This window comes from Micrasema longulum, unplaced genomic scaffold (genome assembly GCF_059751315.1).
Source record: "Micrasema longulum isolate JH-2025_06_02 unplaced genomic scaffold, ASM5975131v1 h1tg000662l, whole genome shotgun sequence".
Lineage (NCBI taxonomy): Eukaryota > Metazoa > Arthropoda > Insecta > Trichoptera > Brachycentridae > Micrasema > Micrasema longulum.
Window position 1 is genome coordinate 383,158 of NW_028277858.1, and position 108,105 is coordinate 491,262.

At 31.5% G+C, this 108,105-nt stretch overlaps 2 protein-coding genes across 7 annotated transcripts; one reads left to right on the top strand and one right to left on the bottom strand.

Moving 5' to 3' along the window:
* Positions 1–3,203: 3,203 nt before the first annotated feature.
* LOC148279850 (protein phosphatase 1 regulatory subunit 14B) lies at positions 3,204–97,478 on the bottom strand. Of its 5 annotated transcripts, none has more exons than XM_088229304.1 (6): positions 96,991–97,478; positions 80,024–80,064; positions 7,483–7,773; positions 6,340–6,429; positions 4,876–4,917; positions 3,204–4,502 (listed from the first exon to the last, which is right to left on the bottom strand). In XM_088229304.1, exons 3-6 carry the CDS (start codon positions 7,747–7,749, stop codon positions 4,461–4,463), a joined length of 441 nt encoding a protein of 146 aa, XP_088085430.1. In that variant the 5' UTR covers positions 7,750–7,773; positions 80,024–80,064; positions 96,991–97,478; the 3' UTR covers positions 3,204–4,460. The 5 variants fall into 5 exon arrangements, with proteins under 5 accessions (XP_088085430.1, XP_088085431.1, XP_088085428.1 ...); XM_088229305.1 differs by lacking the exon at positions 96,991–97,478 and adding an exon at positions 82,511–82,893; XM_088229302.1 differs by lacking the exon at positions 80,024–80,064.
* On the top strand, positions 97,335–106,474 carry LOC148279851 (uncharacterized). Of its 2 annotated transcripts, none has more exons than XM_088229300.1 (10): positions 97,335–99,141; positions 100,095–100,264; positions 103,298–103,398; positions 103,485–103,726; positions 104,356–104,482; positions 104,888–104,951; positions 105,050–105,144; positions 105,223–105,464; positions 105,692–106,136; positions 106,211–106,474. In XM_088229300.1, exons 1-10 carry the CDS (start codon positions 98,797–98,799, stop codon positions 106,342–106,344), a joined length of 1,965 nt encoding a protein of 654 aa, XP_088085426.1. In that variant the 5' UTR covers positions 97,335–98,796; the 3' UTR covers positions 106,345–106,474. The 2 variants fall into 2 exon arrangements, with proteins under 2 accessions (XP_088085426.1, XP_088085427.1); XM_088229301.1 differs by having other exon boundaries at positions 98,661–99,141; positions 103,298–103,392.
* Positions 106,475–108,105: the final 1,631 nt, after the last annotated feature.

A 108,105-nucleotide genomic window follows, 5' to 3' on the forward strand; every position in this document is an offset into this window, starting at 1 on the left:
ACAGAGTTATTTTTGACTGTCTACAAAGAAAAAACCGATATTTGTATACGAAAATGAGTATATTTGCGTAAACATTTAAAATATCTTTGTCGGTAATCTATAATTGAACATGTTTAGAAGAAAAAAATGTAAATGCATATTCTGCTTTTCATACAGAAAACTTTATTTTTCTTTGTAGATAAAACTGAAGATAAATGTTAACTTCCCATTGTAGTCGGGACCTAGAAATTAAATTATTATATGGCTTATACTTTGCTAAATACCATGAACATTTAAACTTTTTATGCAACAAAGGAACTGTTAAAACTAACATAAAGTTCTGCAATTTACTCCAAAGGTGGCAGTAGTAGTAATATTAAAAGACATCATGAACAAACATTTTTATAATATTTTAATTAAAAATAATAATGCTGAAGTTAAAATTACCCATAATTTATAATGTAATCAATAATAATTATTTTTTATAATTAAATAAATTTCCACTTATAAAATGATAATTTTTTGGTTTATCAATGTGACTGTGAAATAACAGTATCTTTAGAAATATTATTAGTTGTTTGTATAAAATTTTCTATCGAATATTTAATTACAGAAATAACAAAGGAGTAATTATTGAATCCACAAATTTGGAAATACTGCAGTGACCAGTGAGCCATCAGTCTTGAAGATGTCGCAAAAGCGATGAAACTAATCCCTGATTATTCCAAACGTGTGGATTTAATAATTACACATCTTTTGTTTCTGTAATAAATTAGAATGAACTTCGGCCAAGAATTTGCACAATAATTTTTTATTATAATTATTCTGTACACATATGTAGGTAATTTTTTGGATATTAGTTGAATGATAATTATTGTCAAATAAGTCATATTATGCTTTTATATAAAATAAAATAATAAATAATCAGCATGTGGCCTATATATGCACTGTTAGGTGTAGATACAGGTAGGAAAAAATAAACAACAAAGGTTCGTTTAAAAAAATCATTTTATCTAAAACTGTTTACAATTTATAATACATACATAGTAACTAACCAATTAATTATAAATATATGAAATCTTAATTGTGACTTTAACAACTATTACATTGAGCATTCTGGGGCAAGTGTTTTAAAGACAAATTATAATAAACGTCAAACCGCACCAGAGCGTAACTGTACTTTGGCAGCGCTGCGCTACAAAATTTTCTATGGAGTGTTGCGCAGAGAGTGTAATTCTGATGCAGTTCGTTTAATCCAATACAGTGAAAATAACATTTGGCTTTGCTGCGACGCACTGTGCAGTACCGCGCAGTGACGCCTTTAGTGCGGTTTGACCTTAATTAGTCACACATGGAAAGCTTCAATATGATAACATTTGTCGGTGTATTCCAATCAAGTATTTGATTATAATGAAAAATGAAGCAATGTTATGTCAAATTACATGAAAGAAAATAAAAATTATAATTTTAAGCCCTAACTTTGAATACCTAATAATTTTCCTTGTCATGAATTTATCCCTTAATAGTGTAGAGTACATTAAAGTCATATGTAAATGGTAAATTTTTCATTCAAAAGTTTATAAAAAAACACACATCAATCTATATTTTTTCAAATGCAGTAATAATCCAACAATATTAGTTTGAAAATAACCACTTTCAATGAGAATCTCCTAAATGAATTTTCAACATTTTTATGAGCCTGGTGCAAAGATGATTTAAATCAATATAAACAAGTACCTAAACACACAAACATCCCAATGAAACAAAATAATTATGTTGAGAAGTGAGTTTATCAAAACCTTTTTAACACTGCCAACTGAATTTAAAAATTAACCTCGGTACTTTGGAAATAACATAAACAGTTCTTCCAAGGAAAACCAGTACTGCCTAAAATCTTAATTTGAACATATGAAACTAAATACATTAATAAACTCATGACACATGCTTTACTATTGTTAAGTTAAAATACAAGTAACATAATAATATTAATTAGTCTAATCGTAGCGCCAGCGTTTGTATTCGTGACAACAAAAATCTTCCATATTTGTCATATTGACACAATGATAGTATGTACTTATAATTTATATTTAATGTAATTAGATTATCTACATTAAAGTAATGCATTGTAGGTATACAAAGAGGGTAGTGCATTTCTATTTTTATAATATTTAATAATATAATAGAACACAAATAATTTATAGGCCTTTGCAACAAAACAGAAACCTTTCACAAGGTGAACAATGCAGCAATTATGACATGAATCCAAATCAGTGTAATGGCGGATATATATATTATTTTGTTTTAGGCTATGATTGTTTAATGGAAAATATTAAGTTGATATTACAACATGGATATTAATTTTTCCTAAACCTACAATGAAGTAGCACATACAGCCATTTTGAATTTATATTTAATTTTTTTCCAATTGAATTTATCACTTGGAGTTTTTCTCATCACATGTATGTTTATATTAAGAGACAAGACACTAATTCTATGGATGGACCCAAATCGTGCACTACATTATATCCATCCTAAATTCAGGCCGAATTCACAAGTATGTTCACAATGTGGGGACAAAAAACATTTATGTATTAGGCGATTATTTCCCCACTTGAGCAATGAAAAAGCAACTACATTATCGGCCGATACACATTATTTGAAGAATATTATATCATTTTAAAATTTGCTTTGTAATTTATAAGATTGATTGAAATTTAAATAAAAACAAACATAATAATATTTCATGTATAGTGTACACTTTTTTATAAATCGCTAGCAAAAATCATGCACGTCAATTAATTAGATCAATAAGTCACTGCTATTCCAGTATTTATCTTTAAAAAGAATTAAATTAGTTTTTTATCAATGGTGTTTGGCTTCTCTCGTCTCTCAAATAAACTTGATATGTATTCTATTAATTCAATATTATAGTGAACATCAGATCACAACATTTCACAAAACGTATCTACTGTTGGTGACGTAGGAATGTAGTACAATTAATTCTCTACTCACAATATTTATTAATGACATAAAGGCTTTGCTAATTCATTTAAACAAGTATCGCCACAGAACATAAGTACAAATTTCACATGTATAAAAAGAGGTTTTTTTTATTTGAATACAAATTTATTGATATTTAGTTGTAACACTAATTTTAAAAACATTCAGATCTACCAGTATGTATTATTTACTTGATATTTTTCCTATAAAGGAATATTTTGCTATTTTGTTTTTCATAGATGTACCAGGCATGTTCAGAAAGAAAGTGTACTGTGACTAAAACGGGCTGTAGTTTTTTTATTTTTTGAGGATTGGCAACACTGAGGTGGTAGAACACGGTAGAACGTAAACTCACGTTGTATTGTCCAGTTGCGTGAAAGATGTCAGTAAGAAATCCCACCAAGTGCGAGCCATGTGCTGTGCTTCACTTCCTACTCGCAGTAGGAATAACACCTACCAATTTTTTTCACAAATCAAAATGACAGAACAAGTGAGTTTATGTGGCGTTTCTCAGGGGGAGACCATCAATGTACAACAATATAGTGAGACCCTAAAAAAACTCAAAAAGAGCATTTAAAACTGGATGGGAATACTGAGGAGAGAAGTGCACTCGTTAAACGTCAACGCTCAACCTCACTCAGCTTTGGCCTGGCCACCAAGGTGCTCTTGGACTCATTTGGTTGGAATTTTCTTAACCACCCCCCATATTGCTCTGACTTGGCGCCTTCAGATTATCTTATTTTTCCCTTCCTGAAGGCACACATGGATGGAATTAAATTTTCAACCAATGAGCAGGTGCAGAAAAAGGTTCTGAAGCGGGGGAAGGAGGTGGCAGTATAGTTCTTCGAGGAAGGCATAAAAATGCTTGTGCCACGGCTCACCACATGCATTGAACGGGATGGCGATTATGTGGAAAAATAATCAAGAAGTGTATTACCAATATCCTATGGTTTTTTTTCAAATACACTTTTAAAAAAATCTAGTACACTTACTTTTTGAACATACCACGTAGGTAATGATCATTTCCTTTAGTAGGTACTCTTTACCCTACAGCTATAACATTTATACTGTAATTTCATTAGTTTATGAATGGGACATTAATATGTTGGGACGTAGCTTTTGTTCACAATGTGCCAATAATTCGTTGGGAATTCAATATTTATAATAACAGGGTATTCGTAAAAAATAACATACTTAATAATGTTACACATACTTAGTTAGACTATACTAATATGTAGATAAAAACACAAATACACAACTAGTTTGCAAGGAATTAGGGAAACATTACTGGATACAATTAAGGATTTCACAATGCACTGGAGATATACAAATTATTATATTTCTAGATCTCGGTAAGTACATGTACATCAAACATCGTGGGGCTAGGTTACCAAATTTGTCTATGGCTAAATTATTTTTAAACTTATAGTTTCAGGTATAAGTTACATTTTGGTTACAGTAGGTGTTAACGACACACTCATTCAAAGTGTTTTGGCCTTTTCTAGCAGTTCGTTTATGAATTTCTGAAAGAAAAGAAGAGAAAACATTAAAATTACATTAAAAAATACATGCTAAAAATTCAAAAAGTTACAAATTTAGATTTTTAAAAGATTTGGTGAAAAAAGATAAATATTTTCGAAAAAGGTTTTGCAAACTTTGGTTAATTTAATAGGGAAGTTCAGTGCTTTTTTTTTTTAATTTTTTTTTTTTTTAATTTTAATATATAATTTTATCAGCGCTTTATAAATAAATAAATAAAAGTCTTAATTAAGTTAACATTTTAAACTATTTTTAATAGATTATTAAAAAAAAATTAAATAATTACTAAGTTCAAACTGTGTAAGTTTAAAAAAAAACTACAATTACATAGATATAAAAACACAATAAATTACTTACATTTACATCTTTTGGGGGTTTTTTGGCATCTACTAAAATCATCTGAAATAGGAAAAAATATTTCATTAAACTATGAAAAATAGAACACATGCAATTAAAACATAAAAATTGAATAAATTCATAGTTAGCTATTAAATAATCTAGAAAAAAATATTAAAAGGCATTCAACTTCTTTAAAAAGTAAAGATGTATGTCTTCCAAATATTTATATTTTTTTATCAAGTCTGACTGAATGATGTCAAATGAACATATAAATCAAAATTTTAGTAGTATTAATTGTTATTAAATATTTGTACCGACTTTTCTATGTCTACCGGTTTCGAGACTTACCCGTTTATTCGTCAGGACACCAATCAAACCAACATGCAAAACCCACTATACACCTTCACCATAGTTGTTGCACAAAAATATAAAACCAACACGACATGCATTTTAATAAGCACATACACTGATTAGGACAAACGTGTACTGATTTAATTATATGGTATGGTTATTTGATATGGTGAAGGTGTACAGTAGGTTTTGCATGTTGGTTTAATTGGTGTCCTGACGAAGAGACGGGTACCTCTCGAAACCGGTAGACATAGAAAAGTAGGTAAGTGGACATATATTTAATAACATTTAGTAAAATGTTTGACCACAAAGTTAATGCATTAAATATTAATAATATAGCAATATTATTAAAACTGACTACTTTGAATATTCATAAATGCCACCTTTATTAGAATTGGAATTAATAATTAACCTTATGAGAATGATTATCTTAATTAGTTTGGAAAGAGATGTAATATTGTTAAATTATGTAGATGTTATAATTTATTTTGAATTGATCCAAAATATCTATATTTATGTACATTAATTAAAGTATAAATGTAAATGTGTTGGACACCATCAAAAATGAAAGTAGATACTCATTTATATTACTGTAGCACAACAACTGTTCAAGGAGATGAGAAGACTTCTTTTGTTGACTATTTTTACTTTTGTAAGGAAACTTAGTGTCTGGAATATTTTCAAATTTTCAGTTTAGAGTTCAGAAGGGTTTTGGCTGGCGTAGTGGTCAAGACACCTGACTTACACACGGAAGGTTCCGGGTTAGATTCTCGGTGAGAACACAAAAATTTAATGTGCCTGGGTGTTCTATAATGTAATGATTTTTTCCCTTGAGCTAATGTATAAACTTATTTTGTGTAAGGAAAAGGATAATTATTATAATAATTATTTATAAATTGGTACAGGGATGGAATGGCGATGTGTTCAATGTTTATGAGTATAGTATAAAATAAAAACGTTAACAATAGGAAAACAGAAATAAGAAGAAACGAATTACACATATACCACATATTTGCCTTCCCTAGGCTATATAATGTTCATGCAAGTTTTTCTAGATATAATATATTTTCCACATAATATAGATGAGTAAATGAATAATTTAAAAAAAAATAATGGACCACGTGTGCTTACATTGAGATGACTCCTCCTATGTTCGTCACTGTCCATATCAAGGAGTTCATCTATGTCCACTTCCACCTCATGAGTTTTGACATTATCTTTCTGAAAAATAAAAAAAATATTTGATTACCAATAAAAGAAAAAGAAAAGTCATATAATTACTCAACTCCACACAAAAAGCTTTGAAAAAGATTTTCCCCTTTAATTAAAAGAGATAAACAAGTAACCAAAAATATCAGAAACAACATTTTAAGATTATGCAATAAAAGGTGGCAGCCAAATCTGGATGGTTTAGTCTTAACTATTCACAAAAAAATAGATGATTGATGAGTATATAATATTTTAAGTACATACAAATCCTTAATAAAGACATGTACTTGATTTGCACACATTTGAAATATTGTAAAAAAAAACTTATTTCGTACTTGTTTTAAAAAATGTGCAGTATTTTTTTTTTTTAATTCAGGCGTTTTAAAATAAAGAACGAAACAAATCTATGTCTCACTCTCTTTACTTAATGTTAAGGAAAGGAGAGATGGAGTTATCTTTCTGCAGATCGTAAAAGGAATTTTGATAACTTTCTTCAAAAAGGCTTATCCAAAGTGCATTTATGAAGATTGGGCTGAAAATCACGAACCCACTGCACGCACACTGGCCAATTTCACACCATGGTGAAAGCCAGGCAAACGCAATAACCAGTATTCCATGAGGCCGACTAATCTTCATTTGATTTCCTTTTGTAAGATTTTTACCTGAGAGTAGCATCTGAATGCATTTAAAATAAATACTAAAGAATATAATAAATGTCAATCCACCTTAATTTTACTGTGCTGTGTGAATTTGAATGATATGAGTGAAATAAGCCATTTTCAATCAGATATCATATGGCTGGTTTGTTTATTTGGATATCCTTGTAATAATAAACAGACATTAGTTATTTAAATCTATGGTTAGGATATTTTTTTAATGATAACCATTTTGAAAAAAACGCAACAATTTTCACATTACTTTTTTGGTGCAACTGGTCAAAACAACAAGAAAAAACTCACAAAAATCAGCAGGTGGAAGAATTTAGAAATGCGGATGTTCAAACTCAGGCATTTTTATATTACCTTCTCAAAAAGATTTTCCATTTGCTCAGATATGTCAACTTACAGGAATCTCGTAGAGCTTCTGCAGTTCGTCGTACAGCCACATCTCGACAGCGAGCCGCTTCCTTATGAGTGCCATTTGGTGGGACCCATACTTGGCGGTGAGGAACTTCTCCCTTCGCTCCTTCACCTCCCCTTTCTCGGTAAAGTTGACGTGCAGCCCGGATTTAGCGGGCGAGCGCTCCGTGGGGGACATGATAGAGGCGGGCGGGGGTGCAGGAGGCGCTGGCGGGGAGGGGTAGCTCGCCGCGGCCGCTACTCCGCACTCCATGCTACACTGCGCCGCTGGACGGTTCTGGAAAGAGACATGACCATTGCAATTATCACAATTTTTACTTTAAATGTCGACGGACAGAAGTGCAATAACAATAAAATCTCCAGCCCTTTCTCAAAACCCTTTAGTTTTTGTCCTTGTTCGTGTCAAGTTTCTGGGAGGGTCAACATGAAATATTTGCTTATAAGGTGGTTTGACACTAATACATATTTCACTGTCGTTGGACTGACACCTGAAGCGTAAGATGAATAACCTTTTTTTTCTGTAACACATGACCAAGATACACAGCATGTATTTACCCAATGTAGTGCACTATGCACAATCAGGTGCGGATTAAGTTTTGATGATGATGAAGACGTTATTTTTTTAATATTATTAATTGAGTTTGAAGAATAAAGGAATACAAGTTATGAATAATTTTCGCTCATATGATTTATCCAAATATTTAAAATTTTTGGACCATTTTCAACGAGCTGTAAATAACTCACTATAAGAAGATGGGAAACATGTTGCGATAGAGCGGAATTCGAAAACCTTGGACTTCTAATTCGTGAGTCCGCAACACTAGCCACGGGACCACAACCCAATTAAATTTCATAGAATGTGTGTAAATATCAGTTTTTGTAAAAATAACCAAAAAAATAAATATAATATTAAACTGGCCAATTCTGTATCCCGGGGATGAAGAATACAGTTAGGTGTGTGAAATAGAGCAAGAATACAAGATGAGTATTTTTGACTAGATGGCTGCTTTCTGCTCAGTTTGAATTCTGTAATATAACTGTTTAATATATAAACTGATAAGTTAATACATATTTACACACTTTCATCGTACACTTTGTTGCAATTTGATTAAGATCAATAAAATATGAATGGTCAGTGCTTTCACCTTATTCTAGTATGACAATTTAGCATTTAAAAAAGTAAAAATAAAGTTATCCACTTAAGTAGTCTTTACGTGTCATATACAAGGGCATGGTTCTCTGAAAAAATCGCAATTACTCTTGGAAACTGGAAGATTGACAATTGATTCTAGTTAATTACTTTAATGCGTTCAATCTCCATTGTTTCAAAGTCCAAGAACAATGGCGCATGATAACCGCTTTTAATGACAATGTAAACATTTCTTAGGGATATGCCATCTTTCTTGCATTCTGCTTCAAGTTTATAGCATCGCAAGCTGATATTAAAATTAACAGATGTTCGACGCTGTTAGGAGATATTATGGGATTACCATATGGATATATATTTATTGTTACATTTGCGAAGGCAAGATGATCAGTCTTACGCTTCAGAGGAACAGTGAATACAGACCGATTTCTTTGTTTTGCAACAGGCCAAGAGATTCTTTACTTCTCAAAAAATCCATAGATTGCGTTAAAACGCTTAAACACTGTAAAATTATTTTCAAAATCTTTTTTATAATAATGAAAATCACAAGTGAAAACAAAACCAAAACCGTTCGTTCAACAGTAATTCAGATGTATAATATTTAGGTATTTTACTACTATTGTATTAATAATTCCAATAGTAACGAGCAATATTTTATTTGAAGTGCCGTCCTTACAAAGAGTGCAGTATCTAGCATTTTTGATGACATTTCATTAAAATGCAGATGAGGAATCACGAAGAAAAGATGTTAATTTTAGTCTTACTCGTGTATCAATATTCTTTTAGGAACCATGAAATCCAGGAAGCAAAACTGTGCTAACGAGATCTTCAGTTTATCTTTAATTAAGTTATACTATCAACAATATTTTGAGTTTGTCCAATTTTTTGTAGACAAGGACTGGATTTTTACTCTTTAACTTCGCAAACATTAACAGGTGAAAGAATCGAAGGAATATAGATGTTCAAATATGGGCAGAATGGTGAATGTTACACAGTGTGTAAAGTGGCCACTTAAACCAGCCATTGACAGGTCATGAGCCCTGTAGATGCCTGGACTTCTATATTACCTTCTCTTAAATGGTCTTCATCTCTGTTGTAATATGTTAAGTTATACTGTGTTTAATTTATCTATTGAATTTAAATGTTAATCTCAATATGAAAAGTAAATTGATATCTCCGTTTTTTCCTTTCTTTTGGTTCGTGGCATAATGATGACATGCATAGATTGAAACAACAAGAAACAAAACTTTATATTATTTCATCACGTTTTTCTCGGAAACATGTCTATCTAAAAAAATGCACTCTTCATTCGGAGGGCACTAGGGCAGTATAAATAATCATAATTACTTTTTTCTGTGAATTTTAGTAGATGAATAAATTGTATAATGAAATATGTAAAAACAACTAGCTTAATCAAATCATAATTTTATTTATAGTCTATTCAAAACTAATCTTAGAACTGATGATAAAACCATTAGGATGGGGTACCTAGTACCTACTTGACTATTATCTAAAATCTACTTATTACCTATGAATATACTATAAAAAAACTAAATGATCTAACTATGCAAACCATTTGTTTGAAAGATCACAAACATAATGGATAGTATTTATAACTACAAAAGTGTTATTAATGATGTTTGGATGATTAATAGTAAGGTGTCATTTGTTTGGTATTAATTGGATACAACTAGCGCCATCTATTGGCATTCTCACAAGTAAAATTTTTAATGGATTTTTTGCAGGTTCTGATCAATAAATACTTCAGACAAAATTTTATTTTATTAGAATCAAATAATTATTAAGCTCTTATTATGTAAATAGAAGTAAGTTCTCATAAATTATCTTTATCTCTAGAATACTAAACCTATGTCAAATATTAACATATTACAACAGACATGAAGAACATTTAAGAGAAGGTAATATAGAAGTCTAGGCATCTACAGGGCTCTATATTACCTTCTCTTAAATGTTCTTCATGTCTGTTGTAATATGTTAATATAAACAGCTCCCCAGGGAGTTGAATCCAGTTCTTGTCTACAAAAATTTGGACAAACTCAAAATATTGTTTATGTCAAATATGTTTTCATTATATATTTTTGTTGTAAAATATGTATTATCAAGGTTTTGGGTGTTTTTCTTGATAATGCATATTATTATTGCGATTTACATTTTATTTCTAACTGTTGTAATTTTAATTTTAAGATCTATTATGTTCCATGTACCTATTTAAAAAATGTTTAAGGTTTATCTGTTTTTTCTGTCTTGTCTGTAATATTGTTTTTCTCCCATTTAACATATATATATATATATTTATATAGTTGGATAATTTATAAAGCGCCATTTTTGTGAAAATCACCTCAAGGGTGCTGTACAATTAATAAATATCCCAGTACGTCTTGCAGCTACAGAGCGCATGGACGGTTGGGATTCTAGTTCCTCGTTTTCAATTAAGATCAATCAAAAATTATAACAGATAGGAGCTAGATTACAGGACGTCTTGCAGCTACAGAGTGCATAGACAGTTAGAAATTTAGCCCCCATTTACACATTTTAAAAATAGACAAATAAATTTAGTGTATTAAAAAAATAAATAATATGAATAGTAAAAAGGAGTAAGATTACAACACGCCTTGCAGCTACTAAACGCATAGACGATTGGAATTCTAGACCCCGTTTACAAAATTTAAATATTTTAAAGTTGATATATGAAAGCTAGATAACCAATCATCGTGCAGCTACAAAGCGCATGGACGAGAGGAATTCCAGCAAAGTTAAAACAATATCAATAAATTTATAAAAAATAAAGTATAGTAGTAAATTGGTCAAGTGTTCATGCCAAGAAGTGAGCAATAAAAAACTAAATAAATCAAACACTGTTTCAACTCCATGGTTAACAAAGGGAGATAGATGTCCGAAGAGAAGCTTTTGTAGACAGTAGGTAGATATCGTCACCATGTGGCCCGCTGGCTGGTAGATAGTTTCTGGAAACGCATGTGTGTAGTACTATTATGCCTTTTGTTCCAATGACTTGGTGGTGATTTAACATTTATAAACACTGTTTATTTCTTGCTAGTATTACCAAGAATGGTAAAAGCGATAATAAATGGAAAAAAAGACAGATAAAACAAAAACGTGATAGTGATTTTTAATTTTTAAAATATCACAATGATGTCGAAATTCCTTCAAAGTATTTGACATCATTATTGTTTTGCTTAAAGCAAGGTTAATGACTTTTTTAGGTGGCAGGTCCGCTCTTCGGAAGAAAGGCCGCTCCTGAACTCCCAACTAAAAAGATTATTCGTTTAAATAATAAATAAGTGCATATTCATATTTTGTATTATATCGAGGCAATATACAGGTGTTCTTTAAACCCTGTCACATCCGAAACCACGATGATCAGTACGGGCAAGAAGACATATTGGCACATTTAAAAAAATATTTTGAACAAAGAAAACTTTTAAAAATAAAATGTTTAAAAGAACAAATAGTTGCTTTCTTCTGCAGGGGAGAAGTGAGGGGAGCGCGGCGCAGTATTAGACTCCCCCCCCTCCTTGTTTCTCCCCTGCAGAAGTAAACAACCATTTGCTTTTATTGATATTTTATTTTTAAAATTTTATTCGTTCTAAAAATGTATTTGAATGTGCCAATATGTCTTCTTGCTCATACTGATCATCGTGGTTTCGGATGTGACAGGGTTTAATGAACATCCTGTATGTATTTTAAATTATGTACAAAAAAAATATTGAAGTAGTCTACTATGGATCCAATTATTGTAATTATATTTCTAAAATAAGTCAAATGTCTTTCTATAAAATATTATTATATTTCCCGTGACGAAAAGTGGATACCATTGGTTTCGTTTTTATTTTATTAAAATTTGAGGTGGTTTGTCTTGTTAGGACATTATCAAATCTAAATAAAAAAAAATAGAAAAACACCGCAAGGAGTCGAGGGTGGGGAAGCATTAGATTCAGATAATATAGGAGAGGAAGTCGGAATATTAACAAAAATCAAACAAAACATGGTCGTGCCATATCTTTTTCGGTCTTCCTCGTTTTCTCAACATTCGCATTGTAAATCTTTTAAGGTGTTTTTTCGCTGTCTATTCGCTCTACATGCAAACGCAAAGCTCTTTTGATTTTGTCGATAATGTTTATCTCAGCCTTACAAAATGTACGGATCTCGACATTTGTGCACATATTTCACATTTGCCTGAGAGATCGCATTTCGACAGCATTTAGTCTACTTTCATCCTCGTTTTCCATACTTCGCTCCTATACATTAGGGTCAGCACCGGGACTCCACTGTGAACTGCTTATGTTGCTTCCTGCGACACACATTTATTTGTCCAGGTTGATTAAAATGCACCGTTCACTTTGTTCCCAGCACCCACCCTCCTTTCAGTATCTTTCTCTTTCATTTATTTATTTATTTAATTATTTACATACATAAGTTTATTGTACATTATTTGAAACATAAGTTCCAACTCCATGGGACTAAAAGTCCTGTGTTGAGATGGGACTAGCAAATAGTTGACACAGACACATGAGTATATCACCACAAATATAGGATCAGAAGGATAAAAAATATTATTTTGAAAAATACATATATATATATATATGGTAAACAGTACACTCAAACATTCAGAAAATCATCAAGGAGTTCCCTACTAAATCCCTCCCACTAAGGCAAATCCAGTCCTTAATCCTGAACTACTTTCTTGAAAATTGTTTTTGTCCTTGAGAGCTTAATACGCTCTTCCAAAATATTGAACACTCTCGGTGCGATAAATGAGAGATGCCTCTGAGCAAAAGTCGTACGGGTTTTGGGTATGATATAATTCATGCTCTGGGAAAACCTCGAACGGACATTTTATCCCTAGTTAAGATATATCTCCATTCACAGTGATCTCACATTTGGCCATATTTTCATTTCTTTCAAAACTCATCACATTCGATTTATCGACATTCAATTGATAAATCAATTAATTATCTTTACGCCTGCTTCCCTCGGGCTAAGCCCGCACTAACTACTTATTTACGATCCAGACTCGATTACTTGAAAAAACTTTACTTAATTCGCAATCAAAACAATACTGCATCAATTCAATATTGTGCACATGATGCACTATGCACCATTCTTTGCCGATTATTATATTTATTCAGAAATTCAGAGCTCACAAAACAGGTGTGTAAAAAAAACATTTACATCATAAACTATTCACGAAGACCTTGCTCCAAAAAAGTTTTTCTCAAGCCATTTTTGTATATTAAGTACTAATATATTCATTGCTTATCGAACAAATAATTAGTAACAATTATAATTAATCAATGAATGAATGAATGAAAACCTATTAAAGAAAATTAAACAAACCCACACACTTGATTTTTCGGGTGCTTGACAAATCAATCTATTATTAAAAAGTTGTTTATTGAAACAATGTTCAAACGACAATCGTTATTGATTGTAGCTACGGGAAATGGTAATGAAATCCATCACAGCTTTTTTATGACGTAACAGCGTAACATCAAAGGGAATCGCAAGAGGATGAAGTACGACATGACGTCACTTTTATTTGTATTAATTTATTATTCAAGCCTCACATGATAAAATTACTTTTCAATGGATGCCGATTCTTAATATTTTGCGATGTTTGTATTTGTGACTATCGCAATAGTTGGCGTAGCTTAAACTTTAACACGAGTGTTAAAACATTCATTAAAAAAAATAATGTTCTGAAATATTTAAAAAAAACAAAACAAAAACCAAAATGACAAAAAACCAACAGACTACGACAGCAAAATAAAATATTGAAGCTAGTTTATGACCTCCCGTATTTAACACCAACTAAAGAACTCTAAAAAATCTAAACAATTTAATTTTAAAGAACTTTTTCAACTACAATCTTTCAAATTTATTCTTAAGTTCGCCATTGATATATCATTGTAGACAAATAACTAAAACTTGAAAAAAATTGTAATTAACATGGACATAATACAAGAATATCAAAACAATATCACATACAACATTTCAAAACGAGACAAGGACAACCGAGAGTAATAAATCAAGGACTTAAATTATACAATAAACTGCCAGACAAAACGAAACAAAAGACTCAGACAAACTATTCAAAAGATGTAAAAAATATTATTATCAACAACAGAGTATGAATAAAAAAATTTTTTTTTTTTTTTGTAAAATCCGTAAGGGTTAATAAATAAATTAAAATTAAAAATTAAAACCATATTTCAGCAAAAAGAGGCAACTTATAATGCTTGTTAAAAGATTATGCGCTACATAATATTATTAAGATACATTTTTTTTATTCAGTGATGTAAATACATTTATTCACAAAGAAAAGTAATATAATACTATATAATTTGTGGACAAAGTCGAAATTCTAAAATGACTTTAAAGTGAATTACAGTTATTTTACCAAATTAAAAATAAATAAATAAGTTTACTAGTAATTGAGGTGGATTCAAATTAGTAAATATTATTTAAAGATTGTTTTACTTTAATAAAGAGCAACTTGATAAATTAAAAGTTCAGTGGGCAAGTTGTAAAATAAAACTATTAAGGAGCTTTTATGTCTATTATCCTGGAATCGATTAAAAAAACAATTTATAGTGTTTTTGAAATGTACGTATTATAAATATATATTAATAAAGTTTAATCAAAAGTTTCAACTTCCTCCTGACAAAAGAAGCATCGCCGTGAAAGTTGTAATTAGAAAAAGCTGGGCGAAGTTTTCAGAAAACTCATTTAACTTCAGAATTTAAATCAAAATCTGCATTATAAATAATCAATATACACACATATATTTTTTCTACCTACTATTAAGTAGGTTGGGTTTTAATTCATAGAAATGGTAATTTTATAATCACAAGTAATTGATATTTTAAGGACACTCCTGTATATGATACAAACATGAATAAGTAAATTTTAATGAATTATTTGTTATATTAGAGAAAACAAAATTCGAAAAAATCCAAAGCACAAAATATAAATTACGTAATATGTATAAAACTGATTCGTATATTTCATGAAACACGAAAAATTCAAATACTTTTTGAATGACCAAATAATTGTGTAATAAATAAATAAATCTATCTAAACAAAAAAATGTGTTGAAAAGGTTTTCTCAGTAAGGAATACTTTTTTAATTCAATTATATAATGTATTCTAGTGAAGTTTTAAATAAATAATAACAATTCAGAAAAATCTTTGCAAATTTGAAATTATATTGCGAATAAACTTTGTTAACATATATACCTAAATAAATCGATGCATAATGAAATTGTGGGCAAACTTGGGCGTCTAGACCAGGGCGTCATTCTGAATCACTCTTACAGCACGAGTAAATAGTTTTTCTCGTGTATTTTGAATGTAAATACACGAGATAATACGGCCGCGAGACCGTTTGGAATACCAGGCAAGATTAAAAAGAGATTCAGTTTTAGCTTTTCTGCGAAGTTTATCGCATCTCACGCACATTTCTGAATACCTTGAATATTTGTCACGCGTAGTCTAGATATATTTTATGATACATTTCACTTAGCTATTTTTGTGATAATTACGAAGGCTTATTAAATCGTGCCCAACGGATTGCGTCGCATCATTTCCTCGAAGATTTATTAAAATCTATTAGTAATTTTAAGTTACAAATAGACAACTGTAATTCAACTCCCATAAAATTCGTTATTTTCGGAATTCGTATACGTGGAATCCGATATTTCTAACATTAAACAAAATAACTATCGTTCTTATGTTTTTAACTCTTGTGTGGCTGTGATGTCACACTAGTCGACACAGGACACAAGATTTGATATATCTCTCTTATTTTTAAAAACCTTAAAATAGTATTTTTTGTAATCTTCAAATGGACATTTTCACACCGGATTTGGAAAGTAAAATTTGTATAATTAGGCTGGATGTTAATACAAAAAAAATTATCTTTGCTACGCGAAGAATGAATGTCCGCTAATTCAACAACACATTTTAATAAGAGAGAGCACGAAGACAGAACTCAAAATAAGGAAGACAGAGACGCCGTTCTGTGACGGGTGTTGGGTAAAACAGATTCAGTCTTCAGTCGGTTTATGACTGTGATGGGGGACAGACGCGCGCAATATGAGAAGCGTATTTATGATTTTTATTTTAATTTGCTACAACAGGGCAAAATTATATCTTTATTTGCATAAATTATGAAAAAATAATTATTAAACAGTACGCCTCTATTTTTTTATTTTTTTTAATGCCTGAATTTTAAAGGGTATTCCGTCTTTTACTAGTGGTAACACGATGTTACATCACCGCGCGCAAAGGGATTATTTACCACAGTCTTTTAAGAGTTAAAGGAAAATAGCGCTGTATCATATACTACATTTATAATGCTATCTTCAACATTTCTTTCCTGACTACAAAGACATTTTTTTCATCAATATTTTAAAATTTCCCTTTCGATTTATCGGAAGATGCTTTTAAGAAGTTGTTGCGTTTATTAGTCAAAATAAAAACAAGTGAAAAATGACTTATTGGTTTGCTGAAATATTGAGTATTTTTCTTTCAGACGGAATATTCATTTTTTACTAATCCATAATATTATATTATATACGTGCGTTCGAATATTTGACAAGCCTTTGTAAATGCGTAAGTGCCGGTCGGTGGACCGCGTAAACATACATTTTTGCTCTGAATTATTTAAATGAAAATTCATTGTTACTCACAATGAGACAAGGTTTATTAAATATTTGAATGCACTGTACGTGCTTTTAAGTTTAAAGTTAATATTGAATTATTATATACGCCCCGAGGGCTTTTACATGACAGGTACAAAATTAAAATTTAAGCATTTCATTGTATAAAAAGACAATACGTAGGCCTAATAAATATGTATCTAATAAACATTAATTTTATTAATGTATTGAATTACACTATGCTTTATATATACATATGTATATAAACAAAGATGAGTTACTGTATAAAAGTAGATAGGTACATAAAGAAAGGTTTTTGAAAAATCATAACAGTTTTAGGCAAAAAGAAGGCATTATTTGAACGCAGGTTAAATAGAAAAAGTTACGGTGATTTGGTATTCTTACCACTCAAAAATTTAAGTGAAATTCCTCGCTAGTATCGAATCAACATTTTTTTATCATTAGTATTGATGCCCTAACTTAGCGACTTTCTATTAAAATTGCATAAATATATTATTCAACTCATTGACAAAGAAACGGATTTTCCAAATATTTTACCCGAGTGATAACGAAATGGAATACTTACCTAAAAAACAGTTTACTAGATTTTTGTGGTTGGGTGGCTGGACATAGTAATTTAACACGAGAAAAAACGTAAGACAGATTATGCGGAAATCAGAAATAAAAGAAGTAAAATCAGCATATCCAATTTATCAGACAATAGGCAGGCGGAATTACTGAGAAAGAGGCAAACAAGTAAGTTAGACGTCTCGGAAATGAATCTACCAAAGTTAATGATGATTAGCTTCAATTATAATCTCATAAAATGAATTGTTATTGTAAAAATTGTGCTAAGGCGTGCAATATTTATAAATTCACAACGCTTTTGCATCGCTACCAATAAATAATGGAAAACAGGATCAGTATTAGATTCCGGAATCGAGATCTGGCCGTTGGCGCTGCGCGCTGGCGTCGATTGGCCGCTCTTTTCGTGAATAATATTTGTACATGTACAGTTAACGTTACGAATATTTCACAGGTAAAATAATATATCCAATGAGAGACTCCACTCTACATGCAACTAGGTACATTTCCTTAGAAAAACCTTCGTTTCAAAATCCTTTTTATATATTCTGATTATTGTCGCGTAGGGACCTTTAGAGATCGTTGTCTGTGCGCTTCTTCTAGTACAGTTAGTTTACTGGATATAATTAAATTGAAAAAGAACCCATTGGGAGTACCTCCATATGCATATACATATCTTAATCATATTAAACATCCACTTCCACAGCAAGTCAACCTCGCCCATAATGAATCAACAATCAAAATATTTTAAACATTCCATAATATTCTGATACATTAAGAAGTCCTACAAAACGGACAGACTTAGTGACAGAAGCGAATGGAGTCTCTCTTCAGGCCTCCAGAAGCGAATGGAGGCAAATTTTTGTGAACTAAGTAGGTAGCTATACCTACCTATAAATTATAGGTAGATGTACCACCTCGTCGTGTCAGCGTATTTGCCTACCATGCAAGAGGTCTCGGGTTTGATTCCCGACATGGTTGACGTGATATATTTATTTTAAAAAGGTGTTTTTTATTTTAGCAGCCCCTAGTGCCATTCAAACGATGGAATGGTGTCAGATATATGTTCTCGAAAATAAGTTTTATCTTCTCAGTATACAGGAGCAGAAAACTCAACGGATGATAATTTTACTACTCCTAAGCCCGTTATTGTATATATCAAAGGTGCAATTAATGTACAATGCGGTGTCCTATGCATCATTAAATGCGGAAAAGGAACGATGATGCTGTTTATTTATGGTATAAAAATTCACTAGTGCTAAAAAAATGTGATTGAATTGAAAATTGCTGCTGTTAAAAAATAAAAGTTGTCAGATAACAAAATTTAACCACTTTAATTCGGTTTTCAATATTGTATTTACAAAATGTAGGTACTAAGTATTAAAAAATCATCAATTAAGTATTCTTCTTATTTGAGTAATTAAAAAAAAAAAAACTGAAGTAGAACACACATAAACATATTCTCATGTGTGTTCTAATAATAGCATTGTAAATATATTCAATTTAAACATTGTTTAACAGATTTAAAAATAGATGTTTTTTTTCTTAAATGTTTTTTTTCCACATCGTAATATTTTTTTACGGTCTTAAGTAAAATTGAATTTTGCGACTTCGCATTTTTTATAAATGGAATGCTGATTTTATCATATTCTCTGGTATCATGATCATAATACTATACCATGATCATAATAATACCATACCATACCATGATCATAATAACATACGTATCATGATCATAATACAAGGAATTGAAGCTGTACAATGAGTTAAAGGAGATATAAAAAATTGAAATATTTAAAATTAATTTGAAAAAATATGTTATTGAGAAATTTTGATAATAAAATTGTAATGTTATTAAATGTTTATATTATTTCTTAAGATGTTATGAACTAACTTAATAAAGCATAAATAAATAAATAAATGATGATTTTTTTTACAAAATTCTGTGTTTTTATTAGAATTAATAATATTATGAACAAATGTCATTTTATTTTTTTTAAAAAGTAAAACATTATTTGTTCATATCTTTGTACTTTGGTTTTTATACATTGGATACTTTATTTTTAGACCCTAGTCCTAAATGTATTTTTAAGGATTAATATTTCGTTTCGTTCTAAGAACAAAATTAAGTAACTTTACTTAAGCTAGCAACTAAAAAAATATACAATAAATATTGTTTTCAAACCGATTACAATATTATATGCGTAATTTTGATATCTATAAACAGTATACAATATAATATTTACATTTAAAAAAAAAAAAATCGGTAAAAGTAATACGCTATAGATACAGGCTATCAAGCAATAATATCAAGCTAACTAATACATCATGTTTGAACATAACATGAGTATGTACGTATTGGAATAGAGAAATGATTTTACATTATCCAAATTTCATATCGCCTTTTCACGGAATTAGATGCGGGTAATCACGTAACCAATAATAACAAATAAATACGAGTGAACGATCAATTATCGCTCATTAAAAATAGTTTCATTCGCATGCGAAATTTATTACCACGTAAAAAAAATGTTATACTAAATGGTTATTTTAAGTATCGCTAATTATTATGAGATCCTTCTATCTTTCAGAAACCTTTACCCTTTATAGGACATGTTTTTTGTTTAGATTTTTTCCTCTTCAAAACCTAATTAAATATGTTATTTTTAAAGATAATAAACGTACTGCATTTGAAAATCTAAGTGGTAGACTGATCTACCCTCAGAGTAATAATTCGGACACCCTTTCGTACTATTGCATAGAAAAAAGCGTTCTAAATTTTTAGTTAGGTTTTCGGTTTAACGACAAACGTGAAATGGACGGTTTTGGTTAGCGCTTGCAATTCTCGACCTGAGTTCCTACGGCCCGTTGTTGTATTGATTTATTTTTTTCACATTATAAACAATAATAAAGATAATGTGACCTCACTGGGGTTAGCCGTGTTGAGGACACTAACCAATATACTTTTTTTTCTTCATTAATATAGAGAGAGAAATTAAAGACAGTGTCAAACACTACGTATTTATGTTTATATTTCATTTCTGTATACCTATATTATTTACATTATAAAATGCACAATAAAAGAACAAAAACATAACATTAACTATACGTTTGTGGAGCAGGTGATTCAATATTGGTTTGGGCGAATGGGACAATTCATTTTACTTCTACCCAAAGAAATAATTCGTAATGTTTGTAAACTATAGGTAGCTTCGTGATTGATAATCACAGATGTGGGCGACTCTATAAGCGGGTGGCGTATCATTACTCTAAGGAACTACCAGTTTACGTTATTATGATACTATTGTAACATAATACAAATGCTTTTGCTCCAGTGATCGTCAACGTCGGGGGACCTGATAAGGTACCACAAGAAGAAGAAGAATTTTTAACAGATGGGAAAAACATTTTTTGAGAAGAGAGGTACGGAAGCCTGGGCATTTACAGGGCTTATGATTTGTAATTAGCTGATTTAAGTGACCACTTTACTAAGGCAGAATATTGAATATTACATATTGTGTAGCATTTACTTTTTTATATTGCCTGTATTCTTTCTATGAAGAATGCAATCAAAGAACCCATAGAATCTAAAATGACTTATTACATACTCATTTACTCAAACACATAAATATTTTCATTACTAGCAAGAAAAACATGCAGCAATTGCGATTGCTAATGTAAACGCCAATTCTTGTAATTGTTATTTTGCTATTATTAGTAGGTACATGTACCTACCGGGTTTATAAGGTCGATGGTATTGGTAGTTGTAACTGTGGGTGTGAATGAGAACGGATCACATCACAACTCACAACCACAACACATAAGACATAACACGTGCTGTACAGTTATAAACCAGTTTGGATGAACGGAGAATGGACCACAAGTTAGTTGCGTACGAGATGTCTGTACAGTCATGACAGGTCTCAAGTTCAAGAATACTCGCGCATGCGCGCAACCTTCCCGGCACCGCACCGTTCGGTCGGTTCAAGCGGAGAAAAATTTTCTAAATCGAGATGAGAAATGAGAAATCGCGATCTATTTAGCAGTATTAGTTTTGTATCTTCAATGAGGAACTTCAGCCCTACCGGAAATTGGATAGAAAAAATGTTTTCTTGCGCGCGGTGAAAATTAAATCATTAAATTGTAAGGTAAAATTTCTTTAAAATGTACGAAAAAAATTATAATAAATATTTTAATAAAAACGCACTACTTTGAATGACGTCACTGGTTCTTATGAACCATCCAATGATATGATAGCATTGAAGGATATCCAGTTTGGACACCGTAAACGAACCAATCGGAAGAACTGTCATAGAACAACCTCTGACGTCACACGCGGAGTTATTTCAGAAAAACAAAACTTTTAAAAATCATAGCGCTGATAATACGATATATAAAAAAAATATAAAAAAATTGGCTTAGTTTAATATTCTATTGACAAATAAAAAAAGACACTGATCTTCCTCGTTATCTATTAATTGAAACTGCATTTTCTTTATGAAAATGCGTATAACATATTTGTATGTGAATTTGAATTGGGTGTATCAAGGGTTCGAAAATGTATACATATATCCGATATACCAACGTTGCACTGGCAATATCTGTTATAGTCCTTAAAATGTAAGATAATTAGAATGACAGCTGTCAAACTCAAATCAATAGTGATGGAAAATTACTGATCCCGGATCATGTACCGATCAAATCGATTTCATCAGTTTTTTCACGCAAACATGAATCTCTGTTTCCGAAAATTGATATAAAAAACGCAAAAAGAAGCCTATTATAGTGTGTTGAATACAATTATTCGCCAAAAATAAGACATTTATACTTTTTTCGTAAAACATTATCAAACGAATTTGTTTTTATTCGATCAATTTACATTGATCAATTTGTCCATCTCTAACGTTTTTGCAAAATGATATCACCTTGTAAGAACGTCGTTAATAATTAGGTAAATTTTAGTTTTTTTTACGTTTTAAAGCTGATTTTATATATTTATGCTGATCTATATGTCAAGAATTGTATTAAAAAAATAAATTAACTCACCAAATACGAATGATTTTTCGTGTGTCAATATAAATCTCTCCTTAGACGTTACTACACAGTTATGTCGTCAGTTGTTCTGACAACTGTCATTCTAACCATCTTACATTTTAAGGACTATAGTTATCTGTTTTCATTATAATTACACAGTTTTGTTTCAATTAAATACAGGTACTAACTTAAATATTTTTTCAAAATAAAATTACAAATTATACCCTTTTGTTATCAATAAAAAAAATATGCCAAAAAAATCCATCATCAAATGGTACATTGTTTAAATTATTTCATAAAGTTTTTACTTATAAACCTGGGCCCAGATTACAATGGGAAGTTATCAGAGTTATCTTCAACTGTCTATAAAGATAAAGCGGTATTTGTATACAAAAATGAGTATATTTGCATAAATATTTAAAGTATCTTCGTCGGTAACTTATAGTTGAACATGTTTAGAAGAGAAAATTGCATGCATATTCTGCTTTTCATACAAAAAACTTTGAAGATAATAATAATAATTATAATAATCATAGTTTATTCACAAAATAACAATAACTTTATCTACTACATACACACTTAGGTAATGGATCATGTCTAGTCTGCCTAACTAGGTAAAACCTGTTTTAAGCCAGACATTTTTACGCAAAAATTAATGTTACCTACTAGATAAATGTCAACTTCCCATTATAATCGTAGTAATCGGGGCCCTGGTATAAAATTACGCCAAGGCATAGTGCAAAATGGTATTCCCATCCTTTTTCTACCACTATAATAAAGATGACAACTTGCTCTGTTTCTTTGTTGTTCTCAATATGTGTTTTTTTTTTTAAGTCCCGAATTGAGTTGTAACCCCTAGGAATGTAAATCATATGTATTACACTTGAAAAAAACTTTAGGTTATATGATTTAAATATAAAAAAAATGTATATATATTTATTTATATTCAAGAAAAATTTCAGAGGATAAAACTGAAATTAATATTATGAAGTTAATTATTGGAATAATCAGACGGCGAGGAATCTTCATAAGCAGCTGGGACCAATGCCTCCCAAACCCATTTTTTTTATTGTCAGTATGCCTGGCTTCAGGGTGTTGGTCAGAACATTTAGAACAATACCAGTTACTCAGCATATTTCTAAGTTTGGATCGAATCAAACCGGATGAAAAGTATCTTTAGAGCTGCTCAGCTGTTGCTGCATATTACTCTTCTGCTCTGGGTGAATCCCTATTTGGTCCACAACACGGATCTCTGTAAAGTTAAACACGGCAAAACGTGGGAATGTCTAATAACAACAAAGACACATCCTAAATTATGTGTATCAGCAATAAATACCATAATATAGAGTATTTCCTTCAAATCCTGATATTCGTCTGTAACCTATAATTGAATTGAATATCTATTTTTTCATGTAGAAAAAACCATTTCACTTTACAAACAATTAAAGAAACTTCTTTTTTTATTTCCATATTACAATAAACTTTCATTATGAATTTTCACGCGCAAACTTGAATGATGTAACTCATTACGGGCCCTGAGCTTAAGGTAGTAAAATTAGTGTAAATAAGACACTGAAAAGTAACAAAACATTATTAAAATGTAAGATAAATCAATATGCAAAACTAAAGTGTTCTAACGTCAGGTTGTGGTCTTGTGGAAGTGTTACTAACTTTACTACAACGTAATTCTTATTTAATATATCAGTTAAAGATAGCACCGAAAATATTTGTGTAGAAACGTTGCGAAAACACAAAGATACATATGGTTTCATTAGTAAAGAGAAAAAACTAAGAAAAATGTTAAAAGGAAAGTATTTTTATGAGGAAGTTATTTTTCGGCCACGTCGCGTCGTGTAGTCACGATACAAAAATGTTCCGCTTGCCTTTGTGAAATAAAGTTATTAAGATAAGTACACCACAATAATTGGTGTGCATCATTAGTTGGGGAAAACGGGATAATAATAAGTAATTTGAAAAAAACAGAGAAAGCGGATATGGGCTGGATTCCACCCACTCGTTTTTACCAGTATTTCGATTTTTTCCGGAAAAGCAGAAAAGTGTTTGATCATACAACTTCTTGTACTAAATCAGGAAAAGTATTATTGAAGCTGTTAGCAATAATGAAATTGAATAGTGAATATTTCAAATAATAACAGCGAATGAATACAGGCTAATTTATACAGCTCTATGAACAATCGACATTTTAACCGAAAACGAAAAGAGATAAACGTAATATAAAAATACACCCACATGTAAATTAATACATTGTTTTACAAGAACATGCACCTACGCCTACCGAGAAAATAGTTTTTTTTAGCGTAGGCCACACAACTCGTTAGTAAGTAATTAATAATTACATATTACTAATCATTAATTCACCTTCTTCATTGTTTTTAAGACAAAGTAGATTATCGAAGAATGAAAATGCGTTAAAACTATCAATGGGAAAATCTAAATTAGTTAATTGGGGTTTACTTTCGTTTTTACTATAATCTTTGTTGAGGCGTTGCGTTGGTGCAAATTATTTTTCAACTATGTGAAAGACGTTCATTAATTTTTTAATATGCATACGTGCTTCAGAATTGTCAATATTATAGGCTACCTAAGTTATCCATTCATTTATACAATTTACGTGAGGAAGAAAGGTAAGGAATCATTCATTCTTGAAAAGGTTCATTCTTACTGGAGTGAACATTTCTAGATTATGAAACGCCTATACACATTCACAAAACGTTTGAACGACGTCACTAGTTCTTCCAAATCAATCAATCATAGAGTGTTGTGGTAGATTTCCGGATTACGGGAAGCCAATTCACCAATCAGCAAATTCACCAAAGAGAACTTGTGACATCACGCGCGGAGTAATAAAAAAATGACAAAACTTAAATAAATTGTAGCGCTGATAATATGATACATATTTTTTTTTTAATTTTGGCTTAGTTTGATAATATTAAGAAACAATTATCATTTTTTTAACTTTCTAATTGTAAAACACCTTATTATTTTTACATAAAGTTAATACTCAGTTTTGCGCTTCAGGCACGAGACCGAGAAAGCTTTAAGTTTAAAATATTATAAAAAAACAATGACAGTTCCCGTGGTGTTTGTTTAGTTTACTCGCGGGGTTCCGAGTTTGATTCCAGGTGAGATCACTAATTCTTATTCTTAAAAGGTGCTCTGTGTGCATAGTAGTAATTTTTTAGTGTAAATAAAAGTACTTTTTATTAAATTAATAATACCTGAGGCTTTAAGTAATGCTCATATTTGACTTATTATTAGGAAATTGCCAGAAAAAAATAAATTCGGGTAAATCATAAAACACGAATATTAATTTTCATTTCAATAAAATATCAATATACCAATTGCATCGAAACTTATAAAGATATTCATATATATTTTGTATACACGTAAATAAAATATTTTTAGTAATATGTATGCACATTGTTGTTAATCGTTTCGAATACGAATTTTTTTATTATTGCAATTTCAGTATTCATATTATGTGATGAACAAACTTATCATAATAAATTAGTTATAAATTTGTGTAGTACATTTTCGCTCAACGCGCTTTTTAATTTAATGAGCTGGGATGTTCTCAACCCAATGCAAAAGTGTTTTTTTCTTCATTAAAGTGAATAAATAAATAAGAAAAGGTGAGTTCTTATATCGGCGACACGGCCAATATATTTTTATCGTGTTTTTAAGAGGTGTTATGCCGTCAAATAAAATGATGGAATTTTAACGATGAATGCGAAACCACCTTACGAATGCTTATCCGAAATTCCTTTCGCAAGAATTTTCAACAAATTATGTTTGGTGTATGATTTGTATGACTCAGCCACCACTGACTGTGTAATATTACCAACAATAAGCGTTTCTTATCGCTCTTTTTATTATCTTACATAACATGCGCATGTGGAGTTTTATCATTATTAAGTAAATAAACACTATCATTTTTATATTTCATATAACATGAAAATAAATTTAGTTCACGTTTTCAAATGATTCCGAATTAAAAAAATGAAATACTTGTGCCCTCATATAATATTATTTTCTAGATCGTGTTTGGCTTGTAAGCGTCGAATGACCTAGTTTAGATTTGGAGTTCTTTTGTGAGTAGGTTCCAGAGCATTCACTGCGTATTTTGGTTTTTATGCGAATCTACCCCAGTCCACAGTGGCAGTGAAATGGGTATTTTGCTCTCTTCTTGCTTTCTAGTTCCTGATTTGCTTACTCCAAAACAATTGATGATCTTCCTTTATGTCACTGGATGAATCCTCTTGATACATCGTAGACATCCGGCTCGAAGGACCACTTTTATAAAGTGAGTTCTTCTTAAATATAACTATAGCTGTGGCTTGTGGAATATCTAACACACATTTAAATTTAAATTATAAATGAATGTTTTTTGTTGTTGAAAAAAAAAATACTTTTTTTATATGATAGATATGTGTGGATTTTATGTATTAGTCAAAATAACGATAGAATATTTTTTTTGTGAAAGAATATTAATTAAAAGTTAAGTCGTTATTAAATCCACCGTTGATTAAATTACGCAAGAATTTTTCTGGACATATTTTAAGCAATATTTTACGTCACTGCTGATATGGAACAGCAAAAAATTAAATACATTATTATTTCTAGGTTTACCTACGTTTGTATCGTCCGAACCTCATATCTATAAACATGATAACATATTGGATATAAAATGATAAAGGTAGACCTATTATAAAAATACATATACGTCTGCCAGAAACCAGAATATTAGATTCAATTTACGAAGAAGGTTAATAACATACGAAGACTTTTTTCATGTTAGTAAAAAACACAATGTTGCATAATGAATTAATCATTTTAATAAATTGGGTCGAACATATTATGGAGACATTTTCTAAATTGAAAATCATTAGATACATTACATCACACATGCATAGTTTTAGCACTAATATTTTTTTGTTAGTAAATGTTTTGTTACGAATAAAAAATATCCATGTGAATCGAATAGGCAAGGCAAGTATATACCATTCACTATGTGTGTCTGTAGCGATCGATGCATTAAATTAAAGTCTTACGTACATTCTAGAATGGCTTCATCAGAAGGTTTCATTTTATTTATAAAATAATTCTGCCAGTATAAAAAAAAATCATAACATTTTTTTAGTAATTAAGTTTATTTAAGTAGAAAATAAAAAAAAGTTATTAACAATAAATACATTCACGGCTATTTTTATATTCACGTCCCGACTGAGTGGAAATATAATCTGTATTCAGGCAGGATTTAGAGATAAGTTCAAAAATAAAACATAAAGACATGTAAATAAAAATAATCGAGAATCAAAATAATTTAGACAAAGTTAGTATAAGATAAATTATAATATATTAAAATAAAGTATATTGTTTAGTTAAAATCAATAAGAAATACGGACATGAATAAACTTTATGTATATTTTATTATGTTCGAATATTTAATATTATTTACTTTTTAACACATTGGAAATAATTCAACATAAAATAATTGCAAAAGAACGTAATAGAACTTAAAACATACTTTAATCCTCCGTGGAATTTATAATATTTAAACACAGTTGGTTCCAAACAAAAAAACTCACTATCTGATAAAAGAGAATATATGTTCACATCATTGAATTGTTATGAGTACTTTTAAGAGGAGCGAATTACAAATTGAAGAAATTTACTTCTTTGTTTAAGCTTGATAAACCGCAAAGTAATTTGTATTTTGTTTGAAAAAAGTCGAATCTGGACACTATACTGACGTCATAAGAAAGAAGGACGTTTCTACATAAAACAAAAAACGGAGAAAATAAATATTTTGTAACTCGGAGATTAAAAAATTCGCTGCGTAAAAAATACTTCAAAAATTAAGTATATTTTTATGCGACAGTACGTATTATGGTTTGCCCTAACGTAATATATGTATTTATTTTAATTAATTTTACGTTATATATTTAAAAATTAACATTTTCATCTTCTTTTTAGTAAAAAAAATACAAGAAAATATGTTACACTGCAATGAAAAGACGTTTCTAGCTAGAAACGCCATTTTTATTTAGTAATTAAGTAAAAGTCTTTCTTTTTTAATGTTAATATGCCAATTGATTCTACTCATCTAAATAAAATAGACGTTACTGGCCATTTACTGCTTTTCAAACTAGTAACGCCGACCAAATAATCAATTAACTTCGAAATCACCAGCAGATTTTAAATTTAATTAAAAACGAGTATGTACATTTATTTCAGATGCTTTTAAAAACAGAATAGAAGAAAAAATAAGTATTTTAATCAGTCTTTTATAATTATATAAGTCAGAACAGCCTTTTATATTTAGTAATCTTCAAGACTTTTTGCAGTTTAGTCTCATTTATTAGTGAAAATAATAGGGTTGTGGTTATTTTAGGAAGATAGGTGTATTTTTAGTATATGCGTATTTTTTCCTTATTCCGAATATGTATTTAAAACTTTTTTGAAAAAAATGTTAGATGCGTCGTTCTTTCTTATGACGGCAGTATAGTTGAGAGGATATTCGGTGTCAGAGAAATTTGATGAAGTATAAATAATTAAACATAATTTTTCTCTCACCATCGCAAATGCCAAAACTGAACCGATTGTGCTTTTTTAAGAAAGTATATCAAAACGAAAATTTCTGTGTCGGTACCTTTTGCGTTTTTCAAATCTATTTATCATATTTGGATACCGTACTTCCAAAGGCGGCAGATAAAACTAAACTAATTTTTTTTTTGGGTTTTTAAATAGTCCTAGCTGCCATTAGAAAGAATTCATCGAAAAATTAAAACTATAGAGACACGCCAATTGTATTTATCTATAGTGTATAAAAAAATAATTGTTGTAGTGCTATAATCCAGAGAGAAAATACTGGAATACATTTATATGAAGAAAAGTCGGACCGCGTTTCCTCTTAATGAGCCATAGTTAATTGCTAAAAATAATTTACGCAATTGAGAATATAGTGTGTAGATAATATGATTTACTATTAATGTTCATTTGCATAAATTATTATGCTATCATCTTTCTGGGCCTTGGGTAATCAACTACCGACCAATGCTATGTATGTGCTAAATTTAATTAGTTTAAATAGCCAAGTGTAGCTTAAAATTGCGAGTTTTTTTTATAAATCAATAAATCCACTAGAAAAATACGCTTTTAGTCAAATACACGTGTATAAATGAACATATATAGATTATCCTAAAATTTAGAAAAATATTAATAAATATAATAATTAAATACGTACAAGCACTCAATTTATTGTATAGTTTTTTTTCTTTTTTTTAAACTTTATTGTATAGTTTTTTTTCTTAGCTGTTGACGTAATTTTCTTAAAAATGGGTTTCAATAAACGAATATGTTAAAACTTAATATGACAGATCTTTGCTTTTGTTTGATTATTCATTGTTGAACCTTACATTAACGTTGAGTACAGCAAAAATAATATTATTGATGTTTTACTGAAAATAAAACAAAATGAAAGAAACATTTTGCAGTATGGAGTTATAGGCTGAGGAGGAGCTTAGAAATAAAATTTACGTCCTCTTTTGATTGCCCAAAAAAGTATTTAAAATACCCAGAACTTACCTTTCAAAATTTAGTTTGGAAACAATTAGATGTACTCTCAACTGACATTTTTAAAAAGGCACATACGTATTATACAAACTTTCAAATAAAAAAATTGCACATCATTATGTAGGGGATTAAAATGGTTATAACCTTCCAGAAATCTTAAACTCAATATCACATATTACAACATTTTAATACGAATAAAAAAAAACATATGAGACTCGCCCCGTCCTGACCTCCATATAGTTGAAAATTATGTTTCTTTTAATTTTAATTCAATATTAATTTTAATTTGAAGGAACCTGTTTTAAATAATAAAAATTAACTTTAAAAAAATAGTTTTTACTCTATCAGAGAGATTTACAAAACCTTTGTAATTTTGTACTTATTTTGTAATCAATTTTATCTTATTGTGTAATGAATTCTGATACACTTTTTATCATTTTTTTGAGAAGTTAAGTCCGAATTTATGTATGTATTTAAAAATATGAAGGTATTTAATTTGCTTAAAAGTTCCAAGATAATATATAATATGTAGACAAGACTCTACTAAAATCTGTTGTTGTCAAAACAGTGACAGATATTTTGCTTTTGTTTGATCATTCATTGTTGAACCGTACCTCAACGTTATGTAAGCAAAATTATCATCCATAGTCATGACCCTACTAAAATCAAACATTGCGTAACATTATAAGAAGGTATGCAAAAAATAACTACCGTGTGTCATAAAACTCAAACTGTTGTATTTGAAACTGTATTACTCATCAGCGTTCATTTTTACTGTGATTTATTCATTTAAGAGTATTCAGCCTCGAGTTGTGTCGACCGTTCTAGAAGGAAAATATCGCATTCCACAGTGATTGGATAATGCAGTTCCCATTGTGAAGGTGGAACTACCTTCCCCAGCCTGTTTGCTCCCGCATTCTTCTCCTTTGCGTCATTTGCACACTGCACTAACCACTGACCACCGGCCATTGTGACCGGGAACCAGGAAAGATGTTATACAGGTAACCCACGTAGGCCAACTCAACCCAGAACACGCGTAATAAGAATGCTTACTGCTACCCAAAATTTGATCTAATAATTTACTCGAATAATCTACTATCTAATGTCAGAGACGCCCTTTCACTATTTACATTTATTTAAATCAGGGTATTTTTTTTATTTTACGCCCAGGGGGCATTTACAAAAAATATACAGGTAAGTACAAACATAGTATATATATATATATATTTTTTTATATTAAGGCAATCCATCCTAAGAAGGATGATTTCTACAAACATAGTAAGTAATAATTTAAAAGATAAACAACGCTTTTTTGTATACATGTAGAAACAAAAAGCATACTGCCATGCAAAATAAAAAGTGAAACTTTACATAGTAAAAAAGAAAAAAATATATGGATATAAGAAAAGTAATTGAATTAAAAAGCAAATTGTAAATAACTTGTAAAGAATTTAAACAAAAAAAATATTTTTATACGTACACTTACACATATAAAAAAAATGTATTAACAAAATATTGTTAAAAACAAATAATATAAATTGGTTTATTGTAAGTATATATATAAGATAATAACATAATATCTGGTACACAAAAATATTTAATACATTAATTTAATAAAAATATAGTAAAAAATAATAATACACAATCAAAAACAGAGAAAAAAAATTATGAAAAAGAACGTTTTATAACGACATTAATAATTAATTTTAAACAGTGCATTTAAGAACGTTTTAAATTGGATAATGTCACTATTTCAAAATTTAAGATTTTCCTTTCCCCTCCAAATCATTCTTTCCCTCCCAAATTTGCACTCTCCTCATACAGCGAAAATTTTTACTTTTTTATTTTATCAAATTAAAAAAAAAGTTTTTTAAAGATAATAAAATGATTATACGAGTATGTCACAATATGATCAGACTGAAGATAAGACTACCTCGTTGTGTAGTAGTTGGCGCGTTTGCCTACCATTATTGAGGTCCTAGGTTTGATTCCTGGCAGGGTGGGCGTGACATATTGGTTTTAAAGGAAGTTCTACACTGTAAAATATTTTTATATTCCAGGACTTGTACCTTAAGCGTAAAACTGATTCCTTTTTTTCCATGTAACAAAAATAATGACAATTGCAAAATGGTAGCAAGGATTTAAAATTTAAATATTTAAATCGTATTGGCATCAAAATAACAAGAAAAAATAAATAAATACTATTTTCGTCCAAAGACTATGGTAAACATTGATTTAATTGAAATGTGAACGTTATATTAAGTGTCTCCCTTGAAAGAATTTAAAACGTAGCACTTTTTCTACAAAGCTAAAAAAATCTAAATAAGAACTTAAAACTAGCGAAAACGACGTCTTATTTTTTATTTATATATATATATCTATATACATATATAACATGAACATCTCTAACAAGTCGAAAAACTTCTGTTTATTTTTGAAAAAAAAAATTAAACACTAATTGTAGATAAATATAGGTAACTGAGTTTTTCTTACAAACACATATCATAACTCATAACAAAAAAAAACACATAAACATATTGAAATACATTAGCATAACATTACTTAATAATCTACAAATGGAGTATAAAGAATTCCCTAGCCGGCCAGAGTTAATTTTTAAATTTAGTCCGATCCCAAAAGCGCCGGATGCAGACGCCATTAAAAATTATGAATCATCATTCCTTAGACATTTTTCTACGCCGGAAATTTCCCTTTACACAAAAAGTACAAAGAATATAATAAAAAGATCCCGCAGACTGTTGTCGTCCTTTGAAGCTTTTGAATCTGTCCGTATCTTAACCATAGGTAAAACGTTTCTCATTGTTGGAGAAAATGTTGATGTTAAATATTCACAAGATCTTTTCAGTGGTTTCCCGCCTTCGGGCGCCATTACGTCTATGGATATTGCCCGTGTAAAGGGGAACTCTCTTGTCCCGTATATAGGGATGTGCAATTGTGCAATGACATTCAAGTTTGTCAGCGTCTTTCAGTCAATTACAGAAATAAAACTAGTAACCGGTAACTTAATTTATATAAATAAAGTTATATAAATTATCATAATATCCGGTTATCATCAGATTATTGAAACATTTTGTTAAACTTTTTACTGTGTTACTTTTTTGTTTTATTTTATGCGTGTACTTATAAGTATATTAAAACACATATTATTTTACTTTCTTAAAAATAAATATTGATCTAATCTCATTTAAACTCGGGTAAAATAAAATATAAAATATATGGATATAATGTATGCATACGCTCTTTACTTGTATTTAAGCATATTTTTTTTATTCCTTACTTTTTGAAGTATTTATTTATAATTAATTAATAAATTATGGGATTAATAATATTGCGAAGTAAAATGCACCAAGTTCCATGTATATTAAAAAATATGTTTATTCTTACTAATATCGTATGAATGGGTTTATTTTTATAATAAGGATGCAAGTTTTGAAGATGTCACGAGAACAATGAAATCAGTCATTGGTTGTTCCAAATTTGAGGTTTTTAAAATGAAAAGATAAAGAAACTGTAGCGATACACGATGGTCTAGCCGAATAAAGTAGTTTGTATAGGACGTCAGATATTGTATCATTAGCTCAGGTGATAGACGCTGCATTTCTGTACGAAACATTGGCAAATAGTGCGAAAAAATTATGGCATAACGCTTACAACTAAAAATAGTACTGCCAGTATATTGTCGAAATATAATTTTAATAACTGATTCTTGATCACATTATTATTAAAACCTTCATAAATTGTCCAATAAACACATTTACAATGTCTCTCATTTACGTTTTTAAAATTAAACAGCAATACTTCCTGTATATTGCATGCAACAATGGACCTAATATATCTTCACGAATAAATCGCATTTTTAAAAAAGCTCAACCCTGTTTGCTCCTACCATAGGCAAAAGGATTGACGTCACAATATCTTACGCTAGCAATATAAAACGTACATAAGTACATAATATTAGGTATACGTTCCTACTCCCACAAAACAGTAAGTTTCCAGACAATATTTCTAAAACACTATTAAAGCGAGGGCTTTACCTTCATTTTGTAAAATCTGTATTCATTTTTCTTCGAATAATTTTAAGACAACAAAAGTTTGTCTTAAATGGAGAAATAAAATTATATTCCTATAATTTTATATTTATAGTAAAACTGTTTTCTATTATTTATTTTGCTGAAGTAAAAAAAATACTTGATATGGTTTTAGCCATAAAAGTATTTCAACAAATAAATTTATTAGGTACTGCGAAAAACCCGAGAAAATAGCGATAAAATAATTTAATGACGAATATTACGATTCACCATGAATTTCATAGTCTGATTATTATCCGAGTTATAGGGTTACAATTATTATGAAATGGCTATTAAATATTTATTGATCTAGTCAACTACGAAAACAAATAATTATTAGCAAATATTTATTTTGCTATCTTTGTCATATTAATATCCGAATTATTGAGTAGAAAACCAATGGTTTAAATAGATAAATCTGTTAAAATTTATTTGAAATGAAAACCAAGGTGTTTAAAAAGTCCACGTTCAATTGTTCCACGTGTCAATAGCCAACGCCATTCCTTCTGACGACATTTTGAACATAATTGCAGTCAATTATCGAGATTCGATATTAAAAGTAAACCAATTGAACTTTCATTGAAAAAGTAAATTTTCTATGCTCAAATTTTAAAAGAAATATCAAAATATAACATTTTATTCACATTTGAAAGTAAATAAAATGTACAAATCTTGAACTATATATAAACGAACTTTGAAAAAATTAGACTTTCGAGCGTTAAATAGACTTCTATCCAAGTAAGTCGCGGAGACGTGAATGTGTTTATTGTCAGATAATGGATGCAGCGAATTTCTTCGCAACAACAAAGGTTTCAGCTTTTTAACTTCATTAAAATCAAATGATAGAAAAATTTAAGAAATATGGATTTTCAAATATAGGCAAAATGTTGAATGTTACATAATGTGTAAAGTGACCACTTTAAACAGCCAATGACCTATAAATGCATAGACTTCCATATTCCCTTTTCTAAAATGTTCTCCATCCCTTCTGTAATTTGTCAATACTATTGATTCTCAGCACAACAGCCCAGAAAGACGCTATCAATAAAAAACAAGTTCATTTTTCAACAACACAAAGAAACTTAGTGTATCACCAATCAGACAAAATATTATTTATGCGGGGATATATTTATTTAATGAATTTAGCACTGATGAACCAGTAAATCCGTGTTATAATCCAGATGATCTAGTTTAAAACTGTTTAGAACCCACGCATGAGATATTGACATAGAAATTGATAGAGTTCGGCGTAGGAGACGCTTAAATGACGCAAAACCTGTTGTAAAAAAGATACAGAAAACTTTTCACAACGTCTAGACCTCCTTTGATCCCACTATTAAACCGTTCAATATAACGAACCTGTAATTTTGATATTCCTTAGAGAATGAAGCTGAAAAATATATGAGAAACAAACACTCAATAAGCAATTTCTCACTTATACAGGATGTTCTTTAAACCCTGTCAAATCCAAAACCACGATGATCAGTATGGACAAGAAGACATATTGGCATATTAAAAAAAATATTTAGAACAAACAAAATTCAAATATTCAAAAAAACAAATAGTTGCTTACTTCTGCAGGGGAGAAGTGAGAGGAGCGCGGTTGTGCGGTTGTCAGCGTATCAGACTCCCCCCCCCCTCGTTTCTCCCCTGCAGAAGTAAGCAACCATTGGCTTTTTTGATATTTAACTTTTTTAAATTGTATTTGTTCCAAAAAAAATATTTTAATGTGCCAATATGTCTTCTTACTCATACTGATCATCGTGGTTTCGGATGTGACAGGGTTTAATGAACACCCTGTATAATATTTATCTATTTCTCTACTCTATTATAGAGTTTGAGAAATGAATATGAAGTTGTATTTCATAACACTGTTTGTTTAAATGTATGAACTTTAGGAAATGTTTTGTATAAGAAAAAACGCATTGTGGATAAACAGTTTAGTATACACCTTTTTTTTTAATTTGGACTTATTACTTTTTGAATGTTTGCTCCCCATATAAGTTACTTATATCTATATTTAAACTTGACGTTTAGTTCATTTTAAATTAGTTTATGCGGAAAAATACACCTGCTTATGTCGTTTAGTAATTAAACAACATATACACAAACTTATACATAATATTGCACACCTACTTGAAGGGTGTTATCATTTTTAAAAAATATTTTGGGTTAAGTCTGACATTTAACAGAATTTGGATGTAGCCCACTTTGTCAAACTAAAAATTCATTAAAAATTATAGTTATAACATGTCATGTTTATTAAGAGTCAAAATTATTTTTTAATAAATAATTTGTAAAATTATATTGTGTACCTACGTTGTTTTATGTTGATAAGTGATCAAAATTGCAAATTTCAAAATCTTCAGTCATTCTATTTATTCTCTTTTTATTTGATTATTAATTAAAACTAATGTCTGAGCCCCCGATGACAAACTATCATTGAACAGTTTATCGGGACAACATATATTTCAATACTTTGTTTTCTTTATAATGTATTGATATTGTAATAATGTTTTAGTCGTGTTGTTACCACCTTTATGTAGGCACCTAGTTGGTGGCCTAATTTTGTGATGTACAAAGTTATGTGGGTGCACAGAATGAGAGCAAGTAAAACAGGGTACTTACGTTTTACACAAAGATTTATTCACGAAACTAAACTACTGAAGCTAACACATTGAAAGAAGGATTCTAATAACTATATTAGGCAAAATAAAATGAAGTTGGTAAATCTAAATTGGCGGTAATTTTGTGCCTCGAAGACGCGTGCGGTGAGGTCGGAATCCGGTAGTTTTTCTCTAGGTCGGTTTGGCCCGTTCGTACGCTCTACGTCGGCGTTCGGCAATCTTCGGCTCGTGCCGTCGTTGTCGACCCGCCACACAGCCCCCTTCCAAGTTTTGAAATCTGTTTTTCAAAACTGACGCTGTATCACCCTCCTGCCGCTACGCGTTGTGTATGCCGGTTGTTCTGTTGGTGTTTCCGTTTCTGCTGGACTGGCTCGTTCTTCCGCTGTCTGGAACGCCGGCTTGCACCTGTCCAGCGAAACCTTTTTATGTTCGCCATCCACGTCCAGTGTTACCGTCTTTTCCGCCCTGGTGATGACCTTGTAGGGCCCCTTGTAGTTCGGCATCAGGGGTTTGTACACTCTGTCGTCCCTCAGAAACAAGTGTGTGGCTCTCTTTAGTTCCGGGTGGATGAAAACGTTACCTTTATTGTGGTGCTCGACTGGCCTTGGTTTGACGTTTTGCATGAAATTTACCAGTTGCCTAGTGTAGGAGTCCGGGTCAATGTAGTCGTTCGTCTGCTCCAGGATGTCTGCTGGTAACTTTAGTTTGCACCCATACAGCATCTCTGCTACTGAGTGCTCTGCATTCGTGCGCAGTGTGGCCCTCAGTCCGAGTAGTATGGTGCTGATCGATTTTGTCCACGGAACAGGGTGGTGAGCTTTAATGGCCGTCTTCAGCGTTCTATGAAATCGCTCGATCATGCCATTACTTTGTGGATGGTAAGGCGTCGTGTTGGAGTGTGCTATGCCTGATCTGGAACAAAACAAGTTAAAGTCCGTAGACATGAATTGCCTACCCTGATCAGTTATAATTTTCTCCGGTACGCCGTATCTCGCAATCCAGTTGTCCCAGATGGCTCTGATGATTGTGTGGGTCTGGATATCTGCGATAGGGATTACTTCCGCCCATCGAGTGTATCGGTCGATACATGTGAGGCAGTACCTCAGTCCCTCTGATGGTGGAAAAGGTCCGATGAGGTCGACATGGACCACGCAGAATTTCTGTCTCGGCATGTCGATCTTGATGATCGGTGTCCTCGTGTGTTTGTTGACTTTGCTCTTCTGACAGGGTATGCAGGCCTTCGTCCAAGCTGCGCAGTCTGCTTTCATATTTTTCCAGACGCCTCTTTGACTGATGGTCTTGGTCGTGGCGTCGGCTCCTGCATGGTTGAGGTTATGCACTTGGTTGAAGAAAGATCTCTGTAGCGTTTTTGGGATGTACGGTCGCATGTTGCCTTTGTTGAGATCGAAGACGATTTCTTGTCCCTGCATGTTGGTTTTGATCAGGTTCAGAGCAGTGTTCTTGTCGTCCAAGAGTGCGAGTAGTTCGTTGTCCTGCCTTTGTTCTTTATGGATCTTTTCGAACGATATGTTTGCCTCTTGTTCGATCATGTCGATTCTTGATAAGGTATCGGCGACGACGTTGTCTTCTCCTTTTATGTATTTGATGTCCGTGCTGAACTGTGAGATGTAGTCTAGATATCTGAGTTGTCTGGGGCTTTCTTTGTCGTGACTTTTCCTTCTAAACACGAATTGTAGTGGTTTATGGTCCGTGTATATACAGAATTCTCTGCCCTCCAGATAATGTTGAAAGTACCTTACAGTCTCAAAAATGGCTAGTAGTTCCCTGTCGTACGTACTATATGAACACTGAGCCTTGTTCAACTTTTTTGAGAAGAAACTTATCGGTTTGTAGTTGATGCCGTCTGTGGTTTGTTGTAGCACGCCTCCGATTGCGTAATCTGAGGCGTCTGTCCACACTGACATCTTGCTGCTTTCCTCTGGGTAGCTAAGCTTAGTGGCGTTGATCAGCGAGTTCTTGACCTCTTCGAAATCGTGTGTAGTGACTTCGTTCCACTCTACTTTTCTGTTGTCATTCTTTTTTGCTCCCTTGAGGTAATCGTGTAGTCGTATCAATTTGTGTGCTGCTCGTGGTATGAATCTTCGGTAGAAGTTTCCCATGGCCAAGAATCTTCTCAACTGCTTAATGGTTTCTGGCTTGTTGAGGTTCGTGATGGCTTCCACTTTTGTTGGCGAGGGTCCGATGCCTTCAGCCGAAATTTCATAACCAAGAAATAACAGTGTTTTCTTGGCAAACTCGCATTTAGATGGGTTTACCACCATTCCATGATCTTGAAGTCGCTGGAACAAAGCTTTTAAGTGTTCCACATGTGTTTCTTCGTCTGGTGAAGCGATCAATATATCGTCGATATATGCGTGTACTCCTTCTAGACCTCTTGTGACTTCGTTGATGTGACGTTGGAATGTTTGTGCAGCGCATGATAGTCCGAATGGCATTCTTACAAATTCAAATAACCCGAATGGTGTGGTTATAGCTGTCTTTTTAATGTCAGTTTCATTAATTGGAATTTGGTGATATGCTCGTTGTAAGTCAATTTTGGAAAAAATTTTACAGTTAAATAAGTCATTGCATATATCGTGGATATGTGGCAAGGAATAACGATCAGGTACCGTCTGTGCGTTTAAGCTACGGTAATCGCCACAAGGGCGATAAGTACCATCGCTCTTCTTCACCATATGCAATGGAGAGGCCCACTCACTCTTGGAGGGTCTACAAATACCTTGAGCCACCATGTGATCGAACTCTTGCTTCGCCTGCCTCAGTAGTTCTGGGGACAGCCGACGAGTCTTACACATAACGGGTTTGCCACGGGTATCTATATGGTGGATTGTGTTGTGTTTATCCAGCCCTGCGTATGGTTTATTGATATCTACTAGTTGTGGATACTTCAATATGAGTGAGTGGTAAATGTTGGTTTTGTCTGTTAATGATATGGAACATGTTATGTTGTTGTTTGTGGAGATGTCAAATGCTCTGACTATCTTGCCGTTTGTATTGTCTACTAACCGTTTGTTCCTAACATCTACTAACAGGTGGAAGTTGTGGAGAAAATCTGCTCCTATAATAGGGCGTGTCGTATCCGCTATTATAAACTTCCATGTAAACATTTGTTTACATCCCAGATTCAGTGTTACCGTGGTAACTCCGAAATTCTGGATCGTAGTCCCGTTCGCTGCATAGAGAATTAGCTTAGACTTTTCTCCATGGCGTTTGTGTAAAGATCTAGGAATTAATGATATTTCCGATCCGGAGTCAACGAGGTATGACACACCGGTATCACGATCTTTAACAAAGAGACGTGTTGTGTTGGTTGAATCAGCCGCCTCCGCTATGATTCGACCATCTAGTTTTTTGAAGCTAGATGCGGTTTAAATTCACATGGTGTGACGCATTTCTTAGCTTGATCGCCAAATTTTGTGTGGAAGTAACAAAGAATAGTTTTCTTGTTATTTCCGTTGGCCCTATAGCTTGTTTTGTTGAAATTGTTGTTGTATTTGTTGTTATTGAAATTGTTACTGCTGTTACTTGTTGTGTGTTTGAATCTATTGTTATTGTTGTTGTGACTATGCTGTTTGTTGATTGTGTGAAATAAACTCTCTACCTTATGGGTTAGAGCTTGTACGGACTGTTCTAAACTACAAATGTTATTTTTATTGTTGGTACCTACTACCGCTACATTATCCTGTGTGTACACCTGTATTAGGCGATCTGCTATCGTCGCTTGCCTATCCCAGTCATCTTCGCTTATGGCTAAATGCGCTTGGATCGTCTTGGGCAGTTGTTGTATCCACAAGTATTGCAACGTCGTTTCGTCTATTTGTAAACCTATTGCTAGCGTCCGCATCTCTCTAAGTAGGCTGGATGGGTTTCGATCCCCAAGCTGTAAGGAAGAAAACAGTTTTTCTCTCCTTCTGTCCTGTGGACAGCCCATGCGTTGGATTATAGCTTCCTTCAGCCTCGTATATTTTGCTCGGTTCGGTTCCATGAGTAAAATATCTGAAACTTGTTCTATGTGCGTTTGTTCAAGTTTTGACACTAAGTGACTATAACGTGCGTCTTCTGAAACTATGTTTGCCAACTCGAATTGTGCTTCTATCTGTTTAAACCAAAGTTCGATGTTGTTCACCCATAGCTGTGGTAGTTTAACGCTAATCCTATCCGTGTGGAACATGTTGTTTGCTGTGTTGATATTTGTCAAGTCAGTGTTGTCCTTGTTAGCCATTGTTTACAGTTTAAAAATATTCGTTTTTAAAAAAAAATTCAGAAAAATGTATGTAATAATGATTACAGTATAAGTTAACATATTGAAATAAAAGTATTCAATAATGAGTGTAGTTGTATTAAAAAGTTAAGTTTAAATTATTAGATTTAAATTTAAATTTAAATTTAAATTTCAAACAAAAATATTTATTTTTTAAATGTCAGAGTCACTATTTGTTATGTATGTACTGTGCAAGTTATAGAAAAGAAAATTAAAAACAGAAAATTTAAATAATTATTTTACCATACGGCGGAACACATTTTCCAACTATTAGGTATTTGTATTCTCCAAGCCTGAGTGGTCCCCTCAATATTAATATTCCTTTTGATTGTCCGTTGTACAATATATCAAGTTTAAAAATGTTTATGGTAAAACTTCAAATCTGTAACACATAATAACATGCATAGCCTAGGTTAAAAATATAAACATATATAGTACAGTCACACGATATAATGTGTATAGAAAAAAAATATGGATACTAATGTCCACGTACTAAGTTAAACATTCGTCGGCTTAGCCGCCCGAATATCTGTTTGTTTGATAGTTTCAAGTTGTTTACAAAAATAAAATTTTACAAATTGCAAGTATTGTGCACGACTGCGCCAGCTGAAAAATATTTCCGATAGATTTCGCTGGTAAAAAAAAAACTTACTCCCGCAGTGCGTTCACAAGGAGAAAACTTTCGGATGCCTACGTCACGCTTGTCTCGCCATATAATATTTGTCAAAAATAATTATGTTCCGGTACCCTGTAAGTACCTCTACTCAATCTGGCACCCTATGTAAATGTTCGTGTGAATTGTTTGTGTGTTCGACTCAAGAAAAATAAAAAAAAATAAAATTTATATGTGTTGTAGGAATGTATTACTCGGCGTGCGATTTTTGGTGAGCGAGTCGCTCGAACGTATTATATTATGTTTGTTTATAATAATTTTAGTTAAATTATGAATCACCTGTTTGAATTAATCCCGGCCGAGTAATATTGTTAAGAAATTAATCACAGTTTAATCAATTCACTAGTTACATTAATTACATTTACATTAGTTACATTTACATTGAAGATTGTTACCGACAGAAAAATTCACTCGATTCGCTCGGTCTTTGAAAAATCTAATTCTATTATATATTATAATTATTATAATATAATTCTATTATACTAAATTAATTAACCTTACAATAAGTTAACCTTGAAATAGATTAACCTTGATTAGTTACAAATAAATTAAAAGTGCAATCAAATTAAAAATGAAATTTTAAATTTTTCATGTACCGACCGAAAAAAAGTAATTGTTGTACAATTTTGTCAAGCGAAGATATTTCTGTCTGAAATTTTGCGCAATTTTTATGGAATTTGAATGGGGTCACCGTGATTGATTGTTTAATGTTGTGTTTTCGTGTTCAAACGTCGGGGTATACCACTTTTAGTCGTGTTGTTACCACCTTTATGTAGGCACCTAGTTGGTGGCCTAATTTTGTGATGTACAAAGTTATGTGGGTGCACAGAATGAGAGCAAGTAAAACAGGGTACTTACGTTTTACACAAAGATTTATTCACGAAACTAAACTACTGAAGCTAACACATTGAAAGAAGGATTCTAATAACTATATTAGGCAAAATAAAATGAAGTTGGTAAATCTAAATTGGCGGTAATTTTGTGCCTCGAAGACGCGTGCGGTGAGGTCGGAATCCGGTAGTTTTTCTCTAGGTCGGTTTGGCCCGTTCGTACGCTCTACGTCGGCGTTCGGCAATCTTCGGCTCGTGCCGTCGTTGTCGACCCGCCACAATGTGTATATTTTATTGAATAAAGACTATGAATTTTTCTCAGTTTGACACATTTCGAGTTGCGGCTCTCTAGGAGGGGGGGGGGGTGAGATATATGTACTAAAAATATTTCGCAGAATGGACTAAGCGATTCAGCCAGGGATAAGAATAATATAAGAATATATATAAGCAAGTAGATGAACGATCAAATATGTACATACGTATTCCTTGAAACCGATACTTCACGCTTAAATATATGCGTTAAAACATTTTTTTGCGATTTTTCTACAAAACCTTCCTTATTGCTTTTTAAATTCTATGTTAGTTGTTTTGACGCATAGAATTAAACGTAGTAACCGGAATAATTAGGTAATTTAGATATGTAAAAATATCTTTGTCCAATCCGTTTCGCTCTATAAGCAAAAACAAAAAAACTGTTTGCTTCGTATACAAATATAATACCTATATTATGGTTTTCCAGCGACAATGATGAGTTAATCGTTATACCAACGTCCTTTGTACTGAGAATTCAGAGCATGCATGTTACGTTTTACCTACATTTTTTTTTCGTTCCATGCAAATGAAAGTTTTTCTTAGTGAATAAACTATAGTCTCACAAAAGTGGTTATTAAATATTATTAAAATTGAACCTGTGAATTTGTTTTTTTAATTATTTTAATCTATTAAAAAAAACGTTAACGAAATAAGTATAAAATTACAAATGTTTTGTACATACATAATTAATAATAACGTTTCTTCCTTTCAAATAAAGGTAAAGCTAGTGTGTAGGGGGTGTTCGTTTTTCATTAATTTTTATTTATATACATATGTATATACGTATGTACATTATTTATTTTATTTATTTCGTATGTACATTATATTTAATTTACACTTCATTTTTACTGGCTCAAACAGGTTCCTTAAAATTAGATATTATATTCTAAAAGATACACAATTTTCTACTGTATGGAGATCAGGATAGGGTAAGTCTCGTGTGTTTTCTTTAATTTAGATTAAAATGTTTTAATATTTACCTGTAATTTTACAATTTCTTACAGAAAAAATGTATATAGTACGAAAGGTATAGTATAGGTATATATTTAAGGTAATTTATACACAAATACGTTTATTTCTATTTTTATGCTTTTTTTATCTTTCTTTTCTATTGAATATGTTTTAACTTGAATTTTAAAAATAAAACTTTGATTTCATTGGTTGATTGGAAGAAATTGCCGTTGCCCCGCCAATGTACAATAAACATTATTAACCAAAAGTATTTTTTTTCTTATATATTTATATGCTTTGCTATTAACAACCATATTAAATTCATGTAAATAATGCATTTATACCCGTATGCAGAGACAAACCTTAAGGTGAGGAAAGTACATTCTATTGTCTTCACCTTCGGGTTATTCTTTGCATTTGAAATTAGAATGAACTTTCCTCACCTTAAGTTTTGTCTCTGCATACGGGTATTAGTCTTCGATGAAATATTTACATAATATAACCGACATTTACAGCAAAACACGTAAGTCATGCATAAGAAACATGCGTTTTACAGCTCCAAGAAAAAAACCAACTTTTTTTCCCCCTCAATTAGTGTATTTTTCACATTTCTTCTACATCCTCTCTTTTCGACCTGCTGATAAGCCTCTAAAATAAAGAGTTAGCGGGTTATTTAAAAAAATAAAAAGAATATCGAGATGCAGGCACTTAAAAATGACCACACTGATTTCGATATTAAATTCCGCCTATTTTAAGATATGTGTAACCAATAATGAATGTTATATAACGTTATACTCTATATCGACATATATATGTTTTTGCTCTCTTTGCGAGTATAATGTATCACGTGCGAATGTCACCAAGAAAACTCGTTTAGTTCAGAGCTGATGTAGGTAATGCGGATGCAGGGTGATATGAGTCAGTGGGCAGATTGCTAAGTGTGTATATTGTGTTTTTTTGTACTTCCACCATTGCTGTTTGCCTCGTGTGACGACATAAAGCGTGACAGGAAAAAAAACGAAGAATGACGAGCGGACAATGCGACATGCCTCCGTAACTCGCAGTGACTTGTAACTTGTGACATACGCATAATAATATGTCACCGAGGAACGCACTAAATGATGGTTTATCATCACGTCCAAGTGCGTGAATTATTCACTAATCGAACTGAAATTGACTTGTCGGTATCGTGTGTTTTAGAGGGATACAACTTTAAATTGAAACAAAAGACGCAAATATCTCCTGGAATAAGTTTGTAATCGTATTTGAAATATGAAAACCCACATTTATTTTTGAAAATGATATTCGAAATTATATTCGTACTGTAGTCTGGTAAAACGCACGCAAAATGAGGAAATAATACGATTTTGCAATTTAAAACTAATGTTTTAACAATGTCTTAATGCCTTTAACTATTATTGTTTTTATCTAATTTATGTTTTTATATTTTTTTATCATTGCGCGATTAAAAAAAAAACACTCGTTTTAAAATGGCAAAATCGTATGATTTCCTCATTTTGCGTACGTTTTACCAGACCACAGCCTGAAGAGGATAAAACACAGTAGTCCACTGTTTGCCGTTTAGAAGTTAAAAATGCAGAAATTATTGCAATAAGCAATTTTACACATGATTAAAACACCAAAGTCCACTAACGGCATAAAAATGAATTTTTAAGATGAAATAAAACTCTAAAGTGTTTTTTTTTTTTATCAAAATCCCTACAGAGATGAGGTAGAATTTTTTTCAAATTCAGGATTATGGATATTCGAGCGTTTACAGGGCTTATGACCTGTCATTGGCTGGGTTAAGTGGCCACTTTACGTATTACAACATTCCCCATTCCGCTTATTAGCGAATATCGACACAGGTAACATTTTTTTGATTTTTGTATATATGTTATTAAATGAGAAACCATTCATGTGTATGTACAAAATACACGTACCAAAAATAATGTTCTCTAAAGTGTACTTTGTTTTAATGCGAAAAATATCATTAATCCTAGATACGCTATTTAAATATGTACTTTTAGTATCAAAATAATCATCATTTTACATTAAAAGCTTATCTCATTTGGTTCAAAAGTTATGTTGTTTTGGAAATCGCACAATCAAAAAATCTAGATTTCTGAACATTTCGTTCAATGTGACTTCCGTGGTTTAAGGTTTAAGGTTTAAGGTGTATATTATTATGTCCTCTGCGACTAGGATTACCGTCTGACCGGATAAATCCGGTCTTGACCTAACTGACTTTACTAGTTTTTTTTTTTTGCAAAAGTTTCGCTAGGTAACTGACATCCATCCTTTATACCAGTATTATGCATTTTTTTCAGTTACTTTGGAAAGGAAAAACTTTGCGTAAAACTTTATTTAAAAAAAATATAGATCACGTGAACTATCGTCAGATGGCATTATTAGTTAAAAGCCATTTATATGTATAGATGCGGCACCCGACTCGTGTCCCATTCAACATAGGTTCCGGAGCTTATCTTGTATTTGGTGGAAAATAGTGTATTTCCTTTGTATAACAATGTGAAGCAATGCAAAAGGGCGCGACCTACAGCTTTGAATTCAGAGTAATCAGCATAAACAGTAAGCCTTTTTTACTCTACTACGCGTTTTGCACGGCAATGATGTTTAATAATTTTCTAAACATTTCAAATTCGCGTTATACGAGTATGAAGCGCCACCTCTATCAGTATTAAAAACACATCAAAATTGAAATCCATATTTTATATACATCATTATATCCTGTACCCTTCAAATGTAAGAGTGTATCTTATGTAAATTAATTTATTATCTAATGGCCCGAAAAAAATACTTTTATAGTAAATGTGTTGTATTAAAAATTCTCACATGGTTACAATAAGTTACACTGATAAGTAAATTTCATAAAATAAACCAAATAAAAGTTTTTTACCTTTCAATCGATTAGGTATCATATAGTTCTGATTTAAATAAATCGCGTGATATATTTGAAATTTAACCAACTATAAATACAGTTCAATTTCTTATAATACTCACACAATTATAATTTCTGTCATCAACAAAAAACTTCGTTTGCATATTGTTGACTCAACAAATTTAGCGGACTGATATTTTATTTAGAAGGCACAAAATTACTTTAGCATTTAGAGAATCCTTGAGTTCCTATTTCGTGCGCTGTGCCTTTTAGCATAATAACATATACACATGTCATGTTCGTAGATAGGCAATTTTCATAACAGAGTGACCCGCAAATGCCCTCGAGATTAAAAACTAAAATTATTTTATGAATATTTTCAAAATGATGACAACAGGTTAAGGATGCGCCGGTTGTTTTGGGATAAACGTGGGTAGTATTATTGACAAACTTTCATAAATTATTATTCAATTTCCATTAAAACAAATATAAATTTACTTATTACCTAAAAATTGTTTGAAAGCACTGTGGGCAAAATTAGCCAATACCATTTTCATGTTAGTTTTAATTAAATTTAAATATGAATTTTTTTAATTGAGTTGGCGTTTATTTTGTAGAAATTCGTGTTAGGATCTCAATATCAAATCAAACACTCGAGTCAGTCATCTCTTCGATGATGATTCCCTTTCCGCGCCCAATGGTGCATAGGGCACTGTATTGATATACCAATCGCAGCGTATCTTTTTTGTTACATGAAGGTAAGATGATCAGTCTTACGCTTCAGGTACCAGTCTAGGGACTATTCAATATTCAAGTGAAAAAACACCTTTTAAAATAAATATTTCATTTCAATCATGTCGGGAATCGAAACCGAGACCTCTTGCATGGTAGGCAAACGCACTGACCATTACACCACGAGGCCGACAGACATTAAGGTGAACATTTAGGCATACAAATGGTTATCGCGTGTAGATATTGTAGATAACTCTGAGTTTTTATGAAAATTAGCATGTATGTTATTGGCAAATAACAACATTAGAAATATAAATGTTTGATTTCGGAAATAACTGTATGTAAAAATAATTTCATTAAATTATGATGTTTACTGGATATGGAAATATCACATTCTATGAATACCGATAAAAATATATGAAATGGATTTACAAAAACTAATTGTATTTCCAAAAACAGGATGGATATTGTGGAGAAACGTTTTTATATTTCAATTTATTATTTTAATTTTTCAATACGTCTCTAGAAAAACGCGACATGTTTGGCCTTGGTAGTTGTGACGTCAAGATTCGTGATAATGTACTAAACAAATTCAAATGGTCAGGAACAAGTAAATATGAATCGTGACGTATTAGGGGCGTGGCCAATGGAATGATCGTTTTTGAGGGAACTCAAAATTACAAATTTAAAAATATTTTTTATGCTACTAATAAGTAACAAAAATATTTTTTTTATTGGACAGTATTTCATGGACCTTTTTTGTTGTAAAAATGTTTTTAAAAAAGCTTTATATTTCCCTATTGTGTCTAAACACAAGTCAGGTACTAAACCTTCACTTTATATTTTTAAAGCACATTGACGCTCAGAATAAGAACTACGAGTATATCACGCTACATACATTATTTTATATATTTTACTTAATTGTTCGATATAATATCAATACAAAATACATTAAATATTCAGCAGAACAATTGTTATGACTTTTTTTTTTTAAATAGGTATTGGAATTTATTATATAACACAGAGGAAAACATTTTTGGGAAAGGATTAGGGAAGTCTAGGCATTTACGAGGCTTATGAAATATTTTCTGTGAAATAATTGAGCTAAAATTTAGAAGTAATATTTGATATTCTCTGTGCTCTTCTGTTATTTATTTCGACAATCGCTAATATTGTTTTAACCGTGGTTGCTAGTTGCTAGTTGCTACTACTTCACGTGATAAGTCGCATGACTTATGGTTACCATCTTATATAATATACATATGCTTAAAATATTTTTAAATTAAACCACTGTATGCAATCTATAGTAGGTTGTAGTGGCAATTTTATTTTTTTATATTGCTTTGACGAAGATAATTGTTTTGCCATGTATTATCATATTGGTAACCGCGTCACGTCATCGAGTGTTTTATCAACATTGCGCGATCACGAATATTCAGGCTTTCATGTTATGCAATAAGTTACAAGTAAACACCTACATAAAAGAATGAGAAAACAATAAACTACTGTTGTATCATGAAAAATATACAACAATTAATTATTATTTCTTGATAAACTGTAAAGTAAAAAACAAAAGTTCATAATTATAATACACACTTATATGTAGATAATGTGGGTTTATTTATTTTATTTACTTATTTTCACAATTTTATTTGAATGATATTTGTACTTGCACTGAAGTTACTTGAGCTGACAGAATACTTTTTTTTTTTTTTTAAGAAATGCATTATTTTATTTTAATAAATTTCCGTGAAAAATTAAGAGTTAAAGAATTGTTTAAAATGCGTATTCGTCAATTTGTGCACAACCTACCTCCATTTTTTTATTTTTCTGTTGCAATATGTTTAAAAAATACGTGTTTTTTTAAAGAATAGCGTTATATTTGGTAAATAATTATTCTGAAAAATTAACTAGTTATATATATATATAACATTAAAAGAAATACTTATTCGTACGTTTCTATATGACCTACCTCAATTGTCATGGGGTTGTAGTTCGGTGACTAGTATCGCGGACTCACGGATCAGAGGTTCGAGGTTCGAATCCCACTCTACCGCATTTGTATTCCCATTTTCTAATAGTGAGTTATTTACGACTCGTTAAAAATAGTCTCCGAAATTGAAATATTTTAGTAAATTACAGTAACGCAAACATTTTATTAAAAAAATATTTATACCATGTATTAATATAACTGCAGTTTTAAATGTTTTGTTTGATTTATTTATATTAAAAATTATTACAAATTCAAGTAGCCTTATTATAAAGGTATTCAGGCACCACAACAAGCCCAGAGGTAAGCCAGCAGCACAGAACAGTCTTGAGAAAAATCACATAAATATTGTAAAGATTTTACCGGGAATTGAACTCGACACGCCAATGTAGGAGGAAGGCACCAGGCAATTTTTCAACATTTAATTAAGAGCAAATGGTCGAAATTTTTTAGGCACTAGTATAGGGAATTTTGGAGCTGTCCATTAATAAAATTATTGACGTAATCTCTCCATAATCTATTTACTATGCACTGGGTATCGCAAATCCGTCTAACTTCTTGACTCTAGATTCTGCCTCTTTTGGGTTTCCCTGCGAATGCCTTTAGTAATTTCATCTCTGACGTTCTGAGCAGTTATTTTTTTTATTTTTTTTTTTTTTTAAAAAAAGAAATATTTGCGTTCTTATGATTTACCCAAATATTTAATTTTGATGGCCATTTTCAACGAGTTGTAAATAACTCACTATTAGAAAATGGAATCGAGTTGGGGTAGAGTGGGATTCGAACCACGGACCTTCGGTCCGTGAGTCCGAGACACTAGCCACAGGACCACAACCCAATTTGGTTTTTCTATTTAGTTTTTCTACTTGTTTTTTCGTATTTTTTATGTTCTCTCCATCTATCCTCGCCTCTGTTGTATACACCATGATTTGGTCTGACACACGTTTTGTATATCCGAATTATGTTTCCAATAATCATGTGTTCATTGTACTATACGATATTTCTTAGGTATCCAGATGTTTACTAACTGAGATGGATATGTTCTCATCATCACTATGGCAGCATCACCTGCATGGCATGTGATGTTAATGACCTTATCTCCCTTAGTAGATTCAATATTTTTTTTTTTTATTCTTCAAAGCGTTTTTTTTAAATATATATATTCTGCTTGTGTAAGAAAAGGTTTTAGGCGTATATATTGTGCTTTATTTAGTTATAAAGGTGCTAAACTTGTTTTGTTTCTTTGTTGTTCTCAATATGTGTTATTTTCTAAATGTTAATATTATTTATCTCCCGAATTGAGTCGTTGTAACTCCTGGGAATATAATTCAAGGTATTATACTTGTAAAATACTTTGTGTTATATGATTTATAAATAAAATAAAAAATGATACTCGATTATAAAATAAATTAGGTCCATTTTGCTAACTTTTATTACAGTTAGTGTTAAAATATTCTATTATGAGCTTACATTTAGTTTTATAACAATTAAAACTAAATTATTTTTAAATCTATCTCATTATAATTTATTACATATTGTTTCTTTTTATATGGGATAATGAAATCCATGTGAAATACTAATCATTTTCACTGTTTTTGATCAAATAATTGGCGAAACTAATATGCATACACTATAAAATATTCAAATTTATATACTCATCTCTGATGTATGCGATATTGTTTTGAATTTTGAAAGGTATAATGAAAGTTCGGTATAAATTATCAGCGGTATCTCGTACCAACGACTTTGTATCGTAATATTCGCGTCATAGAGTATGTACTTCCAGTAAGAGCCAAGTATTTAGCGTGTTCACTCGGCGTATACTTGCTTCGGACTCTTCGATGTGATGTTTTACATATATGCAGGTATGTATGGAGTTGGTCTGTACGAGTGTGGAGTATCAGATTTTGATCTCTCGGAAGGTACTTGACCCCTCGGGTCGCCGCGCCAGGACAGACGTAGCGGAGTGGCGAGATGTAGCAACCGGCAATACCAATTCGGTGCCACAAATCTGCCATCGGATTCAAACGTTTTTCGCCGAAAGCTCGTCCGGTTCCGCGCATGACGTCACATTCAACAAAACGCTATAAATAGACCATTTTTGTCAAAATCGCGTCGTTGCAGTTTTGAAGAGCGCTACGTAATCAAGAGTTGTTCGATAGATGTTACCCTGGCATAACTTGCGCAAAAGTTAAGATTCGTTTTCCGGTTAAATATCGATCAAGTCACATTTTTACTGTGTATTGTTGAATTCAATACAAAAAATTATTGCGTTCTTATGATTGACAGTGTGTTTTCCATTTTGGGGCCATTTTCAATGAGTTGTAAATAATTAACTATTAGGAAATAGGAATCAAGTTTAGATAGAGTGGGGTTCGACCCTCAAATCTCTGATCTGTAAGTCGACAACACTAGCCACGTTACCATAGACAGATTTTTTTTTAAAACCGACAATTTAAATTTGATAGCTTAAAAGTAGGAAAAATTCAATATGAATAAACATACAGTATTTTCTTCAACCTACTAAAATAATAATACTTAATCAAAGAGCTTTTTAATTTTGCTGTGTTTTTACATTAGTTTTTTTAGTTTTTTAGTTTTTATTTTTTCTTCAATATAGGTATAATTTATACGCTTATTGAAAGTCAATACGTATAAATAAATAAACAAAACAATACAAAGAGATAGTCAGTTTTCAATAAATAAAATAATAAAATAAAATAATACAAATAAAATAATACTATTAATTCCATATACTGCTATCTTCCATATACTCATTAAGTCCATGAAAGGCCTTTTAAAGTGTATTTCAAAGTCCTCGTACAGACATCTGAAGAGTAAGACTGCTCACCTTACCTTCAGGTAACAAAAAGAATCAATATATACTGCGATGGGTGTAACAATGAATGGGGATGATGATGACTTTTCAAAAAAATATCCTAATACTGCATGAGATCGAAGTCTTGTATTTATATCAAGAAAAGATTACTTTCGTAATGACTCATTTGTATTAAACAGTTTAATTGACACATAACCGGTTTGTGATAATATCATATATTACAACACTAGTTACGTTTTGAATTTTGGCTACTTAAACAAAACCAGATTTAGCAAATTTTCAAATAAAAATATTATATGGGTGTTAATAGAAAGCGGTAATTGATAACAAATAAAACATTATTTCATTGAGTTTTAAATTTTTTTAATTTCTTGGTGGAACTGCATTTTAATAAAAAAAAAAAAAAAACTTTTATTTATGATGACCGGGTTTCATCGTGACCAACATCGTCAAACTGCTGGGAAACTAATCAAATTTTTTAAATTAAAATGCATTTAATTCAAATACGTTTTTATTATGTATATTTTACTGCTAGGAAACTAAAATTTTTTTAAAAATTAAAATGCATTCAATTCAAATACGTTTTTATTGTGTATATTTAAAAAATCATTAAATTCATAAAATAAGGAAGTTCAGTGTTTTTTTTATTTTTTTAATTTTTCTTAATAGACCAGCAAACTATGCCAAAAAAATTACGTATTTTTATGTATTGTTTAAAAAGAGCTATGGTTTTTTGAAGTATTGTGATTTTAAAATTACTCCACCTGTGACATCACAACTTATCTTCGGTGAGTTCTGCTGATTGGTAGGTTGACTTTTCGTAAACCGGAAATCTATCACAACGCTATCATTGTTTTTCATTATTATATTTTTTACTAGTTACATATAGGCATTTGTATTTAAATGTACCAAACGCCATATTTTATTTCTTATTTTATATATTTTACCTATGTACTATACTTGTAAAAGCCCTCCGGGCGTTAATGTGAATTAAATAAATAAATTGGTTGACTCGGAAGAAGTGACGTCGTGCAAAGTAATTCGTTTTCATTCAAATCATTATTATTATTTTTACAATTAAATGTTCTAATTTTTACCGCGCGTAACAAATCATTTTTTATATCCAATTATGCTAAATTCAATTTGTTAAATTTGAAATCGTTTATTTTCATTATATAAAATCATGATTGACAAACCTTGCTTTCACTTGTACATAACATAATAAATCGTTTAGTTTCCCAACAGTCTAACGATGTCGGTCACGACGAAACTCGGCGACTGGAGAAAATTAGAAATACCATAAAGTAAATCCAGTATTTGTGACACTGTGACTATCTATTGTCACGTTTGATTATTATTCCCCTTAATAAATAATTATGGCAAAGACCTCCATTTTCTGGAGTAAGAAGGGAAGAAAAAAAGCGTTGACTTATAGGAGCGGTACAAGTCTAGCGCAGTTCTACTGAGTTGTTCCGGCTGTAATCAGCGAAGTGGAAATTGCCTCGATGAAGAGCAATTACTGATAAGAAAGGGCTTTACAAAAAGAAGTGTATATATTTTTTAACTGTTCAGATCTTATCTGACACTTGATCAAGATAACAAATGCCTGATAAATTTGATGTAGTGACTATGCTTCGATGAATTCGGGGAAAAGTTACCTATTTGTGGATTCGTACATCATAAATACATTTATAATTGCGCACGTATCAGAAGAAAGGTAAAACACAAATAATACATGAAAAGGCCAGACAAAATCGCATATCAATACAGCTTTTCTAGCCACTTTTAAGAAACGCCTGAAACATTACTATTTTATCCTTAGAACCCCAACTTCCCTTCATTCTCCATCTAAACTCATTATTTCATCCCACCTTCCTCGTCATATAATTTGTATGATAAAAGTATTTTTATTGATAAGTTTGTATGCACTACCTCTTCTGACAACTGAAAAACAGCTGTGATTCGAAAATAAATATATGTGTATGTAAAACTTACTGTCGAATCGTATCAATAAGACATAATGAAACATTAATATAAATTTAAAAAAATAAAAAGGTACCAGACCATGAGCCTCTAAATAGATATTTAAAAATAAATACAAAAAAACTCTTTACTTATTGAAAATACCATAATTTTGCTACACAAAATGATGGCAAGAGGAAATGGAATATAATTAATGAGATCATTGATAAAAAAAAAACTAACGAAAAAAGAAAATATTTTTTTTATAAAACATGAAAACTAAAAAAACCCAGCAGACTGCAAACATTTTTAACGATTGTTTTGCCAACGTAGGTAAAAATCTGGCAAGTAAAATTACAGAAAAAAAATATTCTACTACAATATGTACATTAAATAATAAATTAGACATTTTTCGACATACTACAAATTGAATAACTGAACAAATTATGTCAAACGGGGAAGGTGGATCGACGCCGACGCCAGGATATGACGGACACACTGTATACACTTTTCATTAAAATGTTTTAATGTTTTAATGAAAACAAAATTCATTAAAACAAATACATACTTAATCCCTTACTACGCATTTTATACTTCAGTAAAAAAACATGAATATTTCCATCATTCCACAATCTATCCTAGTGAAGAAGACTCTTAAATCAATGTTGTACATTAAAACTCCGTTTATCTGACTTCCGGTCATCCGGATTGTCAAATATCCAAATCATTATCAGAAAATAAAAAATAAAGATGTTTTTAATTTTAATTTAATTGTGCAATTAACTTTGCTGGACATGTTGAAGTAAGTTTTTAATGTGATTCCAATTCGCTGTATTATTTCAAAAGCAATACAATTTGGCATTCATTAATACGGATAGTTGGAGTTCAACTGTATTTATTATTCATCATCATCATCATTCCCTATCCGCACCTAATAGTGCATAAGCCACTGCATTGGTACACCAATCGTAGCGTATCTTGATCATTTTTGTTACATGAAGGTAAGATGATCAGTCTTACGCTTCGGGTACTAGTCTAGGGATTATGAAATATTTTAGTGTGAAAACAATCTACTACATAAATATTTCATATTAACCCTGCCGGGAATTAAACCCGAGACCTTTGGCATAGTAGGCAAATGCACTGACCATTACACCACGAGGCTGACTTACTTACATATATAATAAACCTGTAATAGATGTAACTTAATTATTGTAATATACTAAACTCAATAAATAATTATAATTATTCTTTAAAATAAATCTATTACAAATTTTGAACAGTCAGTTTTTTGGTTGGCTAATATATTGATTTTAGCAATACGCCTGCCAAAGTGCATATATTTTCGTACTTAAAGTTTTAATAAAAATAATACAAATGCATTATATTACTACGCATTCTTTAATTAAATTACATACAGAGCATAAGTTAGAGCATATGTGCATTAAAAGGCATTTTTAAAATACCTACATGAAAGAAAAAACTTTAAAACCCCTAGGGTAAACTCATTGAAATTATTTAACCAAAAAATTCACTATTGCAGAGACTTTGTGTTTATAGAAAACAATTTAATGTATATATTTGACTATTAAAGTTAAATTTAATCGCATATTATCTTTGATAAACTCCGTCATCGAAGAATAAAAATAACTTCTTGTGTGTTTGTACGACAAACGTCAGGGCTATTTCTAGCCGTTTATTTCCAGCAAACGTTTTAATATTAAATTACACGATGCGTTTAAGAAAGAAGAAAGGCGTCTTTTCCGAGATCAAAGCAGTTCTTTTCAATTACTTACAAAATAAAATTATCCGACATGTCTTTTTAAAGGATACCAAAACGTATATGAGACGAAATGGTTAATTTATTGATATAAATAAAGTAAAAATATACAACATATTTAAGCTTTTTTTCTTTATAAAAATCAAACGAAAAATTGGAGTAAATAAAGAAGTTTAAACGTAGGCAATATAGTGATACTCACATATAGAGATCGTGATCACTTAAACCCGTAAAAGACTATTCATTTATCAAATCCTTATATGCCCTAATAGTGCATTGGGCACTATATCGGTACACTAACTGAGGCGTATCTCGGTTTTTTTTTGCATCACAACAGACCAGTAGGCCCAATTACAGTGCCGAATTCCAGCACAGAACACCCAAGCTTGAGAAAAAATTTTTTTTTTGAGTTCTCAGCGAGAATCAAACCCGGAACCTCCCGTGAGTGAGTCAAAAGTCTTATTACACCACGGAGATGATCAGTCTTACACTTCAGGTGCCAGTCCCGGGACGATGATATAAATATTATAGTGTAAGACACATTTTAAAATAAATATTTCATGTTAACCGTGTCGGGAATTAAACCCGAGACCTCTTGCATGGTAGGCAGACAGTTCTTAGATCACTTGGCGGAATAATGACTACATGACGTAAATGCCTTAAATTAAAAAATCACAATTTCTGATGTGATAAATGTTCATGTAGTTTTTAGGCGTTTTGTAGAATATAAGTTATTTGAAAAAAAATGATTTTAGCTACCGTAAATAGTGTGAATATATATTTTTTAAATAAATAAATAATCTTTTTTTTTTTTTTTATCAATATTCCTACAGAGATGAGGTAGAATTTTTTCAAATTCAGGATTATCGATATTCGAGCGATGACAGGGCTTATGACCTGTCATTGGCTGGGTTGAGTGGCCACTTTACGTTTTACAACATTCCCCATTCCGCTTATTAGCGAATATCGATACAGGTAACATTTTTGATTCTTGGATATATCTTATTTAGTATATATCTTTAAAAAAAATAAAAAATATATATATATATACCTACTCCCCCTCGGGAGAAATCCAAATTTGTGTATGTACAAAAATACACATACCAAAAAATAAATAATCTACTAAAATACAAATTATTATTATTATAATACAATATAAATTTGTATAAATGTTTGTGCAAGGGCCATCCTTTTTATATAAAAACACATTATATCCTATAAGTATTTATTATATTCATAGTTAATTGGTTTAAATTTAATTTTTTTATGTCTAATCTACTCGCATGTGCGTGCACATTTAATAACGTTTTTTGAATTTTTATACAGCAGGATGCAAAATGTTGTATTTAAATTTATATAACGGAATTAAATAATTAAATCCAACAATAAATTTATGCTCTGTCGGAAGATTTCTTTTAATTAATCAATCATACCGGCATTACAGGGAAAACCGATATGAAAATCAGCCTTGAGAAATATAATCCTTGGAATTAAATCAATTGCGTGTTATTCTTCAGTAAAATAAAACATTTTGAATCGTTCATAACCCTGTGGTAATTTTTATTCTAGTCAAAAATATTACCATTTTACCAAAATAGCTGCCATAAAAAAAACTATTTTGATATTACAATATGATTTTGTAGGACAAACATGCTGTATTAGAATCGTATAAACCTATTAGGTTTATTTCAAATTTAAACATTACAATGAGTAAAATCGAATTTTCTCTACGAAAATGTCAAAATATGGATGTTTTTTTTATTATTATTTAAAACATGTTCTATAACATGTTACGGACGTAAAACACGTTTAATTACATGTTACCGGCGAAGATATATCACATTTGTATACAAATATTGATATTTTTGTTTAAATTGATCTATTTTAGTTTATAAACAATGATGAAGTTCAGCGCTATGTTGTAAAAATTAAAATGTTTAATTTTACGATTCTCGAAAATGTGTGAAAAAAAATACTTGAATAAAATTGAACTCCGTTGAATTACGTCACAAGATTTCTCGAATCAATTAATTCGATTTTGAATTTCCAATTTCCCTGATTTCCGGAAATCTAACTCACTCACCGACTTACTCTCAGAACTCACCGACTAGAACTTAGACTCACCGACTTGATCTTAGACGTCATTGGCGGAGGAATAGCAAAATTTTAAAAGAATATAGCGCTGATAATTCCGTACAAAATGATACATTTTTTTCAATTTAGGTGTTGTTTGAGTCTATTACCAAATAAATAAAAAAAACAAATTTTCTAACTGAATGTAATTTTAAAAAATTACTTAAATCTTTTTGACAGTGATAACTATTAATGTAATTTATAAAGATAGTGTAAAGTACTGTGTTTTGTGTTTCTTATATTGTGTTTTCTAACTACTTTGGAGTGTATTAACTATGCATGATATTATGTATTGTCACAATTTTTTTTTTTTATGTACGGTCCCAAATGAGTTTTTTTTATAACTCCTGGGAGTATAATATTTACTTAATGTATTATACAGGGTGTTCTTTAAATCCTGTCACATTCGAAACCACGATAATCAGTATGAGCAAGAAGACATATTGGCCCATTAAAATATTTTTTTAAAACGAATAAAATTTGAAAAAATTAAATATCAAAAAAATCAAATGGTTGCTTACTTCTACAAGGGTGAAACGAGGAGGGGGAAGGGGGAAGTCTAATACTGCGCCGCGCTCCCCTCACTTCTCCCCTGCAGAAGTAGGCAACCATTTGTTTTTTTAAATATTGTATTTTATTAATAAATATTTTCTTCGTTCTAAATATTTTTTTTAATATTCTAATATGTCTTCTTGCCCATACTGATCATCGTGGTTTCAGATGTGACAGGGTTTAGCGAACACCCTGTATGTCTTATTAAAAAAAAAATGAAAAAAAACTTCCTTTTGTATTCCAGGCCCAGTTTTAGTTATGATAACTAAAAAAAATACTGGCTTTAAGCTGTTGAGTTTACTATTGATCTTCATAAATTTATTTTTTTATTACTAAAGAAAAATGTTTCTATAAAATAACTGCGATTATAACATAATAATGTTATGTGGTCGGGCTAAATAAAAAAAACAGTTCTGAGTGTAAAAATAAACAAAAACCAGAACGAGTGTTCTCGACTCTATAGCTACAGGAAAAATCCTTAAGAAAATCGAGGGGGGTCCACCTCAAACTTGTTAGTGCATTGCCTACCATAATTTAGGTCCCGGATTCCATTCCTTACCAGATTGGGGTGAAATATTTATTTGAAAGGTATGAAATATTAATTTTATGATTCCCAAAAGATCTCGAGAAAGGCCGTAAACTTATTTAAATGTTTATTTTATTAATAACATTTTACAAGCATACATAATAAAACATTACAGTTTTACAAAACTGCTTATTTTGAGTTGTCAAATGATCGATTACACAAATCAAAACAAAAAAAAAAAAAAACAGGTGGTGGTCCCGTGGCTAGTGTTGTGGACTCACGGGTCATAGGTCCGAGGCTCGAACCCCAATCTAACTTGATTCCCATTTTCTAATAGTAAGTTATTAACAACTCATTGAAAATCCCCCAAGAATCTAAATATTTGGGTAAATAATAAGAACGCAAATGTTTCCTTTTTTTAATAAAAAAAAAATACAATAATTTACGCAATACTCTATCAAGAAGTATACTAAGAATAAAGTATATATTTTATTTAGTTAAACCCTCAAGTACAAAGAAAATGTACTTTGTTGGACTTATTACTAAAAGTAATATCTTCCAGCCAACCAAGAAACAGACTAGTCAAGAGTCAAAAGAAGAAATGGTAAAAAAAAATGCACTAAAAAACGAAAATATGTATCAAATGATACGTACATGAAATTTTAATTAATAAAAATAGCAGCTGTTTTTAATGGGGAAATAAGGCTTGCATATATTCACTTTAAAAAGGGGCATTTTGCTATGCATATTAAAGGAGGATATTTATTTATAAATAGTTAAGTTAAAACTTATGTTATAAAAATGTTTAAATAGTCCTCACAGCCAATTATTACGCGTTTTAAACAATATAAATATTCATTAGAAGCTAGTTATTTATTTTTGGTATAATACTAAAGAGTATTTTTTCAAGTTTTCGTACAATATAATAAAGACATGCGTAATGTAATTATTTGCATTAACATATTACAACAGAGATGAAGAACATTTAAGAGAAGATAATATAGAAGTCTAGGCATCTACACGGGTTATGACCTGTCAATGGCTGGTTTAAATGGCCACTTTACACTCTGTGTAACATTCACCATTCTACCCATATTTGAACATCTATATTCCTTCAATTCTTTCATCTGTTGATGTTTGTGAAGTTAAAGATCTAAAACCTTTATTTATGCGGGTGATATTCATCTAATTGAATTATTTCACCTACATACTAGGCAACGCCTGAAAATCTTATTTTTTCAATTTCTATACTTCTTCATGGACCAGGTGGATTTATCAACAAGCCACTTAAACCAGCCATTGACAGGTCATACGCCATGTAGATGCCTAGACTTCTATATTATCTTATCTTAAATGTTCTTCATCTCTGTTGTAATATGTTAATATAAACAGCTCCCCAGGGAGTTGAATACAGTCCTTGTCTACGAAAATTTGGACAAACTCAAAATATTGTTGATTATTTACAATTAAATAAATGACACGAACCCAAATAGTAATACACGATAATTTTTATACAAGCAAAACCTTTAGATTTTATTAATACTACCTACTAGCTACACCGCTACAAAATAAAATACACGTGTTACTCGCGATCCGAGATTAAATTTTCAACATGCAACATCAGGAATTTATGTGCAAAAAACTCGTCTATAATCTTCCCCATACACCTATTAAATTATTACTTAAATTTACGGCAGTCGTACCAACTCACATCTATAGACTGGATCAGTGGTCAAGGTAGGTATACACGATACAAAATGGCGTGGTTTCAAAGTTTATTACCAAAGCATATAATTATTACGGATCATTTGAAACGTTTCTCTTAAAGGGCTAGTTATAGGCAATATAAAATCAAAAGGCGAAAGAATTCTTGTTTTTGATTCCAGGAATAAATCAGTGATGTCAGAACTATCGACAGTTGTTTTAGTTTAACTTGGGAAGTTTATCAAGGAAAACTTCGTGTTTTGTTTTTAGAGGGTAACTGTGAGTGTTTCTAAGAATTGTATCTACCCGATATATAAATCATTGGCATTGTTGTTATGACGTGAATACATTAAAGGCGCCCAAAAACTTATTGAAAGAATTAGAATTATTATTTATTGATAATTACTGAATAAGGCCATACGTAGCTCATTTAGGATTTGCGTTTTTCTCTTAGGATTTGATTCCGAGAGGCAGGTGTATGTATATTTCTTTAGAAGGGAATTTGGAAGGCATAAGTTACTTTTACATTCCCTTTAAAAAAATATATAAATCCATCTATGGCAAAATATACATTACTCCACAAATGTATAGTTTACGTTTTATAATATAAATGACACTGGTCTGCATGAAAATCTGCCCTGACACCACTCCTGCTGATTCTTAAGTAAAACGATCTCCTGAATCTGAATATGCCACCCGGTTTTCCCCATCACCAGCTTAATAACTTACTTAACGTGTCTGGCCGGATCATATCCTATCACTAAAATATGCGGAGACGGATATCATCATTTGTCCTCGGGAGTGCCGCCTTCTTCCATGAGCAGGAACTTTTTCGGTGGAGACCCTCCCCAACTATTTTATCACTACGATAATTTGAGAACACGAAAAGGATTTTTATATCCTTAACATTTCTTCCTTAACATGTCTTAATAATTTTCACTCCTCAAAATCAAATTCTTGACCATTAACTTACTATCGTAATTACATTTTGAAGTTTCGCGGTATTATTTTTTTTTGCACCAAAACAGGCCAGGAGGCCCAATTATAATGGTGAATTACAGCACAGAACACCCAGGCTTGAGAAAAATCACATTCAATTTGTGTGATCTCACCGAGAATCAAACCCAGAACCTTCCTGCGTGAGTCAAGCTCATTAAAAAATAGGGGGGGGGGGGTTTCCCGAAAATGGCGGATGATGAGGGAAAACGGGGGTTATATTCGGATTCAGATGATCATTTTACATAAAAATCAGCAGGGATCACAGGGCTCGAATGCTTATATGTTTTGCAGGCCAGTGATAATATATAGGTATATAAAGAGATATTGTAGTGTTTTAAGTTATTTTATAATTTTGTAAGTTTATCTCTTCATTATATGTATGTACTATATATTCCCTGATGCAAAATAATTATAATATGCTTTTAAGTGTCCTCGGCATGGATAACCCCAATGAGGAATGTGTATTATTTTTATTGTTTAATATCGAATATAATGCTAAATAAAAACGAATAAATAATATTGACATATTACAACAGAGATGAAAAACATTGAAGAGAAGGTAATGTAGAAGTCTAGGCATCTACAGGGGTTATAACCTGTCAATGGCTGGTTTAAGTGGCCACTTTACACACTGTGTAACATTCACCATTCTGCCCATATTTGAACCTCTAAATATGTTCAATTATTTCACATGTTGTTGTTTGTGAAGTTAGCTGAAACCTTTATTTATGCGGGTGAGATTCGTGTAATTGAAATATTTCACCTACATACTAGGCAACGCCTGAAAATCCTAATTTTTCAATTTCTGTACTTCTTTATGGACTAGGTGGATTCATAAACAATAGTTCGAGTTTGTCCAAATTTTTGTAGACAAGGACTGGATTCAACTCCCTGGGGAGCTATTTATATTAACATATTACAACAGAGCTCAAGAACATTGAAGAGAAGGTAATATAGAAGTCTAGGCATCTACAGGGCTTATGACATGTCAATAGCTGGTTTAAATGGCCACTTTACACACTGTGTTCTTCATCTCTGTTGTTAAATGTTAATTTAAACAGCTCCCTAAGTAGTTGAATTCAGTCCTTGTTGACAAAAATTTGGACAAATTCAAAATATTGTTGTTGAATAAATAATAATAAAAAATAGTTTTCAAACTTTTGTCGGTCAGTCTATTTTTAGCTATGTGCTCAAAATTTTATATCAATTTTATCTGCATGATGACGCAACATCTAAATTTCAGCAAAAACCGAGAAGAATAACTCAATTAGTACCAGTAGAGATTTTGAAATAACGATTCGTAATAGGAAAGCTATTATCTGGCTTACTTTATATTATTTGTACCTTGCAATACAACTAATTGCAGGTAAACTTCGGAAATTATTATTGAGTTCATTAGACTTATAAAGGTGAATCATATAGCTCGGATTCACTCACTCAAAGCTTTTGTCTGAATGTCTTTCGGATAATTACAATGGCCGCCTCTGAGAATAACACTTAAGATAATGCGACAGACTGGTCAAAGCACTAATTATCGCTAGTAAAAATATTATCTTTCAGGGGACAAAGAGGTTTAAAGAAATGAAAGATGGACACAGCCCCATTTCAAAACACTAGTCAAAATATATGGAAATAATGTTTTCAATGGTCCATTATTATACGTAATTAGTAATTAAATACGGTCAGTAACTAGGCAGATAATAAATAATTACGTATCCATTTTCGAAAAATAGTTTTCTGAAGATGAACATTCTTTAACATTAAGAAAGTCTACGGAAACAATTACTCTATATTTTTTTTAGCGTAGGTATGTAAAATTGATGCGTAGAAGTAAAAGTTAAACGACTCAAAAAAAAAATGTCGAGTAAAAATATCAATTACAAAACTGAAATCTCGCAGAATTTCACGCATCTAATGAAGTTAAGTGTTTTTTTATTTAAAAAAATACTTTTTAAAATGTCAAACTTGGCCAAATATTTTCTTTTATTCTTATCTATCGTATTAGTATGATTTTTTATTTTTTCCTGTTAAAATACTTGCGTTCTTATGATTTACACAAATGTTTTAATTTTTGGTGTAATTTTCAAAGAGTTTTAAATAACTCACTATTATAAAATGGGAATCAAGTTGTGGTAGAACGGGGTTTGAACCACAGCTTGTCACAGGATCACAACCCGGTTTTGAAATAAATCCGCACGTGACGTCATAAGTTTGCGTCGGTGAGTCCTGCTGACATTTAAAAGTAGAGCCCCGAAATCATTCACAACACATGACAACGCTGTAATTAATTGGTTGATTCTAAATAACTCGTGACGTAGTCCAAAGTAGTTCGTTTTAAAAAAAAACATTTTTATAATTTTCCTTATGCATTTTTAAGAATCTTACAATTTTAAAGACACAATTTTTTACCGCGTGAATAAAATATTTTTTTATCCAATTTCCCGTAACACTTAACTGCCTCATTAATGTGACAAAACATATCAAGATACGCTGCGGTTGGTGTCTAAAAGCAGTGCTCTATGCACCATAAGGTATCGATAAGGAATAATGAAAAAAAAATAGCATACGATATTTACTTACGTTGAATATCGTATTATAACAGTTATTTTTTTAAACTCTATATAAACCCCAACGGAATATTTGTTCGTCTCGCTTACATAGGAATAATATATTTATTGTACCTAATGTAAATTTTCATAATAGTGAGTTCTAATCAATGCACTTTTGCAAATCTACAGGTATATAATCGGTTGACGAATATTTCGCCTCCTTTATAATGTTTATTATATCAGCAAATAAATCCATTACAGTAGTTCCTTGATTTAACAAGACAATACTTTTTGCTTATTTCAACCATCAAAGCTTCCATCTGTAAACATTGAAAAAGTGGTCTTCGTACGTCAAGATTTATTGGTATACACCTAGCAACAAAAAAAACTGGAAAAAATATACGAAATAAAAAGTGAGCTCTATTTAAAGGGATATAACCTGTAAGTTAATTTGCAGATTAGACAAGTGCAAATAGAACGATGAAATACTTTAAGATTTGTTAAAACATTACTTCTCTCCAAGCGTGTGGTATATACCGTTTTTATACAAAAAAAAAAAATAATTGAAAAATCTTCCTTTTCAAAACAAGACTTAATATTTTATAATTTTTTATTTTTTTATTTTTTTTTTTTATTTAATATAATCATACAATGCATATACATTATACTCCCAGGAGTTATTAGATCTCATTCCGGGACTGAGGAAAATATAACAATTTTATAAAGTACATGATATAAAGAGTTACAAGAGACATCGCATTTCTGGCTAATCTTAAACCAGTTCATACAAATAGAAATTTGAAGATCAACCAGATCAGATTAATTTCAATAGAGATATACCAGTTTAAAGTGTAACAATTATACAATTAAAAATATACATCCTAACTACAAACAAACATCTTACCTTGAAAGAAAAATCTAACAATTATAAAAAAAGTACATCATTTAAAGATCAACCAGAAATGGACCAGTTTAATGTATAACAATTATAACAAAATACATAATATGATAGACTAATAAATTTATACTACAATATACAATTATAAAATATACAATATACATCCTAACCAAAAAGTACATAGTATGAAGAACAAACAAGAAAAATACTATTTTATCCTACAAATATGCAATTATAAAATAAAAAAAACATACATCCTAGCTAAAAAGCATTAAACATCAGATATAGAGAAACCTTAAATAAAACAAACCATTAAAAAGCAAGCAATCAAAAAGAAGGAAAACAAACACAATTTCTTATAAATAGAAACAGTAAAACATCAAATTAATATCCAGTCAAAAATAACCTTTATATTTGTTTTCTATAAAAAGGTTTAGGAAGAAATTCTTAAGGGCCACGCTTTGCACTTTACGAATTTTGTTTTCTTTAATTTTACTTGGTAGCTTGTTATAGAGAGTTCGAGAGATATTCTCCAAAGACTTTTTTCCAAACTTCGTTGAATTAAATTTCGGTATATGTAGATTTCTTGAGCTACGCGTATTGTGGCTATGTATCTCGTTATTAAGGGGGTGTTTTAAATTTGTAAGAGCTGAGAAATTTAAAATGTTTAGTATGGTGCTGGTGATATCATGCATAGGTATGACTTTAAAGGGAAGTATTTTGGTTTGCCTGTATATATCTTTTACATGTGTATCCCAAGGCAGACCGAAAATACTCCTCAAAGCTCTGTTTTGGAGAACCTGGATCTCTGAGATCAGTTTTTGTAATGACAAGTAATTTCAAGTATTTCATTAAGTAATAACTTTTTTAACCGCTTGAGTCCTTAATGAATCCCTATGGATAGAAACATGTTTGAATTATTTTTATAGAACATCGTTTGACTTTTATTATTATTGAAAACTGGAACTCAAGCTGATAATAATTCGACAAAGTTCATGAAACTAATATTATTAATAAACAATATTCGTTTAAAATATAGCCTAAATATAATACAGGGACTCTTCAAAACAAATAAACCAGTCAGACGCCGGCTGCCAAACTAAAGAACGAACTTTTCGTCGTAATGCCGATTACCAACAGAAATATAAAAAATAGAGACGTACGTACAAGGATACCACTAATGGAAAAAATAAACTCCCCAATTTTTCATTTGGGTAAGTTAGGAGGGTAAATAAATCTCAAGTTTCGTGTAAATAAAAAAATATTTAGAGTTAACAACTGACGTTTTTATTATTCAATTTTTTTTTCTTACTATAAAATATCTAATTACTTATTACTGCATACATGCACACATAACGATGCGACCATTTCTAAACTGTTTAAAAATTTGCAATAATGGTAGCATTGTATACTGGATAATTTCGTACGTACGTATTTACATATTTTTAAAAATTCAATGTTACTCAGATGTAAAAATACGCTGGCGATGATAAGGTCATTTAAACTTCCGAGTCCCTGAAATTATACATATATCGCCAACTTAAAACGCGTATTTTTTTTAATTTCGCGTAATATGAAGGTACGGGATGAAAATAAAAAACTACTCGAAATTTGATATCTCGCACATGCGGTTTTACTGTAGGGGAGATATACAAATCGGGGCTCGTATTACAATTTTATCTATCAATTAAAATAAAGTTTTCTGTATGAAAAAAAGAACACGCATACATGTTTTTTTTAAACATGATAAACTACACGTTAACGACGAAGATGTTTTTAATTTTCAAACAAATATACACATTTTTGTACATATTTATGGCTGATCATTTTGTTGGAATTTCCCATGGTTTTTGAAGCCATTAAATTATCAACAATGTTTGATTATGTCCAAATGTTTGCAGACTGGCTGGATTTCCTCCCTAGGGAGTTGTTCATATTTAAATTTATTTCAACAGAGAGGGAAAAATTTTTGAGAAGGGAATATGGAAGTCTAGGCATTTACAGGGCTTATGACCTGTCATTGGCTGGTTTAAGTGGCCACTTTACACACTGTGTAACATTCACCATTCTGCCCAAGTTTGAACATCCACATTTCCTCAACTCTTCCATCTGTTGACTTTTGTGAAGTAAAAGAGCTGAAACCTTTATCACGTGGGTGAGATTCATCCGGCTGAACCAAATCACCTACTAGGCAACGCCTGAAAACAATTTTTCAATTTTTATACTTCTTCTTTTACCAGGTAGTAATTCAACAATGTTTGATTATGTCCAAATGCTTGCAGACTGGCTGGATTTCCTCCCTAGGGAGTTGTTCATATTTAAATTTATTTCAACAGAGAGGGAAAAATTTTTGAGAAGGGAATATGGAAGTCTAGGCATTTACAGGGCTTATGACCTGTCATTGGCTGGTTTAAGTGGCCACTTTACACACTGTGTAACATTCACCATTCTGCCCAAGTTTGAACATCCACATTTCCTCAACTCTTCCATCTGTTGACTTTTGTGAAGTAAAAGAGCTGAAACCTTTATCACGTGGGTGAGATTCATCCGGCTGAACCAAATCACCTACTAGGCAACGCCTGAAAACAATTTTTCAATTTTTATACTTCTTCTTTTACCAGGTAGTAATTCAACAATGTTTGATTATGTCCAAATGCTTGCAGACTGGCTGGATTTCCTCCCTAGGGAGTTGTTCATATTTAAATTTATTTCAACAGAGAGGGAAAAATTTTTGAGAAGGGAATATGGAAGTCTAGGCATTTACAGGGCTTATGACCTGTCATTGGCTGGTTTAAGTGGCCACTTTACACACTGTGTAACATTCACCATTCTGCCCAAGTTTGAACATCCACATTTCCTCAACTCTTCCATCTGTTGACTTTTGTGAAGTAAAAGAGCTGAAACCTTTATCACGTGGGTGAGATTCATCCGGCTGAACCAAATCACCTACTAGGCAACGCCTGAAAACAATTTTTCAATTTTTATACTTCTTCTTTTACCAGGTAGTAATTCAACTGTCTGATTCTGCTGTCCTCCGACACGAGTGTTTTATTTCTGTGCTGTGCTCCCGAGTCCGCCGCCGCCTCCCGCTCGGTCTTCGCTCCTTGCTGTGGCCGCCGCCTTGATCGCTCCGACTGCGCTCGCCTCTTTTTACCACTTGGACCGGGTGGAAAGTCCTTTTCAGGACTACTGAGGTTGACCTAGCTTTCGGTGCTTTCATCGCCGCGTGCCGGGTTCCCAGGCCTCCCGTTTACGCCGGGTGGGCCGATTGCGAGGAACCAGGAAGACGAAGCCGCGCCGACCCCCCACGATATTGAGGGCTGTCGGATACATTTTGGTAGTAGGTGATTTGGTTCAGCCGGATGAATCTCACCCACGTGATAAAGGTTTCAGCTCTTTTACTTCACAAAAGTCAACAGATGGAAGAGTTGAGGAAATGTGGATGTTCAAACTTGGGCAGAATGGTGAATGTTACACAGTGTGTAAAGTGGCCACTTAAACCAGCCAATGACAGGTCATAAGCCCTGTAAATGCCTAGACTTCCATATTCCCTTCTCAAAAATTTTTCCCTCTCTGTTGAAATAAATTTAAACCATTAAATTATATTTATCAAAACGAAGCCAATTTGTATTTGTATTGCTTCCATCTTCTTAATATTTCATTTTCAAACATATTAATTATACTATTGAGAGATACTTTTTTTTACTGTCATAAAATATGTCTCCCTGCCTTGCTAAAATTTAATTATAAAAATATCTTTGTATTTCCATTGCGACGAGGTTTGATATTTTCTTTTCAAATTTTGTACAATTCCACGCGGTTCCTGTAAATGTAAAATAAATCACTGTGACGCAGGACGCGGATCGACGTATTAGTTGATTATTTGAAAAATAAAGTGTTTATGGTTTTTAAGTATAATTTGATGGTTCAATCATTTTCAGCGAGTTTTGTAGCTCCATGTAAATATCTTAGATTTATTATTTTTTATGAATATTTTGTAACGATGCTTATTTACTCCGCTACATGAATAATTTTAAAAAATGTGTAATTAAATTTGACCTAAATAAATGCCTTATAGAATGGTCTAACAACGACCGTTTTTTTATTTTTTAAATTGACTAAAAGAGCTAAAAAGTCATTTCTGTATCGAAACGGTAGCCGCGAGCTTTGAATGTGTCGTCTACAAACTCGTACTTTGAGGTATTATCACGCCCTCTCTCTTCAATCCGTATCTCATGCCTGAGGATGGTGATTACGCCTGACTCCAGGCACGGCCCGTCTGTGGACAATCTCCCCCCATCTGGAACGGTCTTGTGCTCTTCTATAGGCATTCGTCAGTGATGATTCTGATAACTCAGTGACTGTGCCGCTCCATCTTGTCGGTTGACGTCCACGCGACCTTGTCGCTTCGACACTTCCCAGGAGAATAGTTTTCTCCGAACTATCAGAGTTTCCCCTGGAAATATGCCCAAAGAACTGCAGGATTGTTTTCTCGCACGTGGATATTAGTATTTCCCCTATGTCCAGTTCCTGGAGAATGGATGCATTCGTACGTCTGGCCGTCCACGAAATCCGCAGCATTCACCGCCAACACCAAATTTCGAAAGCTTCGATTGTTTTCTTTTCAGATACCCTCAGTGTCCAACACTCCATACCGTACATGAACAGTGAGAAAACCGAGGCCTTCACCAGTCTCTTTTTGGTGTCAATGGGTTATACTGCGATTCTTCCAGATCTTCACCAGCCGACTCATAGCACTTTTGGCAACACCAACACGTCGCCGTATTTCATCTTCACACCCACCGCCATCGCTGATGAGAGAACCTAGATAAATGAAATTGTTGACTCTTTCTAAGTTGCGCAGTAAGGATAATGGCGCTACTTTATTAGCTCGATCAATGATCATAAGCTTAGTTTTGCTCATATTCATTGAGAGTCCCAGATCTGAACTAGCAGCATCTATTCGGTCAATTAGTTCTATCATTTCAATCTCTGACGATGCAATAAGTGTGGTATCATCAGCATATCTCTATCGCTCTATCCGCATGATATATAGTATACATAATTAGTTCAACATATGCATGATGCACTGGTTATCTGCGAACCTTTTCTAGCGTATAAAATTATCATATTTCTGAATTTAAGGGGAACTGGCTCCGATAAATTGATCACTGTGGGCCGGGTGAATTGGCACGATACAAGTGAAATAGGCCTGCCTACAGGGGTGATATTCCAAACGCTTTCGCGGCCGTAGAAACCACTTTTATCTAGCATATTTTGTATAAATAGTTATACATGAGTCAAAAGTTTGTCTATAACATAAAAAAAATTGAACATAAAAATTTATTTATTAAATATCTTCGTCCGTAAACTATGATTAAAGATTTGTAAAAAAAATATTATTCTTGAATTTTTTTTATACCTACGTTAGTATGCTTCAAATGAATTTTATTTGTTGAATTATATTTATTTTTCCCCTACTACAGATACTAATTTCAGTAAAGTTGTAAAAGATACTATTCTTTACCTCTCAAATATAGTTTGAACTTAATTACAATGAACTTACATAAAAAATTTTCACTTACAAACTTAAATGTTATAGTTCGTTTAGATAAAATCACGCACATATCTACAAAGATAAAAATCACACAAAGCATTTAATTCTTACGATCTCATATTCAGTTAACTTCGTTTCAATCACTTACCACGCTATTAAACAATAAGGAATAATTTTCTTTAATTTCGTAGGAAAACATCTTTGTAAAAGAAAGTCAAATAATTGTACATTGGCCAATAACCTTTTTATATATAAATAGATAGCCAAAATATGCGTGAAAATCGGAAAGCGAAATAAATAGTGGAATAGAGGACAGACTTAGTAACGTCTTGATGAAAATAAAATTTCTTAATCAAATTGATTCGGCGTCAATAGTCCCAGATTCAAGCTAATTAACTTTGAAAAGCGAAGCCAATATTAGAACGTGATGCTAATTGTAACAAGTTTCTTATACACAAAAATGTTTTCTTGTTTCTGAGATTCTATGTTTAGTGGTAGTCATAAAGGTGGCTCGGGATTACTCCATCAATGTCTGAAATTTATTTTACATAAAATAAAATTTAACTATACATAATTTTTTTAATAATTACTGAATATGTTGGTATTTTTTTACTGTCAAAAACTTGGTATTATTTACAATAAGGAAGTTCAGTGCAAACTATTGAAATTAGATATAAAAATGTTTTCTTACGTGCGGTAAAGATTAGAGATTAGAGCATTAATCGTGCAGCGAAGATTCTTAAAAATGTGCAAAAAAACGATTTTAATAATAACGAACTACTTTAAACGACGTCACTATTTCTTCCGAATCAACCAATGATAGAGTGTTGCGATGTGATTTCCGGTATATGGGAAGCCAATTCACCAATCAGCAGAACTCACCGAAGAGGACTTGCGACTTGTGACATCACTCGAGGAGTCATTTCAAAATTACAAAATTTAAAAAATCGTTGTGCTGATAATTTGGTATCCAATTTTTGAATTTTTGTTTTGTCTTAGTTTGATCGCCTTTTATAAAATAAAAAAAAAAAACAACCCTAGTTTGACAATGAGGGAGTTCAGTGGTTTTTTCTATTATTTGTTTATAGACTATCAAGCTAAGCCAACATTTTTATATTTATTTTTGCGTATCGAATTATCATTTTTCACGGAAGCTTTGAAATTACACCACCCGCGACGCACGCCACGAGTTCTGGTCGGCGAATAATCAAAACGAAAATCTGAATGGTGAAACAAAACTGACAAGAAGCAAAGAAATCCATTTATTGTATGAACCGCTGGCGCTGACTTGCAGGCATTCTACGACATCATTTGACATGGTCGAATTAATTTAAAGGAAAAACAAACAGTTTATTTTTGTTTGACATGATATTTAAAGTTGAATCCCGTACGATTATGATTTTTATCCCAAACAGGCTACACGTCGAAAAACTTAGGTACCCCAAAAACCCGGAAATCTGATGCGGGTAATTATTTTATTTTTGATGCTTTTATAATATGGATTGGTTTGTAGACAGTTCATTTATTTCAGATATATAAAGTATTTTCAAAACAACATTAAGATACATATTTTAAACTACATAATATAACAACAAAATAGACAAAGAAAAAAATATTATCTCGGAGAGACAAGACATTGACGTGTCGGTAAGTTTTAGCTTTCGAAAAGTGAGCTAATTATTTATCTTTTGTATAACTTTCTTTGCTGTAGGAATACATTAACCAAGCTGTCCTTGGACATTTCATTGTAAATCCTAAGCAATCTTGGCATTCTGTAATTTCCCAGAGAAAATGACGTGTTAGTAAGTTTTAGTAGTTTATAAAAGTTGCAATCATGATCGCCCCATGGTTGCCACAACAACATAACGCTAAAATTTATTAGTTATTGCAAACACGTGGTCACATAAACCTGTGACGGTGCAAAACAAATCATTTTTATTAACTTATTCATACATTTTTTAAAAACTTCGCCGTGCACCTAAAAAAACGTTTTTTGTATCCGATTTCGGTACTAGTTATTAATTATCGCATTTAACCTTAAACTGATTTCAACCTACGCCTTCTATACTGTGAAAGAAAATTAATTTATTAAAAGAAAGAAGGTAAAGTTTGTGGGTAGGCGCCAAAGCATTGACCGAAATTTTTTAGAATAATAAATTATTTACTAACTCGTTAAAGACGTTATTTTAGGCCTCAAGACCGTTTAGGTGTACAGAAGCAATTATAAAATACATTATTGTAAATTAAGATACATTATATTATATAAATTTAGATCCAATTGCTTAAAACTATATTAAGAACACCTGGTTTTTCGAAAACGTCAAAAAAATATGGATTCAGTGAAACAAAACAATAAAACAATTTTCTTCTGATAAATCGTTTTGTATATGTAAACTAAACGCACATATGAAACCAAGTACTAATCAAACTCTTTAGATTTTCACTAAGCCGGTTTTTTCAATGTTTTTAACATTTTCTCTCAATTATTAGAGGAGATATGAAAAAAAACATTAGTTTCTATGTATTTTATCATCAAATTGAGTTTTGAAAAAAAAGACGTAGGAAAATGCGCTCCAACAAAGAAATAATAAAAACTTAACTAAGAATAATTAAGTATTAATTATGAAATTATATTTTTTATTTATTTTAATAATTATTTATGTAAACCTGTTTTGTTTTCAATTTTTGTTTAATCCGTTGTTTGTTAATTTTGTATATATTTCATAATTGAATAAATAAAAAACAGAGACATTAAAGGGATCCGAGGGGTGGGGAGAACGTTTTGACCTTATCCATACACCCTTCGTCCCTCTTTTAAATTTGAATATAGTTTGTATTGGTACTATTTTGTAAACATTCCTAATAGGGTATTTTCACGCTTTTTTTTTCTTCAAAAAAATAGAAAAAAAAATTACGATGGTAACTGTATGGTTTTTATTTTTTTATGTCCACGCGTTAATTTTTCAGAGCGGTTTAAAAACGTATACTTTGAATTGGCGCCAAAACGACCATTCGGATGCCGTATGGGCTTGTGACGTCACGCGTTACGAATTTGACTGGCCGTTCAAACAAATCCATACGAATTTGTATAGCCTACGTGTTGTTTTTGTTGTAATCGGTTGTTTTACACTGTTTTAACAAATTAACGCGCATAAAATGTCTTTAGTTATAAGATACAAGTACTGTTTAGTTCCGATGTGCACAAACACTACGGTGAAGATGCCAAATAAAGCTTTTTTGGCCATTCCTAGTACCTAATGAAAAAATGATTGAACGCATTTGAACGTTATGAAACGAGATGTTAAAAAAAAACAAACCACTATACTTTTTTCCGTAGGTCTTGTTCAGTTCAAAATACTAAATTTAATGATGTAGACAATAAAAATTTACTAACAGTAGGTACTGAAATTAGCACTTATAAAGCTTGACAGGTACTACAATACTTAAATAGTTTATTCTTTGAACATTATTGTTTATATTTGTATTATATTTCTGTACTTATGTTACTAAATTTAATTTGTAGAACTGTTGGTTTTCTAAATAAATAAAAAATAAAATTACTAAAAAATTGCTGTATAAAAACCTACCTTATTTATTTGTGAAATTTATTGCATTTACAAAATGGCAACTGACCTTGGGATGCTGGACAGTCTTCACACTTGCAGGAATACATTATTTCCTAGACTTCATCGCAAATCAACGTCACCGAGTACGCTTTGGTTCTAACTTTATGTTCTGGGGTGACTCGACTTTTTACCATTCAAATATCACCCGTCCGTTTTACTTGAATGTAACCTATGGCATTGTCTCCGTAATTTTCTCTAGCTGATATATTAATAAGTAAATCACATTTAATAAAAAAAAGCATTAACACGCACTCGAGCAACAGAGATGTTTACAAGAAATGGTATTTTATGGATTATGTTGTGTCAAAGTCACGTTACTTCCCTTTTGCATTAAATGTACGCAAAACAATACATTTATAGTACATGCAAATAATACAACTATTTAAATGAATACATTCTGGAAGCAAACATTATATATTTCCTTACCTTGCGGCCTTTACATTTCTATACTCAGAACTTAAAAAGTTTTTATTGGATGAGAAAAAAATACCCATCATGATTATATCTATTTTGGGCAAGTTATCGGATTTTCCTTGTAAAAAACCAAAGTCAGTCATAATGCTATAGATTTTTATAAATGAAAACAAAAAAAAGCAAAGGAAAAGACGAAATTTAACCATAAAAAACAAAAAAAAGCCACAAGCCGCCAGCGTCGGAGTATCTCAGTATATAAATTTAAATAAGAAATTATAAATGAAAACATTCGTTTCAGATTTTTATAGTAAAATGCTCGCAATCGTAAAAATATTATTTAAATACTAAATACATCATACAATACAAAAATCACATCCCCAGTTTATGAAAATACCCTATTGTTAAAAATCTGAGGATACTACATTTGATGATACTATATAACATGGCTCTTAACCGCCCTGTTTTATTGCAACTAGAAAGAACCGGTTAGCGGTTCAGCCTGCGTATCAATAATAAATGATTCATTAATTATTGCAAAGTCATCAGCATACTCAAGTTGGCAAAACCTCTGAGACCTGGGAGTATCGTGTTACTTTGAAGATTAAATCTAAAAGGAAAATCAAAAATGTTGTATTACAGTACCAAGGTACTGTACTCCAATGTTGTATTACAGTACCTAGGTACCACTTTTCCAATACTTGAGTACAAAGTCTATTTCATACAAATTATTGAAATATAAAAAATATTAATTTCTTTAATCATTTTTTCCATGTATTATTTATATCCAATTTCATTTCAGTGATCGTCACATACTTAAATTGAAAAGAGCTAGTTTTATTTGCTTAATTGACGATCAAATAGATGCATCACTCAAATAATGCATTCATTACTTTAATCAATTGGCATATTGAATTAATTATACAAGAGTCCATAAAAAGTTTTATCTGTTTACCAACCACAATTATAAAGCTATTCAATTCCAAATTCTGCCTGACAAATAATTGGTACACCTACCTACTTACAGAAATCTGCTCTCATATGAAAATTTAAATGTAAATATATATTTTCAATAATTATCTAAGGAGATAACATATCTTAATTACTTATAAGATTAATAAATTGTATTTTAAAATACGTATTTTATCAAAGCCCGATGGCTGCTTAGTGTAACATTTTATTAAGTATTTGTACTCTAAAATGTACTTCAGTACTCAACAGATTTTTCTATCTTTTAAATAAGCGTTAAAATAATACTATGAAAACGTAACATCTAGCCATAACGACTAATTTAATTTTTTTAAACTCCAAATTAGATGCTTTGAAAATGTAATAATAGTTTTTCTTATCTAATTTAAACACAGAAAGATGCATTTATTTAAAATTTATGTAATTTTTTTGTAAATTAATGCGAATAGATCAATTCTTCCACCCACAATTCAATAAACCATGTGAAGATTCATGGCAGAACCGCCAAGTAATTTATTCAAATAGAATCCGCCACACTTCATCGCGTTGTAAATATATTACCCAAAACTCATTGAAAACAAATTAAAAATTCCTTGAGCAGTAATTGACAATGGAATGAATGGAGAGACTAAAAAACGCAATTATGGAAAGTAAATGTTTCTCACGAATATGGGATTATCGTCATTAGTGGGAGGATCAAGTTGAGAGAATGGACGGTCGCCATCTATGGAGTACCCCGGTGTTATTCAACCTGTGGGTCGCGACCCCCTTGCTAGGGGGTCGCGATCACAAGAAAGACAAAAGTAAAAATCAAGCATTTTAGGTCCTACCTCTTCTACTAGATATTTTTTTTCTTCACCCAGAAAATGTCAAACGATAATAGGGTATTTTCACGAGGCAGGAATAACATTTCAAATATAATACACATTTAGAGCAGATTTTTGCAATTTTAATGATATAACTATCAACAAGTTTTCATAAATAATTTTCAGGTTTAAAAATGAACACATAAACATCGGCTCGCAGTTGGCATTTTGACGTCACGCGTTATGATCGCCTACTGCGCTTTTAATAAACATTGGGTACAAGTTTGGCGCTAAAATGTTTGTTCCACAGGGGGCGAAACGTCTCGTTTTCGGGTAATTAAGAATTTGCATAATTTAAACCTTTGTAGAAAATTCATCTTACGTCATACGTAAAAAATATCAATAATCATACAATTTTTTGCTTATTTAAAAATAAAATAATATAAAACTTAAAAAGACCCTATCGACGGCCCACTGCGCCCACTTGCACTTGATTTCTCGATTAATAATAATATGGTCTCAAAAGAAAGAAAATAAAATATGTCGTCGTTAAAATCACTGGTATATGCGTAGTATAACAAAATTACGACTCTGCGGGGTCGCCAGATTTATTTTTACTCGTAAAGGGGTCGCGTATTCAAAAAGGTTGAAAAACATCGGTGTACTTGTACGGAGTACAATGCTAGGTCGATTATCTTACCTGCCATTCGCATTCAACCAAAGAGCGACGCCGTGAACTTTCAATAATAAAGAAGTGGGTACATTGTGTTTAGTACGAACCACAATCGGCTCGCTGTTTTGTGGTCAACCATTAGGTAATTATATTACTATTTTGGTCATTACGTGTGAAGTAATAAAGCGGTCCCGCGTACCTTCATCAAATTCTTATTATGTAAATATCCGAGACGCCTCAAGCGAGTCATTCCAAGCTTGTAACGAGTATAATAGTTAGTAGTTTAGTTACCTACTGCTCCGTTTGTATCTACCTCGGGCAATTAAAGGGTTTAATTCATATTTTATGCAAAAAAACAAGCGCGAGTGTATAAAAATGAATATAATTCAAGCATATTCAAGTACGCGCTGGAGAGAAGCTAAAATTTTGTTATCCGGGTTTGCTCACCAGATGTTTCGATGCTACATACGAGTAATATAACACTCGAAGTAAGTTTGATCGAGTTATTGATGGAATATTTATGAAAATTCTTTTAAATTGTAATAGTAACAGCGGCAACACGAAATATTTTTATATTATATATATTCAGCGGGTTTATACATTTTTTGAAGTCGTTACAGCAGTAATAATTTCTATGTCCATGAAAATTAAGGCGTTCTGTCGGTGATTTAGAACCAGGGCCGCGATCATTAACGGCTGTCTTCATCGGTTTATACTGAGACGGCATAAACAAATATCGATATTTATGTACGAAAGTGTGAATATTTGCAAAAAAATTCAAAGTATCTTCGTCGGTAACCAGTAATTGAACATATTTAGAAAACAAATTGTAAACATATTAAATTTTCCAAATAGAAAACTTAATTTTACTTTGTAGATATAATTGATGATAAATTTTATCTTCCCATCATAATCGAGGCCCAGAACCTTGGAGAAGTGTTTTCGACTCGATGGCTACTCTCAGGTTAAAATCCTCAATTAGAAAAGTCCACCTCGTTGTTTAGTTGTTGACGCGTTTGCCTACCATTCTTGGGTTCGGTTTAGACAATTTCGATGAATATTTTTTTTTCTTGAAAAAAATATTCACAAAATGGTATAAAAAATTAAAAATTTTAAATAATATTTTTACCTCTCTAATATAGTGAAAACTCGTGTTTAGAGAGGGAGCTCGTTTTACATTCATTTTTATTTATTTATAAATATAAATAAACTATTTTATATTTTTGAAAACTGCTTCTCTTCCAAATGTGTCCCTGATACTGTGCGAGAAAAAAAAACAGCACATCAGAATGATTACGCTTCCACCTACGAAAAATTGAAATAGTCAGTTATTTTCCACTCGTTGAAAATGGCCACCAAAATTGAAATATTTGGGTAAATTATAAGAGCGCTAATATTTCTTTAAATAAAAAAAAATAAAAATTTTTTTACCGTTTTCCGCATCCCAACACTGAATCGATATTTTTTTAAATATTTTTTTTTATTAAAATGGAATTTTCTGTGTTAGTACTTTTTTCATTTTTCAAAATCGCTTACCCTATTTGTAAACCGTACTTCTGAAGACAGCCGATAAAACCGGGGCGCATTTATGGGTTTTTGGATGGTCCTAGCTCCCATAAAAAACATTTATTAAAAGGGTACCATAGACATACGCCAATGGTAAATACCTTTAGTGTGTAAAAAAACACTGCTCCAGTGCCATAATCCAATATGAAGAAAAGTCAGATCGTGTTTCCTCTTAAGATATAAGATCCATTAAATCGAGGATGTCCAACTAGCAATGAAATTTTTTATACACCTAAACTCGTCAAATCACTAATTATCCTTCTACTAGATATTTGTTTATTCGTTTTTAAATGTGGAGGCAACCTCGTGTGGCTTGCGGCAATAAATGGTAAATGGAAAGAAAGAGGAGCCGTAATATGCCGACCGGAACGGGAATCAGAATTCCGACATAACATGGAGCGGTATGATGGCCACACAACACAACACACAACACTCTGCGCACTGCACACAACATCTGAATAAGACAATAATTATAATAATACTACACAATAATACTACGTACACGCTCCGGCGTAATACTCATACCTACCCGTAAAGCGTAGATACTACCGAGTGCAGAGATCTTCAATCCTGGGACAAAAAAGACCACAATATCAATAATTTTCCAACTGCGACTGGTATTTTTTTGCATACCAAAATCACATTTTGTAACGTGTCGAAAAGGGTACCTACGATTTTTTTTTGCCCGTGTATGGCTCTCGGCCCCACAACGTTTCTCTTCTAACATCGCAGCTGATCTGATCGGCTAACCCTGCGCGCTTCATCCCCCGCGGAGGCCTGAAGGAAATCATCCCCACGACAATATTCACCAAAATTTACCTACAAAAGGTCGTGCACCCGCCATAGAAGGCAGAGTTATTTATCTCAGCTATCATACTGCTTTCATGTATTTTGGAACAGTCATAGAAACGGGAGTTCATCTCCTTAGCTATCAGACCGCTTTCTTATTTCGAACAGTCCTGGTACTGGGAGATGGCTCTCAGCACTCCAAAAGGGTTATCCTATGGAGGTTTGACTAAGCTACAAGCAGCCGCTTTCATGCATTTTGGAACAAATCATGTACTTAGTCAGCTTCCTAAGATTATTTTTGACGAAAATTCAAATCATCGCTTTTTTCCTAAAATACTGAACTCGAACTTATGTACAATTTTCTTAAATATAAAATAAACATTTAACAAAAATTGTGTTTGCTCTATAATTTTATATTTTTCATTCAACATTTTTTTAACAGATCGGCCACATTGAGATTAAATTTACTTTACATTTTACATAGATTTAATTTACTACATCTATAATGAAAATATCAGTTTTACTTTGTATGGTAGGCTCTATCCTCATCTACGTATGCGAATCGTGGCACATCACTGGGTCCAAAATAGCAAAATAATGAGTTTTCAGAATATGTGTTTTATCGAGATGCCTGGAGGCTCTTTGTGGACACCATGTGCTCCAAATAGGAAGCGGACATGGCATAACGATGATGATGAGTTTTTTAAAAATATCTTTACCTTTAATTTTTTTACGATTATTGGTTAACTCTGAGCGTTCTCTGTTTGACTCAAAACAAATAAAAAGTTAAATCATTTACATTTTACTATTTTTAGTTATAAGTAATTTAAAAAACACACAATTAGAAAAAATCATGTTAAATCAGAATGATCATTATAACAGAAAGCAGATTAGTTAATGTCACACAGCGTGTAAGGTGATAAACCAGTCAATGACAGGTCATGAGCCTTATAAATGCCTACACTTTCATATTTCCTTCTCAAATCACTCTACCCCTCTTGTAATATAAGCATGTATGTCAAAATATCGTTATTCTTACTTTATGTGCTGTAAAATATATTTCTAATTATACAAGAAATACCACCAAATACTGATGGTAATCTAGAAAATATAGATATTTATACGTGGGTATATTCCTAATAAATATAAACGTATTCGGTATCAAACGTGTAATATAATCTCGATAAAAAAATGATTACGCTCATCAATAATAATTTGAGGTAGCCTCGTATCTGTAATGATTACAATTAGTACCACTATAAAAGACGCAGAAGACGATTCAGTATCTTATGATGAAAAATAACAGTAAAAAAGTTTCCCATTGATTGATTGATAGTCACATTGTAATAAATTAGTAATGCTTTATGGCGGAGCCCGCATACAAAACTCAAACCCTTTTGAAATAATTATTCAGCTCTTTTATTTCACAAAAATCGACAGATGGAAGAGTTGAGGAAATGTGGATGTTTAACAAGAGTTAGAATGGTGAATGTTACACAGTGTGTAAAGTGGCCCCTTTAACTATCCAATAAGGTCATAATACCTGTAAATGCCTGGACTTCCATATTCCCTTCTTACAAATAAATCCCGGCCAGTTGTAATAAACTTATACCTAACTATGTATATCGCGTTTTGTAGAGCACCTATGACCGTCTAAGAGAATTTCCCAGACTTATTTATATACAGGACCAATCCCGGGTTTTCCTCGAATCACGAGAACAGATCAACAGATCAACAGATCAACAGATCAACAGATCAACAGATCAACAGATCAACAGATCAACAGACCAACAGATCAACAGATCTCGATATATCTATATTCCCGGCGAGTCGGTTTACAATACATGTCCATAATCAGAATTATGTAAGGATCGGAGTATTGTTCAAACAGGAAATACTAGGTCAGTGTGAGAAATGCCCATTTGAAATATTTCGCGATACAACGATTTCAAAATGTCGAACTAATAACTGGTAATGTAACTAGAACACACGATGTGCAAATGAACAATATTCGCAACAATCGCGTAATCGTTATGGACGTGAATTCCATTTTAGGTAACATGGTATTGAAAACTCAATTTTAAAAAGTGTAATAAGAATGATTACTACTAAGATTTGAATACAGAATATAAGTTGTAATGCAATAGTTTCTTAGATAATAAATACTAATATTGCATACTTTACACAAACTTATTTTAAAAAATATAAATTACAATAATGCTCTTACTTTTTTTGATGGGTGCGTGCTCTCGGCCAAGTAGTGTTTACTTCGCTCGCGAAAAACTCAAAAATTTTCTGTAATCAGCGAATCTTCGCTATATTTATATAAAATGTACACAAAAACACAACAGAAATCACGATTGTGCAGTGAACTCACTGAATTATCGTTCAAAACAACACTTGGAGTTGAGACTACAAGTTTTTACTCAACGGAGAGATTAACGAAAGTAAAATAAACGATTCTTGTGAAAAACGTGTAAATCCGTTTGTGCCAAAAGTTTTTTAAAAACTAATGCAAAACACAGACACAAACGGGAACGAACATAACAGACGACGCTACTCGCTTCAGGCGTCGGAGAAATGTGACAGTCGAATGGAAAGACTGAGAATGATCCTGTCTCTATCCAACAAGTAATTTTCCAACCCACCAATCTTGTCTCTATCTCCTTCTATCGTCGCCGCCATTACACCAAACGCGTTTTCAGCGCGGAGGCTTGTTTGAAAAGCGCTCTTTTTATCGTCGCTCGTATGTTGAAAGATGTGAATAAAATATTCCGTTTTGCTAGATAACATTATTTTAAGAGCCGTTGAAATACACACTATTAATAGTGTGGACTGAGCTTTGTGAACTTGAATAAAGAACTTCGCATTTTTAGAGCGTTTCTCTAAATATGGCGCGGGTCACTTAATTCATTTAAATAAATCATTCCGAAATTTCGCCATCATAACAATTAATTGTATTCTGGATTGTTTATTTCAACTTACTTAAATATTCTTTTAAACCAAAAGAAATCATAAAAATTAAAAAACTTCATTAAAAAAATAAAACAACCGTACTTCTTAAAAACAAAATTGGTTGCTATCGTTTTCTCATACATCAAATACTTTTATAAGGCTAGACATAGTAATTAGCGCGATAAGTTTCCTTACAAGAGGTGTCGGGTTTTCTACATAATATCTGGCCGGATTTAACTCAAACATTTAACTAAACAAGTCAAATTATGTACGATATATATATTTAAAAAATATATATAATTCGAAATATTCGCATCGAAAATAGCTCTTTTTTAAAAAATATTTGACAGTGAAAGAGACGTGGTAACTACTACGCTACGAAGCGGTATATAATAATATAGGTATATAATTTACATCTGTAAACAATATTTCATCAAAATATAATAAGTCGTTTGATGAACGTATTCCGATTACACTAGTGTGTGAACATGCCTTTACGTGAGAGTTTCAACAAAATGTCCCGAAACGTCCAAACTTTGACAAGTACTTACTAACACTGACAGATTTTTTACAGTGTTACAAGACTAAAAAACAGCAATTGTAGACATGCTGTAGAATGTTTAGTTGGGAACACTGAAAGCATCGACATGACACGGCTCCCGTGACCGATGCGAGCCAAGAATTTTTGCATGGACACGGGAGTCGGGAATTCACTAATCACCCAATTAAAAATAATTACACTTTTGATAAAAATGACAACACATGATATAATTAAGTGATTATACATCCTGACTCAAAAATCAATTATGTTTGTGTGAAAATTTCACGGGCTGGATTCAGAATTCAACTGTTTTTTTTGCTAAGTCGTAAAATAAACTAACTAAGCCTTGACAAAGGAACAGTTTTATTTCGCAATCGGTCAGTATAATTCATTTAAATTTTCCCATAAAACAAAACGGTATAATATTTATCATGAAAACAAACAAAAAGATGTCAAATCAATCACAAATACGCAGTAAAAAGGTATTTCAATAAATCACGTCATGGAACCTCTGGCTCAAATCTCCGGATAGTTCAGTATCAGAACACTGATATCCTTCTTCTGAAGCCATGCTTTTATAAAAACCCCGAGTCGCAAGTTTTGGTCTGATGTGTTAGTTATCATTTTATTTATTTATTTTTTAACAAAGTGAAATATTTTCATTCCCACATCTAGGCGAACGAAGTATACAGTGTGTGTAAAATAGAACCGGAATCCAGAACAAGACGTGTTTATTTTACTCGTCTTGGCTAGTCTCAAGTAAAAATCATGGAAAAATGATATAATGAAATCTAGTGGATATCATTCCACCTAGTAATCTTACAGACCGTCATACAAGAGATCTTTGGTTTGATTCCTAACAAGATTAAAATGAAATATTTGTTTGAAAAAGTATTTATACACTGCGACATTCCATTGTCCTTGAAATGACTCCACAACTTGATTCTCACATTTTTAGTAAGGCATTTGGAAAATGATAAATATTATAATTAACATTGAAATATATGGTGTTTTTTTTTTTAATTAAAGAAATATTTGCGTTCTTATAATTTACGCAAATATTTAATTTTGAGGGCCATTTTCAACGAGTTGTAAATAACTCAATATTATAAATAATAACAACTCTGAATTAAGTCTACTAATTTTATTTATTTAATATTTAAAACAAAAAATCGGACAATTGTTCGGACTCGTTAAGGATTTTTCAAATACGTTTAAAAATGCCCTAACCAAGCGAAATTATTGTCCGATTTTTTGTTTTAAAAAAAAAATAACGAAAATTAGGTGTCTCAAATCAGTGTTTAATTTATATTCATGCCTTTTTTTAAATGTCACTTGAGCGTGAATCTGAAATCATCTTTATTTCTAATAAGAAATAATTTATATACGGTGCATTTAGAGTACCTGTGCAGTGCCATATGTACCATTTGGTGCGGATTGGAAAATAGTATGATGAATGGTCAGAATAGTTTTATTGTTTGGGAAAGTTTGAGAAGCGTTGGACAGCCATTGAAGCGTTCACGATGTTCGGGACGTTGCACTATGGTCGCCGGCAACAAACTGCACACACCAGCACCCGCGTCTCGCTTCAACTATCACGCAACAAATTTAAATACATTCCGAATGTATGAAATTACCGGCGCTGTAATGCATTCACCCTTTTGTTTAAATACCCCGCAATTAGACGCATCGATATGTGCGATCGGGCGACCCGCATAAGGGGCAATATTTACAATAGTGACCCATCAACTAAGGTACATAGAATCTATTTTAGCTTTTAGTTGCTTTCCATTAAATTAATCAATAAAAAAATAGTCTCCGCAATTAGCCAAAGATGGCATATTTTTATATCTATATACCTATAGTAGGAACACATTTCAATTAATTTTTAACATAAACAGACTACAACGACAGAAAAACAAAATACTAAAGTTAGTGCATGACTTTCCTAATCTCTATTTACCGAACTTTTTCAACTAGAATCTTTTTCATTTATCCACATATAGCCAAACTGAGGAAGTTGAGTGTTTTTTATTTATTTTTTAATATACTATCAAACTAAGCCTATTGATAAATATATATATATATACAATATATAAACTACACGGTGTTCTTTAAACCCTGTCACATCCGAAACTACGATGATCAGTATGAGCAAGAAGACATATTGGTACATTAAAATATTTTTTTAGAATGACTAAAATCATAAAAAATAAAATATAGAAAAAAAACATATATTTCGCTTTCAATAAAAAAAAAAAAACACTACATTTACATGTATTATATATGAGCATGTAATCATAAACGTCTGTTTTTAGCTATAGAGTTCACTTAAAAAAAAATACAGAAAATTAATTATGTGTCCAGACGGATGAAGAATATAGTTCTGTCTGTGAAATAGAGCTAGAAACCTGTGGTGATATTCTGAATCTTCTCTACCCCCCTAGAGATTGATTCATTTGACGATTTTTTTTATGCAAGGTCTATGAAATACTGTCCGGTACAAAAATATTTTTTTACGAAGTATTAGGAGCATAAAAAATACTTTCGAACTTGTAATGTTGAATTCCCGCAAAACGGTCATTCCATTGGCCACGCCCCTAATATGTTACGATTCTTGTTTATTTGTTCCTGGCCATTTTTGTTCAGAACAATATCACGAATCTTGACGTCACAACAACCAAGGCCAAACACGTCGCATTTTTCTAGCAACGTATTTTTATTACATTTATTTTTTACATTTATGTATGAAAACGTTTCTCCATAATATCCATATTGATTTTGAAAAAACAATTAATTATTATTAATTCATTTCATATACTTTTATCGATATACGCAGTATGTGATATTTCCCTATTATGAATACTTGATTATCATGCGGTATTATATTTAGAATTAAAGTGCTACATATTTAAAGAAACATATTAACAACCTTGTGCACGATCTCCCTTTATTGTTACTTTTTTTTCTACTGTTTTAATTTAATGCGGTGTTATTTTGACACCAAAGCAGGCCAAGACTACAGCACAGAATTATCAGTCTTGAGAAAAAACTCATTAAGAGGAAATTTGATAGATAGGTAGATGAATCATAGTTTTTCTGTCACTATCACAGATGCCTCCCTGATTTTGTGCGACAAAGACAACTGCACGTCGGACTGATTATGACTAACTAAAATCGAAGTTTTGTTGTCCCATTTTCCGCACCCCAAAACAGAACCGATTTTGCTTTTTTTTATAGAAAAGAATCACAATGAATCTATGTCGGTACCCTTTTCCGTTTTTCAAAATTATTTATCACATTTGTATGTACGTTAGAAGACGACAGATAAAACTGGGCCCTTTTATGGGTTTTTGGATGGTTCTAGCTCCCAAAAGAAACAATTAATCAAAAAAGTAAAACTATAGAGACAAGCCAATAATAAATATCTATAATGAGTAAATTAATCATTGCTCTAGTGCCAAAATCTTGAGAGAAAATACGAGAAGACGTTGTGTTAAGATAAGTCAGACCGCGTTTCCTCTTAATGTCACAGACTTTACCGGCAATCTAATAATTCTTAAAGGCCCCTGCCCCTACAAACACAAACATAAATTTTAATAAAGAAATTGTAATGTTATTAAAATTTTATATTAGTTCTTAAGATGTTATGAACTAACTTAATAAAGCACAAATAAATAAATTTTACAATCCATATAGTTGAAATTTATTAAACATCTCTCCAATCAGACGATGTCTCGAGAGCGATGAAAACCGTCATTCATCTAGCTAACTGAGAAAATTGAAATATCATCTTGTCATCAATTGAAATAATTATTTTATAAAATTACAGATAAATATATATAATATTTCGAATGTTTGGTGAATAATTTAATGGGTGTTCTCGTTGATATAGCACCTATAAACGATCGTTTATAGCTAGAAAGACGCGTTGATAGACACCTAATTATTAAGAACGCGTAATAAAAGACCTTATAATAAATATATAAACTACAATGCCAAAAAAAAGTTATCGTTTTAATAGAATCATTAAGAAGTTACGCTATAAACTGGCTCGAAATTGCTCAGAAAAATAAAGCGAATGACATTTTGAAATTGTGTATGGAAAATATCGCACATAAAATATCAGGCGTAGCTTTTGGAGGGTCATACTTTATGACTTTTATAAAACTAATTAGATTTTTTTACTATGAACATTTATAACATGGCTGTAAAACATGGGATTTTGATTAATATTATTCGTTTAATGGGTTTATTTACACCACTGATTGATTGTACTTATATACCGATTTCTGGTTGATTGCGCCATTAGGACAAAATTGTATTTCATAATGACCTATTTCAGACGACCGTAAAAATCCACTCGGCATGAGAAAATTACATGGAGTGGATTGTATTTTTTTATTTATTTGATGGGACAGTAGGCAAATGCGCCAAACATTTCACTACGGAGCCGACTTATCCCCACTCGATTACCCTTTTCAGGATTTTTACCTGAAAATAGGGGCTCCAGGGTTCTGGTACTATTACGCAAACATAACTGTATTCGGATATACTAAAAGATAAATATTTTACGAACAACTCTAGCACTTATTTGAGTAACACATTTTTGCCAGTAGATCAATACGATAAACCAAAAACGATTTCTCATAAACACACTCTGACCAAAACGAGTGGTTTTCTTTAGTACGCCTCCGCTCGTTTAAGAGTGTATTTGAACACAAAGTTTGTGAAAATGAGTGATTGAAAATGCCGTAGTCATCGATACTGAACTACGTTATAAAAATATATATTTTTTCGTAATTATATATTTATATTTTTTTTTTAATTTCAGACAATTTTAGGAAGCCTAAATTACATTGAGATGCGTCATTGTAAAAGTAAATTGCATGTATTTCTTCGATATTATGTTCGCTTAGCGAAAAGATGACAGCAAACGCGATTACGAGAATTAAAAAACAAGTCAGTTTAGTTTTGAGACTTGGTTTTTCTTTTGGAATAAAAATTACAGTAATGCATTTGTTCCCCATAAATATGTATCTTTTATACGCCTTTTATCCTTGGGTTCAATTTCCGAATTGTAAACATAAAGTATTTACCAAGATGTTTTAATAGAAATGAAAAACAATTTAGAGGAAAGACTATGGGAATCCAAGCATTCAGATAACGAAAATACTTTTTCATCTACTTACCATGCCTTTGATTTCAGGAAACTGCAGCGTGCAGAATACGAACTTACACAAATCCTGAAGGGACATGGTTTCATGAGCTACCTGCACAAATTCAAGATATCCGAAATCAACAATGAGATGATGTTACTCCCCAAGATTTCTTCAATCTGCTGATGCATTGCTCCTTTTTTATTTTACAGAGAATGCAACTGGAGGCGCGATGCATAAGTCTAAATGAGGATTAACACGATGTTTATACAGTGATTCGTCACACGGACTTATCAAGAGAGGTAACGTTTTATATGATAGATATAAGAAAAGCAATAAAGAAATGATAACAGGACACCAAATGCCAAATACTCGTCAAGTGGATAGGAAGGTCCGTTGACGAACGACAACACTCCACCTTCTCCTGACGAGTTTTCTGTGGATTCCTCGCCACTAAAGCAAATGCGGAGAAGCTTCCAAAAAGGATCCCACCCAATCCTTACATATTATAAACATATCAACTAAATAAAGTTTTTCTGAAGTAAACAAATGTGTCTAACCCTTTAAAGTAAATATAAACCTTGTTCATTACAAGCAAAGTAAAAAATAATGCAACTCCCGTTAAAAAAATTAAAAGGCATTTACGGGGCTTATGCCGCCTTAAGTTATTACTTTATGTATTGTGTCAGCAACATCAAACCCTTATCCACACTCGATGGTTCATAGGGCACTGCATTGTTGAACTAAATGCAATGTATCTCGATCATTTGTTACAGGAAGAAAAGGTGGACGTCGGGGTGACGTGACGCCAACATCGAACTGTTTTGTATGTATTCGTTTTCAAACCCGAAAATGATCACTAAAAAACTTGTTTTTTATGCATTGATTTGTATATACTTCACATCAATTAGAATAGTAAAAATCCGTTCGTGATATTTAATATATTTTCAACGTTATTCCCGATTTGTGAAAATACCCTAAAATTGGAAGATTTTTTGGCAGTTTTTTGAAAATCTAATTTTTTATAATATTATAAAACTTCAGACTTTTGTTACAAACACTCGTAGGTAAGATACTTCATATATTATTACTCGTATTATCAAACATGTGATTCTTTTCAATAGGATGATTAGCGAACTCAGAAAAGTAATAATTACTTAAAAACCTTATTTGTCTTCTTGTTCTAGTAATGAAATTTCGACATGTTTTAGGAGATTTTTTATATGGGTAATAAGCAATCAACTAAATCTAAGATTGGAAAAAAGATGTTTTACTCGGAAAGCAAACGCCGCACGTTTTTAAAGTTATTATAAAAATATCTATATGTGTAATGATTTCGTAATAATTGTATTGAAATTAGTGAAAGTTCGCCATAAATATGAATTTTATCTGTAATTAGATGAAAAAGGCGGAGCATGAAGAAGAGAGTTTTTTCTAAGAACATTTGAAAGATAAATAATAATGGTGTATTTGTTTTTACAAGTTGCTTACCTACCTATAAAGTGAGTTTATTCAGGTACAACGAAGAGATATGCTGCCTTTGGTGTACACCAATTGCAGCGTATCTTGATCATTTTTGTTACACGAAGGTAAGATTATAAGTCTTACACTTCAGGTGCCAGTCCAGGGACTATAAAATATTCTAGTGTTAAAACATCGTTTCAAATCAATATTTCACATCTACCACGCCTGAAATCAAATCCGAGACCTTTTGCATGGCAGGCAAATGCGCTGATCATTACACCAGAGGCCGACAAAACAAAATTCAAATAGGACCTTTGAAGTCAACGAAGTTTACTACTTGATTCTTGCAACACATAGTTTTCAAACAGTATCAATTACCGATTCCGAAATATAAGGACAGGACGTGTAATTTTTTTAAATTCAAGTATTTTCAATAAAATAATATTGCTAAAGTTGATCCAGAGAACGTTTATTATGTAGGTATATTAGGGTGATGCTTAAAAATGAAAGTTAAAAAATTCAACGGTTCACCCTCCCATTTTAATCTCTCATATGTAAAATGGAGTTGACTAAAATTTTGTTGGATTTCATTGAGTTTTAGGGGTCGTTACCAGGCTTTTAATTTCATAAAAATGTTTTAAAAAGATTTTGACTCTGATGTTCATATCTATCACAGGCCATGAAGTTGTTGACCGACTTCCAGTTTTAGTTTCTGGTAAAGGGGTGGATCAGCTTCTCTGCATTCCAAAACTTGAGTCTGCTGAAGGTGAAAAAATTGCATCAGCAGTTTATGAATTCCTCCTTTAATTTCTTTCAATTAGCTTTGGATAACATATATGGACCTTAAAACCTCATTTTAGGTTTTATTATGTAAAAAAATATATAATTTTGAAAAAAATATATTTTTTTTAAATAATCACTTTTTGGGAAAATGTTAGATTTTTTAAATCTTTAGTAGCTACCTTTAAATTTTTCTCAAAAAATCTCAAATAATTCATTTAAGTTTCTCTTATTAGGTAGAACAAAATGGGAGGGTGACTCAAGAGAAAAGAAACAAAAAATATTTTTGGGTCTTTTAAGCATCACCCTAAGGTATATATATTTTGAAAATATTTTTTAGCTTTTAATTTTGAAATACGTTTATAATTATGTTTTTTATTTAGTTATTTATTTATAATATATCATATCGTTAAAAGTAAAAATGTTCATCTTTATATATATAATTCATCTGTACGTGTGATGTCACCGTACTCCTCCTAAACGACTTAACCGATTTACGTGCGGTTTTCGTAGAAATATAGATCTTTGCACTGTACGTGTTCGTAAATATTGAAGTATTTAATTGAATATGTAAAAAAGAAGTTAGGAGCATAAATGTTTTATACATCGATCTACCAGGGTTGCATTCAAGGAGAATGCATTTGCAAAAAATGGAAAGATGTTGTTTTTTTGTGTATAAAAAAGTTCATAATTTGTTTTTTGTTGATCTCATTCAGATTCTTTCCTTAAATTCCTTAAAATTTCTACCCATTTATTTCATTTTATTGGATGTTTGGTAACAGTAAAGTAATATTGATTTCAATACATTTTTAAAAATCGTATTCCTACTTAAGTACTCCCTTTGTTGATGCAAAAAGAAAGCTTTATTTGAAAAAAATATTTATTTTATGTTTTGGAATTCAACCATAAACAAGTACATACTTAAATGTAATATTTGAATATAAACTATTTTTAGTTTCGGAATTCAATCACAAGCAAGTACCTAGGTACCTACTTATCAATAAAAAGTAATTTTCCAAGGCAAGCCAACGTTCGGGCAGGACAACGTCTGTCGGGTCAGCTAGTACGTCTATAAATAAATATTATTATATGCTTATTCTTAAATGAGTTTTTCCAAAAACTTTTTAGAAATATTATTGTAAAAACATATAAATTCTTAATAATTGTTGTATAAATAAAATAAAATATATAAAAAATGTTTTTTTGTTTGTATGGCGCCTGTAGAGTCCAATGCTATTCATTCCACTTTGGCTACCATAAGACTGCAAGTACAAAAAACTCAACACACTCCCAAGAAGCAACCAGTAATTTATGCACCCTAGAGGAATTACTTATCGGCAAATTAGGGGGAAAACGTTTTGTTTTGTTTAACCGATTTTCAGAAACTCCTTTTACCGTCGTTTTTCCAACACTCGGATTGAATAAACATCGACAATTAGTATTGTTCCGTACTCTGTTTGCCTTTTACTCAAACATCCGTTTGAAAAGGCATTCACTTTCAAAACAAAACGAACTAATTGTATCCAACAGCAGCTGTCTTGGCTTCTCGGATAATATCAAGAATCACCAGAAGCCGATGATAATGCGGCATCTGGCCGACGGCATAATATACTAGTGACGTTTCTCTATTACGTTAACATTTTCTTTAAATAAGTTGAATTTGACTTAATTCGGTTAATTTATAGACTCGCCGCACTACCGGGGCTTCCCAAGTTAATCCTCCTACAATCTGTATTGCATTACAACAATATTATCCAGTACGGTAAGAATTGATTCTATCACTACACATAAAACAAAAGTATCTCACCTTAAAAAAACAATGATACTACGCAAAATTACATACTTTCCAAGTACGAGAATTTGTTTTTAACGCTTATTTATTTACATCAATCCTGCACATGATCAACTCCTTATTACTTGTTTTTTTTTTGTGAATTTTACGGGGGCGAAAATAATCTCGTGTTGTGGTCGCGTGTCTGGTGTTGCGGACTCACGGATCAGAAGTCTGAGGTTCGAATCCCGCTTTATTCCATCTTGATTCCCATTTTCTTATAGAGATAATTTAATAATTTACTAACCGTTTAAAATGGCCCCAACATTGAAATATTTTGATAAATCATAACGCAAAAATATTTTTAATTTTTAAAAATATGATATACATATAAACCTCTCTCCCAAATTATAAAAATCAACAAATATAACGTTTATTAACATAATAACATGTATACTTATGTAAGATTAAAGATCAAATCTGAAATATTATATGTTCCTTAAAGGATAAAATACGGGAGTCCACTTTTTCCGTTTTGAAGTTAAAAATGCAGAAATTATCGCAATAAGCTATTTTATACGTGAATAAAATACAGGGTCCACTTTCGTCTTTAAATGCTTTTTTAAGTTGAAATAAAAATCTGAAGTTCACTTTGTTTTATATTATTTATTGTTTCAGCTTTTACATACTTTGTGGAAAAACATTTTGAATTTATTGAAAAAGAAACACTTTTTTAATTTTTAACACATAAGAGTTTAATATATTATAACACAACTAGTTTCAGGTATTCTGAATTACCCATCATCAGGTGTAATTATAAACTAAACTAAAATATACACACAGATTAGTACTTAGGTACTGATAGGGTCGGGTGGAAGGGGCAAGGCAATGGTGGAGGGGAAGGGGGTTTCCTAATGAGGAAGTTCAGTGTTTTTTTAAAAAAAAATTTTTTGTTAATAGACTGTTAAACTAAGTCTTTTTTTTAATTTTTTATTTTTACACATCGTATTATCGGTGCTACGATTTTTTAAAGTTTTGTATTTCTGAAATAACTCCGCGTGTGACGTCAGAGGTTCATTTCCGCTTATTCTCATTCAGTTCTTCCCATTGGTCCAGAAGCAACAAGCAGACCGGAAATCTTCTATAGCTCTCAGATCATAGGTTGATTCACATGAACCAGTGACGTCATTTAAAGTAGTGCGTTTTTATCAAAATATTTTTTATTATTTTTTCTGTACATTTTTAAGAAACTTTGCACTACAATTTAATGCTCTAATTTTTACCCCGCGTAAGAAAACATTTTTTGTATCCAATTTCCCGCAGGGCTGAAGTTCCTCATTATGGGAAATATTGATAGCAGGGGTGTAGAATTTTGGAATATAATATTATTAAACAAAGTATTTACTAAATAATTCATTATTATCCTTTATTATACCTTTATTTGTGACAGAATGTAAAAGTTTAATTTTATGGGAATGAAACGAATGGTTTGTAATGTTTACAAATTCAGAAAAACTCGTCCTAGAAAGTCCACGGCGGTGATGGTTAATTCTAATTTTTAAGTTTCTCGCAGTTTAGCCAATATATTTTTTGTTACAATCGTTACTTCATACGCATCACTTTTTTCTAAAAGTTTTATTTTCAATTTAAAGTTATCAAGTGTTTTTCCTAAATTGTTGTTTGTATATAACGCGGGTTAGAATTACGCGGGGCCAAACAATTTAAAATATTTAAAGATATTGAACCAGTGAATAGAATTTTCTTCCATGATTTATTTTCATTATTTATTTGCAGAATACAAGTATTTTTCAACGAATTTATTTTTATTCTTATGTAATTATGTTTTTTTAAGAATGCGAAATACCGTATTGGTATCATATTGTAATTTATTAGTTTATGCCTCCGAAATAACAATTTATAACTACCTACTGATTTTAGCTCGACCGACCTATCTTTTAGTACAATCTCTCTTCAATCCGTGCCTCATGTCTGAGGATGGTGATTACGCCTGACTCCAGGCATGGCTCGTCTGTGGACAGTCTCCCCCCATTTGGAACGGTCTTGTGCTCTTCTATAGGCATTCGTCAGTGATGATTCTGATAACTCAGTGACTGTGCCGCTCCATCTTGTCGGTTGACGTCCATAGAATAGTTTTCTCCAAACTATCAGAGTTTCCCCTGGAAATATGCCCAAAGAACTGCAGGATTCTTTTCTCGCACATGGATATTAGTATTTCTCTTATGTCTAGTTCCTGGAGAATAGATGCATTCGTACGTCTGGCCGTCCACGGAATCCGCAGCATTCGCCGCCAACACCACATTTCGAAAGCTTCGATTGTTTTCTTTTCAGATTCCCTCAGTGTCCAACACTCCACACCGTACATGAGTACAATAATAACTGACAATTGGATCTTATGACATTTAAAATGTTTCGTCAATTAAAAAATCAGTGTTCCAGAAAATAGGAATTAAACTGTAACAGAACGGGAAACCGATTCTCAGACCTTTTTGAGGTCGGTTAATTTATCCACGGAACCACAACCAACTCATTGTACACTTTCGTACTTTACGAATAAGATTATGAAAATATGTTTTAAAGTATTACGAAACGGTTATTTATTTTATTTTATTAATCAACACAATTCACATTTCGTTTCTAGAACAATTTATCAAACAACTCAGGGACAATCTGCTCGTTAGTTGGATGGTATACAGAAAGGTAATTAGTTTATTAATAAACGTAATTAAATTTGTTATTTCAACATTGAATTCGCGTTGTTTGTTGATCTTTTGTCTCCGTTTATCCATTATCTCCTTTCTCACAGTTCACAGTAATGTATTCAGTTTAGATCTCTTAAATGCAATCACACGACTCCGGTTCGTGGGAAAATAACAACAAACTGACGCCCCATCAAATAAATAATCTAATATTTCTCAACTATCTAAGTCATTTTATGTTTATTTCACGTTATCATTAATAACAAAGAACTTACGTCAGTTTTCATGATCCACACAAAATGATACGTAGGAAACAAAATTTGATTAATATATTGATATAAATATGAGCATAAAAGCATCACAATGCAATGAAAACATACCTACCATATTATTAATAAATTTTAGAATTAAATACAATTGGGAAGAAGTTTATATAAAATTTAACAAATTCAATATAGATACTTATGCGAGTATTTGTGTATTTTATTGCATCTGTAGCTATTGCTTTCAACGTAAATTACTCGAATAAATCAGAATGCGTAGAAGTATAGAGTAAAGTATTTATAATTATTGTCTAGAATAAACACGCTTTTTTTAAGTGGCTTATTTCAGCCTATATCAAACAATCGGACGATTTATACGTACATATTTAATTGTATGAACTAACATTCTTTTGAAATTACATGTCCATTCGTTCCTTTGTCCATTAATTAATTAGTATACCATTTTTAAATGTAATAATACAGTTTGTACATTCATACATATTAGATGACATTATTTTATTGAAGCCTAAAGTTCATTTCTTTTGGTAAATCACAGTTTTCTTTGCTTCGAGACAAAATAAGGGTGGCTCTCTGTTGTCTACCTGAAACCTGAGGTCAATGCCATTGGGGTTATTTTCCTTCAAATTAAAGAAGGGGTGTAAAATTCTACGGAAAACTGCATAGAATTTAACATAAATGAGGCTTTGCACGCGCAAAGGGAAAACATGCAACGTTAACATATCCCTTTATGTTTAATTGATGATCAATAAATACTTGCATTAATCTATGAAGATTCCGATTGTTTCAAATAAAACATTAAATATTTGCCTACATTGATTTATTATATGAATGCATTTGTGAGACCAGTATTAAAAAGTTATTTCTAAATTTATGACAGAAACTAATGATTGTAAAAAAATATATCCAATTCATTAAATTGGATGTGAGAATGTAGTTATTTGCGGTAAGTTTTGTTTTTCATTTAAAGTAAACATATAAAACAACTAACAGTGTAATTAGTGTAACATGATCAATGTAAAAGCGAAAAAATACTCACATTTCTGAATTTAAAAAACAATGACATTTCACTTTTCACTGTAGTCTGTAGCAAGAAATTTAATTTAATGTGAGAGAATACGGCTTTAAGGGCACATGTTTTATAATTACGAAATAATTTTCACTGATAACACAAGGGGCATGGTTTGATCGATGTTTTTTCACAGAAAATTTCGGTTTAGGTACTAGATTTTCCGTTCACGAGCACCCTATGGAAAAATATTCAAAACGTGTAGATTTTTCCAGAAACTTGGTACAAAATTGTTGGTTTGAACTGTCGCGCACTGTGGTCCGGTTTTTCGCGTGTTTTGGTGAAAGAAGACTTGGGTATTGACGTTACTGGTTACTGTACAGAGGAACGGACCAGTAGGCAGAGGTAGCTTGAACTATTGCGGCCGGGCGAGGTGGGGGGGAGGCAGAGTGGAGGGGAGGGAGCGAAGGCGGGCGCACGCGCGTTGGCTGCTGGCGGCTGAACTCGCAACTCACCTCTCCTGTCTCCGGGACTAGTGATGCGCATTCCGGATTGATGGGAAGTCTAATCTAATTATTATTCACAACCGGAACATTGACTGATAATCGATTTTTATTAAAACATATTCGAAAATATTAAAAAAACAAATGTATGAACTCAGTGTGAAATAATTGGATTTGGTGGAGAAAAATGCTGTGAGATCCTTCAAGAATGTTTACAAAGTTATAAAATTATTGAAAATCACATTTCAAAAATATTTTCTGCAAAAAAAATACAAAATGAAATACTTTTATCCAAATATCTTAAATAACTTGTGCCGAAGAATGGGAATCAAGTTGTGGTAGAGTGGGATTTTAACTTCAGACCTTTGATCCGTGAATCTAATATTGTTATTTCTGGGTGTGTTTTCAGTAGCATTTTTAGAGTTCCCTTTTCCAGGATCTTGATAGTCTATTTAAGGTTTTTAACACATTTTCATAACTGACCAAAACAATTACCTACGTATTTTTTATAAAAATGTTATGCATAACAGATATTGTCTAAACGGGCTGTAAATCATTTGATTACTGATTACTAACAACTAATTTACGATTTTTTCACTAAACAAACTGAACCGATCCATTACAACAGAGAGATAAAACTTTTTAAATAAAGAAATCTGGAAGTCTTGACATTACAGGGCTTATGGCCTATCATTGACTGGTTTGACTGGCCAAAATTTTTGTTCACCTACACGGTGCAATATTTAGCATTCTGCCTATGTTTAAACATCCACATTTCCTCAACTGTTCCTAAGCAACCTTTATTGATGTGGGTGAAATTCTTCTAGCTGATTTTTTTTAATCTACTAGGCGACGCCTGAAAACACTTTTAAATTTTTAAACTTCTTTTTATTCCAGTTAGTTGAATCAACAATATTTTTAGTACGTCCAAATGTTTGTAGACAAAGCTGGATTTCACTCTCTGGGGAGTTATCAAGATGAACCGATTACCATTACAGTGACGATTTGGATCATGAAAATCGAAAAATTCAGAAATCGAAATAATCCAATTATTATGAAACCGGTTATGCGCATCACTATCCAGGACTCCGTGGGCCAATACAAACCGGCGTTAATTTTCGCTTCTTGCACTCTCTCAAAGGGCGCTGGCAGAGACTACCAACTACCAACTCTACACCTACCGAGTCCTAAGCGCCTGCGCACCAATTATATCGAATATCGATCCAACACCCAAACTGACATCTCTCACCTTTTGCAGAGACGCAAATGTAGCGACAATTTTCCATCACCGCGAAATTAACCGCATCTTTCATTACGTATTTTTTACCCCAACATGTCCGTATTTTCTTTTCGGTCGCTGAATATTATTTTCGCATTTTTGATGTTAGGATCGTGTAGTGTAGAAGCCAATGTCGGAAACGTTATGTTGCGGAAAAACAACATGATCAACATGGCTGACCGGATGCCAGATTTCCACAAGCTGGACAAGAGACGAGATCTGGATCCCCAAACCTGCGTCGACAATTTCGATATACATCGAGATAAAATAATAAGGACGGAAGATTCTAGAGAAATGGGAGCCAAATACCTAAACGAGATCGACCTCGGCTCCAGAGACGAATGCCTTCGGCTCTGCTGCGAAACTGAATCGTGCGACGTGTTTGTTTTTGAAGAGAAGGTAAAAATATCATTGTATAAAAATACTTCATGAAATAAAGCACTAAACATTTCAGTGAAATCATTACGCCGCATCCGCATGTTAAAACGGTAAACATCAATTTTAAACAACGTTGTTTTGATAGAACGTCACCAAAATAATTATTTGTGCTATATTTGTAATAAACATTTACTTATTTTTAAGAACTACCTGATCTGCAAAGTTATTGTTATTTATGTTACGTGATTTTTTAATAGTCTTAAGCCAATAACATCAGACCATATTGAAGAAAATTGTTCGAACGGAATATAAACATATTTTGTAAATAAAAATTTAGAATTAGAAAAACTTGCCGCAATGTTATGTTTGTTTCGTGTGGAATATTGTGTGTAAACGCCGTAAACGGCATTGAATCATAATTAATAATACTTTCAGAACTAACCTCTTATGCTAAATCAGTTTTTACAAAAATCAGTAAAGCAAACGATACTTTGTGCCTATCAACAAATAAATCCAAATAAAGTAAACGATACCATTCAACGAACTGTTTAATAAAATAAACATTTATAAATATCAAGTTTAAAAACACGCTAAACTGCGTGTTTTAACTCGATGACTGCTCTCAGGTAAAAATCTTGAATGAGGAAATCTAGTGGAGATAAGTCCGCCTCGATGTTTAGTAGTTGGTGGGTTCTCCTACCGTTCATGAGGTCATGCGTCAGATTCCCAGCGTGAAATGTCGATTTTAATGGTATTTTGAACTGCAATATTTCATTGGGCAAACTATGCAGCATTTGGTTGACCATTGCAGTACCCCATGCACCAATGGAAGTGAAAAAGAGATAGAGATACACTGATTTTTGCCAGCTTAAATGCAGCTTTGAAATAAATGTGTACTGTGGGGCATCGATTTTATTTATTCAGTCTTTTTTTAAATACACGATTTAAATATTTTTTTGTTTTGTGGTCGGCAGAGTCCAGGATCCTGCTACCTGTTCCATTGTGGGCCCCCTGAGGACTTTAAATGCAAGTTTACAAGACACACAAACTTCTCTAGCGCCGTACTAGCTGTCAACAGACATTTGGCCGAGCTAGAAGACCAAATCAAACTTACCAAACATGAACAAGATTTAGCGAGTCTCAGGTTTGTGTTTAAATTAATAAAGTATATTCAGTATTATAATTTACAAATAATTTATGTTGCGTATTCTTCCGGTCCCCAAATACGTATTCGCGATCGAAAAAATGTCATAAAGTAGATGCTTACATAAATAATGAACGACTAACTGAAATTGAACATGTTAAATACTTAGGACTAACAATATATAGACAATTAACATGGACAATTCATATCAACAATTTAACTAGCAAAGTGGCGACATTATCGAGTCTTTTTTTAAAAATCAAAAATTTTATTCCAAAAACGGAAAAAATTCTAATGTATGAAGCCTATGTAAAAACTAAAATATGTTATACGCAACTACTATGGGGAGCAGGATATCAAAATGACATAAACAGACTACAAAGACAAAAAAATAAAATATTAAAGTTAGTGTATGACCTTCCCTATTTAACTGCAACTAGAGAACTTTTTAAACAAACTAAGCAATTAAATATAACTGAACTCTTTCAACTAGAATCATTAAAATTTATTCATAAATTAGCCACTAATGTAATTGTAGACGAAGAACTAAAACTTGTAAAAAATTGTAGTCAACATGGACATAATACGAGAATATCAGGCAAATACCATATACAACTTTCTAAAACAAGACAAGGACAATCAAGACTAATGAACCAGGGACTGAAACTATACAATAAACTACCAGACAAAACTAAACATAAGACAAACTTTTCAAAAGATGTAAAAAATATTATTTTGAACAACAGAGTATAAATGAAAAATGTATATATTATTTTATGTAAAATGAATGTAATAATCCGTAAGAGTTTATAAATAAATTTTCAAATAAAAAAAATAAATTGCGGATATTCGAATATCCACAATTTATTTTAATATTCATTATTAATTTTGGTTAGATTTCTTTTCTCCTTTAATTCAATCACTATTTTATTCGTATTATTTTATGATACCCTTTATACTTATGCCTATCTGTTGTTAGTTGGGTACTTTGATGACTAGAATAAAACCCCAGATTCAGCATAGTCGTTTATTATGATAAACTAGCGGTTAACTCTAGGAGGGACTATCGTGGAATGACCCCGCCAAGATGTATGGGTTTGCAGATACTGTAGGCATATTTATTGTTACCAATAAACATACCGCATAAATAAACTACCTCTTACAATAAGTCAATAATAGTTTGCTCTTCTTCTTAGAACATGTTATCCAGAGAAGAATTTTGAATACGTTTTTTGTTTAATTTATATCCTTCGAAGGAATCCTTCTTTTTGGCTTGCCAGATGATAAAATAAAAAAATAAATAATTTCCGTAAAATGGTTGAATAGTGCAGAGCCAATTCTACAATATAAAACAAAAACGTATCTAAATTTAATAAAACGGTAAAAACTTACAAATATGTATAACAGATTGATAAAAATTTTGAAACATAATTTTTTTTTAAATTAAATTACAAAACAAAAATGAATAAAAATAATCAACGATGTTTGAGTATATCCAAATGCTTGCAGACTGATATTCCCTTCTCTTAAAAATGTTTTCCCTCTCTGTTGATTTTTTTTAATTTTTATTAAATTATCAACTTATAAGGCGAAAGAGAAAAAAGATTTTAATTTCGTATTTCAGTCGGATGCATTAAATACCTTAATTTTTTTTTGCATGCGTTTTAAATTTTTACCAATGACAATCGTTATTTAATTTTTATAGTTCTGATGTTCATTCCAAATTTGAATACCTGATTTTTATTTATTTAAATTCGTCCGCTGACACTCGCGGTTTCAAATTTTAACAACTGACATTTTGGTAGGTTTTTTTTCTGTTAGTGCCTATTTAAGAAATTTTGTTAATTTAGTTATAAGTTCATTATTTCAATTATTCTTTTTCTTATATTTTAGTTGTCTATTGTTTGTGTCTATATTGTTATTCGTGTGGTTCTTATGTTTATTGTAAATTAATGAAACTTGTTTTTGGCCGATGTTATCATGTTTTGATAGAAGACCCCAATAAAGAAAAAAAAGACATTACTTTTTTCAGATTTTAACACTGACATTCGTTGTTTCAAATTATAACCACTCACACGATTTGTTTCAAATTTTAATCTCTTACATTCGTTGTTTTAAATTCATACACTGATACTGGTAGTTTCAAATGTTTACTACCTATTGACAATTTTTCTTCAAATTTTAACACTGACATTCGTTATTTCAAATTATAACCACAATTTGACATATTAATTATGACACTGAACTTATGCCCAAACGCTCAGTCATGCCCAATGAGTATTTAGTCGTTATTTGACCTGCAGCCAGGCGTGACGTTTAGAATCGAAACCAAAACCCCTGCTTGTGTCATGAAAGTGTGTAAAAACCTTCCGAACAAACATTGTAAAAATGATTGTGTAACTTTTCATGAGTGATTAATAAAGCCTAAAACAATCAATATTTAAAAATAAATATTATTTTTGTAAACGTCAAACTACGCTTAGCGGCGCAATTGCAAAACTCTTCTCAGTTACAGGGATGCACTGATAGAAATACGTTTTAAAAACATAATAAAATTTTAAATTATTTAATGAGTTAATTTTTTTGCGTTCCCCAAAATCCAGTGACCAGAAATAAATGTTTTGAAATTGTAAGAAATTTAAAGAAAGAATCTCATTGGGATCCACCTAAAACTAATGTTGATTGTTGACGTTAAAATACAAACTTTTCTATTTACCAAAAATGAGGATCCTCCAATTTTTGGTAGCATATGAATGATCGTTGAATGCAGCCCTGTTATAAATAATCAAACTTAGTAACGGTGTGCTCGTTTTCGTGTCACTACTTTTTAAAATATTTTACTATATAGGGCATGTCCATGTATTAATATGTCAATGCCACTCACATTCTTTATTTCAAAATTTAACCACTGACATTCGTAGTTAATTCTTGATTCGGATTGTTTTAAATATTAAATAACAATTTGTAATACAGGAATTATGACAAAATACAAATAAATGGCTATTTATAGTAAAATGATTTGCTTATATTTAGGAAACAAATGCAAGAAGGTCCGAGACAAACCACTCCAAGACCTGTCACAATTCGTCCAGTTCTTACTCCGGTGGAAACAGCGGTTCCTCCGCCAGGTAAAAGTAATGAAAGACGCATTGTATTTTGTCAATTACAAAAGTAAACTAAACTCCCTTCACATCCTAACCTGTGATAAACTCATTTCCAGCTCGGCGCTGCAGCCGATTCCAGTTCGAATGCCATTCGTCCGAAGAGTGTATCGCAATATATAATGCTTGCGATGGAATACCACAGTGCGCTGATGGAAGTGATGAGGCTCCAGAACTTGGATGTCCAGCTACAACTACCCTCCCACCCCCGCCGAACCTACCGCCGCGTGAAATTTTACCGCAAATACCTCAAGTTCAACCGCAGATACAAAGTTATGGAAATTCAGAAGTCATACCGAAAGTGAGTACGAGTGATTGTGCTATTTTTCCTCGTATTTTCAACAACTGAACAAGAAGAAACATTAAAAATTAAATATAAATAAAACATTATCAAAAGTTTGAGTGTCATAAAAAATAATACATTATATTTCACCCAGTCACTGCTGCAAAAAAATCTAAGTATGTACTTGGTATATACCCGTGTAAGTAAAAAATACGGCGCAGAAAAAGGAGCAATATTTTTATATCAGATACATTTTTCAAAACAAACAACATAATAGTAGTAATATTATTATCTTCCATTTATGTTTTACAGTCACTTAATGTTATTAAACCTGTAAGTATCTGATTTTTAACTACATGCGTTCATTTGGTACATTATAAAACGTTTTTTGTACCCTCCGCTTATTATTTTTCGCAGTTGCCAATTTAAAACAAGTTGAGAGACCGTATTTATGTATGGTCGATGTATCCTGCTTCGAATCAGCAACTATTTATTTACATACCTGCTCATTATTTTGCCGATAAACTAGGCGCAAATGGACGCCACAATACTGTGTCGTCTTGATTTTGTAACTCCATGTTGAAAAATTGTTCAGCTACATATAACATTAAAAATACGCAATATTGCATAACTGAATATTTTTTTAGGACTCACCGAGTCAACATCAGCAGGCATTCATGAGACCGATGAGTTCTGTTGAAGGACCCCAGTGGCCAACACATCTTGATCACTCCATGTTGAATAATCCAATTCCAAGAATCAAACAATATAACGGTAAGTTCAATATCCAACAAAGTTGTGCTTCACAAAGCAGATAGAAGTCGTTTATTTATATTTAACTTGGTACTAGATTAAGTTCGTATCACCTTTTCAATTGACGAGAAATTAATCTTGGCAATTGATGTTTTCAGGATTATAATCTATAAAAAAGCTTTAAAGACCGCTACAAACTGAGCAATCGGATTTGAAATTCATTTGGTTGTATTGTTTGTTTGATCTATAATTGTTAAAGCACTACAATACTTGTTTTTATAAAAGCTCAAACGGTAGTAGGCTTTTTGCCGAATGAGATTTAAATTTGTTTATAGGCCCAGCAGTTATATAAATACTTCTTCACTGTACTGTGTCAACAGCTTTTACATTTGATCAATTAGTGTAAACCTTTTATTTTTTATACAGAAAACACTGGCGGGTCTCATATATTTAACCACAAAGGAGGATTGCAAGTTACAGAGACAGATAGGTGAGTAAATTAAATATCAAGTTGGAAATATCAAATATTATGTAAGTAAATATTATGTTATATTTTTACAAAGGATAAACATTTTTATTCGTATTCAGCGTGGCTGCTGGACAATATGACTACAAGGGTATTCCATATGATTCACTACAGGAAAGCAATTGGCAACATCGACAATGGCAACAGCCACAACCAGGTAATAATAATATATTTAAAAATAACTTCCAGATACCTAATAAAAACTTTTTTATGCTGACGCAAATTTCTTTTTTAGAGCAACTAAACGTTAATGATGGCTCGCCTATTTACCATATGGAAATGGAACCACAAAATGCATGGAAACAACAAATTCCCCTACAAACTGTACTCCAACACAGAATTCAAAATAGTAATAATCAACTCCCTCCTCAAAGAATACCTCAAACAGACAAGATCGCAATGCAGGGAATACCTAACATATTTCAGGATATAAATAGAGATAAAATGTGGGCTGTTCCCCAAATGCCAAATCCTCAGGTTAGCGTGCTGTTCAGAATTAATTTTTTTTATTATCATTTTTTGTTTTTTTTTACATTTTTTTTATGCATAACATAAGAGATAAAACAGAGTATTAAAAAAATAAAGGATAATTACATAGCAATGAAATACATATTAACATATTTAAAGGCATGGCCAATTACCTTTTATGTTTTTTTCTTATTTATAAGGTTAAGTAACTAAATGAAATTTTATTTCTTTTGTAGCTTGAAAATCAACAAATATATACACAGCCAAAGGTCAGTCAAAACCATCCTGAAGAAAAACAAGTAAATATTAAAGTTGACCAAACTGATAATCTACCACCTCAGCATGCAGTGGTAAAAACTAAAAAAGAACCTCTTCCTGAAGCAAATGATGAAGTGGATGATGAATCGGAAGAAAACACCGAAGATGACCAAAACGAGAAAGATAGTGAATCTCCTAAAAAAACTCAGAAAGACACCAAAAGTAGCAAAAAACATGGCGCAAATAAGACAAAGAAGAAACATCTGAAACCAGAAAGTGAAGGCAAATCTGAAGAAGAAAAAAATGCTAAAGTTGAAGATACGGCAGTTCATGAACAAATAATAATGGGTAAACAGTTTGAAGATGACGTTCATGATGGAGCAGCAGAAAGACCTCCGGGGGCCATTTTATTACTAACATTAGGTTTGTATCAACTTATATACAAAAAAAAACATCTCCTATCTCGTGGACATTTATATAATTTCATATTGTTTCAGGAGTATGCATGGCAAGTATCATGGTTGTTCTTCTGGGGTGTAGACTCAAAATGGCACGCAGGCGCATGAGAAGATCAGGAAAATCACCATTTGCACATGATGCAGATTATTTAGTTAATGGAATGTATTTATAATTTAATCAGGTGCAGCAAATATTATTATTTTATTTGCTCTAAATAGTAACCAGCAAATTTCAATTTATTAAAAGGTTTTATTGAAAATCTAGAGAAAATTATAATTTCATATAATTCAGTGAAAGTAATAGGTATGCTGAATGCTCAGTTAATTTATTTTTTTAAACTATTCGTGTAGTAAGAATACACAATAAAATTTTAAAGTTTGAACATAATCAATGGTCATTTAGGATCCAAATATGTAATATTGATTTATTTTATAATATATTATATTTGTATCAATAGCAAGAATGTATTATGAATGACACAAACACAAAATAATATTACCAAAGCTAAATGGATCCTAAATTTTCCTCTTATTATGAAAAGTATTTCATTAGTATGTGTTGGAAAAAGATATTTATTTTAAACAAAGGTGTATGGAAGGGTCTAGATGATTTCTCCGACATCTATGGGAGACCTTTTAAACATTAATTTTTAAATTATGATTTCAATTCAATGGCATAAAATAAATATGCCAGAATAAAATAGAAATTAAGTAATTTTATGAAGTTTTTTCACTTATTATGTTTTGGTTATTGAAATTTAAAAAATAAATCAATACAGACTGTGCAATATGGATTTTGAAATCCTCTATTAGAAGCAAAACTAAATACTTAGGTATTCAATAGGATCTTAACATTCCTAAGATAACAAATATCTGTAGTCTAACAAATTCTGAATGCTCATTATTATTTCGATACTAAAATGTTCTTATATTTTATTTGAGTAATATCTATTGATTTTAAAGGTGAAAAATAACTTATAAATGAAACTGCAGGCTGGAGTTATGATACGATATGAGACTGATATGTGCAGGATTTTACTAAATTCCCTAATACATTGCATTTCTTTCACTATGAAGAAGCCAGAAAAAAAATACAAAAATTCTTTATCTACGTAAAAAGGAGAATATCCGAAATCATTATGATTTAGGTATTTACTTGTTTTCATTTAAAGAGTTCAAAAACATAAAAAAACATTTAAATGACCAACACAATAACAACTCCGTGTTTAGTTTGTAGTGTGATATTGGAAAAATAGATAGTTTGATGGTTGAAATCAATAATAACTAAGCAACATCAAATTACACGACACATTTTATTTAAAGGTCAAATGATTGACGGCCAAATATTTATTTCCTCTATTACAAGAGATCGGCAAGTCTGTGGTCTAGCTCGATGCTAACTTCTCAGAGTTTGGATAAAAAAGGAGAATGTTCCTCGTGCATTTCTCATATATATGAACTACGGAAACTGCCGACACATTTCAAAATGTGTTACAACATTAATTTAGTTGCCAGTGTCAGCTACACTGCAACTCAAATAATAAAATTAAAATAATTCGTTCTTGACAGCGATCCTAACAAAGTCGCTTTTTGTTTTTTAGAAACATATTTATCGTACCTATAATATGAATCATATCGATATAACCTGGTGGTTTTTTATTTATCACGTTTGTGATAATTGATCAATAAAAAGTTGTTTTTTTAGTTTTGAGTATGCCATTTATTTTATGATTAAAGTTTATGTTTTCAATTTCATCAAAAAATTACTATTTTGACAGTTATTGCGACACATTCTTTGGCACATTTGTGTATTGACAAAACTCAATATAAAATGTATTCCGCATACAAATGTTGTATACATAAGCATTTTAATGAATTCTAGTTCAAATTGGTTGAAGAAATAAATGTTGAAGTTTTGCAAGATCAAAAAATAT

Excerpts from the sequence above, each read along its gene's own strand:
- LOC148279851 (XM_088229300.1), top strand. The coding sequence starts at position 98,797 with ATGTCCGTATTTTCTTTTCGGTCGCTGAATATTATTTTCGCATTTTTG. Across the intron at positions 104,952-105,049 it reads CAAGTTACAGAGACAGATAG|CGTGGCTGCTGGACAATATG; the intron begins GTGAGTAAATTA and ends ATTCGTATTCAG. Across the intron at positions 105,145-105,222 it reads ATGGCAACAGCCACAACCAG|AGCAACTAAACGTTAATGAT; the intron begins GTAATAATAATA and ends TTTCTTTTTTAG.
- LOC148279850 (XM_088229302.1), bottom strand. The coding sequence starts at position 97,017 with ATGTCATTGTTTTTTAAATTCAGAAAT. Across the intron at positions 7,774-96,990 it reads TGTTTTTTAAATTCAGAAAT|AACCGTCCAGCGGCGCAGTG; the intron begins GTGAGTATTTTT and ends GTCTCTTTCCAG. Across the intron at positions 4,503-4,875 it reads AACCCCCAAAAGATGTAAAT|AAATTCATAAACGAACTGCT; the intron begins GTAAGTAATTTA and ends CTTTTCTTTCAG.